Source organism: Bos indicus, chromosome 13, assembly GCF_029378745.1.
Source record: "Bos indicus isolate NIAB-ARS_2022 breed Sahiwal x Tharparkar chromosome 13, NIAB-ARS_B.indTharparkar_mat_pri_1.0, whole genome shotgun sequence".
Classification (NCBI taxonomy): Eukaryota; Metazoa; Chordata; class Mammalia; order Artiodactyla; family Bovidae; genus Bos; species Bos indicus.
In genome coordinates this window covers 12,186,948-12,330,663 of record NC_091772.1, presented here as the reverse complement: position 1 = coordinate 12,330,663, position 143,716 = coordinate 12,186,948, and the positions used below count along the sequence as shown (strand labels likewise).

Below are 143,716 nucleotides of genomic sequence, written 5' to 3'. Positions count from 1 at the left end.
ATGTCCTTTGGAAAACTGTAAATAGAACTTAGCAAATGGTAAGGGAATAAAAGAAATATCCCACTCCAAATCTCTGATGGAAACCAGTCAAGTCAGTGTGTGGGAGGAAGAAGGCAGACAGAAAAGATGGAAGGAGGGAAAGTCTTTCTGTGGGAAACCCAGCCTCAGGGAGTTCAGTTCCATTTCGCCCTCTGTCCAGGGAAACCTCAGTAATCAAGGCAACCTGGTTTCAGAGGAAGTCTCTGTAAACAGAAACAAATGAGGCAGACTGAGGACCTACAATTTATACATTTTTAACTTAAAAACATGAGTTATGAATCATGTTTATCCCACACGGAAGTCATTATAGAAAGTGGAAGATGGATAAAGAAGCAAACATTAAAATTTCATCTATCCTGACTCTCAGTCATGTATTATCACCTAGCTATACACACACACTTTAAAAACCACAACAAATAAAATTATCCAACTGGAAAATACCTTGTTGCCTTAATAAGATTGATTTTCATCTTAACAATGACTGAGCAATAGTAATATTTCTAACTAGAAGAAAAAAACAACTTTCTCTTCAGGATCTAGACTTCTTGATACGATGAAGGCAGGCAGGTTGTTTACTTCTTTACCTTGCCCTGACACATGTGTTGTCTTCTGCAGAACATGATCAGTTCTGGAACACTACCAGCCATGGGCACAGGAGTCCACTCAATCATTTCATCAATTCGTGCATGGCCATGTCCATGTGCTGGGACCACAATGTTGAACAAAATAAGCATGGTCCCTGTCCTTAGGGAGTTCCCTATCCTGGAAGGCACAAGACATTAAACAGGAAAATTCACAAACAAACATTTAAATTACAGTTACGGTAAGAACTAGAACGATCTCTGTTCGTTTCCAAGGCAAACCATTCAAAATCACGGTAACCCAAGTCTATGCCCCAACCAGTAAGGCTGACGAAGCTGAAGTTGAACAGTTCTAAGAAGATCTACAAGACCTTTTAGAACTAACACCCAAAAAAGATGTCCTTTTCATTATAGGGGACTGGAATGCAAAAGTAGGAAGTCAAGAAACACCTGGAGTAACAGGCAAATTTGGCCTTGGAATACGGAATGAAGCAGGGCAAAGACTAATAGAGTTTTGCCAAGAAAATGCACTGATCATAACAAACACCCTCTTCCAACAACACAAGAGAAGACTCTATACATGACCATCACCAGATGGCCAACACCGAAATCAGATTGATTATATTCTTTGCAGCCAAAGATGGAGAAGCTCTATACAGTCAACAAAAACAAGACCGGGAGCTGACTGTGGCTCAGATCGTGAACTCCTTATTACCAAATTCAGACTTAAAATGAAGAAAGTAGGGAAAACCACTAGACCATTCAGGTATGACCTAAATTAAATCCCTTATGATTATACAGTGGAAGTGAGAAATAGATTTGCCTAGATCGGATAGATAGAGTGCCTGATGAACTATGGAATGAGGTTCGTGACATTGAACAGGAGACAGGGATCAAGACCATCCCCATGGAAAAGAAATGCAAAAAAGCAAAATGGCTGTCTGGGGAGGCCTTGCAAATAGCTGTGAAAAGAAGAGAAGCAAAAAGCAAAGGAGAAAAGGAAAGATATAAGCATCTGAATGCAGAGTTCCAAAGAATAGCAAGAAGAGATAAGAAAGCCTTCCTCAGCGATCAATGCAAAGAAATAGAGGAAAACAACAGAATGGGAAAGACTAGAGATTTCTTCAAGAAAATTAGAGATACCAAGGGAACATTTCATGCAAAGATGGGCTCGGTAAAGGACAGAAATGGTATGGACCTAACAGAAGCAGAAGATATTAAGAAGAGGTGGCAAGAATACACAGAAGAACTGTACAAAAAAGATCTTCACGACCCAGATAATCACGATGGTGTGATCACTCACCTAGAGCCAGACATCCTGGAATGTGAAGTCAAGTGGGCCTTAGAAAGCATCACTACGAAGAAAGCTAGTGGACGTGATGGAATTCCAGTGGAGCTATTTCAAATCCTGAAAGATGATGCTGTGAAAGTGCTGCACTCAATCTGCCAGCAAATTTGGAAAACTCAGCAGTGGCCACAGGACTGGAAAAGGTCAGTTTTCATTCACCAAAGAAAGGCAATGCCAAAGGATGCTCAAACAACTGCACAATTGCACTCATCTCACATGCTAGTAAAGTAATGCTCAAAATTCTCCAAGCCAGGCTTCAGCAATATGTGAACCATGAACTTCCTGATGTTCAAGCTGGTTTTAGAAAAGGCAGAGGAACCAGAGATCAAATTGCCAACATCCGCTGGATCATGGAAAAAGCAAAAGAGTTCCAGAAAAACATCTATTTCTGCTTTATTGACTATGCCAAAGCCTTTGACTGTGTGGATCACAATAAACTATGGAAAATTCTGAAAGAGATGGGAATACCAGACCACCTGATCTGCCTCTTGAGAAATCTGTATGCAGGTCAGGAAGCAACAGTTAGAACTGGACATGGAACAACAGACTGGTTCCAAATAGGAAAAGGAGTACGTCAAGGCTGTATACTGTCATCCTGCTTATTTAACTTACATGCAGAGTACATCATGAGAAACGCTGGGCTGGAAGAAGCACAAGCTGGAATCAAGATTGCCGGGAGAAATATCAATAACCTCAGATATGCAGATGACACCACCCTTATGGCAGAAAGTGAAGAGGAACTAAAAAGCCTCTTGATGAAAGTGAAAGAGGAGAGTGAAAAAGTCGGCTTAAAGCTCAACATTCAGAAAACAAAGATCATGGCATCTGGTCCCATCACTTCATGGGAAATAGATGGGGAAACAGTGGAAACAGTGTCAGACTTTAGTTTTCTGGGCTCCAAAATCACTGCAGATGGTGACCGCAGCCATGAAATTAAAAGACGCTTACTCCTTGGAAGAAAAGTTATGACCAACCTAGATAGCATATTCAAAAGCAGAGACATTACTTTACCAACAAAGGTCCATCTAGTCAAGGCTATGGTTTTTCCAGTGGTCATGTATGGATGTGAGAGTTGGACTGTGAAGAAGGCTGAGCGCCGAAGAATTGATGCTTTTGAACTGTGGTGTTGGAGAAGACTCTTGAGAGTCCCTTGGACTGCAAGGAGATCCAACCAGTCCATTCTGAAGGAGATCAGCCCTGGGATTTCTTTGGAAGGAATGATGTTAAAGCTGAAACTCCAGTACTTTGGCCACCTCATGCGAAGAGTTGACTCATTGGAAAAGACTCTGCTGCTGGGAGGGATTGGGGGCAGGAGGAGAAGGGGACGACAGAGGATGAGATGGCTGGATGGCATCACTGACTCGTTGAACGTGAGTCTGAGTGAACTCCGGGAGTTGGTGAGGGACAGGGAGGCCTGGCATGCTGCGATTCATGGGGTCACAAAGAGTCAGACACGACTGAGAGACTGAACTGAACTGAACTGAAGAACTAGGCTTCCACAGTGGTTCAGATGGTAAAGAATCTGCCTGCAATATAGGAGACTCGGGTTCGATCCCTGCATCAGGAGGCTCTCCTGGAGAAGGAAATGGCAACCCACCTCAGTATTCTTGCTGAAAATTCAAGGACAGAGAAACCTGGCCAGTTTACAGTCCAAGGGGTTGCAAAGAGTTGGACACAACTTAGCAACTAACACTTCACGCTATGGTAAGTTTTAGGAAAGAAGTTTAGAGAGAGCTGGTCTAGCAGTGGAAGTGAAGATGCCAAGGGGGCAGACTTTCTTAAGGAAATAATGCTTAAACTGAGGCCTGAGGTAGATTAGGTCTTAGCCAGGACATGAAGGAGGGAGGGAGGGTCCTCACAAAGGGAAGGGACTCAGTGCTTTCAAGGAACTGAAAGATCAGATTGCTACAGATAATTAGAATGGGAAGGGATTGTATTAGTTACAGTTCTCCAAAGAAACAGAACAAGTAGGATGTGTATATATAGAGACCTATTATAAGAAATAGGTTCATGCGTTTCTGGGGGCATGTAAGTTCTAATACCTGAAGGATGACACAGCAAGCTGGAAACCCAGGAGAGCTGAGAGTATAATTCCAATCCCAGCCTGAATGCCTGAGACCCAGGGGAGCTGATGATGTAGTCCAGTCTCAAGTCCAAGGGACTTAAGATCCAGGAAGAGTCAAAGATACAGTTTTGAGTCTAAAGAGAAAAAAAGTAAATGTCTTAGTCCAAAGACTTTCAGGCAGGAAGAAGTCTCCATGCTCAGGGGAAACCAACCTTTTGTTCTATTTAGGCCTTGAACTGATAGGGTGAGGCTCACCACATTACCGAGGATAATGAGTAAAAAAGGAGAGTTAAAAATTAAAAGAAGAAGAATCCTTCCACCTTTCTACTCCAATCTGATAGAAACTCTCTCATTCTTGCTTTTGTAGAGAAGGAATCTTAATCAGTGTGAAGAGAAAGTCATGTGCCCCTAGTGGCCGGGAGGAATATTAGCACAAAAGCAACAAACTTGAATGCGGCTGCTGCTGCTGCTAAGTTGCTTCAGTCGTTTCCGACTCCGTGCGACCCCATAAACGGCAGCCCACCAGGATCCCCTGTCCCTGGGATTCTCCAGGCAAGAACACTGGAGTGGGTTGCCATTTCCTTCTCCAGTGCATGAAAGTGAAAAGTGAAAGTGAGTCACGCTAAAAAAAAGTGAAAGACTCGCTAAGAGTCGTGTCTGACTCTTAGCGACCCCATGGACTGTAGCCCACCAGGCTCCTCCATCCATGGGATTTTCCAGGCAAGAGTACTGGAGTGGGGTGCCATTGCCTTCTTCACAAACTTGAATAGGAGTTGGCAAACCACAGCCTACAGGTCAAATCTGTCCTGCCCACAGCCTGTATGTGTTTTTGTACAATCTGTGAGCCAAAAATGCCTTTTACATTTTTAAATGGTTTTCTGAAAAGCAAAAGAATACTATTTCATGACATGTGAAATATATCTGAAATTCTAATTCAACGTCCATAAATCTTGTTGGATCACCCTTCGCTGGGGGTGCTCTCATGCTATGAGACAAAACTGGGTCATTGTGAAAGAGATGTGTGATCTGCAAGGCCTAAAATATTTACCATCTGGCCTGTACTGGTCTGAATGCTTGTATCTCTCCAGAATTCTTATGTTGAAACCTGACACCCAGTGTGATCCTATTAGGATGTAAAGCCTTTGGGGGTGAATAGGTCATGAGGGTGGAGCTCTCATGAAGGGGATTAGTGCCCTTATGAAACCCCAGAGAACTCCCTCACCCCTCTGCCCCTCTGTTACACTACACTATGTGAAGTTACAATAGAAGGCACAGACTAGGAAGTGGGCCTTCACCAGACACTGAATTTGCTGGAGCCCTGATCTTGAATGTCCTGGTAACAGAATTGTAAGAAGCAAATTTCTCTTTACAAGTCACCAGTCTGTGGTATTTTTGTTATAGTTGCCTAAACCAATAAGACATGGCCCTTTACAGAAGAGGTTTGCCAGCCCTCAAGGTTAAAGGGAATGGACAGGTCAGAAACTCAAGAAAGGAAGAGTCAGGCAAAGCTGTAGAAGGTAGTCCCATCCCACCTTCATCCTGACACCTCACAGCTCATGTGAGCGCTGAGCTCACATCAGAAAAGGGTCTCTCTGTGAGGCTTGTAGTACCTTACAATGCCTTGGTTGTTCAGAGGCCTAGGGAAGGGAAAACAATGAACATACCATGCAGCCTGTCAGCACATTACATATAGACTCACATTTGGATTATTATTGCTGTTGTTTGATGATTGTGTGTTTTTATGCTAATTTAAAAAATGTTCCTTGGGCTTCCCTGGTGGCTCAGTGGTAAAGAATCCGCCTGCTAATGCAGGAGATGCAGGTTCGAGCCCTGATCCAGGAAGATCCGACATGCCGCAGGGCAACTAAGCCCATGCACCACAACTTCTGAGCATGCAGTCTAGAGCCCAGGAGCCGCAACTACTGACGCCTGCATGCCAAGAGGCTGTGCTCTACAACAAGAGAAGCCACTGCAATGCGAAGCTCGTGCACAGCTAAAGATTAGCCCCGACTCTTCCCAACTAGAAAAAAGCCCTCACAGCAATAAAGACCCAACACAGCCAGGAATAAATAAACAAAATTTGAGGGGGAAAAAAATATTCGTTTAAGCAAAAATCCACTCTGCCTTTTAGATTCTGACATCCCTCACCAGCCGTGCATTCTCACCATGTTGGGGGTGAGTGACATTTTCCTACAATGCTGGCTCATTATTTTTGCTCCTGGAATTGCAAATCCAAGGATCAAATGGCACAGTCTGAATCCAGCTCAGAGGGGAGGGAATCCCACCAGAGGTGCCCTGAAACAAAGCAAACAAACAACTTCAAAACCACATCAGGCAATCTGGACCTGTTACAGGACAGATGGAACTCTGAATTGTTTGATTCCATCAGCAGAACAGAGGAAGGAAATGTTTTAAAATGAGATTATGTTATTTTCCCCAGTTCTTATTATGAAACCTTCCTGAAATGAACTTTAAATATCGGCAGCCCCTTTCATGGAGATGAATGGGTTTCAGCCAGCAGGAGCATTGCAGGAAAGTGGCTCCATTATGAAAAATGTGGAGAGGCAGAGGTTGAGCTGAATAGTGGATCCCTGTGGGGTCCTTTGGCTGGGTGAAAAATCAGGCTCTCAAACACAGCTGTGTGTGTTAGGAAGGGCCAGATGTCTTTGAAAAATCTATGTGCCCCATATAAACATTAATTAAGGGGTCCTTTTGCAAAAGACATCAATTGTAATGAATAAAAAGTTCTCTGAATTCTTTGCCCTCAACAGGAAAATGATTGACAACTAACTATTGTGTGGAGAAGAAAAAATACACTGGAAGTTATGAAAATTTCCCCTAAATAAAATCATGTGATAGTTCTTTATAATGCTAGGTTTTCTATACAGAATTTTCCAAGGGATGTTGTCTGTATTATCCAGCCCCAAACCTTGTTAAATAAAAATAAAAACTTTAAAAAAAAATGGTGTTTTTCTAGTGTTCCTTGTCAGTGAGTATCCAGGCATGGCTTGGCTAGGGATGTTTTCATTTGTCTCTGTTGTATACACACACACGCACACACATGCACACACCCCTCTAAATATTGGGTTCCTCCAGATCCCCTGAGTTATGGAGCGCATATCCAACTGCTGATCTGACATTGCCCCTGAGAAGTCTCAGAACAACTGAAATTTAATTACCTTCCCCGTACTCTTCCTGGATAATTTTCTCCTGGTCTTCACCAGCTCTGTAAATGGCACATCCATCTATGCATCAAGCCAGATTTAGGATTCATCTCAATTCTCCTATTGTCATTACCCAGCCCACAGACCATTCCAAAGAATGACTTGAAGTGTAAATAAGCCTGTATCATTGTTCTTTTAAGACCTTCTCTGACTTACCATCACTTTTAGAATAAAATTCAAACTCTTCTTCCTTAGCCTGCAAAGCCTGCGTGGTCTGGTCGGGTAATTTTTCGAGCATTTGCTCAATTATTCCTTCCTCGGTCACAATGTTCCAGCCACACTGGTATATTCCAGTCTTCGCATGCTAATTCTCCACTCTGAGCTCTGGGTTTCTGTTCCCTGTGTCTGCACAGCGCACCCCCACATGCTTCATAGACAGCCGCTTTGACAATAGAGCATGCTCTCAACTTCCTTTTCCTTTAAATGATCAGCGTTTGGGGCTGAACTGTCACTACTAGAATTCAACATGGCCCCCCAAATGCACCCTTCCTCTCTATCTAAGCTCTGGGTCACTAAGAAATAAGTCAAAGGAGCCAAGCAGATGAAAACCGAAATATTGCCTTTACAACAGATAAAATAGATCTTGGAGAATGTGGCTTATGTTATCTGCAAACAAGTGGCTTCTGGACACTGTCACCAGGTTCAAATAGACCTGCCCCCACCAGTAACAGGCTCTGCTATGTCAGAGCACACCTCCCCTTGTAGGGGTCTGGCCCCTGGAATATTGACAGCAGGGAAGGGCAGAGAAGACCTGCATTTTCTGCAGACAGTCTGATTCTCTAAAAAAAGAAGAGGACGCATCTGAACCCTGCAAACCCAGTATCTCTTTCCAAACGTAAGGAATTCCTCTTCCTCTAAGCTACATGGCAGAAGGAGACTAGGAGTGTTATACTACCAAAGCTTCCTCCACATGGTAGGAAGCATCAGAAGTTGAGAAGTGCTCTCTATTGTGCCCCTCAGCCCTGTCACTCCTTTAAATGACTGCCTTGCTCCCCTCCCCTGGGCTGGGCTCTCCATCTGGCTCTCCTGCATTCCTGCATTCATCTCCCCCATTACCATAATGATCTCCTGTGTGTCTGCAAACTTCCTAAGGGCAGAGGCCAGGGACAATAAAGAGTGGAGGGAAGATATACTGTGGGCTGGTGGGGAATTCTCTTGCAATACTCCACAGGTTGAGGGATGACACCAACTTGGGAATGGAATGCCACCTAGGATGGGACTATCAACAAAACGAGAGCAGCTCAAGGACCGCAGCAGAGCTGGCCTGTGCTCAGAAGCCGCTTCTGGAGAGCTCCACCTTATCTCTTCCCAGCCTCAGAGAGAGGGATAAACCAAAAGGAAGGTTTGTCCTCCTCACACAGGGTTTTGTGTGACTTTTTTTTCCTTTCCTTTTTTTTTTTTTTTTAACATACTGAAAACAGAAAAATACCCATCAGACAAAGGCTGCCATGACCTCAGGTTTCAATGGTTCAACCCCTGTTGCAATGACTCAAAGGTTAAGTGGTTCAAGGTGTGTCACAATGACTTTGGCTTCCCGGTGACACAATGCGCTCTCACACACTAAACTGATCTGATTTTAAAACCAGTGCAGCTGCAGCTGAAGCTGAAGTCTGTCTCTACCAAGGAGATTTAAGCAGCCCCCATATGTGGGGTATAACACATACACAGTGCTAATTTTTGGCAGGTATGACTGAGAAAGTGGTCTAATCACTAGTTATAACCAACAACTCTGTGCTTTCTCATCCTACCATTCACATTCTCTGCAAAGGGTGGTATTTAAGTCTGAACTATTGCAGAGAACAAGGAAGAATGTGCTTACATGTAGGGCAAGCACCCCATGGGGAGGACCAACCTACCAGATTGAGGACAGCAAGAAACAGAGTTATTAATATGTAAGTCACAACCTAGATGGAACAAGCAATATTCCCAGGACAGAGCAAAGCTTAACCTTGCTCTCCGCCCCCCTCCCCCATTCCCCACCATGAGACCACGGGGACCAGGGGACAAGTCGGGAAGGCAGTGCTGTGCACGGCTACCGAGAAAACACCAAGACTCCCGTAGAGCTCGGTCTACACATATAGAGTCACACATAGACCTGTGCATGCAAATTTGTATAAATAACCCTTACAGCGCCACATCACCCCACTGTGTTCCACATACAACTTCCAGTTATACCATGTCCTTTAGTGGCTTCTTCCTTTCGAAGAGCCCTCAGTGTTTCTGTTAACCTTCAGCTTTACTGAACTGTCCAACCAGGGAGGGTGTGGATGCTTAGTGGGACTCACCTGAGCCCACACGCTATGCTAAGTGAAATAAACCAGTCATAAAAGGACATACTGTGTGATTCTACTTATATGAATTTCCTGGAAGAATCAGAATCATAAGGACAGAAAGTAGAATGGAGGTTGCTAGGGGCTGGGGAAGCAGTGTTTAATGGGGACAGAGTTTTTATTGGGGAGGATCAAAAAGTTCTGGAGACAGACAGTGGTAATGGTTGTACAACAATGTGAATGTTCCTAAGGCCACTCGACTGTAGACTTAAAATGTTTAAAATGGTAAATTTCACATTGTGTATATTTTTGCTGGATTTTTTTTTTAAAGAAAGGGAAAGTGAATTAATATTCATGGAACACCTAGCATATATCAGTACCACCATAACTGATGTTCATTTAATCCCAAACAGATCCCCTGGGTTCTGTGCAAGGCAGTCAGCAACCACATCTGGTCAGGTGTCCAGAGACCACCCTCCATTCTAGACTTCTGGCCTTTCTGGGAGGAGTGCACATACCACGGTATATGCCCCTGCCCCCAGGGCAATGGTCAAAAAACTGCCCCAACCTGCCAGAGTTTCCGGAGATGGGGCCCCACTTTTAGCCACCAGCTCTTTGTCCGTTGACGAGGAAGAGATCTGGATTCAATCTTCCAGGCCCTGGCTTGCCCCTGTTTCCCAGCCCAAGTATGGCTGCCCTATAGCAAAAGGGGTCCCCCATCCCAGGAATCAGAGTTCTGTGCGACCAGGGTCACATGCCTGTCAGAGATGAGGAAAGACACACAGCTCCATGAGCTGGGTGGTCTGCTGCTTGAGGACCTCCTGGGCCCCTGACAGCCTTGGTGGAACAGGAAAGACTACTATGGTAGAGACTCGGAATCCTTCTCAACACAGCATCCTGGGGTCAGAGTTGATTTAACAAGGTGAAACAACCGTTGTTATTTGATGGGCCTGGCCTTGGCTTTTGTTCTGACTTTCTCCAAAAGGCTGCCAGGGCTCCACGCCCCATCCCATGCTCAATCCAGTCATCTGAGCTGCTCTCCCCAGCCTGCTTCTTGGAGAAGGCGCTGATCAGATAGAACTTGACCTCCTAAAAAGGCACAAAGCTGAAAAATCCCACCTGCCATTGTCCTGCCTCCACTCTCCAGAGCCAGCTCCCGAGTTCTCATCTTCTCTCCTCTCGGCCCCAGGTCCCTGGGCCACGTAAAACAGGGCAACTTTACTATCTCGCTCCTTTTATTAACAACACCTCTGCCTCCCATCACCAAGGCCTGAGCCAGTTTGTTTCAAAAGCTTCTTTCTCTGTTAGTGAAATAGCACTGACTTCAGACTCGTGCATGGCTCAGCTCCACTGCGAGTGAAACAGACAGGACAGAGACACTCCCATTGCGGGTGGGAGATGCTGTTCTCTCCCCTGCAGGACTTCCCTCATCACGTCCCACCCCCACCCCCGCTCTCAATTCCTTTTACACACACACACACAAACACACACACACACATACACGTTTGGAACAAGAAGGAAATGATTCTACCCTTTAGATTCCAGGCCTGCTCTTGATCGTGGAGATAAGTGCACCCACACTGGCCAATGGCCTCACCCCAGCACACATGGCCACCTCAGGACAGCTGGACTGCAGTAGGGCTGGGCAGAGAAATAAGGAGGTGGCCCTGCCCTGGCCACTTGCACAAGCAGCTTTCAAACCAGATCAGCAGGCCCAGAGTTCTTTGTTCTTTCTGGTACCTGTCTAACCTGTGTTGAACCAGGGCTCTGGCTGCTCCCTCTCGGAAGGAAGAAAAGAAGGCTGCATTTCATTTATGGGAGCCCAGGAGCTGGCTCCCCACACCTTAAAACCACAACTAGCCCGACTACAGGACTCTGGGACTCCAGTTCGGGGCAGGGAAGCAGGGGAAGCCCGGTGTCAGATCTGGAGAAGGCCGGGCTCTGTGCACCCCTGCCTCCTGGTGGGACTCACCTATGAGCATTCAGAGGCAGCAGGGACCCATGTTCAAGGTCGACTTCTAAAGATCCAGAGAAGGCCTTTGCACCAGCGCCTAGGATGTGGCGGTGAACAAGAGGTGTTTCATTTGTTTGGAGCCCAAAGAAAAAGGCAGGTCAACCTGCTCTCCCTCCACCAGCTGCTTTAACAACCACTGCAAACTATAATTATTAATACATTTTGCCAGTTGGACCAGTTGAGGAAATGGATGGCTCCCCCTGCAGCCAAGGTGTTTGTTTGCCAGCCCTGGGGGTTCTGGGAACTATCCCTGAATGTCTTAGTCTGGCTTTTAACAAGCTTGACTTGTTCTGTGAGTCATAGTCCAATTAAAATAAAAGTGGTGAAGGAAAAAAAAAAAATTGAAGAAAAGACAGAACTCCATAGAGGATACACGACCAGTAAGCATGTATGTTACAGGACGCCTTCCTCTAAAAACACCAACCCAGGACTTCTCTGGTGGTCTAGTGGTTAAGAATCCACCGGCCAATGCAGGAGACATGGATTCAATCCCTGGTCTGGGAAGATTCCACACGCCACAGGGCATCTAAGCCCACATGCCTCGACTACTGAGCCAATGCAACCCTACAGCACATGCTCTGTAGCAAGGAAAGCTACCACAATGAGAAGCCCACACACAACTAGAGAACAGCTTCCACTCCTCGAAACTGAAGAAAGCCCATGCGCAGCAACAAAGACCCCCCCACACACACAAATTAATTCATTAATTAACTAATGAAAAAAAAACGCCAACCCGAAATCTCAACTTACGACACTTTGTCTAGCACGGAGGCAGCTATTGTCATGACAGAACGTTAATTTTATTTCTCACCCAAAAAATCCACCAGAAGTTTCCTTTTGGTCACCAGTGAATTTTAATCATTACTAAATTGTCAGAAATCTAATTTACATACAACTGCTTCAGAACCCCTCTATTGTATAAAAAGCAAAATATTCTTGGAATCTGAAGCTAGCAAAGCTCGGAAAACACCAAATGCTTTTGTAATTGTAGATAATAATAAGTGCTCATTTGGCATGAGAAAACATGAAATATAAACATCAGCTCATCAAAGGACTTCACATGTCTTAAAAAGGAAAGAAAACAATGCACTCCAGGAGCCAAACTCAACAAACCTGACTCAGAGAAGGTGTCCTTGGTCATTAGGCAGATCCACAGAATATGAAGCCCAGGGCAGCTGCACTCCGGGTTCCCCCTTGTTTTAAGTTGGACAGGTTGGGGCGGCCAGGCTGGGTTCCTCCACAGCCCTCAGAGCTCACCGCAGCTCACCGGTGCATCGACCTCATTTTCCAGGCAACGTTAGCTTTGGCAGAGGTCTGGGAAGAAGTACTTAGGGTCCCACCGGACCTCTGTACTCTGTGTCCCTCTCTCCCACACCTGGTGCAAAGCTAGCCCAGCCCAGAGACAAACTGTAAAGCAGGTAAAGGAATCTTCAACTTCCTCTACCTGCCCGCCCAAATGTCCGCCTCACTCCTTTCCTTCTTCCTGTAGGCCCCAGCCCAGCCCTATGCACTCCTAAAGCTTAGGCTTTAAGTGAAAATGTGATGGTCTTTCATCAAGATGTCCATAGCTGCTCTTTGGCAGCTGAGCTATTGCCTCTCTGAACAGCATCTGCATTCTTGACAAAACTCTAAGTGATGGGTAATTTAACCATCCACTTGACTGGGCCAAGGGATGCCCAAATAGCTGGTAAAATACTGTTTTGGGGTGTACCTAGGAGGATGTTTTCAGAAGACATTAGCATTTGTCTAGAGAACGTAAAGATTTCCCTCTCTGATGTGTGTGAGTATTGTTCAATCCATGAAGTGCCTGAATAGAACAAAAAGGCATAGGAAAGATGAATTTGCTCTCTTTTCTTGAACTGGGGCGTCCATCTTCTCCTGCCCTCAGATAACAGCACTTCTGGTTCCCAGACCTGGAATGGGACTCACCCCAGTAAAACCCTGGTTCTCAGGCCTTCAGGTTTGGACCAGAACCATACTACTGGCTTTCCTGGGCCTCCAGCTCACAAATGGCAGATTGTGAGACTTCTCAGCCTCCAACATCACACAAGCCAATCCCTCACAATAAATCTCCTTTGTATATCTGTCTGTCTATATATATCCTATTTGTTCTGTTTCTCTGGAGAAGCTGACTAATACAAAGAGGAATATGGTTCAACTGGAATTTCAGATGTCAGAAGGAGGAGTTATAGGACAAGGCAAGGGGTAGGGAGGAATGCCACAGAGGATCTCTGAAGTCACACGGAGGAGGTCTCACCAACATGAGCCACACATAGGACCAGGCCAAGTGTTATGAGGTAGACCAGTTGTTCAGGAGAAACCACCTTTGATCAGCTAATTAACCAGAGGACAAGAGTGACCCACAATCTAGCAGTGCTCCATGCTGGGGGGTGGAAACTCTGACTCCCAGGAAAGGAGATCTTCCCTATAAAAGGGCTTCACACACAGGGTTGAGGAAGTATCTGGAAATAGAAAATGGTATTGGCAGAGTCAGACTGGCCCCAGGTATGTCCCCAGGAGGAATACAGGTATTCTGGACTTGTGCCATTGAAGCACACAGGAGGGATGGCTCGTCGGTGACCTCGTTACTGCCATTGCCCAGAGAACCAGTTACACCGGCTCGTGGCTCACAGCCTGCTGATGCCGGGCTTGGATGCCAGGTCTAGGAAGAGCCCCAGAGAAACCCAGTTCCTAGGCAGAAAAGCTCCCTTTACAACCACATCAAGGGCCTAGAACTATTTCTTCTTGGGAAAGAGCAAGACTTCCTGTGCTTGTTGAGAAATAGGTGACCCGTGAGTCTCAGTGGGTGTGAAGTGTCTTCCCCATATACTCCTCCAGCTCTGCCCACAAAGTGATGGGTTGAGTTGTGGGCCCCACAAGCCAGCACTGAACATGGACCTGGTGCACCTAAGGCAAGGGGCCAGACTTTCATCCTGAGGCAGCCTTGGCTTCCAGCTGCCTGGGACTCAAGGGCGGGTGGAGGCGCGGGTGGTGTTGCAGCAAGGCAGAAGGGCAGCCAAGGGCAGTCAGTGGCCAACACAGCCTGCTGGGTTAGAGGCAATCTGGGGAACCACCTGGATCTATTCCGGCCAGAAACATGGCTTCCAGTCTTCTTCTACTCCTTTGATGAGGTTTTTTTCACAGACTGGTTTCTTAGTCCATCATCTGTATGGATGTTTATTTCTTCCCGCCTTTGCTTCCTTGGTTATTTTTGCACATTTGATGTTCCAGGCTTCCGTTTCTCTCTCCTAGAGTGTGGCTGAATGTCCATTCAGAGACATACTTCAGTCCTTATCTGATCATTTTTATGTTCCCCCTTCTGAGCTACAGTTCTGACAAGGGTTTTGCGCTCATAGCCACTTTTCTGTATCCAGTCATTTGGCAAGGATGGAAACAGGAGTGTTTCTGAGAGTTCTGAACAAACTTTGCTGGCAATGCTGCTTCTGGCCTTCTCTCCTGAGATCCTGTGAAATGTCCTAGATTTCACGCCACCTTATTGAGAGTATTTCTAACTACTGTATGGATCCCTTGGGTCTTTGGGTCATTCCTCCCGATTTTGTGGAGTTCTGGAAAGGGGCTGAGATCCTGAGAGCCTGGGGAGAGGGGACTGGGTAAGAGCTTCTGTCCTCAAGCAGCTTCCTTATGGACACTCATTGGCCACTTCATTCACTAGAGAATGTTCCTGATTTTACTGATTAACCTTCCTTTTTATATTTTGCTTTTGTAAGACAGAGCGTTAAAAAGCAGAGACATCACTTTGCCCACAAAGGTCCATATAGTCAAAACTATGGTTTTTCCAGTACTCATGTATGGATGTGAGAGTTGGACCATAAAGAAGGTTAAGCACCAAAGAATTGATGCTTTAGAACTGTGGTGCTGGAGAAGACTCTTAATAATCCCATGGATAGCAAGGAAATCAAACCAGTCAATCCTAAAGGAAATCAACCCTGAATATTCATTGGAAGGACTGATGGTGAAGCTGAAGCTGCAATACTTTGGCCACTTGATGCAAAGAGCTGACTCACTGGAAAAGACCCTGATGCTGGGAAAAACTGAAGGCAGGAGGAGAAGGGGGCAACAGAGGATGAGATGGTTGGATGGCATCACCAACTCAATGGACATGAGTTTGATAAAACTCTGGGAGATGGAGATGAACAGGGAACCCTGGCATGCTGGAGTCCATAGGGTTGCATGTCCAAAGAGCTGGACACAGCTGAACGGCTGAACAACAACAGTTTCCTTATCAATACTTGTCAAGCTGCTTCATTCACTAGAGAATGTTCTTAATTTTACTGATTAACCATCCTTTTTACATTTTGCTTTTGTAGGACTTTGGTGGGGATGCAGGTGGAATGAGGAGCCACATAGAGTATCATGTTTCTTCTCTCAGCGACCACTTTTCAAAGGTTACAGTGTGGGATCGTACCCTTTTCCCCATTTGACAGTGGGAATTGAGGCTGGACACAACCATCCTCTTCTGATCTCATTAAACTTTGGGGAGTGAGAGAGTTGTGGTCTGACTTCATTTATTCTTGGGAAATGCAGATCCATGAAATTAGAGATCAGTATTCCTCCCAGCAGGGTGTGGGCAGCAGAGAACGGAACAGGCACCCAGGCTGTGGGGTCACCATCTCCCAGCTCTGGGACAGTGGCCTTGGTGACATCCCCACAATACCTCTGTCAACCCTTAGTCCCCCACCTGGGGACACATGTCCTCATGGCCTCAGCCAGAGCCAGAAACATAGGGACCTGTTTTCAACTGAGCTGACATCAGAGAAAAAGGAACCCTTCCATTTCTGTTAGGAGCCTCCACCCTCGCAGTTAATCTGTCTACTCCACCTGTGCAGACGGCTCCTGTGGCCGGCATCTCCGTGGGACTTTGTCAAGGACCCACTTCTCCGATCCCTCCATCCAGTGCTTCTCCAGGCGCACAGGAGTCCGTCTACCCGCCAAAGAGCATCTTTCCCCAAGGCGGTAACTAGCAGTTCTGGCTCCTGAGGCTTGGAATGTGAAAAGTGCTCTGAGGCCAATGGAACAACCATATACAGGGTGGCAAAGGAAGAGTGACTCCTACATAGACAGAGTTCCCTCCCTGAAGCCCAGTGCCCACTGAGGCTGACACACGGCCAGGGGCCACCTGGCCACCCCAGCATGAAGCTGCCCTCAGGTGCAGATGCGAGAGGCAGGGAACGTGGTGGGCATTTCCTTAAGTTAACAGCTTAGGACTTACAGTCTTCTAAAACCATTATTTCAGGCCTTCCCTGGTGGTCCAGTGGTTAAGACGCCACCTTCCACTGCAGGGGGCACGGGCTCCATCCCTGGTCAGGGAACTAAGATCCCACTTGTTGTGGGGCTTCCCAGGTGGCACTAGTGATAAACAACCCACCTGCCACTGTGGGACACGCAAGAGACATGGGTTTGATCCCTGGGTTGGGAAGATCCCCTGGAGGAGAAAATGGCAACCCACACCATATCTTTGTCTGGGAAATCCCAGGGACAGAGGAGACTGGGGGCTACAGTCCTTGGGGTTGCAGAGAGTTGGACATGACTGAGCGACTAAGCACACTTTGTCATGTGGCAAAAACAAACAAAAAGCCATTATTTAAAAACTCTGCACCCTACGCAATTTGGCATCCAGTGTTAGCCCAGCCTCTCTGCCCTCACTTGGGCTTCTCATTGTCCCAGGGAGGCTCCTGGTTGACTCCAAGCCTCGGGTGGGGCTCCAGCCTCTCCTGACACCAGGTTCCCCTACCCCCATGGGGCATGATCACCTATGTCCTTAATTTGCATGATTTCCTTCACATAGTGTATGAAATGGGCCTTGGCACAGAGCAAACCAAGGAAGAATTTGCCGAATGGAGAGAGAAGAGCCGGACACGTAGAGCTGGGTGCAGCTCCTGGCCAGCAGGAGGAATCTGGCTGGAAGCAGAGCTGCTATTTGGCAAACCCACCCCTACGCCTGCCAGAGTTGCTGGGAATTCCTCACCTGATTCCTGGCCACAGACGCTCCCGTAACAAGCAGTGGTTCCCCCACCTGGCAGTGCCAGGGAGCCATCTGGTCTGGTATTTGGCTCAGCGGGAGCACAGGGTGGGGGAGGGGCAGGGCACCCACAGTAGTCCAGCGTTCCGTTTCTAGTTTAACTAATAGTAACTGTCTTCTTTCAAACATCTGAATGCCGGCACTGTGACAACATTTGTTTGAGATGTTGATCGCAGAAACAGAGACGTGAGGAACCTCCATGTTCAAATGCAGCACCCGGAGCAGACCTACCCAGGTAGGTCCAGTCCTGTGTGACCAGTAAAAACTGCTCCAGTCAGTGTGCACGTATGGTCACATCCCTTTTATTTTTTACCATTAATACGCAGACCCTGTGTAACTCTCAGGAATTGCATTTCCTTCCTTCAGGGATCTCCCTCTTTCACCCCAAGAGACCCACACCACCTGAGCAGAGAAAAGCTTAAGTCTAAAACGTCTTTGCTGCTGGAGGCCATCCAGCGCTGCTGCTGGAAACTGTTTCTCCTTGATCCCACCAGCCATAGCTGTCCACCCCTGGCCAGAGCTGAGCACAGGAGGCTTCGGCCCTTAGAGGTGGGGTCAGCCACTCCCCCGGGACTAAATCTAGCCAGGAGGACCCCAAATGTGAGTTCTTCTCGTGCTGCCATAGCAAATGACCACCAACTGGGTGGCTTCAAACAACAGAAATTATTCTCTCATGGTTTCAGAGGCAGTGGTCAGACAGGGAGCTATGGACCCCATGGGCCAACCCACCTCCTCTTGCTGTGCCAGTCACCTCAAACTGCAAAGAAATGAGCTAAATCTGGCTTTGCCATCTGAGGCAGGTAGAGGATTATAATAGTAACCAGTGTCCACTCTATCTTGTTTACACACCAGGTAACCTACTTTTTAAAAACACTGTACCCTTCAAACAGGCAGGGGCCCTCTGAGATGGGCAAGGAAGCTTCTCAATGCAGAGGCATACGAACTCACCCTCAGAGAGGCCCAGGGATATGTCCAAGGTCAACCAGCCAGTAAGCAGCAGAGCTGGGCCCCAAAGTCCCAAGCTCACGTCACACCATACACCTGTCAGTCAGAGAGGACAGTGACTATCAAAGTGGGCCTGGCAGCCTCCAGATGTGACAAGGGTCTGACTGGAAAATTCAAGAGGGTGTGCAGTGTAAGCGGGGCCTGGCCTTGCAGTGGGGACTTAGGAAAAGCTAGATACAAGAGAAAGTCATTTCTTTGCAGTTTGAGGTGATCAGCACAATGCCATTATAAGCCCTCAGTAAGGAAGGTGGTGGCTTTGTTGTCTGAAATCTAGGAGTGTTTTATGGGGAGAGGGGACACATCAAACTTACCCCAGGCGGGGGCTGTGAAAACACAAAGTCCTGATCTCCACCCCAGATCCATCAAGTCAGGATCTGTGAGAGTGTCACTGGCACTTCTGTTTTTAATAAGCCCCCACTCCAGTGTTCTTGCCTGGAGAATCCCAGGGACGGGGGAGCCTAGTGGGCTGCCGTCTATGGGGTCGCACAGAGTCTGACACAACTGAAGTGACTTAGCAGCAGCAGCAGCACGGAAGCCATAAGTACACTGACATTTAAGACTTACTTTGCTGCTGTTCATCAGCAGAAGGATGGATAAAGAAGATGCGGTACACGTATACAATGGAATATTACTCAACCATAAAAAGAAACGAAATTGTGCCATTTGAAGAGACATGGATGGACCTAGAGATTGTCATACATAGTCAAGCACATCAGAAAGAGAAAAACAAATATTGTATATTAATGCACATATGTGGAATCTAGAAAATGGTACAGATAAACCTATTTGCGAAGCAGAAATAGAGACCCAGATGTAGAGAACAAACGTGTGGACACCAAGAGGGGAAAGGCAGGGTGGTGTGACTTGGGAGATTGGGGTTGACATACATACTGTGCATAAAACAGAAAACTAATGAGAACCTACTGTGTAGCACAGGGAGCTCAGTGCTCTGTGCCGACCTAAATGGGAAGGAAATCCAAGAAAGAGGGGATATATGTTTACTTATAACTGATTCACTTTGCTATATAGCAGAAAGTAATACAGCATTGTAAAGCAACTCTATGCCAATGAATTTTTTTTAAGACTTATTGGCTCTTATGGGTTGAACTGCAGCTCCCCAAGATTCATATGTCAGAGTTGCAGTTCCCAGGGCCTCAGAATGGGACCTTACTTGGAGATAAGGTTTTCAAAGAGGTAATCAGGTCAAAACAAGGGCCTTGGGGTGGGCCCTAATCCCACATGACTGGTGTCCTTATAAGAGGAAATGGGGACACAGAGACCTGCATAAGTGGAAGATGATGTGAAAAGACACAGGAAGAAGATGGCCATCGTCAACGAGCCAAGGAGAGAGCCTGAAACAGATCCTCCCTCGCCACCCCTCACTGCCAGCCCCTTGATCTCAGGTTGGCAGCCTCCAGAACTGCGAGATCATAAACGCCTGCTGTTTAAGCCACAAAGTGAACAAAGACACCAGGCCCACCTTTGCAGGACATTTATCTTCCATGGGCCTGGGGGCAGGACCCAGAATGTTCCGAGCCACAGCTCAAAGATAGGACTAGCCTTCCATTTCCCTCCAGCAGGGAGAAAACCTTTCACACAAAGTTCTTCCAGCAAAGTAATCTGAGAGCAGCAGAAAAGCCAGGGTCTGTTTTCTGGGACAGGGAGGAATAGATGGAACAAAGTGTCTGACCCTGAGGAGCTGAAAAAAAGTGAGAAGGAGAGAGATTAAAAGTGGAAAAACAGAGAAACAGGGATCCTGGGAGATCATGGTTTTCAGTCCTTATTTGTAGGCTGGTGCTGCCGGATGTCTTCTTTTCTGATCTGCAGGAATTTGGAAAACAGAACTGGTTGGCATTCTGAGTGCACCTGTTACTTTGCCAAATAAATGCTCCTCTGAAAGTCTCCTGCTGGGTTCTCTGGGATTCCCGCTCCAGGGTCTCCTGGAATGGGGGTGAGATGGCAGGAAGAGATGCCAGTCCCTCCTGGAAAGCCCTCTGGCCTGTTCAATGTACAGCAGAGCCCTTTGTTCCCAGTAGAGCCCCTTAGGCCTCATGTCCCTGAAAATCCTGCCTTTGAAAGGAGAAAGCATGCAGGGTGAAGACTCCCCCTCCAGGTTGTCCTCCTGACTCACAGCAAGGCCTTGCATCCCCCAGGGCACTTGGGAAAGAGCAGCTCTTTGATAAATGATAACTGCGTGGTGACATGGGGCCCAGTGAGTACAGAACATCCTTCCTCAGGCCTAGGATGGTCAACATGCTGCATTTTTCTATCTCAGCCTCCTCGCTCTTAGCCCCAAGTGTTAATTGCTCAGTCGCTTCCGACTGTTTGCAACACCATAGACTGTAGCCCACCAGGCTCCTCTGTCTGTGGAATTCTCTGGACAAGAATACTAGAGTGGGTGGCTATTCCCTTCTCCAGGGTATCTTCCCTATCCAGGGTTCAAACCCGAGTCTTGTGCATTGCCGGCAGATTCTTTACCATCTGAGCCACCAGGAAAGCACTCCTAGCCTCAGAGCTTTTTAACATGAGCTCTGTTTAATGTGAGCTTGACTGCCCCTCTCTCTCCACCCTGAGAAACCAAGACTCAGTCCCATGAACTTGCAGCATGCTGCAGCTGGAAAGGATCTTCGGAATCATACTGTCTGCCCCTGGCTTTCTTGGTAAGAAAGACACGGCTCAAAGAAGTTAAGGCACTGTCTCCCCAACAACTTCTGACAGGTGGCAACCGCAGACAGAGTCTTCCAAACCCCCGCCAGGGATCTTTCTATAAAATCAAAGCCAGGTAAATGCTGATCCCACACCACATGGGAGGGTGGGAAGGTTGTAGAGAAGTTCTCTGATCAGAAACCAGATCTGTTTCCAAAACACGGCACGGATACCCAGCCCTTTCCTACTTAAGACATTTGCATAAACCGGCCTCGTGCCTGAGAGTGTTTGCACCCAGACCTCTTCCTCCAGGTCCACAGCCTCTTCTTCTTCAGAGCTTATCTTGAGCCTCATCTCCCCAGAAAAGGCACTCCAGGATTCCCCGGGCTGATCAGGGCCTAGGGATAGGTTCTCATAGCAGCGGGCTTTTCTCCTGTGTGGTGCTTATTGATGGTTACAACTGCATTCTCAGTGGAGAAGGAGTTATTTCCTATCTGGCTGCTGCTGGCAAGTAAAGTTCATACCAAATTTCTCATCCCTGTCTTTCCAGCACCTCCTACAACATCACCCAGACTGGGTGGTCAAGAGGTAGGTGTTGACTTGATGGCTGACTTAGCAAATGAAGGACTCAGAAGTTCTGCAATAAACCTGCCCATGTAACTTTGCTTTTGCTTTGCATTTTCCAGACCAGCTTGAGTCAAGAACCCTCCTCTTGAGAAATGGCCCCTGAGGAAGCAGGCCATCCAGAAAACAAGGGGAAAGAACAGTGCCTGCTGCTCTACACAGACTGCCCTGAGTGTACAAGGTTCTGACGCCTCCTGTACCCCATCCCAGGGAGAACAGAACGTGGTTTCTTTAGTAGAGATGAAAACAAGTTTGACTCACAGTGGTGTCAACTACAAATCGGCATTCACCATCTACCTCTACAAGGATTAAATCATGTGCTGACCTTCAACACCCCCTGAATGGAGTTCAGGGTGGAGAGCAGAAATGAGTCACTCTGTGCTTAGGGAAAAACTGCCAGGACAGGTCTTCAAAGAATTATATATTTTCGGGAGCCAGTTTTTTGAGCCCAATTCTTGTGTCTCTCCGTATCTAGAAAAGTACTAAAATCCTTCCCGGTGACAACTGTTCATGACTTGCAAAAGCTCCACAAAACTAGTAGAAATCTTCCGGACAAATGTGTGCCTGATTGCATGTATTGCCTCTTCAGCAAAATCACTTATATACTGTCCTTTTCCCTCTGCCTCTCTGTAGCAGTCTCTCAGGCTATCTGAGGTGCTGTCTTCTGGGCCACTGTCCTCATTTTGCCACAAATAAAACTTTCACGTTGTGCGTTTTTCTAAGTCGACAGTCTCTTTTGCCATCAGAAAAAATAGATAACTTGCCACCATTCCCAAGTCTTCATTCTTAAGTCAGACCTTCAGAATCTAGGGCTTTTGAAAACCAGAAGCACCACCATTTGCCACCATTGCTACAGTAGTGGAAGTGCCTCTTGATCTACAGATTTTCCAAAGAAGCTGAAGTTTTTTTCAGAAGCAAGTGAAATCAGTATCCACTGTGAAGTCTAGTCCAGGGAAGGGCCTGACTCTCCATTAGGGTGGAGGGACTTCACAGGAGGGGAGCCAGACAGAGGAATAGGCCCGCTGACCTCAGCCGTCTCATTCTCCCCTACCTGGAAGCCAGGGGGCAGTAGAGCTCAGAGATCAGTTTATCAGTTTGCACAGAAACCTCTGTCCCAAAGAAAGGCAATGCCAAAGAATGCTCAAACTACCGCACAATTGCACTCATCTCACACGCTAGTAAAGTAATGCTCAAAATTCTCCAAGCCAGGCTTCAACAGTATGTGAACCATGAACTTCCAGATGTTCAAGCTGGTTTTAGAAAAGGCAGAGGAACCAGAGATCAAATTGCCAACATCCGCTGGATCATGGAAAAAGCAAGAGAGTTCCAGAAAAACATCTATTTCTGCTTTATTGACTGTGCCAAAGCCTTTGACTGTGTGGATCACAATAAACTGTGGAAAATTCTGAAAGAGATGGGAATACCAGACTACTTGATCTGCCTCTTGAGAAACCTGTATGCAGGTCACAAGCAACAGTTAGAACTGGACATGGAACAACTGACTGGTTCCAAAGAGGAAAAGGAGTACATCAAGGCTGTATATTGTCACCCTGCTTATTTAACTTATATGCAGAGTACATCACGAAAAATGCTGGGCTGGATGAAGCACAATCTGGAATCAAGATTGCCAGATATTGGAGAAATATCAGTAACCTCAGATATGCAGATGACACCACCCTTATGGCAGAAAGCGAAGAAGAACTAAAGAGCCTCTGGATGAAAGTGAAAGAGGAGAGTGAAAAAGTCAGTTTAAAGCTCAACATTCAGAAAACTAAGATCATGGCATCTGGTCCTATCACTTCATGGCAAATAGATGGGAAAACAGTGGAAACAGTGGCTGACTTTATTTTCTTGGGCTCCAAAATCACTGCTGATGGTGACTGCAGCCATGAAATTAAAAGATGCTTGCTCCTTCAAAGAAAAGTTATGACCAACCTAGACATCATATTAAAAGCAGAAACATTACTTTGCCAACAAAGGTCCATCTAGTCAAGGCTATGGCTTTTCCAGTAGTCATGTATGGATGTGAGAGTTGGACTATAAAGAAAGTTGAGTGCCAAAGAACTGATGCTTTTGAACTGTGGTGTTGGAGAAGACTCTTGAGAGTCCCTTGGACTGCAAGGAGATCCAACCAGTCCATCCTAAAGGAGAGCAGTCCTGAATATTCACTGGAAGGACTGATGCTGAAGCTGAAACTCCAATACTTTGGCCACCTGATGTGAAGAACTGATTCATTTGAAAAGACCCTGATGCTGGGAAAGATTGAAGGCAGGAGAAGAAGGGGACGACAGAGGATGAGATGGTTGGATGGCACCACCAACTCAACGGACATGAGTTTGGGTAAATTCTGGGAGTTGGTGATGGACAAGTAGGCCTGGCGTGCTGCAGTCCATAGGGTTGCAAAGAGTCGGACGCGACTGAGTGACTGAACTGACAGAAGCATCTTCATCATCCAAGCAGTAGAAATATCAACTTACGTTTTCTTTCCTGATGAAAAGACCTCTGAGAAAAACCATAGACTCCTTGCTATATTTGCGTGAGAAACAGCTGCTATTTTGGCACATCCACAGACACCCAGCAGCTCCGGCTTTCCCCTTGGCAGCCCTCGCTGGGAAGCCTGCTGTGATGTAGGTGTCTGTGTTTCCAGAACTTGAAGTACAGAGAGCCAGACGAGGCACTGCTCTTGTGTGACATCTCAGGGAGCACACGAGACGTCTGCATGAAGCCTCAGCCAGGAGTGGGTTTGTTTGGCCTCCTACCCCTCTGAGTGTACAAACGCTAGTGGGAGGAGGGCCTGGGTGGCCTGGCAATACAGACAAGAGGCTGCCCGTGCGTTCACAGACACTAACATCCACACACGCGCTGAGAAGGATCTGCAACACTGCAATCACGCAGGAAGCCTCGGAAAGTTCCACTAACAGGATCCTCTCTGGGAGCTTGCAGTGGATCCAAGGCTCAGACACTCTGCGCTGGCTTGGCTGGATGTGAGCAGCTGGGGATGGAGGCCCAGCTGGCACTGGGAACAAGAGGAGAAGTCTGCACTCCAGGCACCCCCAAGAGCCATCTGAGGGGCCACCCCCATATCAGACTTTGTTCTGTTTTGGTCATACTGTGGGGCATGTGGGATCTTGGTTCCCTGACCAGGGATCGAACCTGTGCCCCCTGCAGTGGAAGTGCGGAGTCTTAACCAGGGAAGCCCCCCTCTCCCACTTTCAACACAAAAGAGGCATCAAGGCTTCCACCTGATACAGCAACGTCCAACCTCTGAGAGAGAGAGCAAGGAGGCGGGAAAGGATGGCCAGAAAAGGGAAAGTATACTAAGAATAACTTTTTTTTTTTCCCAACTGTTTTGGAAGTGGGTGGCTGGAATCAACAAATGATGACTGACTGGAAAGCAATGCTCATAGGTTGAGAGGATGTTTTGCAGGAAACATCGCTTATTCTTTGGTTGGAATATGGGGTGTTCTGGTTGTTGTTGTGTTTGTGAGTTGTTTATTCTTTAGTGGCACAAGGACATGGGGAAAGGAGAGGCTGTGAAAGCCACCAGGTCATCCAAGATTGAAGAGGTGGAAGGGGCTGGGTTTGGGCTTTTGCTGGGCAAGACCGACCCCACGCCCAGGAGTAAGGGGTGGGTGCGCCCACTGCCTGTCATGCTAGAAGCCACCCATAAGGAGGGAAAGAGTGCCAGAGAAACAGCTTTCTCCCTTAGATTCCTTGGAGGAGAAAGCTGGACCCAGTCTTCATCATCGAGATTGGTTCAAGGGTAAGTCAGTTTCTGCCTCCTAGAACCCTTATAGACTGTGAGCATAATTCATTTATTTGGCCAGTACCTATTCAGTATTCAGGGCCCTGTGCCTGTCACCATCCTGATATTAATCTCTGTGTTATACTTTCTTAAAAATAGCCTTCTAACAACATTGTAAAGCAACTATCAGATCAGATCAGATGAGTCGCTCAGTCGTGTCCAACTCTCGGCAACACCATGAATCGCAGCACGCCAGGCCTCCCTGTCCATCAGCAACTCCCGGAGTCCACTCAGACTCACATCCATCGAGTTGGTGATGCCATCCAACCATCTCATCCTCTGTCATCCCCTTTTCCTCCTTTCTTCAATCCCTCCCAGCATCAGGGCCTTTTCAAATGAGTAAACTCTTCGCATGAGGTGGCCAAAGTACTGGAGTTTCAGCTTCAGCATCAGTCCTTCCAATGAACACCCAGGACTGGTCTCCTTTAGGATGGACTGGTTGGATCTCCTTGCAGTCCAAGGGACTCTCAAGAGTCTTCTCCAACACCACAGTTCAAAAGCATCAATTCTTCGGCGCTCAGCCTTCTTCACAGTTCAACTCTCACATCCCTACATGACCACAGGAAAAACCATAGCCTTGACTAGATGAACCTTTGTTGGCAAAGTAATGTCTCTGCTTTTCAATGTGCTATCTAGGTTGGTCATAACTTTCCTTCCAAGGAGTAAGTGTCTTTTAATTTCATGGCTGCAGTCACCATCTGCAGTGATTTTGGAGCCCAGAAAAATAAAGTCTGACACTGTTTCCACTGTTTCCCCACTTATTTCCCATGAAGTGATGGGACCAGATGCCATGATCTTTGTTTTCTGAATGTTGAGCTTTAAGCCAACTTTTTCACTCTCCACTTTCACTTCCCTCAAGAGGCTTTTGAGTTCCTCTTCACTTTCTGCCATAAGGGTGGTGTCATCTGCATATCTGAGGTTATTGATATTTCTTCCGGCAATCTTGATTCCAGCTTGTATAAAATAAAAGTCTTGCCAAAGTGACAACATGAGTTGAGCTTTCACTTTGTAGGAGAGGGGCGTGGGAAGAGCTCATGCCCACCTTGGGTGGGAGCTGGAGGGAATTCCTTGTTCCAGAAACTCACACAGAAAGAGGAGGGAGCAGTGGTGGTGGTGGTCCCACCTCAGAGTTCTGCACGGGCCCTGGGGCAGGGAGCACCAGCATGGATTCACAGAACATGTCAGTGTCCTTGGAAAGCCCCAGAAATGCTTCAGGAAGAAACCCTAGGAAAGAAGTTCTTCTAGGTAAGCAAGATAAAAGCATAGCCATGTGGTTGTACCGACATGAATGTATATGAGGCCTGATCTACTGGGGATGTTTAGGGCACACCGGTTACAATAAAACATTCAAATATAATCTTTAAAAAATTTGCTACTACAGTCTGACAGGAGTTCACAAAAGCTAAAGTTTTCTATCAGGACCAATCACAGACACAGCTAAAACTCTTGGACTCTGTAAAATGGGCAAGGGTTCTTTCTGTACCCCTGGGGGACCCAAATGACAATTTGCCTTGGGCCTCCAGTCACGTCTACTAAGGAAGTTCATGTGGGTAGGACCCCGTGAAGGAAAGGATATGACGGTTACCATTAGGGTCAAGGTCAGATGACTGAGGGCTCTGGGGCAAATCCAGCCGCTGTCTTATTTTCTCCCGGTATATGTTGTTCTTTGTTCGGATTGTGAGTTTTAGGGTCGTGACCTGAAATGTGGAAGGATGTGCTCTCTTTATTTCTATAGCCTGATGTATGTCTTGCTGGCAGAAATTGATCCAGTCAATAAGGAGCAGCCTGAGACAATTCAATGACACCCCCGTTGCTCTGAGTCATTCAGATCAGGTTTCCTTCCCTGGCTTCTCCTTTGGCCAGAAGATGTAGGGGGATAGTGAGGAGGCCACCTTCTGTCCTACGAGCCTCTGCAGAAATTTCACTTGCTTTAGCAAAGAGACTCCTCTCCAAGACTTGTAGCCTTCTGGTGCTTTTCTAGAAAATTAAGACACAAGCCCTTTCTCTTTGAGATCCTCCCAAAATCTATCTTGACTTTCTTTTCTTTTAATCCCACTTGTTGATTTTTTCTTAAGTTGTTCTGAAATATATGTAACATAAAATTGACTATCTTAGGGACTTCCCTGGAGGTCTAGTGGTTAAGACTCTGTGCTTTCAACGCAGAGGGCATGAGTTTGATCCCTAATTGGGGAACTAGGATCCCACATACCACACAGTCAAAAAATTAAAATTAAAAAAAGAATATTCTTGAAAAAGGTTATTAACCATTTCTAAGTGTACAGTTCAGTGGAATTAAGCACATATTGTTTTTAAACTATCCATCCCAGAACTCTTTTCCTGTTGCAAAATTGAAACTCAACACCTTTTAAACAACTTGTTCTCTCACCTCTTCCTGCAGCCCTGGCAACCCTCATGCTACTTTCTGTCTCTATGACTTTGACTACTCTTGGTGCCTCTTATCGGAGAAGGCAATGGCACCCCACTCCAGTACTCTTGCCTGGAAACTCCCATGGATGGAGGAGCCTGGAAGACTGCAGTCCATGGGGTCTCTAGGAGTCGGACACGACTGAGCAACTTCATTTTCACTTTTCACTTTCATGCATTGGAGAAGGAAACGGCAACCCACTCCAGTGTTCTTGCCTGGAGAATCCCAGGGACGGAGGAGCCTGGTGGGCTGCCGTCTATGGGGTCACACAGAGTCGGACACGACTGAAGAGACCTAGCAGCAGCAGCAGCAGCAGGTGCCTCTTATAAGTGGAATTGTGCAGTATTTGTCTTTTAGGAACTGGCTTATTTCACTTTGCATAATGTCCTTTTGAGGACATTATGTCCATCCATATTATAGCATGTGCCAGAATTTTTTTTTTTCCTTTTTAAGGCTGAATAATATTGCACTGAATGTACATAAGACATTTTGCTCAACCATTCATCTGCCAAAGGACATTTGGTTTGTTACCACCTTTTGGCTATTATGAATAATGCTGCTATGAATGTGATGTACAAATAACTCTTCAAGTCTCTGCTCACAATTCTTCTGGGTGTACTTTCAGAAATACAATTGCTGGATCATAGGGTAGCTCTATTTTAACTTTTTGAGGAACTTGCATACTGTTTTCCATACTGGTTGCATCATTTTACATTCCCATCAACAGTGCACAGTGGTTCCAATTTCTCCACATTCTCATCAACACTTGTTATTTTATTTTATATAGTAGCCATCTTAGTGGGTGTGGGGTGGTATCCCTCCATGGTCCTAGCTTGAAGATTTAAAAATTTATTTCCAGTACCTTCAAGACCATCCCCCCTCCCCAGAGAAAGCCCCATTCAGGGTATCCACATCAGGGTCTCACTCCCTTCTTGGCTGTCTCAATGTAATTTTTATGTCTATTTTTATGGGAAATATTACTGTCACATTATTGTGATTTTCCCCAACTCTTGTTTATCTGGCAGAGGTTCTCTATGCTGAGTAGTAACCAGGACGGGTGCATCAACTGAGAGAAAATGCACGGTGTAGAGGTTGTGAGTTAAGTTTTGTTTGGGGACCTTACTGAGGACGATAGCCTGGGAGACAAGCCTCTCAGACAGCTCTGAGGAACTGCTCTGTAGAGATAGGTGAGGAGCCAGGATGTATACAATTTTTTTCTGGCTAGGTACAATTTTTTTCTGGCTGGGGAATACATATAGTCAAGCATACATCCTGGTAAAAGATTACTGCTAATCATGCACATGCGCGCACACACACACACATGCACACACACACCCAACCAGATATCTCAAGTTAATAATTCTAGTGCTTTTCTGTATATGAGAAGATGCAAGAATCCGAGGTTACTGAAATTTTTCCTTGGATATGCATCTTAACCATCTAGGGACGTGTCTCCCAAGTACAGAATGCTTCCTGGGCTTTTCCATCCTCAGTTCTTCCCAGGGTGCCCTGCAGTGGCTGATGGCTTGATCCTTATAGAATTTGAGTGACAGGCAATATTCTTTTCTTTACAGGTGGGATAAGATGTGGATCCCTTCAGCCTCTAGGTGGTCAGCTGGGCTGCAAAGCAGACTGAGTTGGCCTACCTTGAGCTGGTTACCCTGAGTTGGTGGCCGGTGGCTTTGCCCAGTATACTGTACAAATACGGTATTACTGTTTTCTCTGTGTGCCACAAAATGGAAACCTTTGGGAGTGTTCTTATGATAAAACCTTTGTTGAGTTCTTTGGGCTTTCCCTCTTGATTGAAAGTTAAACTTTTGGAACTGTAAAATCTATTAACTTAAAAAAAAACTCTTGCAAATGACTGGACTTTTAGGTCATGACTGATGATGATGAGTTTAAATGTTATTTGAGATGCAATCAAGAGCTAGGTTGCCTCCAGATTATTCTGTGATATCCTCTTGCCGCAGCCCATGACTATCCCCATGGCAACAAAAAAAAGGGGGTAAAGGTGGAGCAATGTAGCCATGTTGTAGCCACGTGTTCCCGTAAACAAACCCACTGAGAAGGACAATGCAGATAGTGGAGTGCAGTTTATTACACCGGCGGGCCCAAGGCAGAGTCTCCTCTTAGCCAAGGACCCCGCCCAGCATTTGTGAAAATCTTTTATACCCATGTGTTTGTGTCTGAACCCACCATTCCAAATTCCTTGAGACACATAAACCAAGGAAAATACAATCCCAATAACCCCATCATTCACGTGCTATGTGCTCATGTGGTCAGACAGTCAAACAATTAGCCAATAATCAAGAAACCCAAGGTTACACTCCGATTGATACAGAAAAATTTATGGCCTGTCTGGAGAAAGGGGTGATTAGTGTATGTTTTCTCTTAGGCGATGAGTAACCTAGATACGATCTTCAAGGTTCCCCTGTCTGGAGGGGGTCTTATCCTTCTGTTGTTGTTTTCAAAAGCACTAAACACAGAGTTCAGAGTCCATTGGAAAGGTGGCCGAGCATGATCAGCATGAACAGGCCTAAGATGGAGTCCTTCTTCAGCCAGACCCCACTGACCATCCCCTTTGACCCAACCACACAGGAAAGGTGTTGTCACTCTCCCAAACGTGCCAAGGAGGTGTGTCTTTCAGCTCTGAGCCCTGCCCTCCAAGCCTGGAGGCTGCCCCCTTGTGTGCTGCAACCAAACTGTGATGGGCTGGCCTCCCAGACGAATAAAATCAAAAGAGAGAAGCACTCTGGGTGCCATCAAGAGATCAGAAAAGAGAAATGAGCAGGGTGGCATTTGGCAGGAAGGGAACTGATTTGGGGAAGCGCCAGCCCTGATTCTCTCCCCCTGAGAGACAATCCGTGCTATTTGAGGTCAGTTGTTCAACACTCCTTCTGTGCCCCAGTTTCCTCTTCTGCAGAACAGGCTCTAATCATACTACAGCATGTGTTATGGAAATGGATGAATAATCAGGGCCTCCCACAGAGGACGGATGCCCTAAAATGCAAGTCAGGAGCAATGAAGAATACTCATCTCTGGAAAGCGGGAGAGACGCGCTCAGATGTTTTGGGGCTGGTTGTGTTAACGTGCTTAAGAAGGGTGTGTCCTTGAAGGAGAAGCTGCTGACAGAAGGAAGGGGCACTCTGAGCATTGTGAGTTTCTGTAACATAAAAAGCCTCCCTCCCTTTCATGCAAAGTTCCCTGAGATGTCTGTTAGGAAGAAAAGTGCTTAAGTGGCTGGAGGCTGACTTCAAATCCTATAAATGTGTGTCTGGAAGGGTCTTCACACACCTTCTGGCTTAATGTTCTTCTAAGTTTGGAGAAAGGCTTCTACTGACAACACAAACAGGAATTTTGGCTAGAGCCCAACAGATCAGCAAGGTAAGAGCGGAACTGCTGGGCTGGCGGTGAGGCTGGTCTGTCTACTCGGGCCTTCAGCCCCACCCTCTTGCAACCCACAATCCTAAGGCCCCTCCTCAGAACCCCTGGGGCTTCTCAGGACTGTTTGAAAACATCCTGACAAAGGTCTCTCCTTGATAAAACCCTACACAGGCTTCCTGAACTTTTCCAAGCCTCACTTTTAGGACTTCTGTCTTCATCTCTGGGTTGTCTGATTTTAGCAAGAATACTGCTAATTTGGTTTAGCTAGACTTCCACCCCTCCATATCTGATGACCCTCAGCATCAGATCGGGTTCCTCATCCTCTACTACCCGCTGGCGATACCTGGCCTGCCCTCAGCAAGAATCCTGTTGGGGCAGGTTAGCCAGAATCCCCCCTTCCCCTGATGTTTTTTCTTAGGAATCTTCCATCCACCTATCCCACCCACTCCCACAGCAAATGCTGGATTTGTCTGATTCTATATTCAGGTCTTTCTTCTCTGTTGCAATAATCCTCAATAAAATATGGTTTTGCTGCTTTAACCAGAGTCAGTCTAGCTCTGGGTTTTCTTAAACAATCCTAATTAGCTTCAGGCTTTCATTTGAGAGATGAGTAGACAAGGATCAGTAGAACCTGGATGTCTTGATTTCTGACTCAGTTCTTTCCTTTTACACCAGGCTGAGAACAATGGGAGCCGTCAATAATGGGGTGACGGAAGTCAGCAAGGGGAGGGGGGGGATAAGGACAGAAGGCAACAGATGGGTGTGAGCAACATTCTTACAAAACAGAAGAAAATCAAAGGGGCTCATCTGACTGCAGGGCTTCCCAGGTGACTCAAAGAATCTGCCTGCCAAGCAGGAGACGCAGGTTTGATCCCTGGGTTGGGAAGATCTCCTGCAGGAGGAAATGGCAACCCATTTCAGTATTCTTGCTAGAGAATCCCATGGACAGAGGAGCCTGGCAGGCTATGCAGTTCATGGGGTTGCAAAAAGCCAGACACAACTGAGCCACTAAAGAACAAACAATATCTGACTGCAGGATGTCAGAGGCATTTCCTTCGTGTCTAGGGCAGTGCAGACAAGGAGAAGGAGACTCCTTTCTCACGAGTTGAGGACAGGGGAGAGGATGCTCCATGGGCCAGGAGGACCACCCCACTTTTGCTCCAAAGGGGCATGACTTACTGAGATAGCCTACTTATGGAAATGGGTATTTTGTAAACTTCTGTTTCTTAAATCAATGGTAATCTAAACTCAAAGTCTTAACATTTGGATCTTTCTCTGGAGTTTTTGCTAATCAATCTGTGAACTGCCTGGAACCGTTAAGAAACATAGCAAAGTTGCAGTGATTCTAAGATTTCCTTGTGCACCCTCTGCCCAGCCCCATCTCAGCCACATTTCCCTCCATTGTCATGAATGCAAAGGAAGTCTTTATCTGAACAACTGTTAAACAGATATGGCTGCATGCACACGTATGTGTGAGGCATCCAATGGGGATCTTAATCTCCCTGAAGAAAATTAACCACATCGATGAAACTGAAAGTCACTCAGTCATGTCCGACTCTTTGCAAGTCCATGGAATTCTCTAGGCCAGAATACTGGAGTGGGTAGTCATTTCTTTCTCCAAGGGATCTTCCCAACCCAGGGATCTCTCCTGCATTGTGGGCAGATTCTTCACCAGCTGAGCCACCAGGGAAGCCCAAGAATACTGGAGTAGGTAGCCTATCCCTTCTCCAGGGGATCTTCCCAACCCAGGAATCGAACTGGGATCTCCTCCATTGCAGGCAGATTCTTTATGAGCTGAGCTACAAAGGAAACCATATCGATAGATGATTCCTAAGTCTGATCCTAGGTCCTATACCTTTTCTCTTTAAAATACTTGAGACCAGAGGAACCAAACTTTTGGAGGACAATTTTGCAACAAGTGCCAGAGGCCATCAGGTATGTTCTTATCCTTCGGTCCAGCAACTCTGCTTCTAGGAATTCATCCTAGAGAAATACCAGAGCTGTGCAGAAAAACTTATGCAAAAGGTTGCCTATTGTGATATTACTTATCATATTAAAAATTAGGAACAATTTAAATGTCGGTTAAGAGCTGAATGGTTAAATAAATTATGGTAAGGCAGTATTATAAAGTAGCTTGCTGTTGTATAAAATAGATAGCTAGTGGGAAGCTGCTATATAGTACAGGGAGCTTAACTCAGTGGTCTGTGATGACCTAGAGGGGTGGGATGGCGGGGATGGGAGGGAGGTCCAAGAGGAAGGGGATCTATGTCTACAAATACCTGATTGACTTTGTTGGATGGCAAAAACTACACAACATTGTAAAAATAACTATACCCTTAATAAAATAAACAAATAGATGGGTTTATAGCAGCAAATTTTTAAAAAATAGAATAAAATAGTATGCTGCCATTCAAGTCATTTGTAGAATATTCAGTGTCATGTATTTACAATTTATCAGAGGGAAAAAGCAGGTTGTAAAACATTACACTGTATTGTTCTAAGTTTATATGATATGTTATAAAATATATATGTTTAGAAAAGATCTGTGATGCAGCTATAAACTGGGACCTCTCTACTTCTGAAGATCTAGTGATCATGGGTTCAGTACCCCCTCAGCATGTCCATGCATACGGAAGTTCAGAGCCTTCCCTGAGATTCCTATGATTCCCAAGGAGAAGGATGAGGGAGAAGACACTTATGTTATCACGGCTACACCCGGTTGACCGAGATGTGAAACTCAGCCCTGTCTTTGTGCAGAGTATAATTATACACAGACACCCACACACAGAGACAGGCACTCAATGGCCCAGCCCACTGGGGAGGGTGGAAGGGGTGGGGAGGAGGGTTGGAGGACAGAAAGGAGGGGTTTCTACTTCAGCTTATGTCTGCTTAGTTGCTCAGTCATGTCTGACTCTTTGAAACCCTTTGGACTGTAGCCTGCCAGGCTCCTCTGTCCAGGGAAGAATACTGGACAGGCTTGCCATTTCCTTCTTCAGGGGATCTTCCTGACCCAGGGATCGAACCTGAATCTACTATGTCTCCTGCATTACAGGCAGATTTTTTACCTGCTGAGCCATTGGGGAAGCCCCATTTCAGCTTGAAAATCACCTTAAATTGTACCTTTGAACTCTACCAATGTATTTATCTTATTCAAATTCAGTATATCCAAATAAACAAACATGTAAATTTTAAAAATATGAAGTCTTTACAGTAGCACAACCCTGCTTATTTAACTTATATGCAGGGTACATCGTGAGAAACGCTGGGCTGGATGAAGCACAAGCTGGAATCAAGATTGCTGGGAGAAATATCAATAACCTCAGATATGCAGATGACACCACCTTTATGGCAGAAAGTGAAGAAGAACTAAAGAGCCTCTTGATGAAAATGAAAGAGGAGAGTGAAAAAGTTGGCTTAAGCTCAACATTCAGAAAACTAAGATCATGACATCTGGTTCCATCACTTCATGGCAAATAGATGGGTAAACAGTGGAAACAGTGGCTGACTTTATTTTGGGGGGCTCCAAAATCACTGCAGATGGTGATGGCAGCCATGAAATTAAAAGATGCTTACTCCTTGGAAGAAAAGTTATGACCAACCTAGACAGCATAGTAAAAAGCAGAGACATTACTTTGCCAACAAAGGTCCATCTAGTCAAGGCTATGGTTTTTCCAGTAGTCATGTATGGATGTGAGAGTTGGAGTATAAAGAAAGCTGAGCACTGAGGAAGTGATGCTTTTGAACTGTGGTGTTGGAGAAGACTCTTGAGAGTCCCTTGAAGTGCAATGAGATCCAACCAGTCCATCCTAAAGGAGATCAGTCCTGGGTGTTCATTGGAAGGACTGATGTTGAAGCTGAAACTCCAATACTTTGGCCACCTGATGCAAAGAGCTGACTCATTGGAAAAGACTCTGATGCTGGGAGGGATTGGCGGCAGGAGGAGAAGGGGACAACAGAGGATGAGGTGGTTGGATGGCATCACCGACTCAATGGACATGAGTTTGGGTAGACTCCAGGAGTTGGTGATGGACAGGGAGGTCTGGTGTGCTGCCATGCATGGGGTCACAGAGTCGGACACAACTGAGTGACTGAACTGAACTGAACAGTAGCACAGAGTAATAAGGAGGAATCAGGAAAGTGATGGTCTGATGCATGTAAATCCAGGCCTGTCAAGTGCCCTGGGTGGCAGTTTCTATGGCTATTTTTGTATAGACAACCCATGATCAATTATAATTAATGCTTGGCACATTTAGAACAATAGCAAAAAAAAAAAAAAAAAAAGAAAGAAAACAGGTAACAAAGCTCTCAGAGCCCATTTCCCATATAATGTCCCAATAGAAAGGATGGAAAGCATTGGGAGTTCCCTGGTGGCCCAGTTGTAGAACTCCATGCTTCCACTGCAGGTGGCCTGGGTCTGATCCCTGGTAGGAGAACTAATATCCCACAAGATGCACAGCACCGCCAAATAAAAAAAAGAATGGGAAGGATTACATTCAAAAATATTAATCAAAATAAAATTCTGGTCTAAACAAACTAATGAAAGAGATTTGACACCAATATGCCTGTTAGAAAAGAAAAGGCTAACAGCGCTTCTTTATGACACGACGATAAGTATCAAAACACCACATATACTTTAAGAAAATAAAATCAGAGGATCTGATAGGGGCTTGAAATCCCATTGTTTAATCCTGACTTATCTTTCAGCATTTTCTTATCTATCAATTTTTCCTTGACAAGAAAAAGAGCTTGAAAGGCAGCCCCTCCCATTCACACAGTCTGCCTGCATCCGCTTGGGATGCCCTACAAAACACTGTAGACTAGGGGGTTAAACAACAGACTTCTTTTCCTACAGTTCTGAAGGCTGCAAGTTGGAGATCAGCGGGCCAGCATGGCCAGCTCTCTTGCGGACAGCCACCTTCTCACTGTCTCCACGCACAGCAGAGAGACAGCTCTGGCCTCTATTCTTTCAAGGGCAGAGATCCCACCACGGGGCTCCTCCCTCGTGACCTCATGTGAACCTAAGCACCTTTGCAGTTCCCCATTTCTCAATACCACCCCACTGGGAGTTGGGGCTTCAACATAGGAATTTCCAGAGGGCCCAATTCATTCCATAACACAGCCCCCAGTCCTTCTTTACTTGGAGGTCCATGATACCAATGTCATATCCATAGTCTGTGATCATAGGGCCCCTCATTCAGAGAAGCAGGTGCTAGGTTTTGCCTTGTCTCTCTGACCAGATGCAACCTTTGGATTTGATTTATTAACTCTCTGGCTTTACCCACTAAATCATTTCTTACATTTATTTCTTGTCATCCACATTCAGTCAAAATGATGATCAGTAAGACAGAATTCAGAAGGGGCTCCATCATCTATCAAATAGATTCAGTTCAATTCAGTCGCTCAGTTGTGTCCGACTTTTTGCAACCCCACAAACTGCAGCACGCCAGGGCTCTGTGTCCATCACCAACACCTGGAGCCTGCTCAAACTCACGTCCATCAAGTCAGTGATACCATCCAACCGTCTCATCCTCTGTCATCCCCTTCTCCTCCTGCCTTCAATCTTTCCCAGCATCAGGGTCTTTTCCGAGGCGTCAGTTCTTCGCATCAGGTGGCCAACGGATTGGAGTTTCAGCATCAGTCCTTCCAATGAATATTCAGGACTGATTTCCTTTAGGATTGACTGATTTGATCTCCTTACAGGGAGACTCTCAAGAGTCTTCTCCAACACCACAGTTCAAAAGCATCAATTCTTCGGTAGTCAGCTTTCTGTATCAAATAGTTTAGAAATACCGAATTATGGGTACAGAGAACAGACTTGTGGTTGCTAAGGGGTAGTGGTGGTGGGATAGACTGGGAGTTTGGGATTAGCAGATGCAAACTATTAATTAGAGAATGGATAATAATAATAATAATAATAATAAACAGGGTGCTACTGTATAACACAGAAAACTATATTCAGTATCCTATGAGAAGCCATAATGAAAAAGAGTATTTTTAAAAATGAATACATGCGTATCAGTTCAGTCTCTCAGTCGTGTCCAGCTCTTTGCGACCCCATAGATTGCAGCACGCCAGTTTTCCCTGTCCATCACCAACTCCTGGAGGTTGCTCAAACTCACATCCATCGAGTCCGTGATGCCATCCAACCATCTCATCCTCTGTCGTTCCCTTCTCCTCCCACCTTCAATCTTTCCCAGCATCACGGTCTTTTCCAGTGATTATGGAATACATGTGCATATATATCTGAATCACTTTGCTGTATAGCAGAAATTAACACAACACTGTAAATCAACTATACTTGAATAAAAATAAATATAAAAGAGTTTAGAAAGGAATCCATCTACAAGAGTTCACGTCATTTTGCTTGGTTAAGGCGCCCCCACGTGTCTCTAGAGGGAACTAACATTTAAAGTCTGAAAAATCATAGTCACTTTGAATCATAATCCATAATATTTTTTTTTTACTTTACTTAGACTGAAACATCATGGAGGTATATACACAGATGATCAGAACACAGATCGTGCCCTCAAGAGACTCGTGATTCATAAAGAAAATCAGACACACAGACAGAAACCTGAAAAAAAGAGGTAAAAAGTGACAAATGTTTCCAATGCAGAGAGCACAGGTTCGATCCCTGGTCAGAAAACAAGGATCCCACACGCTGGCCAAAAAGAAGCAAGGAGGCACTCAAAGCCTTCAAGGAGACACGAAAGCTTTAAGTCTGTGCAGGAATAAAGGGAAGAAGTGTGATCAAGTGAGGGCAGAGGATGAGTTTGGATTGGGCCTCTCAACTTGGGAGAGATGTCCAGAAAGGAGTGAGAAATGAGGCCGGGAGCTGTGGGTTCACGATAGATTGTGATTCTCTAACCTCTGATGAAACTGTCTCACTTGGAGCATGGGATGATGCCCCTATGTAGGAGGGGGAGGCAGACAGGGTGTAGGGTGCAGGAGGACCAGTGAGGGTATCACTGTGGGCATGGGGAGGGGTTTGAGAAGAGAAAGCTGCCCAAGGCAGCTCTGCCTAAAACTGAAATACAGATGCACGTTAAGTTACTGAAAACCACTCTCAATTACTTTGAAATAGAATTACATGTGGCCTATAAAAATAACCACAACTCAAAATGGATTAAAGTCTTGAACATAAGACCTGAAACCATAAAACTCCTAAAAGAAAATGCAGTCAGTAAGCTAACTTATATGCAGAGTACATCATGAGAAACGCTGGGCTGGAAGAAGCACAAGCTGGAATCAAGATTGCCGGGAGAAATATCAATAACCTCAGATATGCAGATGACACCACCCTTATGGCAGAAAGTGAAGAGGAACTAAAAAGCCTCTTGATGCCAGTGAAAGTGGAGAGTGAAAAAGTTGGCTTAAAGCTCAACATTCAGAAAACAAAGATCATGGCATCTGGTCCCATCACTTCATGGGAAATAGATGGGGAAACAGTGGAAACAGTGTCAGACTTTATTTTTCTGGGCTCCAAAATCACTGCAGATGGTGACTGCAGCCATGAAATTAAAAGATGCTTACTCCTTGGAAGAAAAGTTATGACCAACCTAGATAGCATATTGAAAAGCAGAGACATTACTTTGCCAACAAAGGTCCGTCTAGTCAAGGCTATGGTTTTTCCAGTGGTCATGTACGGATGTGAGAGTTGAACTGTGAAGAAAGCTGAGCGCTGAAGAATTGATGCTTTTGAACTGTGGTGTTGGAGAAGACTCTTGAGAGTCCCTTGGACTGCAAGGAGATCCAACCAGTCCATTCTGAAGGAGATCAGCCATGGAATTTCTCTGGAGGGACTGATGATGCTAAAGCTGAAACTCCCGTACTTTGGCCACCTCATGCGACGAGCTGACTCATTGGAAAAGACTCTGATGCTGGGAGGGATTGGGGGCAGGAGGAGAAGGGGACAACAGAGGATGAGATGGCTGGATGACATCACTGACTCGATGGTGATGTCTGAGTGAACTCCGGGAGTTGGTGATGGACAGGGAGGCCTGGAGTGCTGCGATTCATGGGATCGCAAAGAGTCAGACACAACTGAGCGACTGAACTGAACTGAAGCTTCCTGACATCAGCCTTGGCAAACAATTTGGGAGATTTAACACCAAAAGCCTCGGAGAAGGCAATGGCACCCCACTCCAGTACTCTTGCCTGAAAAATCCCATGGATGGAGGAGCCTGGTAGGCTGCAGTCCATAGGGTCACTAAGAGTTGGACACAACTGACCAACTTCACTTTTACTTTTCACTTCCATGCATTGGAGAAGGAAATGGCAACCCACTCCAGTGTTCTTGCCTGGAGAGTCCCAGGGACGGGGGAGCCTGGTGGGCTGCCATCTATGGGGTCACAGAGTCGGACATGACTGGAGTGACTTAGCAGTAGCAGCAGCAGCAACACCAAAAGCAAAAGCAATGAAAGCAAAAATAAACAAGAGGCCCAACATCAAACTGAAAAACTGCACAGCAAATGAAACCATCAACAAAATGAAAGGCAACCTACTGAATGAGAGGGAATATGTGCAAAGCATGTATCTGATAAAGTGATAATATCCAAAATATAAAAGTAATACAACTCATTAGCAAAACAAAGACCCAATCAAAAAATGAGCAGAGGATATGAACAGACATTTTTCCAAAGAAGACCTACAGATGGCCAACATATACACAAGAAGATGCTCAACATCACTAACCATCAGGGAAATGCAAATCAAAACCACAGCTTCCCACTTGTTAGAAAGGCTATTATCAAAAAGACAAGAAATAACAAGTGTTGGCAAGAATGTGGAGAAAAAGGAATGTTTGTGCCCTGCCGGTGAAAGTATAAATTGGTGCAACCACTATGGAAAACAGAATGGTGTCCCCTCAAAAAATTAAAAATAGAATTACCATATGATCCAGCAATTGTATCTGGGGTATTTATCCAAAAGAAATGAAAGTACTAAATCTAAAAGATACCTGCACCCCTTACGTGCATTTCAGGCATTACTCACAATAGCCAAAACATGGAGACAACCTAAGTGTCCATCAACGGATAAGTGGATAAAGAAAATACAGTGCATACATGTAATGGAATATTACTTGGCCATAAAAAGTAGGAAATCTTGCCATTTGCAACAACATGGAAGGGCCTTGAGGGCATTCTGCTAAGTGAAATAAGTCAAACAGAAAAAGACAAGTGCTGTATGATCTCACTTACGTTTGAAATCTTAAAAAACAAACAAATGAACTCACAAAGAGCAGATTGATGGTTACAGAGGCAGGGATTGAAGGGTGGGGGAAATGCGTGCAGGTGATCAAACTGCACAGACTTCCAGTTATAAGCTAAATAAGTCATGGGGGTGTAATCTGTAGCATGGTGAGTATAGTTAGCAATAATGTATATTTGAAAGTTGCTAAGAGAGTAAACCTTAAAGTTCTTATCACAAGAAAAAACTAACTCTTTGTGGTGATGGATGTTAACTAGACTTATTGTGGTGATGCTTTTGCAGTATATACAAACATTGAACCATTATGTTGTACATTTAAAATGAATATAACGTTAGATGTCAATTAAAAAAAGAGACCAAGAGCCTTAGAGCCGCTCAGCTCTGCACAGGGCTTACCAGACAGACGGACGCAGACTCAGAAGGCTGCCAAATGGGGGGCTGGCTCACATCCATCCTCTTGATATTTTTACTCTGTAAGGACCCAATCTCCCTGCAAAAACCCCAGAGGAATCAGCGTATAGCTGATTGTATACTGCTGGCCCTCCCACACCTTTTGTAAGCTCTGCAATTCTAGTGTTTTCTTTCTGCATTTTCTGCTATTCAATCATGTGGCTTCATAGCCACTTCTCTTCTTTGGGGCTTTCATTCTTCATCTTTAAGGCTTAGTTCATATGCTCCCTTTTCCAGGAAACCCTCCTTACAACCTCTCAAATGTAGATCTTTCTATAGGCTCCCTCATATTTGCATACTGCTGCTGCTAAGTCGCTTCAGTCGTGTCCGACTCTGTGTGACCCCATAGACAGCAGCCCACCAGGCTCCCCCGTCCCTGAGACTCTCCAGGCAAGAACACTGGAGTGGGTTGCCATTTCCTTCTCCAATGCATGAAAGTGAAAAGTGAAAAGGAAGTCGCTCAGTGGTGCCCGACTCTTCGCGATCCCATGGACTGCAGCCTACCTGGCTCCTCCATCCACGGGATTTTCCAGGCAAGAGTACTGGAGTGGGGCGCCATCGCCTTCTCTGCATATTTGCATAAGTATCCACTTAAATCTGTACTATTATCATACGCAAATTATTGTCTCTAGGTTCATGGCCCCCTAATTTATGAGCATGTGGACAACTGAACTAGAATCTTTTTGGTTTATATCCTTATAACCTTGGCCTTTTACCTCAGTAAATTTTTGTTGAAAATAAATAGCTAAGCATTGAGTTGTGCGATCTCATATCACACATATATGTACACGCATACATTACATGTGTATCATGGAAGGTGGCGACAGCAAACAGGTACAGGGCACTATCCAGATGCCAGACAGGGGTCTAAGTTTTGCACATGTATTCACCCACTTGTGAGGTAGGTGGCGCTATTATCACCATTTAGTAGGCGGAGAAATAGAGGGGCTCAGTGAGATGCTCTACTTCCAGTCAAGCAAACCTGCCTCCATTCTCCCGCCCCTTAAATACCTGATTAAACCACTGCTGCTGAGGCGATCCGGAGAAGGCAATGGCACCCCACTCCAGTACTCTTGCCTGGAGAATCCCAGGGACGGGGTAGCCTGGTGGGCTGCTGTCTATGGGGTTGCACAGAGTCGGACACGACTGAAGCGACTTAGGAGCAGCAGCAGCAGCTGAGGGGATCTGGGATCTTCCGGCAGTAGACCACTCTGCACGGTGGAATGTTCCATCTGACCGAAGGTTAACCTGTTCCGTGCCACGATATCCACTGCTCTTTCTTTCTTTTTAAAGTACCTACTCCTCTTAACCTCCTCTGCTGTTGCAGGACTAATTATTGGGAGGTGTGACGCAGTTGCAGAAGGTGGGAAAGACAGGAACCGATGGTTCCTGCCCCTGCAATGCTCTGTTCAGGGACCGGAACAGTGTTGAGCTGCATGTCTCTTTCTGTTGCACCATTCAAGGGAGCAAACATTCAACGTGCCCCTCCTAAGTGAATCTTAGCCATCCAAAAGATCTCTATCAAGTCGACCAATAGAACCCTTTAACTTGGCAAGCTCACTCAAAACATCATCCATACACCCTCTTCGTCTGTTTGTACCACTTTTCCATAACTTTTACCTGCAGTTACTGAGTTCATTGGGTTAAAGCATCAGAGCAAACTCAAGAATTTGTACTAAATTAAATGGGGATAAAGGAAGCTCATTTCATCCATTCTCCCCACCCCACTTCGTTTCTAAATTAATTTTCACCCAGCTTGGGGCATGGATCTCTATGAAGAAGTTTTAGGTTTGCAAAAAGGCATTTGGATAATGACTGGTGGATTATAAATAAAATATAAAATAAAGCTGGGGCACTGAAAACCATCTGCAGCTGTGTGAAATGATGAACGTCTGAAATGTGTCTGGTTTGAGGGTGCTTGATCCTCCCATGACTTTTTTGGGGGTGGGGAGGATGGACAAATTGGGGGAGAATGAGGGAGAAAAGCTAGAGCAGGGGATCAGTCAGGTGCCAGAGGAATCTCCGCTGAAACTAAGCCCCAGATCTTTCACATTGTACTCTGAACCACGTCAGTTCATGCCTATCTTCGAAGGGCCCGAAATCAATAAAAAAAGAAGTTCAAAAACTGCTCCTTAGGCAGCTGAAAATCTGCCCTTCACTTTTCTTTCCCTGTACCCTGAGGAGTTCTAAATTTTCCCTCATTCCAACATCAAGCCAGAGACACCAGGCTCCCCAGAACTGTCTTTTATTCTGTATTATTTCTACGACGTTCTGCCAAGCATCGGTGGGTCTTTAAAGGGACTGTAAAAAGGTAGCGAAGACACATCCGTTCGGCAAAGACATGTAGCACAGGCACGGCGCACATAAATCAAAGCCAGAAAGAAGCCCGCTAGCAGCCTGGAAATCAAATTGTGTCAGGGAGAAGGCCCGGGCGGAAAAATAGATTAGAAGGGCACTGAACAAGAGAGAAGAAAGACAGGCAGCCCCTACTAAAATTAATGAGAGGCAGAGGAGGCCCGGAGAAACAGCCTGACAGAAAAGATTCTTGCACTGCTTAAGGATGGACGAACGTTTCAGCAAGTGTTATTGACTCCTGCATGAATAACACAATGGCTATCCAGCGCCACTTCCCAAAAACCAGGGCTGCTGCTGCTGCTCCTGCTTAGTCGAAAACCAGGGCTAGAGGCTCCAAAAGACAAGAGGGGAGGAAGGAGACATGAAAGAGATGGGAGAGCAGGCACAGGAATTTAGATGAGCATGGAGACCTCCCTCACAGCCCATCCTTCAGGTGACCTCCAGCTCCCAGTCCCAACTTTGTGACTGCTCTGCTGATTTCGAGCAGGGCTACAAAACCTCTAAACTAGGTTAATGGTACCTGTCTCATAAGTGATCTTGAGGTGTCATAGGTAAAGGACCAAGTGCATGCACTGGCCCAGAATCAGGGCTTTGTATAGAGCAACTGTTAGTAAATTAAAAATTTTTTTTCTTAATATATATATTTTATTGAAGTACAGTTGACTTAGTATGTTTAAACAATTTTTCTTTCTTTTTTTTTTTTTTTACAGTTCTCAGAGTCTTTTTCCCACTTCTCCTCCAGGAGGCTTCTGTGTACCCCTTTTTCAAGATCCCACATAAAGCCAGTTACCATCTTCCGGTTTTTCCTAGGTCCTACTTGTCCAATCCTTGCCCTCAAACCCAGGGGATCTTAATCTGGTCTCAAATTGGAGACTTGTTTTGATTCATCAGTGGCCTCCCAAATCAATCAATATCATGCCTGTTCTTTCCGACTTCCAAGGGCTTGGCTTTTACAAATCAAAAGCCAAGAATTGCCCTTGTGAGTCTCTGAGTTCTACCTGAATGGAACAAGGACCAAAGAAATGGGGTGAGGGTGCTGTTGGTAGAGATCTCAATTGATATTTCAAAATATTATTCTGTACAGAAGCGTTCTGAGCAATCATGAAGCTGAGAATTAAAGGGAGCCTCACTCAAAGGAATCCAGCCTGTCTCTGTGCAAGTTCAGTGGCCCTGCTTGAGGATGCCTTTGTATAATTGTGATCCTTGCAGAATTTCAGTGTGAAAGCTCCTTATGTGTGTGTTGCTGCGGGGGGGGGGGGGGGGGGGGGGCGGGGGGTGAGTAAGGGGAGGGGTCATCCTACAGACTAGGGGGGAGCCTTGAGGGCCAGACCTTCCCTTCCAAGGGTCACGCAAATCTCCAGAATCTGTGAATTCAATGAATACAGTTCAGTTCAGTTCAGTTCAGTTGCTCAGTCGTGTCCGACTCTTTGCAACACCATGAATCGCAGCACGCCAGGCCTCCCTGTCCATCACCAACTCCCGGAGTTCATTCAGACTCACGTCCATCGAGTCAGTGATGCCATCCAGCTATCTCATCCTCTGTCGTCCCCTTCTCCTCTTGCCCCCAATCCCTCCCAGCATCAGAGTCTTTTCCTGTGAGTCAACTCTTCGCATGAGGTGGCCAAAGTACTGGAGTTTCAGCTTTAGCATCATTCTTTCCAAAGAACACCCAGGACTGATCTCCTTTAGAATGGACTGGTTGGATCTCCTTGCAGTCCAAGGGACTCTCAAGAGTCTTCTCCAACACCACAGTTCAAAAGCATCAATTCTTCGGCACTCAGCTTTCCCTATAGTCCAACTCTCATATCCATACATGACCACTTGAAAAACCATAGTGACACCGGGACTCTTATCACACCTGAGCTTTCAGCCACAGGACTGCTGTCTGATGCCAGCCACCTGGAGCCTGGTGGCTCCAGGAGAGGAGGCTCCCTCTCCTTCCCTGTGTGTGTGCTCCCTCTCTCAGTTCTGTCCAACTCTTTGCGACCCTGTGGACTGTAGCCTGCCAGGCTGCTCTGTCCATGGGATTCTCCAGGCAAAAATACTGGAGTGGGTTGCCGGCCCTCTTCCAGGGGATCCTCCCAACCCAGGGATCCAACCCACGTCTACTGCATCTCCTGCATTGGCAGGCGGATTCTTTACCCCTGTGTCACCTGGGAAGCCCCGATACTACTCGTGATGTTAGCCAAAGGCCTAGAAGCATTGAAATGCACCCTCCTTGGTGCACTGAAAAACCGCAAGATACAAATTAGATCCCACAGGTTCTCGATAAGAGAAGACACAGAGCATTCAAAAGCCAGTGCCTGAGTGGGACACAGGTCCTGTAGTGACCTGGGACCATCTGCAAGGCCTGGGATAGGATGAGTAGGATGAAGCAATTTGTTAAAAAAAAAATAAAAAAGCAGTGTCCGGTAGCTCACATCATTCGCTCCCTGATGGCTCTCATTTTTCTTCTGATCTAGGCAAACCACCATGTTCTTGGTGTTGTAGCAAAAGGGAACAAGCCAACCCACGCCTCGCCTCCTTTAAACCCCTTCATTTGGCCTTGCTAAGGCAAACAAACCACAGAGCACGCCTGCAGGTTTTGAGTTGTTCACCCCAGGCCCGACCCTTCAAGTCCTCCGGGGACAGGGCGCCCCGGCCTCGGGGGCGGGGCGACACGAGGGGCGGGGTCAGAGGAGAGGTAGGGATTTCGAGGGCGGGGCGCCAAAGGCAAGGGGCGGGGCAAGGGCGGACGCGGCGCCAGGGTCAGTGTTACGGGGGCGGAGCCTCGGGGCGCAGCGGGAGGACTCGCGGCCCCCGCGCGGGACGGGGAGGGGCGGGGCGGAGGGGAAAGGCCTGGGGAGAAGAGTCGGGTCCCAGCTTGGGCCCCAGGTCCCCGATCCAGTTTTGCCCGCGGCCTGGAGCGATCGGAGCGCAGCGGCCCGGCCGGCACCCACGCCCATCGGAGCGCCCAGAGCCCGCGGACCCCGGCGTCGAGCTCAGCGGCCTCCGACTCCGGCGCGTCTCTAGCCGCCATGGCCGCGGCCGCGGGCCTGCGGGCCTTGGGAGCGAAGGGGTCGGGGTGGCTCCGGCGCGGTCCGTGGGCTCCGCTCACCACTGGCTTCTGCAGCGGGGGGCCGGCCGGGATCGGGCGGCCGGAGCCGGGGCCGCGACCCACCATCGCGCGGCAACGGGACGGCATCAGGTCAGCGGCCCGCCTGGGTGCGGGGCTGTTCCCCGGGGGGTGGCCAGCGGGACCCAGGAAGAGAGAGGGGCGCAGGAGGCTGGCAGCCAACCGTGCCACCCCACGCAGAGTCCAGAGCGGCTCCGTCGGTGGTCAGCTCCGCCCGCCGCAGAGTCCAGTTTATCTATCGCAGTCCATCTGTTCGGCGGGAGTGTCCGACGTGAAAAGAATCCGCGGATGCGGCGTTTACAGAGGTCCCTTGCCTGGGCTCAGTGGCCTCTGGGACCCTGCAGGATTCACACCGAGGATTTAAGTGGGGCTGCCTGCGACGGTGCCAGCACTGCTCCTAAACCCCAGAGCGAGTCGACCTCGCACTTGGACTCAGCGTGGGCAGCCTTGTGGGAGGCTCCTCCGCTGCTGTGCCTTTGAGAAAGCCCTTCATAGAGGGCTCTGGGCCTCACAAACTTGACGCGGCTCCAAGGCGCCGTCAGGCTTAGCGGAGCTGCTCCTCGGCCTGCAGCCAGAAGTGCCCACGTGGGGGCGGTAAATAAATAGGACGAAGGACACACTGCACTGAGCTCTGCCCTTTGGCTCAACAAGCCTAAACCCCTTTTACAAAAACAGACCTGGGCACACACTTGAAACTGGACGGTGGAGTGGTAAGGGCAGAAGGCCTTCAGCTCCATCCAGGCCTCACCTTGACGTTTGCCTGGCCCAAGCAAGAGTGCCGAGGGAGGCCTACCTGACATGTCTTGAGTATTTAGACCTTACAAATTAAGCAAACTGCAAGATAGGCCAATATATTTCCTTCTCTCCTGACAAGTAGGCAGTCCTAAAATCTGGTGTGTGTGAGTGCTCAGTGCTCAGATGTGTCTGATTTTTTGCCACCCCATGGACTGTAGCCCAGCAGGCTCTTTGTCCATAGAATTTTCCAGGCAAGAATACTGGAGTGGGTTGCCACTTACTTCTCCAGGGGATCTTCCCTATCCAGGGATCGAACCCACATCCCCTGCATTAGGCAAGGTTTCTTTACCAGCTGAGCCAGCAGGGAAGCCCAAGATTTGGAAGGCTCTTTGAGTCCTCAGGCTCCAAGGAGCTCCCCCAAAGCAGTGGAGAGCACTCTTGGCCTGTAGCTTTGTTCTGTTCTTCCCACCCTGCCCTGGCACCCCTCACCTCTCCCCAACTCTGTCCTGATGCTCTGCTGGGGTCTTGGCACACAGGTCCCAGACATCCTGTGCAGCATGCCCACAGTATCTACTCCTTCACCCCCTACACTCAGCTGCTCACAACCACCCCGTAGGCCTTAGGGTGCCCCCTGCAGAGCCATGGAATTCCAGGGTTTCAGGTGACTGCAGTGGGGTGTGGAAGGGTGTGGGGATTTCCAGGTGCACACATCTCAACATCCCACTGGACTCCTTGGTTGCCAAGAGGGGTACCGCTGGAAGGGGGCCTGTCGGAGCAGAGTTCTCCAAAGTGCAGGGCCAGGGCAGGAGCCCTACTTGCCCATTTTTAAGGGCAAAGTAGGGTCCTTAAAAAACTGTTTCTTCAAATCTGGCCCATTTGGCATGGCAGCCAGATGACAGAAGATGTTTTTGATTCTCCAGTGGGTGTGTGTGTTTTCAGTCGCTCAGTCGTGTCCGACTCTGTGACCCCATGGGCTGTAGGCCATCAGGCTCCTCTGTCCATGGGATTCTCCGGGCAAGAATGCCAGAGTAGGTTGCCATTTCCTCCTCCACAGGATCTTGCCAACCCAGGGAGCAAACCCACATCTCCAATGTCTTCTGCACTGCAGGTGGTTTTTTTTACCACTGAATCACTGGGGAGGCTCCCTGGTTTTCCAGAGGTAAAATAAACATAAATAAGAAAGGAGGATGTCAGGAATGGTTTAATAGGAAGGAAGGCAAGCCAGCACTAAAGCAGAACAATGTCAGGCGCTAAGGGGTGAGCTGCAGCAACTCACTGAAGTGTCCCTTTCAACAGCTGCCCCTGTGCTGCCTCCTGTGAGGGCCAGTGCTGAGTGTGGTGCTGCACACTCCTCACCCGCAACCCTCCCTACAGCCACCAGGTGTTATAGATGACGTCATCCCCGCTTGACTGAGGAAATGAGTTCAGAGGACGGCCTGCTGGAGGCCACACAGCTAGGAGGCAGGAGGGCTGACAGAGAAAGGCCCATCTGCCTCCAAAGCTGCCCCCACTCTTGCTGAGCCATTCCAGGGTGCTCGCCACTTGGGTTTAAAAGAGAAGCCAGGAAACTAGACGAGGTGAAAATCCACGGCAATTGGTGGAACTGGCCTTGCAAAATAGAATTGCTGTTTTTGGTCATGAATTCAATCAACAGATTCATGTTGAGTGTCTCCTCCGCATGGGAGCCTGGCAGCGTCTTGCCCCACAGACCTGTGAGTGGTTTATGGCAACGGGATAGACTCCAGGCAGCTCACTGAAGCATCTACGGGGACCATCTCTTGCCTCGTAAATGGAAAGATTACATTTTTATCACCTGCCCTGGTGGTGACCTTACTCTTAAAGAGATCCCCTTTCAAAAGGGGTGGTGTTAAAGCTCCGGTGCAAGACAAGGTAGCCGCTGGGGAATTCAGACCAGCGAGATTCTCAGGAGGTGTTATCCACTGGGTTTCATGACCTTTGACATAGAATGGAGCAATCGGGTCTCAATAACCCATTGAATAGCAATCCAGGATGGCTTTCTGAGATAAGCAAAGATAGAGGGTCTGTTTGGTCACTGGGAAAAGGAGGCTTAAGGGGCACCTTGGCGGGAGAGTCCAGAAGCCATGCTAGTGAACTTGTGGGTCTGGAGCTCAGAGGTTTGAACTGAGGCAAAGATTGGGCGTGGTCAGCACAGAGGTGTAGCTGATGCCAAGGCCACAGGGAAGCTGCCTGGGAGGAGTGTAGGGAACAAGAAGAGAGAACCCTGAGGATCGTGGCATCTAGAGGTGAGCAGAGGGCGAGGAGCCCATCCCCAAAGTCAGGAAGAAGTGGCCGGAGAAGCACCAAAAAAACGAGAGAGGAGGAACGTGCTTCCAGAAGGCAGGTGGGATTAGTTGGGTTTAGTTCTGGCAATCGGGATTCTCAGTGGCAACAGCCTTAGTGGAATGGCAGGAACAGAAGGCTGGTGATACGGGGCTGAAGAGCAAACTCGCAACTCAGAGCACTCTGACAGGGTGTGTGACGCTCAGGCCAAAGGATTACCGGGACACACAACACCAAGGGCATCTGAGGGCTGGCGTCTTTGTACACAATTTTGCCCAAGGCCTTAGGATTTCATTTAAGCCTATGTCACTGATGGGAGGGCAGCTTTTTAGGTTTGTCACAGGGAGCACACTAATTATTTTACTGGAAGGTTTATAAGCAGTCTCTCTCCACCGCCGCCAGAATATAGGTTTCTGGGGCTGTCAGCATATCAGCTGTGAGTCATTTTTGTGCTTAGGAGAGAGTATGAGAAACCAAATGATGACCATCACAACCACCTAAAGACGGCAGCAAAACCAATGTGGCATTCCAGAGAAAACGGTTACTCTTAATGCTCCAAAATAAATTCAGTCATCAGTGGGTTTCCCAGAAAGCAGAGGCACAGAGGCTATTTAAGGAAGATGCCAGGTGACACAGCAGTGGAAATACCAGGTGCAGAGTGAGGAAGGCAGAAAAAGCACAGCCGGGGCCGGCTGGGAACCAGAAGACACGACCACCACCTGGTGTCTAGCTTGTGACTGTCCCTTAGAAGAGCAAAAACAAGACATTCTGCGTGCAGGCAGCAAGGTGACAAGCCAGGTTATTACCACCAGCTCATGGAGGACCATAAAACAGCAAGCAAGCCTTTGAACACGGGTTTTTCAGGGACAACATGGCCGGGAGACCCTCTTGCTGCAACAGTTCTGCACGTAGCACCCCCTTCTCAGACAGCAGGAATAGTTTGCTGGCTTACACAGTGTCACTACAGGAAAGGTAGGGAGACGCACGTGCCGGCTGGCGTCTGCACCTCGGCTGCCTCTTCCATGGTGTGGGTGGGAGGCGATTTGGGGGCGTATTTTCATTCCTGGCTCCTTTTCTGCCTATTCTTTCTGAAGAACAATGGAAAGAAGCAGGCGTGTCGGCCTCCATGCAGCCACTCAGCCTGGGTGGTGATTATGCTGGAACTCCTATGCCTTGCCCTTTCTGTGGAGGTGGCAGTAATAGTTCTGAGACAGACTTGGGAAAAAAAGGGAAACAACTCGAGAGCAAGGGGAGGAAAGCCCCCACATTTCAGGTAGTCCCCTTGTTGTGACTGAGCTGTCACTCCAGAGACTTGAAAAACCCTCTCAATGGCCTCTGAGTGCCCACAGCTCTCTTTTCCAGGGTTTTAAAAATAGGTCCCCAACCCCTCCTACATTGCTGGTAGGAATGTAAATTGGTGCAGTCACTATGGAGAACAGTACGGAGGTTCCTTAAAAAACTAAAAATAGAACTACCATATGACCTGCAATCCCACTCCTGGGCATATATCGGAGAAAAACACGATTTGAAAGGTTACACTCACTCCAGTGTTCATTGCAGCACTGTTTACAATAGCCAAGATATGGAAGCAACCTAAGTGTCCATCAACAGAAGAATGGTAAAGAAGATGCGGGGCATATACATACATACATACATATATATATATATATATATATATATATATATAGGAATATTACTCAGCCATTAAAAAGAATGAAATACTGCCATTTGCAGCAACATGGAGAGACCTAGAAAGTGTCATGCTGAGTGATGTAAATCAGAGAAGGAGAAATATCATATGACATCCCTTATATGTGGAATTTAAAAGGAAATGATACAAAAGAACTTAATTACAAAACAGAAAGAGCCTCACAGACTTAGAAAATGAACTTACGGTTGTTAGAAGGAAGGGATAGTTAGGGAATTTGGGATGAGCATGTACACACTGCTATATTTAAAATGGATAACCAGCAAGGACCTTCTGTATAGCACATGAAACTCTGCTCAGTGTTACCTGGCAGCCTGGATGGGAGGGGTTGGGGGAGAATGGATACATATGTGTGTATGGCTGAGTCCTTTCCCTGTTCACCTGAGACTGTCACAACTTTGTTAACTGGCTACACCTCAATACATAGTACAAAGTTAAAAAAAAAAAAACCAAACAGCTCCCAAATTGCAGCAGGGGTCCTCAGCAGCAATTGTTTTGACTGGCACACAACCCAGTAATTATAAAATGTTCTTTGCAGGAGCATCGTCTTGAGTGATCCAAAGAGGAGAAATGCGCTGTCATTGGCCATGCTGAAATCTCTCCAGAGCGACATCCTTCATGAAGCTGAAAGCCAGGATCTGAAGGTCATTATCATTTCAGGTATTGATGAAATGTCCATCCTCAGCATTCTGCAGAACCCAGAAGAGGTGTCTCAAATTTCTTTAGTTAACTAGGGCATTAGCCTAAAGTTGTACTGACACTATCTGCTGTGGAAATTATAGCAAACATTACTGTGCAGTAAAAGTATATGTTTCCATTTTTGGTGGATACTGAACATTGCCACATGAGGCTATGCTGAGATCTGATGTCCTCGTGGGCCCTATGCGATGGGTTTAATCGCCAATCCTTTTGGTAGAGTGCCTGGTCGGCTAGGACCAGGCTGTTAGGACGTATGATGGGTTTGTCTTCCGACTCTTACTGGGCTCTCAGCTGAGCTGTGCAGCCTTCTTCAGTGGTGCCAGAATGCCTGCCGGATTTTGCCCAGTTCTTTCCTGGCTCTTTTTTCCAGTAAGAATTTTTAGCAGATGAGCTGGTGATGATGGTGGTGGTATAAATAAGAGCAACATCAGTATTTTAAAGCAGCCACAGACAAGTAATATGGAAACTGCTCTGTAATGCTTTTGTATTTCTTTAATTAAGGATCAGTGTTTCTGGAGAATGTGACCTTCTATCAGTAGTTGAATATACATTTTCAACTGTTTTATGTGGTGAAGAAAAAAGAAATACAGCTGGTAGAGATCAGCAGTCCTCTGACTGCTGTAACCCAGATACGTCGAAGGCAGCTCACTTCCAAACGACACTGTTCTTTGGCTTGCTTAAAGGGAACAGCACTTCCTGTCACAACTGCCATGATCAGAGGAAATGTAAAATGTTCCCAGCTCATCATGGGATCACATTTTGATGTTGTTGTTAATGACAATGACAATTAAACCACCTCCTCAGGCTCCTAGTTTATAAAATAAAGGGATTCTCTTCACGCCCCGACCTTCCTGATTCCAGCCTTTGGGGCAGACTGATGGACAGGGATGCTGCCAAAGGCTCTGGTGGATTTCCGTGGCCCTGCATGAGTTGATACACTCAGGACAGGCCAAGTCTCAAAAAACAAAGCTGAGACCAAAGGGACAACTCTGAAGATGGCTGGTTGCTGAGCTCAGTTGGTTACCAAGCCTTCTCCTTTACATAATGCACATTTTCACAGGTCTCCACCAGGGACCTTTTCAGAGCCTCACCCTGTGCTGTCATCATAAAATACTGGCTATAGCTCTTCCAGCTAACTTGAATTATTCTTATCAAAATCAGGCCATTAACTTTCTCTAAAGCTGTTTCCATAGTGAAAGAAATATAAAAAAGAAAAGAAACAACTTTCTCTAAGTGTCCAGAGCATCAATTCGATCACTCCCTGAAGTTATTCAGTAGACAGGTAAGTGACTGTCCAGCTCTAGCTGGACATCTTTGTATTTTCTTTTCTCAACTGGAAATGTTGCAGCTGAAGGGCCTGTATTTTCTTCTGGACATGATTTAAAGGAACTGACGGATGAACAAGGCCCAGACTATCATGCAGAAGTATTTCAAACTTGTTCTGAGGTAAGCCAGGGTGATGGTCAACATTGCAAGCCTGAGAGTGATAACTGTATTAAATATTGAATTAGGCTTCTATTTTACAGATAAGTATTTAAGCTATGATATGTCACCACTGTAGAACTACTGAAACCCCTGTGGTCACTGGTGAACCCTTCATCCAAGCAAATATTTGGTTTCAACTTTTCAGAAGTGACTGTGGTTGGCATTTGATCATGCAATGCTGCCACTAAGAGTTGCCATCCCTGCCTTATGGGGTACATCTTGGTACCCACGTCTTAAGTAAGAAATAGAGAGTGGGACTCTACCTTTTTAGAAAAGAAGGACCTAAGATTATTAAAATCTTTAAAGTTTTAAACTAAAACAACTCTGTCAACGGAAAAGAGAGCATTCATAACAATAATGATTTTAAAAATGATTTCCAAACCCTTCTTTCAACTAACTTTTATAATCACTGCCTCCCAAGTAGGAAAATTAACCTCTTCATTTTTCCTCTTCTCCCTTTTTCTGTCTCTTTAACCACATTAAGAAGGGAAATTGACAACAGATATAGAGGAGGAAGTGGGTTCCTTGGTGGCTCAGTGGTAAAGATTCTGCCTGCCGACGCAAGAGACGCTGGTTCAAACCCTGGGTGGGGAAGATGCCCTGGAGAAGGAAATGGGAACCCATTCCAGTATTCTTGCCTGGAAAATCCCATGGATAGAGCAGCCTCGCAAGCTACAGTCCAGGGGGTTGCAAAGAATCAGACACAACTTAGTGACTAAACAACATCAACAACCTATAGGAGGAAGAACAAAATCGGGGATGACTTATACATGTATCAGATCAACCGGATAATCAAAAATATAGAATCCACCTTAAGTAACACACTGTCCATTTAGTGAGCATCTCCTGAGCGCCTGCTGTATGCTTACTTGCAAGGTACTGAGGGAAACAGAAGGAAAAGAGAATTTCCAGCCGACCTGAAAACTGAAAATCGACTTGAGAAAGATGTATAAAGCAGTTTCATAACCTGAACCCTAGGATTACTTCACCTAATTTCTCCTTCATACATTGACTTACTCATTCATTTCTTTGGTCATTAATGATGCAACAAATACTTGAGGAGACCTTCAATGTAGACCAGACAGAAGTGAACATCAGAGAGGGGAAGGGGAAGGTGATTGGGATACGTTCTTATTTTCCTTGCCCTTCCAGAAACCCCCAAGGAGATCATAGTTTTCATTTTGTGGAGGGACAAACCTGAAAAGTGATTGACTTGACTTCATAGAGATGGAAGCAAGTCAGAGCCAAGACTTGGTCTTTCGTTTCACATTAATAATGTTTATGGGACATTCTGCTGTTTGTTTGCTAGGACTCGGTGCTTTTAAAAGTTATTTTCCTACTGATATGTTTCACCAAATAGAAAATCAGCAAAGAGAACCAGCAGAGCCCTTCCATCTTCCCCTAAATGGCCTGCTTTTGTTACTTTGCTGTGATACCTTAATGAACTGAGAACTTAAACAGTCAGCAAAGGGCCACAGGGGAGCCGAGCTTCTTCAGGGGACAAAGGCGAGGTTTCTTGGGCTTCTACCATATGGATGCCGCCAGATTGCTGAAAAAGACAGACAGGACCTTGTCCTGACATAGCAAAAGAGAAGTTGTATTGACTTCTTTAAGACTTTGTCTAAGAAAATCAAATCATCCCGATAAGTCTGAGCACCATGAACTTGTGCAAGATTTCAGTTTGCAAGTGTAACCAGCAGGCACATTGGAGCAGAATGAGGCCAATACTTCCTTTTTGTTCCTGCATGAGAAGAGGTGAGGGCTTCCCTGGTGGCTCAGACGGTAAAGAATCCACCTGCAATGTGGAAGTCCTGGGTTTGATCCCTGGGTTGGGAAGATCCCCTGGAGGAGGGCATGGCAACCCACTCCAGTACTCTTGCCTGGAGAATCCCCATGGACAGAGAAGCCTGGTGGGCTGCAGTCCATAGGGTCGCAAAGAGTTAGACATGACTGAGCAAATAAGCATGCACGAGAAGAGGGGATGGTAGAAAGGAAGGAAGATCTGGGGACTGGCTCCGCATCTGATTTTTATAGTAGATTTGTCACAACACAGGTGCCTCACGAGGGTTAATTACTTACACATCAAGAATGGGGCAAATTGAGAAGGAGAAGAAACACTTGGTCAGGGTAGGATATTTGTAATGTTAGTGATCTACTGGATTGCCTAAGTATCACTCACCAGCTCATGTGAAATCTCAGGCCTTCTCAGACGAAAGGTGGGAGACAGACTGTGCTGCCCAAGTCACAGCCAACGGACTTTTCATACCCTCAGTTGATCAGGCAACAGATGACACTCAGAGCTGAAACAGCCTTTTCTGTCTTTGCAGTCAGACCTCAGACCTCAGAAGCTCTTCTGCAGCCTCCTGGCTACCATAGTCCCCACCATCCCCACCCTCACTTACAGGCACAACCCCCCTAAACCTACCAGCAATTTGGATGGGGGTACAGATGTGCATTCCTCTGGAGGAGGGCCATTAGCATTTACCAGAATCTCAAAAGGTGACCCCCTTGAAGTCAAGAATATGATATCATATCCCCAAATATACAATTAGTCATTTTAGAATAAAGCAGACAAGTGCCAAATGTTCATGAACACAAACGGTGAGTTCCTTAGGCAAAACTCGGGAACCCATGAAGGTCATTTTCCCTGGAGTGGCTGCTGGGAAGCCAACCCAGAGTCCCTGCTCCTCTCCCTCCAGCCAGGGTTGAAGGGCAAACATTTTGACACTGAAGTTACCATAGCAACACAATCGGTTAAGCATGTCAGGGAAAAGATGGAGAAATTAGCCAAGTTATTTCATAAGCTGCAAAAATAAGTTAAAGTTCGGGAGATTTGAGGGCAGGGGTCTCACACGACCCAGTTTCCGGCTCCCCTCTCTGTGCACTTTGGAATTTTACTTTGATAACAGCAGGGTGTTCCCCCCATCTTAGTAGAAGTGAGAGAGAATCACAGTGGCAACTGGAGAAGTGATCAGTAAGGAAGTCGCCTCCCAGCTTTTAACATGAGAGCTCCACGCTGCCATCGTTGAAACAGGGCTACTTGTTTCCCACAGTCACTCAACCCTCTTCTCTAGGGGGGTTGTGAGCAGAGTGGTCCAGGGGACAGCACCCTTGCTGAAGTCATGCTCAGGGTCAGACTAGGGACCTGGAGTCGGACAGAGACTGCTCAGACCCCACAGCCCCACTCTTGGGTCTGATGGCCTTAGGGAGTCACTTGTCTGGTGAGCCTTGGAGTCCTGGTTCCTTCCTCCTGGATCTCAAGGAGACCAAATCATACAGTCTGATTCACAGTCGAAATTTCATGCAACTTATTCTCCTTGGTCATAGAATCTGATACACTTATGGATTTGAGAAAGGCTCTGAACAGTAAAATCACATAAAATAACAAGCTTTGACATCCACCTCACTCTTGGATGGAAGTGAAGCAGGTGTGTTTGCTCCTCAGGTCATGATGCTGATCCAGAACCACCCAGTCCCCATCATCGCCATGGTGAATGGCCTGGCCACCGCAGCTGGGTGTCAGCTGGTTGCCAGCTGTGACATTGCCGTGGCAAGTGACAAGTCCTCCTTTGCCATGCCGGGCGTGAACATAGGGGTCTTCTGTTCCACCCCCGCAGTGGCCTTGGGGAGAGCAGTGCCGAGAAAGGTGACAACCCCCTGTACCCCCCACCCCTCCCCCAGCTGCGATCCTTGAGTGTCTGTGAGGGTCAGTTCCAGAACTTTCTTGTTGAAAGTACAGTGTGAGTCAGGACATTCTGCCCAAAGCAGAGCTGGCTAATGTACTAATGTCTTGTGTCAGGAGGTTATCCCTGTAGCTGTCAGTTTGTAAGTCATTGTTTTTCACTCTTGCCGGCCCCTCAGTACAGCTGGTTGTTTCCAGATTTGCTTTGCTTTCATAAAGGCCAACATCTTTTGCACTCATGTGAAATGCAATTGAGACAGTTTCATTGCACAGAAAGGCTGCATCTGAGCTGTAATAGCATGGTGACATATGCCAGTATAAGAGGCTAGGACACTGTGTCACTGGCTTCCTGTTTGCTGACCATCTGTCCCGCTCCAGAATGCTTTGAAAGGAGCTGATACGTTGAGTGTGTCACTTCTGCGGTGGCTGCAGGAACGTCCTGCACGTGGTGTGCTGAACGTGCCCCAGAGCTGTTCTGCCATCATTGACCTGAGTGAAGTCCACTTTCTTCACAAAGCTTTCCTCCTTCCTATAACATTGTAAGAGCGTTTACTGACCATCTCAAGTAAAAACTGGTGGTTTCCTCATTCTAGAAAAACACATCCTCATTCTCAATTGAAAATCTGTTTTTAAAGGAGGGTCAGATTCATAGGGCTTCCCAGGTGGCACTAGTGGTAAAGAATCTGCCTGCCAATGCAGGAGATGTAAGAGACGGGGGTTTGATCCTTGGGTCAGGAAAAATCCCCTAGAGGAGGGCATGGCAACCCACTCCAGTATTCTTTCCTGGAGAATCCCATGGACAGAGGATCCTGTCAGGCTACAGTCCATAGGATCGCAGAATCAGACATGACTGAATTGACTTAGCATGCACGCATGCAGATTCATAGCAGGTGGGGAACCTAAACTGCTTTCTAGAATATATTATCCATTTTAGCATCAACTAAGAAAACCAGCAGTTGCTCATAGCCTGAGGCACAAAAGAAATGAGACCCAAGGGAAATCAGGCCGAGGGACCAAGTTCAGGGGCGCACTTGCCTTCCATGTGCCTCCTCGTTAGCTTTTACAGAAATATGTTTATTAGAAAATTCTGATCACAGGTACCTACAAACACCCACACCATGAAAACCAGCTGGACATGGGCTCCACGTGAGAGAAGGTGACCCGCAGAACACAACAGCTTGCTCCAGTATCCTCAGAGTCAGGGGGTGTCTAGATCCCACCAGGATACACATTTACCTTAAATGTTATATATTCAATAAATACTTAAGTCCCTATTCAGTGCCAGGACCTTAAATTAAAATACATCACAAAGATATTGTCAGAGCTTATGAACAATTTTATAATTGTTATAATTGCCAGTCAAATCTCATCTCCAGGCCTTTTGCAAATTAAAGGTGGTGGCTGTCTGCTTGGCCAACCTGCCACTGCTCAGTTTCAACCCCTGACATTCTGGAAGGTTCTGTGTTGAGGCCTTTGAAACCTTTAAATCAGCCATACTGTACAGATACGAATCTGCTGCTGTTTAGTTATTCAGTCATAACAAACTCTTTTGCCGATCCCATGGGCTGTAGCCTGCCAGGCTCCTCTGTCCATGGGACTTCTCAAGGCAAGAATACTAGAGTGGGTTGCCCTTTCCTTCTCCAAGCTAAGACTCTATTCTTTCTCAAAACAAGGCTTAAAATCTTAAAATCTCTTAAAATCAAGGCTTGCAATTGAGTCCTAGAAACTTACAGGTTGGTCATATGTGTCAACTTTTAAATTCGTTTTTCAGAAGACAGAAGGGCGAGGGGGCGGGGAATGCGACAAAAACAGGCCTTAAATTCCAAGGGAACCGAACCAAGCGGCTTAAACCTCACCTGAGGCGTGGCCCCTCTAAGAGGAAAACCAGAGAGTCGTAGAAATCTAAACCTGACCCAGACACACCTGCCTGGTCGATGCTTGCCTGCACCCCTCGGGGACATATTGTTACAGCGGCCACCGACTATACCGGTGACAGGGCCGCATCCCCGTGCACATCCGCCAGGAAGCAATATGGCAAAACCTTTGCAAACCTAGCCGGTGCTTTTGCACACTGGCCCAGCCTGGAAGCTCCGCCCCTTTCACGCGGCTGCGGTAGCAGGCGTGTGTCGCCAGTGCCCTCTGCTGGTCATCGTAAGGAACTGCCCAGCTGTGAGGTGGCTGCCGCCTTTTGTCCACCGGACCAGCAACCGTGGCGAGGACCTCTAGTGTGCCAACCAGACTGAACCTGGGCGTGAATCATTTCCCCCATGTGCAAAGTGTCCCCGCCCCTGGCGTGACTTCAGCATGCACCTTCATTGCACCTTATAAACAGCCTTCCTGGTGCGGCTGCTCCCTCCCCCAGAGCTGGCCTCTCCCAGCCCCTCAAATAGTAGGTACCAGGGGCCCTGAGAGCACAGTGAAAGACCAGAGCTCCCGCTTCCCAGACCAGCCATGTCTCCGTGCGGGAACACTCGCTTCCCCGTGTTTATCCACAGGAGCTCTGTGTATCTGGGGAATCTGAGTTCTAATCATCTGGTTAATCAGAACCTGCACGCTGGAGAGTGTTAAGTGACAGCCCAGCTACCCAGCCCATGTGCAAATCACCAGAGAGTATGGGGAATGGGGGTCTCCGTGGAAGCTGCGTTCCCTTCTGACCTGGCCTCTGAAGGACTGTAGCATCGCCTGTCTGCACTGTCTGTCTGCCTCTATCCATCTATTCCTTAATTCACTCACCAAGAGACTTCCCTGGTGGTCCGGTGGTTAAGACTTCAAGCTCCCAATGCAGGGGGCCTGGATTGGATTCCTGGTCAGGGAACTAACCTGGTATGCCGCAACTAAGACCTGGCACAGCCGGGGGAAAAAACCACTCGCCAGTAAATATCCTATAAGCTGTCTACTATGTACAAGGTACTCTTCTGGTGCAGTAAAAAGAGAAGTCTCTGACCTAGAGAGGTTAACATGCCAACAAAGGAGATAATACAATAAACAAATGTAAACTATATAGTAAGTATGAAAGTGCAAAGAAGGAAAATGCAGCCTGAAAGAGGAATGGTGCTGGGGGCTGATTTGCAGTGACATGTGACCAGAAGGAGGTGAGGAGGGTTCCCCTCTCCTGGGCACTGGCAGATGCCATCCCCGCCAGAGTCTGGGGACGGAGGACCTTAGGGAAGATGGGTAACATAGCGTCTGAGGAGGAGGCAACCGGGCCGAGGCTGTCAGGAGAGTGAACAGGAGCAGGTGGGGCCCAGGTTGCAGGATGACTTAGTAACAGCCCCATCTCCCTGCAGGTGGCCTTAGAGATGCTCTTCACTGGGGAGCCCATCTCTGCCCAAGAGGCCCTGCTCCACGGGCTGCTGAGCAGGGTGGTGCCAGAGGAGCGGTTGGAGGAGGAGACTATGAGGATCGCGAGGAAGGTGGCCTCACTGAGCCGGTCGGTGCTGTCACTGGGCAAAGCTGCCTTCTACCGGCAGCTGGCCCAGGACCTCAGGACTGCCTACCACCTCACCTCCCAGACCATGGTGGACAACCTGGGCCTGCCGGATGGCCAGGAGGGGGTCAAGGCCTTCCTCCAGAAGAGGAAGCCCGTCTGGTCACACTGAGCAGCCTTATCAGAGGGACTGGGGGCCGTGAGCCCAGTGGGCAGTGCTCAGGACCCCACCACCCCATGCCCAGCCTTCCAACCCCCAACCACCGCCGCTGCCTTGCGACTGTAGCTGTCAGTCTGCTTTCCCAGCATTGGTGATGGTCTCAGTGCACACAGTCTGTGTTAGGAGCCACGACTCCTCGGGGAAGGGGTGACCTGGAGAGTCGGGCACCACTGTCAGCAGAAGGGCCATGCGCACCTCAGCTGAGCCAGCTGGGTGAGGAAGCCCACCCGTGATGCTCCTGGGACCTTAGATGAGGACGCCCCACAGGGGAGAAGGTGCCGTAAACTGAGGCAGGAAGGGAGGATTTCAGCCTGACTCTTACCAGAAAGTATCCCCAAGGTGGGCGTGGTGCTGTTTGCCTTCATCAGGTGAAGCATTTCAAATCTCCACAAGATACTCTTCACTCTGAAAATCTTCTTGGTTCTTTTAAAAAATAATCACACCTATGGCTTTGGGATAATCTTTGGGGTCTTTGAAAGATTACCTATTTAGTGAGACTGATCATTTTATCTTTCCAAACAAACTGTAAGCTGCTTGAGAGAAGAAAATCAGTTAGCTCTTTCTTTGATGCCTGTGCTAATGGACATCTCAGGTGCCTGGTGCTTCTGTAACGAGGGTCCCAGGCACTGGGAACCTGGACCCTGGACTGGGAATTCAAGCATTGCGGAAGAAGAGGAGGGACACAGAACACACATCGTACCCACGAAGAATCACCTACTCCAGAAGCATTCCCAAGCTCTGCTCAGCTTCCGGTAAAGAATCCAGACTAGCTTCAAATGCTTGAGTTCCCCAAAGATGGTCCATTTAGGCTCCAGAAATGTCCTAGACCTCTGGTCACACCTGGGGCTGATTTTTTTTTTTTTAACCTACCAGTTGAGTGGCCATAAGTGTAATTAGTACCAAAGACAGAACCTTGAGGCTCCACCAACTGGTTCTCATTCTAAGCCAGTGGGGCAAGCAGGCCCTGGAAGGGCAGTCTCCTAGTGGATTTCTGTTGAGATTGGATTTTTTTTTTCTTGCCAGAGTCTAGAAAGGTGACAAAGAGTGTTTTCTTGGAAAGGAGAAGCTTGTTACTAAGAATGTTCCTCAGAAGAAGAGAGATCACCAGAGCCACCACCAGGACACGCCAGACCCCGATATGTCCTCATTCAGTCCCCACCAGAACCCCACTGAGTAGGGCCACCATCACCTCCAGCTTGCAGACGAGTGGTGGAGACCGGGTAGAGTGAGTGCCCCAGGCTCTGTCTGCTGATAAAGCCGTGGGTGCCCTCCCCAGCCTGCCCACCTTGTGGGGGAGCCTGGGCTGCAGTGAGGCGGGCCTGCAGACCTGCCTGCCTTCGGGCAGCCTTTCAGAACCCAGAGCTGGACCAAGCGCGCCCCCTGCTGGAGGACTTTGCAAGCTCACCGGCGACGTGGGCTTTGACTACTGGCAAACCACCAGTGTAGTTGTGTTGTTTTGCTGGGAATCTGACAAACAACGGGCTGATATTCCAGACCAGGCTGTGAAGGACTGGCCGTGATGATCTGCTCAGTAATAACGCCGCCGGCGGGGCCCCTTCGGGTTCCCCGCCGTGGGGGTCATTGTGCGGCCATCTCAGACCCCACAGTGAGGAGAGCAAAACCTTCTCCCACGTCCCAGTGAAAACCAAAAGTTGCCTTTCCAGTTTCTGTACGCGCTGCACCATAGCTTCCAACCAGGAAATTCTCAGGCCTCCAGGCTGACTTCCCAGCCTGCGAGCTGAAGTGCCCTCGGGGGACGCGCTATAAATCCTAATAATCGTCGGAGCGGAAAATAATCCTGGAATAAAACCTGCTACCCAACCATCAGTGTCACATAATTCATCCCCAAGGCAGATATAAATTGGGGGTTAATTTGCATCTCTGCCTCCTTCCACTGAGACAGTGAATGAAAGCTCTCTGGTTGGCACACACGACGACCGCTTTTGGAAAGCGTGTGTTCACCTTTCCTTCTGCACCATCCGCTGCTCAGGGAGCTTCTCTGAGCTCAGTGGTCCCCACGCCGGGAGGGGACGGGGCTGGAAAGTCAGTGAAAGGGGCATCTGCTCCGGCCCGGCCTGAGCCCCCGAGAAAACAGCGCGGATACGTCGTTAATTTCCCCGCAGCGACTGAGCGGAGACCCACCAGATACGCTGCGCCAGGCTAACCTAGGAAGGAGCTCTCTGCTGCCCTGGTAGGTGAAGACTCAGAGAAGTGAAGGCAGTGGCCACAGTCGAACCAGCATCTAGCTGACTGTGGATCCCCTGCCCCTGACACCATACGTGTTTCTTTTCTCCCCAAAAAGATCGCTGTTCCAGCCAAGAGAGACAGACGACCGAAGCACTCAAAGGAAACCAATCAGAAACTGCCAAGCCGCAGCAACACAGCTTTGCTTACCAAGGGAATTCCAAGGAAAACACAGGTTTGACCTCAAAGAACACCAGGTTCGAGTCCCAGGTTTGCCACGAACCAGCCGTGTGATGGTGCGGGTGACCGGGCCTCTTTCAGCGCCAGGTCCCCTTCTGTAAAAATGCCGCGTGGACCCTTTTGTCCTCCTGGTTGTGACATTGTGGATTCTGCAGCACTGGATCGGAAACTTAGAACAAGACTGGAAAACAGGCAGCTTTGCCCAAAGAAAATGCTCTTTTACAAATGGAGATGGATTTTTCCCTGGAAGTGGTGAAGAGTGAAAACACCTGATTACCCTGGAGAACGAGAAGCATCACAGATCCTCCCTTCTTGGGAGCCACACCTGAGCCTTTTAAAGGCGTCCGGCTAGCATGGGGGGCAGAACTCTATCGGGAGCCACACCTGAGCCTTTTAAAGGTGTCTGGCTAGCATGGTGGGCAGAGCTGTATCGAAACTGGCTATCGTCCTAGTTTTGTCTGCTGGTGGTTTAGTCACTAAGTCGTGTCTGACTCTTGCAACTCCATGGACTATGGCATGCCAGCCTCTTCTGTCCCGTGTCCATGAGATTTCCCCAGGGAAGAATACTGGAGGGGATTGCCATTCCCTTCTCCAGGGGATCTTCCCAACCCAGGGATCTAACCTGGGTCTCCTACATTGCAGGCAGATTCTTTACCGACTAATCCACCAGGGGAGTCTAATTTTGTCTAGGGGCCCCCCTTTCCTCTCTGCTTTCTGCAAACCCACTGCACTAAGCTTTTAAATTGTTTTTAAATATTTGATTAATGAATGAGTATTCTTTCCTTGCAGTCATCAAGAGGCCAGAGTTGGTTGAAGTTGACTTGTTACCATTAATAAATTTGTGAAATTTCAGTCATGCAAGGGTTTTCTTTCATGGTCTGGAGCCCCAAATGTATCTTTCAGGTTCCAAACAGAGGCTCCCTGAGAAACTGGCAGGCCATCCTGGACCTGTAGGGTGTCTTGGTGGGATGGCCTGGCCCTCTCTGGCTCCCTGGGGGAGAGGGAGATGGCTGTTGCCACAGGCAAGGCAGGGAGGAAGACTAGGGCTGGGTGAGTCCAGTGTTGTGGGGTTTATGTTCCCACCATGGATGTACCCTGACATCCCCATTGATTTTATAATGATGTCTCAGCTTTGACCCCAAAACCAATTTGCAGGTATTTGTCTACACATTTAAGAAGTCTCTCGCCTTTATGTTCTATGTTTTCAATATATACCTTACCAAATTTTGTATTGAGGTGGTACTTAGCACTTTAAGAAATTTCTAGGAATTTAGAAAGGGCGGGTGGCGGGGGGGTGGGGGGGAGGAATGTGTGGGTCAAAGTGTCATGTGATTTAAAGCTTACCAGTGCTTTGATTGATGTAGTGATTGCTCTGTGCCAGGCACCACTGAAGCGTTTTATGGATGTTAATACATAAATCCTCACAAAATCTCTGTGCACTAGGCTTTATGAGCCTTATTCTACAGAAAAGAAACTGAAACACAAAGGTACTAGGTGACGTGCGTGTCATCACACAGCCAGTAGGGGGCAGGGTTGAGTCCGAAATCCAGGGGTTCCACCCCTTCCTTGTACAGGCTTTTAGGTGAAGGCGACATCCCATCACTTTGTAGATACTTTGTTGTGCAGGAAGCACGCTGAATTATTATTGTAACTCACAGTCTAGTGTACCATGCCCCCTGTGCTCCAATACTGCAGGCCACATCAGTCTTGTTTGCTGTTTATTTCTCGGAGCCTGGACGCAGCCCAGCACGGAGCAGATCTCCCATGAGATTTGCCGGGTCCAGTTCAATGTAGCCAGGGCACAGTTCCCCCCAACCCCATCCAAGCTCAAGATACAGACATAAGAAATTTCTCAAAAATTCTCAGACCATATTTTCTAAATCAGTTTTGCAAAGTTAAGCAGTTGAACAGAATGTGAATTAAATCCATCCTTTCTCTGTATGTCCAGGAAAGTTTTATAGAGTTTCTGTGTAGGTTAGTATTCAGGAGTCACACTGGATGAAATCAGATCCAGGGGATTCCGAAAAGTCCATTTTCTTTCTTTAAAGCACAGCTGACACGTGTTTTGGCCTCCAAATGCTTACATTTCTGGTGATAAAACAGAGAGAGAAAAAATGTATGGTTGGTTGGCAAGAGGTAAAGAGCACCCCCTCCCCTCACAAAAAAGGTAGAAACAGGATTTAGCCAAGGAACACATCTTACAATGAGGCCACCAGGCCAGTTGCCAAATGAACACCACAGGCGGTAAGTACTACAGGAATCAAGAGGAAAAATAAATCCTGACTTATTCGTAAGCAGATGGATCCTTCTATGTGAAGCTTTAAAAGACGCTTACTCCTTGGAAGGAAAGTTATGACCAACCTAGATAGCATATTCAAAAGCAGAGACATTACTTTGCCAATAAAGGTTCGTCTAGTCAAGGCTATGGTTTTTCCTGTGGTCATGTATGGATGTGAGAGTTGGACTGTGAAGAAAGCTGAGTGCCGAAGAATTGACGCTTTTGAACTGTGGTGTTGGAGAAGACTCTTGAGAGTCCCCTGGACTGCAAGGAGATCCAACCAGTCCCTTCTGAAGGAGATCAGCCCTGGGATTTCTTTGGAAGGAATGATGCTGAAGCTGAAACTCCAGTACTTTGGCCACCTCATGCGAAGAGTTAACTCACAGGAAAAGACTCTGATGCTGGGAGGGATTGGGGGCAGGAGGAGAAGGGGACAACAGAGGATGAGATGGCTGGATGGCATCACTGACTCGATGGACGTGAGTCTGAGTGAACTCCGGGAGTTGGTGAGGGACAGGGAGGCCTGGCGTGCTGTGATTCATGGGGTGGCAAAGAGTCGGACACGACTGAGTGACTGATCTGATCTGATGTGAAGCTTTAGCATTTCAAGTCAGGAGGGTTCTCAGCACCCAGCTACCTTACAAACTGTGACATCACACAGACAAGGTCCAAATGACTAAAGAGATACAGACCTAGCCAGTCTTGGTACCCAACACAGGATGCTCTGACTGAAAGTTAGGGTGCTCCTCCTAGTGACATCCCCTCCAGACTGTCAGGGTGACCTGTCCAATAAATGTTCCGAGCTTTCCGGAATTTTCCTTAGCACCATTCAGGAGAAAGGCAGAGCAAGAGTTTCCTCCCCAGACTCTGCTCTAGAGGCCCCTGGAGAAAGAATTTATGAGTTGCAGTGTCTCCAGTCTCTCCCTTGACATTTATTGGCGTCTTGATGAATGTCAGAGTGATTTTTCTGTCAACAGCTTCTCATTAGGGGCCTGGTGATGTTCTCTGTGACCACAATTTTACTCAGAGACTGGCCTGATCACTGTGAGGAGAAGAGGTTCCACTTAGAAAACATGCATCCCTGCAGTAGCAAGGAACTCAGATAATCCCACTTAAACACTCCTCTAGGCTGACAGCCGCCCTGGGGCTCTGGCACTGACCTCAGACAACCAGCCAGCTTCCAGCGTGGCGCTCCCCATCCCTTTAAAGACATATTTCAGGTCTGATTCTCTGTTTCTTTTTAAAATGAACTACAGAGAACTTGCGGGTGAAATGATCACTAGGATTCACTTCTCAGAGACGACAAGATCTCACCATGAGTGACAAGTCCTGCCTTGGAAAAGTCTGGAACCAGCAGGTATTGGTGCAAGGCATCTGGTTCCCTTAACGGACTGCTTACCCTGCCCCTGACATGCACTGTCTGCACACGGCAATGCTTCAGGAAGGCAAGTGGGGACACCTGAGGCTCTTGTCATTCATCAGTGTTGGTGTCAGCCTTCATCCACCCTCCTCCACCTTCCCTACCACCAGATACATAAACCTAGCCTGGATGATTATTTTTACCCCCAAAAGGATTTTTTGAATTATTATGAACAATTTCAAACATAGGGGAAAATCAAAAGGATGAGTAATAAACTACCCTGGTACTCATGGCCCAGCTTTCATAGCCATTATGGCCAATCTTGTGCTGCCCGCCCTATCCCTGCTCCTCCCAGCCAACCCCTGACTATGCTGAAGTGGATCCCAGAGTCCCCTCCTCAGAACAGAAAACGCTGCTGTCACCCAAGATATTCCAACAGTCTCAGAAGCCCTGCACCAGGACCAGGGCGGGCAATGACAAGCAAGCCCCTGTTGTCTCATCTCACAACAACCCCCTTGGATGTCTTTCCCTCAGGTTCCAAAGGATCACTTTCCAAAATAACTACCTCCATGCAGACCTGGGTTCAGGCTCTGCTTTCTGAGAAAACCCAGGCTGAGATGCCAGCCCAAGGGAGGGGTGAAGAGAGTTCCAAGAATCCAGTAAAGGGAGGGAGTCCTGATGTGATCACTTGGCACAAGACCACTGTTGAATTACTCTCCCAGTCTCAGCACTCCCACTGCAGTACTCTTGCCTGGGGACTCCCATGGACGGAGGAACCTGGTAGTTGCGAAGAGTCAGAAGACCACGAAGACCATGGGGTCGTGAAGAGTCGGACACGACTGAGCGACTTCACTTTCACTTTTCACTTTCGTGCATTGGAGAAGGAAATGGCAACCCAGTCCAGTGTTCCTGCCTGGAGAATCCCAGGGACGGGGGAGCCTGGTGGGCTGCCGTCTATGGGGTCGCACAGAGTCTGACTCGACTGAAACGACTTAGCAGCAGCAGCAGCAGCAGCAGCAGCAGTCTCAGCACTTAAAGCGGCAGTTCCAAATGTCTCCAGCAGAGGGCAGTGGTAGCTTCGCTCTAGATAGAAATCTCAGTGGCCTAAATGCAGCCATGAAATTCTATTGAGACCTACAAGACCTTCTAGAACTAACACCAAAAAAAGATGTTTTTTTTTTTTTTTTTCATGATAGGGGACTGGAATGCAAAAGCAAGAAGTCAAGAGATACCTGGAGTAACAGACAAGTTTGGCCTTGGAGTACAAAATGAAGCAGGGCAAAGGCTAACAGAGTTTTGCCAAGAGAATGCACTTGTCATAGCAAACACCCTCTTCCAACAACACAAGAGATGACTCTACACATGGACAACACCAGATGGTCAATACCAAAATAAGATTGATTATATTCTTCGCAGCCAAAGATGAAGAAGCTCTATACAGTTAGCAAAAACAAGACCAGGAGTGGACTGTAGCTCAGATCATGAACTCCTTATTGCAAAATTCAGACTTAAATTGAAGAAAGTAGGGTAAACCACTAGACCATTCAGGTATGACCTAAATCAATCCCTTACAATTATACAGTGGACGTGACAAATAGATTCAAGGGATTAGATCTATCTGATAGACAGTGCCTGAAGAACTACGGACGGAGGTTCCTGACATTGTACAGGAGGCAGTGCTCAAGACCATCCCCAAGAAAAAGAAATGCAAAAAGGCAAAATGGTTGTCTGAGGAAGTCTTACAAATAGCTGAGAAAAGAAGAAAAACGAAAGACAAAGGAGAAAAGGAAAGATATACCCATCTGAATGCAGAGTTCCAAAGAACAGCAATGAGAAATAAGAAAGCCTTCCTAAGTAATCAATACAAAGAAATAGATGAAAAAAATAGAACAGGAAAGACTAGAGATCTCTTCAAGAAAATTAGAGATACCAAGGGGAAATTTCATGCAAAGATGGGCACAATAAAGGACAGAAATGGTATGGACCTAACAGAAGCAGAAGATATTAAGAAGAGGTGGCAAGAATATACAGAAGAACTGTACAAAAAAGAACTTAATGACCCAGATGATCACAATGGGTGATCACTCACCTAGAGCCAGACCTAGAGCCTTACCTGCCTCCTGAGAAATCTGTATACAGGTCAGGAAACAACAGTTAGAACCAGACATGGAACAATGGACACGTTCCAAATTGGGAAAGGAGTATGTCAGGGCTGTATATTGTCACCCTGCTTATTTAACTTATATGCAGAGTACATCATGCAAGATGCCAGGCTGGATGACTCACAAGCTAGAATCAAGATTGCCGGGAGAAATATCAATAACCTCAAATATGCAGATGACACCACCCTTATGGCAGAAAGCAAAGAATAACTAAAGAGACTCCTGATGAAAGTGAAAGAGGACAGTGAAAGAGCTGGCTTAAAACTCAACATTCAAAAAACGAAGATCATGGCATCTGGTCCCATCACTTCATGGCAAATAGATGGGAAAACAGTGGAAACAGTGACAGACTTTATTTTGGGGGGCTCCAAAATCACTGCAGATGGTGACTGCAGCCATGAAATTAAAAGACTCTTGCTCCTTGGAAGAAAAGCTATAACAAGCCTAGACAACATATTAAAAAGCAGTGATATTACTTTGTCGACAAAGGTCCGTCTAGTCTAAGCTATGGTTTTGCCAGTAGTCATGTGTGGATGTGAGAGTTGGACCATAAAGAAGGCTGAGCGCCAAAGAATTGATGCTTTTGAACTGTGGTGTTGGAGAAGACTCTAGAGAGTCCCCTGGGCTGCAGGGAGATCAAACCAGTTAATCCTAAAGGAATCAGTTCTGAATACTCATTGGAAGGACTGATGCTGAAACTGAAGCTCCAATGCTTTGGCCACCTGATGTGAAGAGCAGACTCATTGGAAAAGACCCTGATGCTGGGAAATATTGAAGGCAGGAGGAGAAGGGGATGACAGAGGATGATATGCCTGGATGGCATCACCGACTCGACGGACGTGGGTTTGAGCAACCTCCAGGAACTGGTGATGGACAGCACACTTTCTGGCATGCTGCAGTCCATGGGGTTGCAAAGAGTCAGGCAGGACTGAGCTACTGAACTGAACTCAACTGAACTGAATTGAAATGCAGCTAGGTTTGTTGTTTAGTTGCTAAATTGTGTCTGACTCTTTCGACCCCATAGACTATAGCTTGCCAGGCTCCTCTGTTTATGGGATTTCCCAGACAAGAATACTGGAGTGGGTTGCCCTTTCCTTCTCCAGGGTCAGGTTACCTGGACTGAAAAATCATATATGCTTTCAAATCCCGAGACTAAAAAGCATATTTAGCAGGTTCAATACTAGTAAGTTTGTCGGATGTTATGAGGCAGTGGAGAGGAAAAAGTTCATAAATATAAATAAAAAATAATATAGCTGACCTCATCAGTTCAGTTCAGTTGCTCAGTCGTGTCCAACTCTTTGCAACCCCATGAAATGCAGCACGCCAGGCCTCCCTGTCCATCACCAACTCCCAGAGTTTACCCAAACTCATGTCCATTGAGTCGGTGATGCCATCCAACTATCTCATCCTCTGTCATCCCCTTCTCCTCCTGCCCTCAATCTTTCCCAGCATCAGGGTCTTTTCAAATGAGTCAGCTCTTCGCATCAGGTGGCCAAAGTATTGGAGTTTTCAGCTTCAACATCAGTCCTTCCAATGAACACCCAGCACTGATCTCCTTTAGGATGGACTGGTTGGATCTCCTTGCAGTCCAAGGGACTCTCAAGAGTCTTCTCCAACACTACAGTTCAAAAGCATCAATTCTTTGGCACTCAGCCTTCTTTATAGTCCAACTCTCACATCCATACATGACTACTGGAAAAACCATAGCCTTAACTAGACGGACCTTTGTTGACAAAGTAATGTGTCTGCTTTTTACTATGCTGTCTAGGTTGCTCATAACTTTCCTTCCAAGGAGTAAGCATCTTTTAATTTCATGGCTGCAGTCACCATCTGCAGTGATTTTGGAGCCCCCAAAAATAAAGTCAGCCACTGTTTCCACTGTTTTCCCATCTATTTGCCATGAAGTGACAGGACCAGATGCCAAGATCTTAGTTTTCTGAATGTTGAGCTTTAAGCCAACTTTTTCACTCTCCTCTTTGACTTTCATCAAGAGGCTCTTTAGTTCTTCTTTGCTTTCTGCCATAAGGGTGGTGTCATCTGCATATCTGAGGTTACTGATATTTCTCCCAGCAATCTTGATTCTAGCTTGTGGTTCTTCCAGCCCAGCGTTTCTCATGATGTACTCTGCATAGAAGTTCAATAAGCAGGGTGACAATATACAGCCTTGACGTACTTCTTTTCCTATTTGGAACCAGTCTGTTGTTCCATGTCCAGTTCTAACTGTTGCTTCCTGACCTGCATATAGGTTTCTCAAGAGGCAAGTCAGGTGGTCTGGTATTCCATCTCTTTAAAGAATTTCCCACAGTATATTGTGATCCACACAGTCAAAGGCTTTGACATAGTCAATAAAGCAGAAATAGATGTTTTTCTGGAACTCTCTTGCTTTTTTGATGATCCAGCGGATGTTAGCAATTTGATCTCTTGTTCCTCTGCCTTTTCTAAAACCAGCTTGAACATCTGGAAGTTCACGGTTCATGTATTGCTGAAGCCTGGCTTGGAGAATTTTGAGCATTACTTTACTAGTGTGTGAGATGAGTGCAATTGTGCGGTAGTTTGAGCATTCTTTGGCATTGCCTTTTTTGGGGATGGAATGAAAACTGACCTTTTCCAGTCCTTTGGCCACTGCTGAGATGGACCACAACCTTATCTAATTCAATGAAACTAACCCATGCTGTGTGGGGCCACGCAAGACAGCCGGCTTGTAGTGGAGAGGTCTGACAGAATGTGGTCCACTGGAGAAGGGAATGGCAAACCACTTCAGTATTCTTGCCTTGAGAACCCCATGAACAGTATGAAAAAGCTGACCTCAGAGTATGCTATAAAGACTGCTCCCTGATTGTTCATTCTGGGTGGCCATCAGAGGAAAGGCCCCATATCAGGGTTCTCAAGCTCGGCACTGTGGACATTCAGGGCCAGGTGAGGCTTTGTCATGGAGCTGTCTGTGCGATGCAGCTTCTGTCTGCTCGATGCCCATAGCACCCTCCCCGGCCAGCTGTGACAACCAAAATTGTCTCCAGACTTTGCCAAATGTCTTCTGGGGAGAAGGGAGAGACAAGATCACCGCCAATGGAATTGAGAAGCTCTGCTCTGGACAATCATCTGGCCAATTAGTTTATTAGCTAAACATAGCACTGATGCTGCGGATGAGGCCAGAACCGTGTTTTAACGCCTGCCTGGGGCTGCTCACATCAGAAGGCAGTGTGTACTGAGAGCTCTCAGGCACTGGGCCAAGAGCTTCCCACAAAACTCGAGGCAGGGGAAGGGGGAAGCTGCTTCTGTGCTAGACCCAGGCCCTCGGAGCAGAGCTCAGCACCCTTCTCTCCCCCAACATAGATTCAGCGCTCAGAAAGCGTTAAAGGGAAATGGGAATATTGCTGAGGATGACCTGAGCAGAAGAAGATAAGCCTCTTCCAAAGACTCTGGCTTTGACGTTTCTGTCCTTGAGCCCAAAGTTCCTTGGCCAGGCCTGGTGGAGGAGGGGCAGATTCTTCTGTCTTTGGCTCCAGCTCAGTCCGCACTCCTCATGAGGTAGCGTGAGCCCTCTAGGGTACCCCATTCTGAGACCCTTATCCAAGAACCCCTCCATCAAACAAGTTTCCTGCTAACAAAGAAGATTTTTCTCCATACTGTTACACCTTCCTTCTTCTCATTTTTATAGATAAGGATGTCAAGGGCTTGTTCCCAAATCTCACAGCTAAGAAGTGACGAAAACAGGACTCAGACTCCAGATGCAGAGAGGGAACCTCTGTCAGGGCGCACAATACTTTAACCAGCTCACAAAAAATGTTTTCATGTTCATTTCTTCTAAAATCAGAAGAATGTCATCATAAAATATAATTTTAAATTTTTTTCATGGAGGAAGGAGCCCATCAAGTCAAAGGTGCTTGGGGTCCCCTAAAGTCTTCCTGCACCCCAACATTGGGCTCTGTTCTTGATACACACCTGCTTAATACAGGTCCAGTCTTGGTCGAACACAAAGCTGACCTTAATACTGGCAGAAAAACATAAACGTACAGGTCTTCTCTATTGTGGGGTCATATTATGGTATCATTTTCATAGATTCATTTATTCATTCAACAAACATTTCAAATAGCTTGCTTTAAATGAAAAAAAATTAATTATTAAACTTTTGCTTTAAATACTACATTAGTTACAAGTTATGAAAATGAGATTTTTTTTTTAATTTGAGGCACTGTGATCTCGTTAGGTACTTTTCCAGCCCTGGGCCAGGGGTGGGGGAATCGTGCTCCTCCACTCCTTTTACCGCTCCGTGTCTGTACCAGTGGGAGAGAGTGATAACTTAGACTGTTCGGGCAGCATAACTAACTATTTCCATAACGGAAAAACCCGAACAAACTCTTTTGCCAACCCAATACCATGGACTAGGACACTTAAACAATAGAAATAAATTTTCTTAGAGTTCTAGAGGCTGGAAATCCAAGGTTAAGGAGCAAGCACGGTCCGGTCCTGGCGAGTGCTTTTCTTCTTGACTTACAGACGGCTGCCTTCTCCTTGAGTCCTCACGTGGCACAGAGAGATATCTAGTGTTTCTTCCTCTGCTTATAAGGGCACCTGGGCCCATGGAATCAGGGCTCCACTCTTATGACCCCCTTTAACCTCAGTCACCACCTTGAAGGCTCCCATCTCTAATTCAGTCACATGAGGGGTTTGGGACTTCACATGAATTTGGGAGTGACAATCCAGTCCACAGCTGGTGCATTGGTTAAACAATTTATAACGTATATCTTTAGTATTTTATTGCAAGTTTGCTCTAAACAACAAAGGAGGAAGGGTGTAGTTCCTGGAGCATTCTTGCCAAGAACTTCACCTCTTCTCTGTTCCTTTGCTCCAATCACTACAGAATTTAATGACCTCGTACCCTGATGGAAATCTCTTCTTTCACGGCTGGAGCTGGTGAGTAATAGCGATCATTTCTGTTTGGGGTGAGATGGGATGTTTTGGGTTGGGCTTGGGTTTGCTCTTCTTCTTTTCTACTCTGAGAATAAGAACAGGCAGGATTCCCACCTAGGAAGGGTGGCAAATTAATTACTGTGGAAAGAAAATCTATCAGAACTGATTATTCTGTTCATTGGCTAACATTTCTCAGTAGGCTCTCTTACTTGCTAAGCTCCATTTCTCCACAGTTGGCTATGATTCTGAATAGTCCATTTTAATGGAAATATGAAAAAGAGAAATAAGATTTTTTGAAAATGTACTTAATGGGGGCACAAAGTTATACCATTAATTGTATTTCATTTGGTCTCATCTTAAACCCCCTGAGCACATAGTCCCTGTTGGCTGAATGCACATCTTTCTGATATTAGCATAATGGTTGCTTGACATTGAGATGCTTCTCAGATGTTTAATCTGAGATGACTCTTCCCTAACCACCCAGTCTGGAGTCCTCTGGTCACACCATCCACCATCTCACTTTAATTCTCTTCTCAGCAGTTACAACTCTGATTTCCTTTCTTTCCTCTGCTCTTCCTCCCTCTCTTGTCTATTTTCTTGCACTAGTTATCGGTTTCATGAGACAGGCACCTTGCCTGTTTTTGTCACCTCTGTACCTCTCATTTTAAGGACATGTTTGGCATAAAGTAGGCACTCAACCAGTATTTGTGGAATTAACAAATGAATGAGTGAATGAATGAGTGAGCTCTTGGCAAGGAGGAGAGGCTTCTTATCTTGGTTCAGCAGTTTCTGGCTTTGCTTAGAGAGCTCTTTACAATTAGTGAAAGGATTACAAAAGGAAAAAAGGTCAAGGAGAAAGAATTCTTAACAGAGAAAGAGAGAGAATCAAGAGGTGCAGAACCAAGAATGAAGCATGGGAACTCGAGAATTCCCCTTGATGGTGAAAGACCTGTACCCCGAACACTAGAAGATACTGATGAAAGAAACTAAAGATGCTATAAATAAATGGAAGGATATTCCATGCTCACGGATTAGAAAAACTAATATTGTTAACATGCCCATATTAACTAATATTGTTAATACTACCCAAAGCCACCTTGAGCTTTAATACAATCCCTATCAAAATTCCAATGGCATTGTTCACAGAAACAGAACAAATAATCCTAACATTTGTATAGAACCAAGAAAGATTCCAAATAGCCAAAGCAAGCTTGACAAAGAACAACAAAGCTGGAGGCATCATGCTTCTTGATTTCAAACTATACTACAAGCAACAGCCATCAAAACAGGATAATATTGAAATGCTGCTGCTGCTAAGTTGCTTCAGTTGTGTCTGATTTTTTGCAACTCTAAAGACTGTAGCCCATCAGGCTCCTCTGTTCATAGAATTCTTCAGGCAAGAATACTGGAGCGGGTTGCCATTCCCTTCTCCATGGGATCTTCTCAACCCAGAGATTGAAATCAGGTCTCCTGCATTGCAGGCAGATTCTTTACCATTTGAGTCACCAGGGAAGCCTAATTGGGAAAACTAGATTGCTACATGCAAAAGGCATTGGATTCAACATGTTTAGAGTCAGCATTATATAACATGATATACATATCAGCTATATATACATATACAACTATATCTAGCTGATACATAGCTGTATAACAAAAATAATTATTTTTTTATTAGAGAACTACTATGCACCTAATAAAATTTTGTAGAGAGAGGCACTGCAGGAAATCAAAAGAAGTATGAGGGTCCTACTTGTTAGAGTGTCCAAGAGTGGATTAAAGCTGTCTTCACTTTGGTAGCTCAGAAACAATCATCAATGATTGTCAGAATTTCCTCCTAGGACCATGCATATTAGAATCACCTGGAATGTTTCATACCAGACCCGCTGAAGCAGAACCTCAGGGTTTGGAGGAATGCAGGTATTTGCAATTTCAACAAGTTCCTCCGTTGATCCTTATACAGAATATGAAGAAGGGGGGAGAGAGAGACAGACCGAGTGATCAAGTAGAAAATGTTTCTGTACGGCACACACAAGTTTGCATTTAATAACCCTCCTCCACTGCTGTTTGTTTTGTCTAGTCCTAAAGTTGCCTTTAACAAGGGAGTAGAAATCCTTGCCCATGAAGCTTGTTTGCTTTTTTAAATGATGCTTTGATTTCTTGGTCAGGCTGGGTTTATATTGCCCTTGGCATCCTCTCAGAGAACTTTACTGCCAGTGAGAAAATGTGTCTGCTGACCTCTTTACTTATCCCTTCCACTTTTTTGTTAAATGCTTACTTGAGTTTATTTTTATTTATTTATTTTTTTTGGCCTCACCATGTGGCATGTGAGATGTTAGTTCCGTGACAAGGTCTGAACCCATACCTCCTGCAATGAAAGTGCGGAGTCCTAACCACTGGATCTCCAGCAAAGTCCCTCCTTTCCACTTTCCGAGCACAATATTGTAGGAGGTCCCCAACTTTAGATATCTGAAACTCAGAATTGTGTACAGAGGCATGAGGTTGGACCCTGGCTAGACTTCAAGAGCAGTGGAAGAAAATCAAAATGAAAGCTCCAGGGAGAGGACCTTGCCCACAGACACAAGACCCCTGGTAATCTGTAACGACCTGCCACATTACCTCACTCCTCAGAAGGAAGGGGCTAGCCCCTCAGGGCCAAGAAGCATCTTCGTGGTTCACTGGAAGGGCTGGGGGTACAAATACAGTGTTGCTGGCCTCCTGGGGTACCTCTTGGGAGCCTGAGTATGGTAGGATGAAGCACACAACATCTGCAAGGCCCTGGGAGGACTGCACTTTAGGAACCTGGCTGGATGCTTTCCACCAGGTATTTGCTGGGTGTCTCTTCTCCTAGGGGTTCATTGCCTCCTTGTAAATAGAAGCCACTGTACCCTGAGGAGGGAAGAGGGGTGTCTTTGGAGGTCATCAGTCACTCATGCCAGCCCAACACACCCAAATGTTCACATATTTCTGGGCCCTGTTCCAGTCTCAAGAGAAGGCCTTTCTGGGTCTCACAAGCCCCAGGCAGCAGAGCACACATGGAGCCAGTCTTCTGCCCAAGAACCAGGCTGACTCAGCCCCAAATTCTGAGCAAAGCTCTGGCCTACTGGGCTTTATTGTGTTCCCTAGGGAAGTTACAGATCAAGAGTTGGCGATGGAGGAGGTATCTTAATATTTGGGTCTTTATCATTCCTGGCAAAATGATATGGAGCCATGAAATCTGGATCAAGGCAGGAATGTCTTTAAGACCTTATTATACCACTCCTAACAACAAACACTTATACTGAATTTTCTCGTTGCAACACTGTGTTAAGCACATCACATTAATTTTCTTTTCCTCCCAAGCAAGATTTCAACAACATGAAGGAGCCAGCCTGCACTGAGAAAAGCACCAAGAGTCAGGCCTGTGTATTTAGAGTGTCAGGAAAAGAGCTTTTCCAGGTGAGCAAATGCTTTGTTACCATGTCCATCGCTTCTCCCTGGATTTGCTCCCATGTATTTAATGGCTCTTTTCTCCTGAGCCCTCTCCCAACATATATTATTTAATAATACAACTTTTAATTAATATACTTATTTATACCCTGTATTGTTCTGAAAAGCAATTATAGCAACTCACAGCTATACTGCATATGGCGATGAGCACTCATGGATTCGACATGCATGGAGCACTTCCTATGTTTCAGGCTCTGTGGGAGGCTCTAGAGCAACAGCATCCACGTTCTGCGGGGCTCTCTCAGGTCCCTCCTGCACACATGAGCAGTTTCCCAGCCTGCAGGGATGTGTGGGGAGCCTGTTTCAACCCTTTGGCTCTCCCATTCCAAGATTTTCTGTTAAATTTATAGCTGGCTCACCACCTACCCCGATCAGGAGACATTCTCAAACTTGCAGAGATGGGAGCTTTCCCCATTTGTCTCGTGCCAATTTCTCCTGTTATTATCAATGCTGCAGGTTTCCACCCACTGACCAATTTTGATTTGACCCTTTGGCAGTGAACTTGATCTTTTTTTCTGGTCAATCCCTTGCTGATAAGATTTCTACCAGAACTGGGAAGAGGCCTGGGATGGAGGCAGACAGAGAGGCTGCAGACCCTGCTGTTCTTGCCCGAAGCTCTATTTATTTTTCATGAGTAAATGCTTCTCAGTTTATTGTCCAGTTTCATGCTGTTTGTGGAGGAGAGGATTTACTGACCTTTTCATGCCATAATAGCTGGAAGTCTGGCCTCAGAAGTATTTTCTCAAATGTTTGTGATGCGGCAAGAATGTCCTGGTTTTCTCTTGTTTCCAGGGTCCGTGTGGTTCTACACTTGTGCTTCATTATCTGCCCCACCCTTGAAGGCACTGAGCTTAAGAATGATGATCCAGAGTGAGAACCTAGACAAGGCCTTAAACGTGCGATGGAATGCACAAATAGTGCTCAGGCCTGTGTGCCACATCCTCTTGGACAGAAAAGCATTCACAATAAGGTCCTTATCTTCAGGGCCCCCAGAATCCCAGGGGAGATGGGGAACATGATTACAAAGAGATAACCAACGATGCAATGGCTGGAGCCCACGATAAAGCACAGGGCTATTTTCTGTAGGCTGCAAAGGACAAGAAATGATTTCTAGGACTTCCTCGGCAATCCAGCAGTTAAGACTCTGCTTCCTTTGTAGGGAGCACAGACAGGTTCAATGCCTGGTCAGGAAACTAGATGCCCTATGCTGCAATTAAGAGTTCACGTGTCACAACTAAAGATCCCGACGCCGCAGTGAAGATTGAGGATGCCGAGTGCTGCAACTAAGACCTGGCGCGACCAAATAAATAATTTTTTTTAAGAAATAATTTCTCACGTTTATGACATTCAGACCCTTTGTGTGGTTTGTTAGGTTTCTTGTCCATTACTAAATGTTACTTAGGTACTTGGAATGAAATTGCCGACATTGGAGGGAATGAACTAGTGTATCCTAATAGAGAAGAGTTTGGGAGGCGGAGTGCTAGGGTGTCACCTTGCTTCTGGTGGTAAACAGAATCCTACATCCCAGCTCTGCTGCTTTAGAGCTGTGAGAGCTGAGAAGTCCATTCCTGTATCTGTGCAGTGCAGAAGGAGTGGGGAAGTGGAAGTCATCTTTAATTCAAATGCCCTGTGGTTCTAAGGGAGGAGAGAGCCTTTCCCTACAGTCTCTAGAAGATATGATTATGTTTGCTTCCACGTATCTCAAAGATGAGTCACTAGATTTGCCCAAAGCAATACTCCCCAGAATGGTTAATTAAGCAGGGATTCTGAATGTTTTAAATGTATTTTAGTAAGACTGTTTTGAAAACCTGATGAAAGATATGACATTTGTATCTGGGCAAAGTAAAGGACATGCTCCTATACAAACAGAATGCTGTCCAGAATCACAGGGAACTGACAACCCAGGTGAAGGACTCTCACGAGAAAAAAATGAAAGAGAAACTATGATGAGCTTCAAATCCTTGAATTCAACTCTGGCTGCGATAGGCTTCTCAGTCTCTTTTAAAACAGTCAAAGAAAACCAAAGTGCAGGTCTAAATTTAAAACTAACCTAAGAGAATCTGTTACAGAAAATGAAAATTGCTCATCGTTGAAAAAGCCTCAAGAACAAGAAAATCTCACTTTTCACAGAATTCCAGGCCCAAGGGAGGAATGAAAAATTAAAGGCATTAATATTTATCACAGCCAGAGAAGGAAAACCTGCAGGAAATGATGAGTGAGGCTGCAGCAGCAATTATAACCCAAGACAGGAAACTAAAACAGGAGGCTTATCTCATTAGTTAATTTGAATGCAACACCACAGGGGGGCATTTTGGCCTGTTGCCTCAAAGAAACCTTTAATCCTTCCATAGAAGGAGTATTCAGAGATCATCTGGAGAGTTATTAATGCTCTTTCAAACCTCTTCTCTTTGCCCTCTCCCTTTTGGAAAATGTAGAAGAAATCTGGTTAGGTTAAGTGAACATTTTAAATTTCAACTCCTAGAACATTATGTTAAATATTCATTTTGAAATCATGTTACATAGAACCAGCCCACGGGCTAAAGTACAGATGTGTTGGACAGAAGAGAAGAAGCAGAGCCCAGGGGTCCAGCAGGACCATGAATTTCGTGCTCACTGCTGCTTTGGCTGCCCAGGGCTGCCTCCAGGTCAGAGGTTACCCAACAGCCAGGGCAGGCACTCCCACACTCTGCAAAGTCAAAGGCAACACTCCTGCTGTGTTTAAGGCTCCCTAGTCGTTAGGGGGAAGGGCATCCTGCAGAATGACTTTGGGGACAAAAAATGAAATGCAATGACCTGTGTGTTCTTCTCTTTGTCGTGCTTTTTGCTGTTTAGAAGTCTGCTGAAGCAAGCAATGTCAGAGCCCCTATGTCCTTAGTCTCTACAGACTGTTTGCCTCAGATCCCAACAGTGATTTTTTTGAATACTAATTCGGGTCATAATATTCCTTCATAATCCTCCCAACAGACCCCATCTCTCTCTGAGGTAATCAAAGTCCTTGTCATTGCTGGGTTTCCTGGCTGCCTTTTGTTTTTGCGGCGGCAGAGGCATACCGCGTGGCATGCGAGATCTTATTTCTCTGACCAGGGATAGACCCCCTTTCCCCTGCAGTGGAATTGCAGAGTCCTAACCACTAGACCACCAGGGAAGTCCCTGGATTCCTTTCTGATGCCCACTTCTCTACTCCCTGCACCCCAGCCCACCTGCCTCCATGCTGTGTCCAGAGTGCTCTGAGCTCACTCCTACCTCAGGACCTTTGCACACACTGCTCCCATGCATGGAGAGCTCTTTCTGAATGCCCCAGTATCTGCAAGGCTCACCCTCACTTCTTCAGGTCTCTGTTTATATGTTACCTCATCAGAGAGGACTTCCCAGCCACACTGCCTAAAATAACAGCACTTCTTTGTGCCCTCCTTAACCGTCTTTACTTTCCTTCATAGCACATATCATTCCCTGACATTCCTATAGATCCTCTGGGTTTGAATGGGGATTTCTCTCTTGTTCCCCAACCATATCCCTAAGACTTAGAATGTATCTGACAAATAATAGACATTCAATAAATATTTTTTGAATGAGTGCTATTGGTTATTCTGCCTGCTTGGGTGGATAATGATATCAACTATTTTCTTTCTGATAGTGAAAGGTCATATATACAAAAATGCACATAATGCATATGTACAATTTAAATAATAAGTGCACATTTGTGTACCTCCATGAAGTGTAGCCGTGATAGCTTCTAAAGTAACAACATAGATTTTCTGTCAAGTTTAAGTACTAAATTATTTTCTATTATCAGTTAGAACTCTCTTTGATGTAGATAGCAGAAAGGCTGACTCAGAGTGGCGTAAACAATAAGGAAATTTATCATATAAAGTCCCAATTTAAAAAATTCATAAGCAGATACACGTACCCCAATGTTCATAGCAACACTATTCACAATAGACAAGACATAAAAGCAACCTAAATGTCCATCCACAGAGAAATGGATGAAGAAAATGTGGTACATATATACAATTGAATATTACTCAGCCATAGAAAGAATGAGATAATACCACCTTTTGCAGCCATATGGCTGGATCTAGAGATTATCATGCAAAGTGAAGTAAGTCAGAAAGAGAAAGACAAATACCATATGATATATCACTTATATGTGGGATCTAAAATATAACACAAATGAACCCATCTATGAAGCAGAAACGAACTCACAGACATAGAGAACAAACTCGTGGTTGGCAAGGAAGGGGAGGTTTTTGGGGTTGGTAGAAGCAAACTATTATATGTAGAATGACTAAACAACAAGGTCCTACTTGTATAGCACAGGGAACTATATATCCTATGATAAACCATAACAGAAAAGAATATGAAAAAGAATGTATATGCGTGTGTGCGTGTGCGTGTGTGTATTTGCACAGCTGAATCACTGTGCTGTACAGCAGCAGTTGACACAACATTGTAAATCAACTATATGTCAGTAAAATAAAAGTTTTTAAAAAAGAACTCAGGGACTGAAAAGGCAGTGATGCAAGCTGGGATGGTGTTCACAACTGTCCACTGTACCCTTTCACCAAAGTGCTCCCAACCCATGTAGGTCAGAGTAAGTTTATCCAACTGTAGACATATTCTAGCAAAATTCATGTCTGCTCCCAGCCCAGAGCACTCAAAGCAGATAGAATGACAAAAATAGGCAATGGCACCAAGTTGACCCAAGAGTCCTAAAAACATGACCATTCACCCACAAGGGTGAAATGACCAACACAGTGGCTCACCAGTGACACTCCAATTATACCTCAGTGTGACAGGAATGGTATGACAACCTGAAGGAATGACACTTCTAAACTGTATCTGTTACCGAAACACCAGTCTGTGTACCCAATGCACAGTGAGGCCAAACAACACCAAAGCGTTTGGAGCAGAGAAAGGTTTACTGCAGGGCCACGCAAGGAGATGGATGGCTCAAGCCCCCCAAAACCCCAAACTCCCTGGGAACTCTCAGCAAAGCCCTTTTCTAGGGAAGGGGAGGGAGGGGCTAGTGTGTTGTTGCCAACATTTTGGTGGCAGAGCCTGTGTTCCTGAGGTCAGGTCACAGTCAGGGAAAGATGCTCCTGTAAACCTCCACCGAGTGACTATTATTCTCTGTTCTGACAAGAAAGGACACGGTCCCCAGGGACAACCGTCACCCTCTGAGGTCCAGCCCTGGCTGAGATAGGGCAGATCTCAGCTGGCGGCTCCCTCAGGGCCAGGTCTCCAGACCCCGTCCAGCCGCCATCACTGAGAAAACCAGGCGCGCAAGATGCAACCAGTGCTCAGGCTCCTCAGGCTGCCTGTATGGCAGGTGAAGGAAGGGCAGGTCCCGCAGACGCTGACCCAGGCAGACGGCCGCTGCCATGAGGTTGCAGATGTGGGGGAGAGGGTCACCTCAAGGCCTGGGCCTGGCCAGTGGGTGGCACCTGGTGAGGGCTCTGGAGCCTGCAGGACACGGCCCCCAACCTGTTTCCTGGGCCCCTCAGTTCATCTGCCAGCCGGAGGCCAGACGAGCTGGAGGGCCCCTGGGAGAGGGCCAGGATCCGCCTCTTACTTCACTCTCCCGCCTGACGACCACCACTCCCCGACCACCTCTCCAGTGACCCTTTGCTGAGCTGGACCGCTAACGGTCGCTCATTGACAGTTGCTTGCTTGGGGGAGGGGCCATTACGGTGCTGACCAATGGCTGAGCGAGACCACTAACGGTCGCTCATGGACAGTTGGTTGCTTGGGGGAGGGGCCCACTGGTGCCAGACCAATGGCTGAACAGGACTACTAATGGTCCCCCGCCCCCTGCCCCCCACCCAACTGCCCCACTGTTGCCTGGTAACGGGTTGGAGGAGACGGTGCAGAGTGACCCAGATGATTCGGTGGCACTGAATTACATATCCAGTGGACAATGTTTAGGAAGATAAAAGGATATTTAATGGATTTTGAAGAGATTCTATCAAAACATGAACTATTATAGTGAGGACAATAAAGAGGTAAGTCTCAGTTCTCCCAAATGATGCCAACTAAATGAGCAGCTGTTAGCTGTAATCATCAAAATTATAGTGCGATGAGAAGCCATACTTTCCACAATTTTGGGGAAATTTTTATCTATTACAGACCTATTATTAAAAAGAAAATTATAACAATTTAATGAGCCAAATGAAATTTTTCCCATAAAAAACAATAAGTTTCCTCCAAGTTGAAAAATTAAAAAGGGGAACTTAAGTCTCAGGTCACTGTATTTCTCACTTCTAGTAAGTATGTTGGAGCAAGAGATTTAACAAATATTTACTGAGAATCTAAATCTTTTTTTCAGCTTGAATGTCCCTGATGGTGTTTTGAGCAAGGAGACAACGGCTAGCATGACCAACAGTTCTGCACATGGAAAATCAAGGCACTAAGTAGTGAAATAACTCACTTTTGGGGAAAGAATTGAGCCCACTCAACAGGGAAACCTCCCATACTGGCCCATGTTCAGTTATGTTTTGATTTTTTTTTAATTAATTAGTTAATTTGGCTGTACCAGGTCTTAGTTGTGGCATGGGAAGTCTTTAGTTGTGGTAGCGGTGGCAGGAGGGAACTAGTTCCCTGACCAGGGGTTGAACCTGGGCCGCCTGCACTGGGAGTGTGAAGTCTTAGCCACTGGACCACAAGGAAGTCTCTGTTGATTGTTTTAAGGGACTAAAGTAGAAAAAGAGAGGAATCAATATCTGAAAATGAGTAAGACATAGGACTCCACCTGGGGATGCCACATTGAAGATTTTGTTCAATTTTTAAACTCAGTTTTGTATCCCACAGTCCATATCTTTTTTTCTTTTCAATTTTTTCCTTCTTTATCCAGGGAAGCATAAAGAGTAGAAATAGCTGGCGGTCCCTGAAGTGCCACCTATGCTAATGCTAAGCTAAGTCGCTTCAGTCGTGTCCGACTCTGTGCGACCCCATAGACAGCAGCCCACCAGGCTCCCCCGTCCCTGGGATTCTCCAGGCAAGAACACTGGAGTGGGTTGCCATTTCCTTCTCCAATGCATGAAAGTGAAAAGTGAAAGTGAAGTCGCTCAGTTGTGTCTGACTCTTAGCGACCCCATGGACTGCAGCCCACCAGGCTCCTTCATCCATGGGATTTTCCAGGCAAGAGTACTGGAGTGGGGTGCCATTGCCTTCTCCGTGGGCCACCTAGGAAAGACCTTTACTCCAAATGCTTTCTCCACCACTGTCATGAAATTCTATCACTGGAGATCACTGGGGGAGGAACAGATATTGTGCCATCTTCAGGGGTCCCCCACTACTTTGCATATATTCCTGGGAGACATGATAAGACCCTGGGCAGTCAAGGCCTGAGTCATGAGAAACAAGTTAGGCAGTTGTGCAAGGGATGGGTGAGCGAGTGAGCTGAAGCTGGGAGTAGAGGTTGGATGGGCTGTTTACTACTGTCTTAATCCAGCCTGACCTACAATTGTCTATACTCCTCCACCTCCACCCCCTGAGCCCCAGAGCCTTCCTCCATAATCTAGAACAGTGCACTTTAGCTCTGTCATTTCAGAGCAGTCCTTCAGGCTCCAAGCTGGGCCTCCCTCTCCTGGGCCTTGTGCCTGCTCAGTTAGACTGATATAGAGACAATTACGCCACCAAACAAAATGTTTCAAGCACTATAAAAAGAGAAAGAGAGATGGCAGTTCTTAAAAAAAAAAAAAAATAGAATTACCATACGATCCAACAATCCCACTCCTAGGCATATAGCCAAAAAAGAGAAAAACTATAACTTGAAAAGATACATGCATCCCAGTGATCACAGTAGCACTATTTACAATAGCCAAGACATGGAAACAAACCTAAATGTCCACCCAGAGATGAATGGATAAAGAAAATGTGATGTATATATATCCATAGAATATTATTCAGCCATAAAGAATGAAATAATGCCATTTTCCATTTGGATCTAGAGATCATCAGACTAAATGAAGTAACTCAAACAAAGAAAAACAAATATCATATGGTATCACTTATATGTGGAGTCTAAACTGTGATGCAAATGAACTAATTTACAGAACAGAAACAGACTCACAGACATAGAAAACAAACTTACAGTTAACAAAAGTTTGGGGGGATGATTAATTAGGAGTATGGGGTTAGCAGATACACACTACTATACATAAAACAGATAAACAAGGACCTACTGTATAGCACAGGGAATTATATTCAATATCTTATAATAAACTATACTGGGAAAGAATCTGGAAAAGAATATTGTTGTTGCTGTTCAGTCACTCAGTCATGTCTGACTCTTGGTGACCCCATGGACTGTAGCACACCAGGCTTCCCTGTCCTTCACTGTCTCTAGAGTTTGCTCAAATTTATGTCCATTGAATCGGTGATGCCATCCAACCATCTCATCCTCTTCTGTCCCCTTCTCTTCCTGCCCTCAAACTTTCCCAGCATCAGGGTCTTTTCCAATGAGTTGGCTCTTTGAACCAGGTGGCCAAAGTACTGGAGCTTCAGCTTCAGCATCAGTCCTTCCAATGAATATTCAGGGTTGATTTCGCTTTGGTTCAGTTCAGTTCAGTTGCTCAGTCATGTCCGATTCCTCGAGACCCCATGAATCGCAGCACGCCAGGCCCCCCTGTCCATCACCAACTCCCGGAGTTCACTCAGACTCACGTCCATCGAGTCAGTGATGCCATCCAGCCATCTCATCCTCTGTCGTCCCCTTCTCCTCCTGCCCTCAATCCCTCCCAGCATCAGAGTCTTTTCCAATGAGTCAACTCTTCGCATGAGGTGACCAAAGTACTGGAGTTTCAGCTTTAGTGTCATTCCTTCCAAAGAAATCCCAGGGCTGATCTCCTTCAGAATGGACTGGTTGGATCTCCTTGCAGTCCAAGGGACTCTCAAGAGTCTTCTCCAACACCACAGTTCAAAAGCATCAATTCTTCGGTGTTCAGCCTTCTTCACAGTCCAACTCTCACATCATACATGACTACTGGAAAAACCATAGCCTTGACTAGACAGACCTTAGTTGGCAAAGTAATGTCTCTGCTTTTGAATATGCTATCCAGGTTGCTCATAACTTTTCTTCCAAGGAGTAAGCGTCTTTTAATTTCATGGCTGCAGTCACCATCTTCAGTGATTTTGGAGCCCAAAAAAATAAAGTCTGACACTGTTTCCACGGTTTCCCATCTATTTCCCATGAAGTGATGGGGCCAGATGCCATGATCTTCGTTTTCTGAATGTTGAGCTTTAAGCCAACTTTTTCACTCTCCACTTTCACTTTCCTCAAGAGGCTTTTTAGTTCCTCTTCAATTTCTGCCATAAGGGTGGTGTTATCTGCATATCTGAGGTTATTGATATTTCTCCCGACAATCTTGATTCCAGCATGTGCTTCTTCCAGCTGAGTGTTTCTCATGATGTACTCTGCATATAAGTTAAATAAGCAGGGTGACAATATACAGCCTTGACGGACTCCTTTTCCTGTTTGGAACCAGTCTGTTGTTCCATGTCCAGTAGCAGTGGCTGCGCGGGCGCAGGAGGGCCTAGAGGAGCTATTCCACGTTCAAGGTCAGGAGGGGCGGCGGTGAGGAGATACCCCTCGTCCAAGGTAAGGAGTGGCGGCTGTGCTTTGCTGGAGCAGCTGTGAAGAGATACCCCACGTCCAAGGTAAGAGAAACCCAAGTAACACGGTAGGTGTTGCAAGAGGGCATCAGAGGGCAGACTCATTGAAACCATAATCACAGAAAACTAGTCAATCTAATCACACTAGGACCACAGCCTTGTCTAACTCGATGAAACTAAGCCATGCCTGTGGGGCAACCCAAGACAGGTGGGTCATGGTGAAGAGGTCTGACAGAATGTGGTCCACTTGAGAAGGGAATGGCAAACCACTTCAGTATTCTTGCCTTGAGACCCCCATGAACAGTATGAAAAGGCAAAATGATAGGATACTGAAAGAGGAACTCCCCAGGTCAGTAGATGCCCAATATACTACTGGAGATCAGTGGAGAAATAACTCCAGAAAGAATGAAGGGATGGAGCCAAAGCAAAAATAATACCAAGTTGTGGATGATTTCACTTAGGATCGGTATATACATCAATCCAGTATATGTATATATAACAGTCCTACTCTCTAGTTTTTTATATATATATCTTCAAATCAGTTTGCTGTACACCAGAAACTAACAAAATATTGTATATCAACTATACTTCAATTTAAAGAAAGAAATATATATTTAAGGCAAAACAAAAAAAAGAGAGAGAGGAAGAGGTGGGGATTTTGGGGGGACACACAGGAAATCTCCATGAAGCAGCAGCACTCAAGCTGTGAATTTCAAGGACCAGCAACATCTTTAAGGAGCCAGAATGAGAGCAAACTGGCAGATGGGGGCGCAGATCAGGAAGAATTCAGGCCACAGAAGCAGCAAGGATCCAGCAAATTCCCAGAAGAGGGAATTTGGGGGCAGGAAGGAGGAATGCAGCTGAGAAGGCAGGCCTAAGCTTGGCATGTGTGAGCAGGAACCTTTATCAGCAGCAGTCACACCTCACAGACTGGGGCTTCACTCCAACTTGTCTGCTTATTAGCCACAAAAGAACTGAGTCATTATTACAGCAGATCCCCAAGTTCTGTTGCACTAAGCTTGGTGGTTCAGTCCCACTTGTGAAAAAAAAGAGACAATTCAATGGCTTCATAATGAGTAAGTGACTTCATCTTTTTTAAAAAATACAATTATATTTATTTATTTGACTGCGCTAGGTCTTTTGCTACGAGGGCTTTTCTCTAGTTGCAGAGAGCAGGGGCTACTCTCTAGTTTCAGTGCATGAGCTTCTCATTGCAGCAGCTTCTCTTGTTGTGGAGCACAGTCTCTAGAGTGTTCGGGCTTCAGTGGCTGTGGCACATGGGCTCAGTAGTTATGGCTCCTGGGCTCTAGAGCACAGGCTCAGTAGTTGTAGCACATAGGTTTAGCTGTACCGCGGCATGTGGGATCTTCCTGGACCAGGGATTGAACCTGTGTCTCCTGCATTGGCAGGTGGATTCTTTACTACTGAGCCATCAAGGAAACCCCTGACTTCAGCATCTTGATATGAGCAGCAGGTTCCATTCTGATCGCCCATGAAAAAATGTGTGGACGAGTGAGCCACATCTCATGAGCCAAGCCAGCAGAGGGGTGGGTCTCTGATGTCTGGGGGGATTTGATGAGCCCCAGGCCTTCCGCTTCCATCCCTCATCCATGGTCTCCTCGCAGTTTGTTTCTTAAGGGAAACTGGGTCATCACTTCACAATCTTGAAATGGCTGCCAAGAAGGCTCTGTCCCCAAAGGACAGCGTACGCTGCTCCTGGAGGCAAGCCCTGGTGAAATGGAAGGCCTTCAGATAGCAAACCGTGCCCAGGAGATAGTGATCAGACCCCAGGGGGTGGTCGGCCCACAGGCTGGCACTGAAATGACACACAGCCTTGGCATGCACGGATCCTGCAGTTCTAGTTACTAGATACTTTTTTACTTATTTAAAGATGTCCAGGCAATGCCACTCCCACCCTTCACTGGGCCAGAGAACAAATGCTTTATTTTTTAAAATACATTTAAATAGCCTTTGATTCCTCTATTCCAATGCTTATGGCTTTCTTCAACTGTCTGAAAGCTATTTTGCCAAAAATCATAGTGTGTTTTTCTACTACTGTCTTATTGTAATAATTTGTTTTATAGTCGCTTAGTCATGTCTGACTCTTTGTGACCCCATGAACTGTAGCCCACCAGGCTCCTCTGTCCATGGGGATTTTCCAGGCAAAAATGCTGGAGTGGGTTGCAGTTTCCTCCTCCAGGGGATCTTCCCAACTCAGGGATGGAACCTGTGTCTCCTGCACTGTAGGCAGATTCTTTATCACTAAGCTACCCCTATTGTAAAAACACCCTGCTTTTATAATCACTCTACCTGTTGGGCAGTGTCCTTGAATTTGCAAAGGTCTTTTATTGAAGAAAGCTACAGATGGGGGAGCAGGAACCACATCCTTCTGCAGGTTTTCTGGAAGCCTCAGTTTCTTCTTCTGAAAATGGAATATAAAATGTCATCTAGTTAATGAATTGGTATCTGAAAAATATTTCGAGATTGAGGTATAAAAACTGCTATAGGACCAGAGCTGTAGATGTAGCTTAAGCTGCAGAAGTAGTCTTATATGTAACTTGAATATTCTTAATGCACCAGAGGAACTTACAATTTAAGTACATCTTTTAGTAAAATGCACTTATGAAAGGAAAAATTATGTGGCCCTCTTCGAATGTCTCAGACATTTGGAATTTCTTAACAGGACACTTTAATACAATATGAGTCAAAGTGGCTTGTTATCTGTCATGCTCTCTGCTGATCAAATCAGACGACCTTACCAGTATATTGCGTTTGGCTCTAGAGTCAGACCTCAATTGCTTCAACAATTCAATTTATGAATCTAGGCAGGCCTGTTCCTCTTCAGAGTTCATCAGCATATCATCCCAGAAGATGAAGGGAAGGGAAAGCCAATGAAAATTAAATAAGTTAATTTTTCTGTATTTTAGTAAATGTGGGAAATGAGCTGATGGAAGACAAAACTCAAAACCTATCACAGAGATGTTTGTGTTATCAATTACCCCTGTTACTCTCAAACAGCTGTTGGAAAATGGGGATGTCTAGATTCCCTGTTGGGAGTAATTATTCTCCTACCGTAATACAGGTGTTGCAGGGTGGACCATCTGTCCTGCCCAGGTTGGGGTGGGTGGTCAGTAGGAAGGAGACTGCATCTTCTCTCTGACCAGCTGTGCCCCTCACCTACAGGGTCTTGAGTCTATCTCTGTGACCCCTGTCAGCCTGGCTAAGGGATTCCAAATAAAACCAAAGGAAGATGTGATGATGGCCAAAACAATGAAGTCTGGGCACATGACCTGTAGCCTTACCTCCCTGTAGCTTCTGTGGTTTTGCCTGAATGAAGACTTTGTGTTGGCGGAGATGCTGCTTTAAGTGCATTGTCCTTACTCGTGGAATTTCTTTGATTTCTTTGATTTATGAAAGCACAGACTCTTTTCACAGGTCTAGAGTAGTACTTTGTACTTGGCATTCAGTAATTGTGGAATGCTTTGGGAAAATGTTTTGGTGCATTCCATCGAAATAATGTATTTTTATGTAGTTCTCAACCTTTAGCTGAAACACAATTTCTATTTTTTGCCATCCCCATAGCCTTCCCATAGTATTTCCTCAGCTGATTCCACTCAGATGAATATTTAATAAGATGAGATTTCTATATTTCTGATGAGATTTCCACATTTCTAATGTCTATGACTATTCCTGAAACTCTTATTTAAAAAGTTTATATTTCCCCCCAACAGTAATTTAATAACCTTGAAAATAGTCAACAGTATGAGCACAAATCCCTTAATTGGCTTTACAGGGAGAAAATACATGGAAAAAGTACTGCTGTACCCAGTCAACACAGACCCAGGAACAGCAGCTCTAGTGAAAAGCAGAGAGCAGTGGGTTAGAATGGCCACTTAGGCACTTACTACTCGAATGAGATCGAACAAGTCACCGAGCACTTCTGAGCCTCAGTTTCCTCAGAATGGGAATAACCACATTTTCTAAAAAAGATTAAATGTGAGTGAATGAGTTTTGTTAACCATGAAATGGTATAAGGATGTAAGGGTTATTATTATTTACACTCCTGAAATGTGAGCAAGAGAGGCTCCAGACCATTTTTTTTTTTGGGGGTCTTGCCACACGGCTTGCAGGATCTTAGCTCCCTGGGTCCCCTGGTAGTTGAAACTCAGAGTTCTAACCACTGAACCACCAAAGAATTCCCTCCAGGTCTTTTAAAGTGCTTAAGAAAGAAGGTCAGGATCTGAGAGATGATGAGCTCAAAAGACAAGGGCCAAACATTTGGCATGATAAACACACGTTGCTGGTCCTATGAGGATGCTAGCTTGTATGAAGAACAGACACTTCGTGCCCCAGGTCAATTCTTGTTCATGGAGATTCTATAATCTAAGCATCTCCCTGGCCTCCAACTTCCTGAGGTCACTGTTTCACTTAATATCAAAATGAAATGCAGTCACAACAGCTGAATCTAGAACCTTCTTGTCTTTTTCTCTAAAATACCTGAGAGCACAGGGGTTTTCCTTCTCCCGCACACCATCACCAATTTCCCTGCTGTCCTCTGACACCACTACTCCCAGCCCCGCTTTAGCCATCCTTGCTGTCCTGAAATCATGGACTGTGACCCCTTCTGTTCCCCTAAAGCACTGCCAGTGTTACACAGCTTGGGAGCAGCAGAGAGAATTACCACACGATGTGCAAACACTTCAAATTCAATGTTGGATGTCGCTGCCCTGAGTTCCATCACCTCCCACATAGAGAATGTCTACATACGCATCTCTCCACATCTCCCTGGTTTTCTCCCATGTTTCTAGCTAGCCCTCCCCAACCCTATTCCTCTAGATTCTTCCATTTCTTTCTTCAAGACCTCTACTCCCTTCGTGAGATACCAGTGAATTACTCCTGTTTCTGTATCATGCAGAATGATTTAACTTTTTTGTTGCTGTTGTTCTATACTTCTCCCAACTCAAGCATGCTAAGGAGAGAGCCTCACCTTTCACAACCTAGTAGGGATAACAGATGAATGAATGAATTTGAGTTTAATGAGATGCCCGACAGACAACTCAAAACATGACTCCTGACTACACAGAGGAGGTACCAGCTTGTTCAACAAAGTGGATAATGCCCAGAGGTAGAGATTGTTCAGGTCATGGTCTCAGAAATCATATTTAAGGCCAGGGTGATGAATGTCTTTGCCCAAGGAGGACAGAGTGAACTCTGCTACAGACTCAACTCTGGGAAAAAATACTTCTATTTAATGGATGGTCCAAGCTGCTAGATGCCTGTAAGCTGGGATAAAAACTCAGAAAAGACAGGTTCCAAACAGTCATGGCAACAGAATCTGGACAGCCAGGGTTTTGGAAGCAAATGGAGGTGAAATGGAAAAGGCAGTAAATATGTGTGGGCTGCTGCATTCTTACATGAATCATTGTCAAAGCTAGTAAGCATTTTAAGAAAAAGAACTGTATGCCTGTAACTGGTTTACAGAAGATTCTCACCGTGTTAGGGTGTGAGCATGGAATGGTTCCACTGCTGTCAGCATCCGCCCCCGGCTGCTCTCCGCTGAGTTCCCATTTCCCAGAGTAGCAGGACATCAGTGATCAGATTGGCCAGGTTTTAAAAGTTGCCTAATGTTTTTGATTATTAGACCAGTCTCATTTTTGTATTTAAGATTCAATTCTAATTATTAAACAATGGGGACAACAAAGAAAATAGCAGGTGTTGATGAAGATGTGGAGAAACTGGAACTCTCAGACAGGCAACGCTGGTCAGACTCTACAGTGGTGCAGACACTGTGCAAGACAGTGTAGTGGATCCTGGAAAAAGTAAACATGCACACACCATGCCATTCAGAAATTCCACTCCTGGGTGTACACCCCGAACCATTGAAAGTGGGAGAGTTTTGTGCACCCAAGTTCACTGCAGCATTATTCACAATAGCCAAAATGTGAAAACAATCTAAGCGTCCATCCACGGAAGTGAAGTGAAAGCCTTCAGTCGTGTCCGACTCTTTGCGGCCCCAGGGACTGTGGCCTGCCAGGCTCCTCTATGCATGGGATTTTCTAGGCAAGAATACTAGAGTGGGTTGCCATTCCCTTCTCCAGGGGATCTTCCTGACCCAAGGATCAAACCCAGGTCTCCCGCATTGCAGACGGATTCTTTACCATCTGAGTCACTAGGGAAGTCCCTAGAAGAATGTCCCACAGAAGGATGGATTAAAAAAAAGTGTAGTCTATACTTAATGTAGGGCTTCTCAGGTGTCAACAGTGGTAAAGTATTCTCCTGCCAATGCTGGAGACTCAGGTTTGATCCCTGAGTCAGGAAGATGCCCTGGAGAAGGAAATGGCACCAAGCAATCTTGCCTGGGAAATTCCACGGACAGAGGAGCCTGGCGGGCTTCAGCCCATAGCGTCGAAAAGAGTCAGACACATACATACAATGGATTATTACTGAACTAAAGAGGAAGGAAATTCTAATTCATGCTATGACATGGATGAACTTGAAAATGTGCTAAGTGAGAGAAGCCAGACACGAAAAGACAGGTACTGTGTGATTTCATTTATGTGAGGTCCCTAGAGTCATCAAAATCATAGAGGCAGCAAGCAGAGTGTCGGGTGCCTGGGGTGCGGGCTGGGGAATGAGAGTGAAAGATTAATGGGGACAGAGGTTCCGTCTGGGATGATGGAAAAGTCCTGCGGACGGATAACAGTGATGGTTGCACAGCATTGTGTGTGTACTTAATGGCACTGAACTGTACACTTACAATGGTCAAAACAGTAAATTTTATGTATGTTTTACCACAATGTTTAAAAATATTTTTTAAAAGATTCAGTCCTAGGCATTCCATCTGAAATTCAATTGCTGGCCCATTGCCCCCTTCCCCCACCAGCAGCTTGCTGGTTCTGTCTCTTGGGTAACATGCATTCTCTCTTATGGAGCCCCAGGAACTGAGGGGTCCCCTTCATACACCTGGACGGATTTGAAGAGTGGGGTGGTTAGAGCTCCCCATCTTCCCTCCGGCCTACTGTTCTTGCAGCCCTTCAACCTCGATGGAAGGGACCACCCTGAAATCCCCACCCGGGCAGGTAACAAGCCTCTCAAGGTTGCTCCCATACTTTAGAGGAGAGGACGCACTGTGCCTTGATCCTGGGCTCCTAGGATGTTTGCTGAGACCTTCTTACCCTGCTAAGCGTCTTGTGACCTGCGGACAGCTGCAGGGTCACCCTAGCAAGAGCCCAGTTTCCCTGTTTTGCTGTACTCCAGTCTTTACAAGTGATTGTCTTAAGACTCCCCCCAGACTTGGCTTTGGGGATCAAAGGCACCTCATCCCTCATCCTCTGTGCAGGCAGAATTCTAAACTGGCCCCCAAGATTCCAGCCTCTTGAAGCATGAGTAGAGTCTGTAGATATGCTGGGGTGTCACCTCTGTGATTATGCCACATTTTATGGCAAAAGGGATTCTGTGGATGTAAATTCCCTCATCAGTTGACTTGGAGAGGATTAGAAAGGAGATGGTCTGGGGAGGACAGAAAGGGAATATATTCCACCCCCGCCTCCAGTCCCCTACGGGGGACAGGGACCAGCTTCCCACTGTGAATACTAACTGCACCTCCACAAAGCTTAGGACCCGCACGCCTCTTGGATTGGAAATGGGGTTGAGGGTGTGGGTGTCAGAAGGGCCGGTTCAGAAGCGTCAACTGTCAGTAAGTCCTGAGGAGGGGCTTAGTTCCTAGTGACTTCTTCAACTGGGAGTGTAAGAGATAATAAGTATTTTGACTCTCAGGGCAATTTTAGGACAACAGGGGGGAAAATCTCACCTTTTATCACACAGTGAATGGGAACATCTTTTCCTATTGTGACTCTCTGTAGAGAATACTTTAAATCCTATTTAACAATCTAGAAATTGAAGTAAAGTATTTTTAAGCTTATCAAAGAATTGCCAGTTTGATTTTATCATCCTTTCCTCCACCAATATTGCCACTTGGGAATACAATTGAGACCCAGTGTCTGAGCGCCTGGTCACATCCAGATGATCCTGAAGGAATCGAGTTACTGAGTCTGTAAAGCTGGGGACAGACCTGGACTCCACTGTCCGACTAAGGGGTCAACGACCCTCCTTGGTGATTCCTCTCATTCTCTGACTGTAACACTAGGCGCATCTTGCTCCCTTGAAATCAGAGAATCAACATCCTTAAGTTAAGGGTCACTTCAAAGAAGAAGTTATGGCTTGGTCACAGTGGAATTGTATAAAAACATGTCAGCCCTCAAACCTAGGAACTGGGTGCAATGAAATCCTTACACTGAAATTGTTTTAGGAGAATTCAACTTAGCAGAAGGTAACACAAGCTACAAATGTTAAGTATTCCAATGCACGGTACTCATCTCTCCTTCCAAATGTCCCTGACACAAACAGGACTGGGTCTCACTGGGTCCTGGCTCAGAGACCCACCCAAGGCCAGTTTCAGCCACATTCAAATCTCCTGAGAATAAGGCTCACTCCAAAAGCATTCCTGAGGAGTGGAGGCGTTAGTGAAGTTTGAGGGGAGATGGAGAGGATTAAAAGACACTGCATAGGAAACTTCTATAATGCTCTCCTATCCCCCACCTCCCCAGCCACCCATGGGTTCCTGGAGTCATTTCCAAAACCCTGTTGGCTTTGCATACTCCATCTGCAAACCGAAAGCTAGCCAGATAACAGGAGAAGCAAACAAAGTTGTTTGGCCAAATTTAGACCAACCATGATTCCTCAGGCTTATCTAGGGGGGAGGATGCCATTCACCTTACCGTTGTTTTATTTACAGAATCACTCCTACTCTATTTGGGGATTAATAGACAGATGGTGACCAACTAGTTTATCATTGGAGTCTCGTCTGTATCCCCCAAACCCTCCTGGATCATAAATTTTCCTTGGACAGGGAACTCATCCATACTGCTCACTGTTGCACCTCCTTCATAACACTTGGCACATACGAAACCACAAAGTATTTTTGGATGAAGAATGAATGGGCTCCATACATCCTCTCTTCCTGTTTGGACCTCGGTCACTTGGCGGGTCCTGAAGCTCGAATGAACGGTACTTCTTCACCATGAATCTTTTTAGAACCTTGCTTCTCTATCAGACTTTTTTTGAATTTAGATGTAATTTATTTACCATTTTCTTCCATATTTGTTTCTTCCACATGCATTTCTCCTTCAGAATACTGACCTGGAAAACGAACAAGGTAGTACATGATCTATTTGCTTTCAGGAAGTATGGGACCACTTTATTATCATCTTTTAAAGTTTTTCTTGAAATCATCACCAAAAGCCCTCCAGGTTGTAATTTCCTTGTTGGTAGAATAGTTTCTTTTTATAAATCAAGAAATTTCACTAGCAAGTCATCCTTGAAGTACATCAATCTCCTTCTATTCCTTCCTTCTATCATCTACCAAATATTTACTGAATGTTTGATATAAGCCAGGCTCTGTGCTATGCACATTGGCATTTATTGTCTCAAAAAGATGTGTATGCCTATATTGATTTATAAAAGTCATGTAGAACCAGAACAGAAAATTTGGGACATATACAATACTAAAAATAAGAATGACATGAATACCGCCAGAAAGAACGTCATCCTTTTGATATATTCACTCAGTTTTTTAATATATACATGCACTTTCCATAGCTGAAACAGTAATTTACACACAACTTTGTAAAGTTCTTTTTTCCCCTTTAGGTATTTTCTTGTGTTCATGAAAAATACTTCATTTTTAAGAGCTGCATAGTTTAATAGTTTACTTAAGGAGCATGTGTGCATACTCGCAAAGAGTCAGACACGACTGAGACTTTCCCCTAATTTTTGACTTTTATGGTTATTTATAATTTTTTGACATTATGAAAAAGGAGACAGTGCACAAATTTTTGCACTCATCTCTGATTATTTCTATAGAATCCCTAGATATGGAATTATAAGGCCAGAGTATACAAATATTTTTCCAATAAAGTTATATCAACTTATGTCCAACCAATAGTATATAAAACTCTCCATTTCATTGCATTCCTGCCAGTACTAAATATTAGACTTAAATTTTTTTCTAATATAATAGATGTGAATATTGCTTACTATTTTATTTTTAAATTACTGGATAATCCAAGCACTTTAAAATATAATTACATGGGAATTCCCTGGTGATCTAGTGTCTAAGACTCCATGCCCTTATTGCTGAGGGCACAACTGTGATCCCTGTTTGGTGAACTAAGATCCCACAAGCCTCATGGTGTGGCCAAAATAAATAAATAAATAAATTTGAAAATTAAAAATATATAATGACATACACACTAATCATTTTTATTTCCTCTTTAAGACAATTTTTCCATTTAGTTATTAGAGTTTTCTTATCAATGTGTGTGTGCTCTTGTATTGAGGATGAAATGAATTGCCAGATTTGTTTTCTATAGTTTTGTAAGTTTATTTTCTTTTCAAATTTTGCTTACAATATTTTTAGTTAGTTATCAGAATTTTAAAACTCTCATGTAATATAGTCTACTGGTCATTTCCTTTATGATTTTTTCATTTCTTTTATTCCCTCATCTTGAGGTTACGTAAATATTTGCCTAAATTTCCTAGTTTTAAAGTTCTTTAATGTAGCTTAAATTTCTTTTAACACATAATGAAAGGTATGAGCTCAACTTGATTTTTTTTCAAATTACTAGTTTTCTTAAGTCCATTTATTGAGAATCTGTCCCTTTTTTATTTATTTTAGATGACTCCATCACATATTAAAATCTACACTATATTGACTTTTTTACTATCTTGACCCAGTGTCTTTTTCTGGGTTATCTACTCCATTTTATTATCTATATCGTTCAATATATATTAACATTCTATTTCTATATGCTAACATTCACTTTATTATTTATACTATGTTTAACTAACAAATGGGGAAATTTCCTGTATTTTTCTTCACTTTCATTATTTTCTTAACATTTTTAATCTGCTACTTGTTAAAGTAAACTTTAAAATAATTTTGTTTTAGCCTCCTAAAGTAGGTTTAATAGCTTCATCATATAAGTAAGAAACTGAGCCTCAAAAGGAATATATAGTTCAAGTTTACACATATTCTAAATGGAAGAGGCATAAATCAAACATATGTCTTTTGAAGAATTCCCTGGTGGTCCAGTTGTTAGGATTTGGTGTTCCCACTGCCAGGCCCGAGTTCAATCCTGGTAGGAGAAATATGATCCTTGCAAGCCGCACGGTGCGGCCAAAAAAAGAAAAAAAGGAGAGAGAGAGAGGGAGAATCATGTCTTTTGATATCTCCCCTTTTAGCTCTAAAATACTATAATTTTTTAGTAAAGAAAACTCTTGAAATTTATTTTCTGTTCTTTCCCATTTCCGGTCTACCTCCCTCTAGTGGTCATTACAGATATTGCAGTTTCTCAAGCCAATTTACACAGTTCTTATTTTAATACAAGAAAAATCATTAGCTTACATTTTAAAAGTTTACTTAAAAGTTTTTAACTTACACAAAGGTAATAAGAATAATCGTCTAATATTTGGGGCCGTGTATCACTGGTATTTTCTTAGCAAAGACCAGCCTCAAAAGAATTCAGTAAAAAGTCAAGTGAACAGAAAGCAAAGTTTTGTCAGTATCATGGACTTTAAAGTAGTAAAAATTGCAGGTCCACAACCCTCCAGATGTTTCTTTGCTCTTTTCTCCATTGATGTTACCCAAGTACTTTTAAATACAAAAAAAAAAAAAAAAAAAAGTACTTTTAAGAAGAGCAATCTTTAAATTCCCCCCCTAACCTATTTTTTGCTTTTTACTTCACTTTGCATCCTTTCTCACCATCTAACGCCTTTGGGTATGTTCAGTTGGCCCAGAGGTATGTGGACAGGAGTACAGAGGACTCAGGTACTCACGCTGGGCCCTGGCCAGTTCTGCACCAGCCCCAAAGAAGGGCAGCCAGCTTGAAATTCCCACAAGGCTCGGGTCCCAGTTAGCAGGGCTGGCTTCATCCCCTACTGCCTTGGTTGTAACCTCAGTCTCATTTCTCCCTTTTCATTTCTCCCATTTTCATTTCTTGTTCCCTTCCCACCTTTTTTTGTTTGCCTTTTTCTTTTTCCTTTCTTCCTTCCTAATCCCATCATCCTTCAATTTCTTCCTCCTTATATTTCCTCTTCACCTGGAAGAAGATACCATGTAAAATTTAATTTGTATGCACAACATAATGTGTACTTTATAATAACTAAGTTAAGCATATGCATATGCATCATAAAAGTTTAACCAAGCTAAGAAAAACAACAACCAGTAAAGAGGAAAAGAAAAATTCTGGGAAGCACTAATCATAATGTCTTTTTAAAATCTGAATTTATGAAAGATAGAGGTTGCCTATATTACCTCCCACCCGTGGCTATTTAATTTTTTTTTTTTTACTAAGCCAATTCATGATAAATACATTAATGTTTAACAAATGGTACAAAAGAGGACATAAAAAGAACATGGACAGAAAGCTTAGGTGCATTATTTAAGGAGGATTAAGGATTTAAGTCTCTTCTGGATTTGGTTCAGAAAGAGGGGGTAATAATACTTGCCTAATTAAGTAGTAAGTGGTGTAGATTAAAGTGTTTGTAAACATTAATTAAAGACGCAGGGAGTTAGATGAGGCCAATGTGTTATTAGTGAAAAAGTTTTCTTCCCTTTAATCAGATGCCTCCTTCTGGGAAGGGCAAAGAAATGATATCAGGACTAAGGAATTAAGGCTCAGCCCTAAGTGTCGCCAGCGACTCAGTCATCCTTTGCCATCAACCACTTCCTTCCTTAGCTTTCTGTAAAATGGGGATAAGTACAAAGTACTCTGCAATACGAGTTTTTATCATATCTGCCATTTGAGTATATATCAAACCCTGCAATTAATAAAACCCCACAACTCTTGCTTTCTCCCTTCTTACAGAGTTGTCCCACCCCATTAACTTCCACCAACATTAATTTCACTTCCACCAACTTACAAAAGCTTTCCACAACCAGCTAATAACCTCAGTGGACATTTCCACGGTGATTAAGGAGAAACGGGACCGCGCAATAGGGTCAAAACCTCTTGGACGCGTTTCTTCGCCTCTCTGAACCTCCGTTTTCCTCCTCTGTAAAATGGGGATGAGAAATCAGGCAGCTGTTCTAAGGATTTAATGAAATTATGTGTGTCTATTAAAAGCCTTGTTGGAGGCTAATAAGAATTTGATTCGTGATAGTTACTATCGCTAAATATAAAATAACCTCTTAAAGCTGACTATAGGAGGAGGAAAAAAATGGTCCGTTTCATTCAGACTTTCAAATGCAAATCCCTATGTTTCCCTGTGTAATTCAGAGATGGGGCTAGGGGTTCACTCAGATCGGACCAATTCAAACCTGGCACCGACACCAACGACCTCTGAGGGAGGCGGCAGCCTGGCAGCACCGGCGCGGGGACTGGTCCCTTTAAATGTCCCGGGCACGCGCCCTGTGAGTTTGGAGAGCGGGACAGCCAAGACCCCGGTGGGAGCGCGTACGAGCACGCGTGGCGGCGCGGCGCAGAGCGCGCAGCCGGGTGTGCGCGGAAGCGAGCGCCCTGCCGGGAGCGCGCGGCAGAGGGCGCGCAAGAGCGCGCGCGCGGCGGGGCGGCCGGGGATGGTCCGCGAGGTGCGCGCGAGCAGACGGGCGAGCGGGTGGCGCGGGCGCTCGGCTCCCGGTCCGCCGTCAGGGTGGGCTCCTGCGGTCCCCGGGGAGGGCGCTCCTGCCAGGTGAGTGCGGACTTCTTTATCCGGGACAGGGTGGGAGAGCGGGAGGGCGCCCTGGCAGCGGATCCCTTCGCCCCGCACGACGGTGAACCCGGCGGCGTTTGGAGCCGATCGCTGGAAGTTGGGGTTCGGGTGGGGCCCCAAGGGGAAGGGCGACCCCCTTTCCTAGTGAGCCAGCGGCTTGCTCTTCCCGCGGGTCGCTGCCGGTGCGGTCCTGGTAGGGATCTCTTTTAAAGCGCGTTCTTCGGTTCTTTCGCATCTCGTCCCTTGGAAGTTTGGAAAGACTCTGGCGCCATCCGAGGGGCTGTCGTCGGCCCAGTGGCCTCTCACCCAGGAAATTCGGGACCTCCCTCGGGATCCTGGGAGTAGGCGTGCGCCCGGCTCGGGGTCGGTGGGGAGGACGCGTGGTTTTCTGACTCCGAGGCTATCCTGCCGGGGGTTGCACGGTGGTCAATGGCACGTTTCTTGCTTTGCTCGCAGAGCGGTCCGGGGTTGTCCCAACACTCCTGCCCTGGCCCCACTGCCCTCCTCGGAGGAGCCGCAGCGGCTGTGCAACTCCCGGGCACTGTGTCCCTTCCGCCGCAGGCAGGAGGGCGAGAGTCTCATATAGGCAGGAGGTGGCCGAAGCCACCTGTTAAACTTGGGTCCTGTGCAAAGTGACCAGTGGATTTCCGTCCCCACCCCCGCTCCCCAGCCCCTGACCCTCAACAGGTAACTGAGTCACGCGGGAAACGTGTAGGAACTGTCCCTGAGCTGGGGCGCGAGGGATTAAAAAAGAGAAGACTTTGTGGCTGATGTGGTGCAATTTAACAAAAGGCAATAAAACAAACTCCAGTATTTCTCCAAGGCTTTGAAAGTTTCCCAGTATTGTTTTACGGAGTCTAAATTTAAGCATCTAGCCTTTTTTTTTTTTTTAAACCGCAGGAACTAACCTCAGAAAACATTTAACTCTTTGCCAGGACCCACTTGGTGCAAAACGAACACTCACAGGAAAGGAAAATGATTTTGTGCCTTTCCCCCTGCTAAATACAGTAGAACATTCAGGTCTGTTGCTGGAGACTGTAGGAAGAAGGTTCCTCTGGCTCTAATTTTCATTGAGAACTACTTTTTTTTTTTAATCTGTATTTCTGGAAGTTATAGAAACACCAAATCAGATACAAATGTAAGGTCACAGAAGAACCTAAGTTTATTAAAGATGCTTTTCTTTAAGCACTACATTCTTACTGCTCTAGCATGCACTGAAAAAAGTCTGCCCTCAAAGCTCAGTGTCTGAATGTTAGATTGTTTTTCTAGGTGGAGGAGGTATTTTGGTTTATGAGACCAATGTGGAAATACAAACAAATGCCCTATTTACTTGGGATTGGGTGGGAAGGGTGGAAGTTGTCAAAAATCTCTCTTGCCAAACTTGACAGTATATGTATGGAATCTTGTGTATTTTCTTGCTCAGACCTGTAATGGCCATTTTTAAGGGACTGGGTATATGCCTTGGTAACAGCACTACAGAGGTTTTTTTACATGTGGGAGTTGGTGATGGACAGGGAGGCCTGGCTTGCTGCGATTCATGGGGTCGCAAAGAGTCGGACATGATTGAGCGACCGAACTGAACTGAACTGAACTGAAGATATTGGATGCCGATAATTTAAAAGTAACCCATTTTCTCTTTTAGTAGAAATCAGAAAGCCAAAATCAGATTATTTAGAGAAGTCTGGAAAGGAGAAAGATGATTTTAAGAAAATATGAGGGCGTTTGGCTCCACGTTGACTCTCTTTGAGGCCGTGGGCAGGATTTGCCTGTTTTAGTGCAGGCCCTGGGCATTCATGGGGCTTCCCTGGTGGCTCAGAGGGTAAAGAATCTGTGCCTGCAATGCAGGAGACCCGGGTTTGATCCCTGGGTTGGGAAGATACCCTGGAGAAGCGAACGGCTGCCCACTCCAGTATTCTTGCCTGGGAAATCCCATGGACAGAGGAGCCTGGCAGGCTACAGTCCATAGAGTCTCAGAGTCACGACTGAGCGACTAACACACTGGGTGATCATAAATTAATTCAGCAATATTTGCAAGCTTGTCTGACCACTTCCAATGTGCTGAGCGCTGAACTAGTCATGGGACACACCAGCACACCTAGATAACTGCCACTCGACCCGAACTGATTAAACCAGATCGAGTAAAGCCTTCATTGGAAGCTGAAGCTACACCTGGCCCTGGTTCCAAAGCTCTCAGACACCTTAGGAGCCTGTGGTTGGCACCCTCTGCTGATTGTCAAGATCATCTCAAATAACTCCAAGAGATAGAGCTGAGCCTTGAAGCCTGGGGGAGAGAGGAGAAAGGCTTGGTGGAGCAGAGCTGAGAACAGGGCATCCTCTGGAACAAAAGTTCAAGTGCATCGGCTGCCACTGGTACCAGGACATCCTAGGAGCATCCCAGAACCTGCGCCTTCGCTGGTAGAGGGTGGCTTTTCCTTTCAGCTTCCACTGCCCTCTCTGTGCAGTGTTGGTGGCTTCACTGCTGCCTGCATGTTCTCAGGACGACGGGCTGGGCAGCTCTACCCCTGGGGCCCTGCAGCCTTCCTCTCTTGAATCTGAGTGGGTTCAGCTTCTGTTCACGTTAGCACAGGGGCGTCAGGACCGTGCAGTCCCCATAGCAGCCTCTGTAGAGAACCACCCCGAAGCTTCACTTCTCAGCAATGCTGTTGGCCCCCTCCCAAACCTGCAGCATTAATCTTGAATCGTGTTTTGAGGAAGTAGGTGCTAGGTTTATGGTAAAGAAATGTGCAGGGCAGAACATGCTGCCTTACTGAATAGCGATGTGATTGTTCCATACAAACTTGTATTTTCAGACTGGATGTTTCCAAATACCTACCACTCAAGACTTGGTTCTCTCTCTCTCTTTGATAGTGAAAACCATAGAACAGTGAATTATCATTTTAGAGTGTACAGATCAATGACATTAAGTACATTCACATTATATGTGTTTGAGAAACATGTTTTCTTTCATTTTGTTCTGTGGAGGTCTACAGATATCCGTTCAATGAACTTTATTGAAATCCTATTTTTTTGTTGTTGCTTTTTTCTTTGTATATGTCTCTCTTCATATTAGTTAATACCTACAATTGTAATGACTGAATGCTGTGCTGTGTGCTGTGCTCAGTCACGTCTGACTCTGTGACCCCATGAACTGGAGCCTGCCAGGCTTCTCTGGCCATGGAATTTTCCAAACAAGAATACTGGAGCAGGTTGCCATTTCCTACTCCAGTAAATGAACTTTATTAATTTCATCATTTCTCACTAACTTTGTGTGTGCTTAACATGTCAATCGTTGAGAGAGGTGTATTGAAAGATCCCACTGTAATGGGGTCTTTGTTGATAGCTCCTTATATTTGAGCTAAAAAATATTCTGAGACTATATGTAAATACAACTTTCTATTTTAATTTCTAACTATGCATCTGTACATTTATATTGTTAGACATACACTGTCTAATAGGAATTGAATTTTTATTATCACATAGTTACTTTTATCATTAGTGAGGATTTTTGCCCTAAAGTCTATTTTGTCTGATATAATATAGAAAGAAAGAAAGTGAAGTTGCTTAGTTGTGTCCGACTCTTTGTGACTCTGAGGACTATAGCCCTCCAGGCTCCTCTGTCCATGGAATTTTCCAGGCAAGAATACTGGCGTGGGTTGCCATTTCCTACTCCAGGGGATCTTCCCCACCCAGGGATCGAACCTGGGTCTCTTGCGTCTTCTGCAATGACAGGCAGATTCTGTACTGCAGTATACTTGACATTCAATAAACTAGAGTACATCCACAATGTTTTGCAACCATCACCACTATCCAGTTCCAGAACTTTTTCATCACCGCAGAAGGAAAATCCATACCCGTTAAGCAGTCAGTCTCTACTTCCTCCCCTGTTCCAGCCCCTGGAAGCCACTAACCTGTTTCTGCCTCTGTGGATTTGCCTTTTGGAATATTTCATACCAGTTGACTTATACAATGTATATCTGGCTTCTTTTACTTACAGTGCTTTCAGGATTCATCCATTTGTAGCATGAATCATTACTTCATTCCTTTTTGTGGCTGAGTAATATTCCCCTGAATGGATATATCATAGTTTACTTATTCATTATCAGCGTATGGACATTTGGGTAGTTTCCACCTTTTGGTTTGTGAGTAGTGAAGTTACAAGGAACTTCCAAACTGTTTTCCACGGTAGCTGCACCATTGAACATTCCCGCTAGCAATGTTTGAGGATTCCAGTTTCTCCACATGCTCACCAACACTTGTTGTTTTCTGTGTTTTTGTTTTTACAGCCACCCCAGTGGTCATGAAGTGGTGTCTTTTTGTGGTGTTGATTTGCATTTCACTAATGACTAATAATGATGAGCATCTTTTCATGGACTTAGTGACCACTTCGAGATTTTCTTTGGAGAAAACTCTGTTCAAGGACTTGATTCTCCTTTGCATTAACTTTTCTATCACCAGCATCTTTCGAGTGAATAAGAGTAGGGTTTTTTTTTAATATATATTTATTTATCTATGTATTTATTTGGCTGTGTCAGTCTTAGTTGAAGCATACGGGCTCTCTAGTTGTGGTGCGTGGCCTTAGTTGCCCTGCGGTATATGGGATCTTAGTTCCCTGACCAGGGATCCAGCACAAGCTCCCAGAATCGGAAGGCAGATTCCTAACCACTGAACCACCAGGGAAGTCCCAAGAGTACTTACTTTTATAAGACTTGGTTTGTATAGTATGTTCCTTCTCAAACCCTCATTCTGTTGTTTGGCTTCTTTTTTTTTTTTTTTTTTTACGTTTTCTCTTTTCAGCTTCTGCTGCATCTCCCAGAAGCCTCGTTGTCTAGCTTTGAAATATTTAACATTCTACCTATTCTAGTTATCTGAAGGCCTGGTCTGTTCATTCAGCAATATTTGTAGGCTGTTGGGGCATCTGCCATGTTCTGGTCACTGAACTGTCCCTGGAGATACAAACCTGCCACTCCTCAGACGCTTCTGTTTTAGATGTTTGCAGATTATATTTTATTTTCCTTCCTTTTTCTCATTTGTTCCAAAAACTGTTACAATTAATTTTTATTGGAGTACAGTTGCTCTACAACATTGCGTTAGTTTCTGCTGTAATTTTTTTTTTTAATCAATTAATAGTGCCTGGCACCGGGAAAAAGAACAGTACTTAACTCTCTCCACCAAAGGTTTCAGCACCAAATAGCTGTGTAACCGTCGGGTTCCCCACTTTACCTCTGTGGACCCCAGTTTCCTGGTCTGTGAGCCTGGGGGGAAGGACTAAGTGACTTCTCTGGTGCTCTCAGACCTTGAAACTGGAGATGATACACTCGGGCTTCACCATAGCTCTCCCCTACAAACCTAATTCTCTGAGTGTCTGTAAAATAGCTCTTTTTGTATAGCTCACTTCAAGGAATTGTCTTGTGTGGAAAGACAAAAGATGGCTCCGTTCCTGTATACTCAACAGGTGAGTTTGGTCAGTTGCTATTTTCCACAATGGCACATTTGACGTTTTCTGTGAAGATCCCCAGGGTTCGAAGCGCTTTCATGAACTCTCAAGTTCCTTCTGTGCTGGGCATACCTGGGAGTGCAGATAGATGTCAGTGAATATGGTCCCAGCCTTCGAGAAACTTGTGATCTAGTGAGAGTGATGCAGGTGTCAAGTGGGAGTCGATCTCAGAGGCCCATGCGTCTTTTGGAAGCAGAGGTCAGAGGTACCCTGACCTTTCAGGAGGTAATGTTGGAGCCAGGCCAACAAGGGCAGGACAGTGGGTTGTCCGAACGGTGAGCCATGGCTTTACTCATCATGCTGAAGAGTTCAGCCTTGAGTTTGGGGGCACAAACCATGGACGGGTCATGAGTGGCCGGGTTCTGCAGTGGAGGAGAGGTTTGTACGTACACTGAGGCAGTAACCTAAAGTTGAGCGGGGTGCCAAGGGTTGAGGAAGGGAGGCTAGAAAGATGAAGGAGATAAGATGGTACAGAGAAGGGGATGGTGCTGGAAACGTCTGATGTTGAGCAGAAGTTCTGGTGCAGAAAAAGTCTGAAAAGGCATTCCTCTAGAGTGGAAAGCTGAAGCCTAAATCCAGCTGTCTCTGACCTCGGTTTCCTCATGTGATTTGTCCCCCACACGCATCGAGAACCAGTGAATTTGTTGACTGAGCTCCTGCTGAGCTTCACTTCATCAATCAGGTTGTAAAGTGTGTGCAACGTGAATCTGTTGTGTATTTTTTTCCCTCCCTGTTCATTCTTACTGTGAATGAATGTTGTGATTTCAGAGGTATTGTCTGAGGAGAAACATTTATTAAAAAAAAAAAAAAAAAAAAAACCCAACAACTCATAGTTCCAACCAGGCATGTAAAAGATCATTTTACACCAGGGCTCCCACACGGAACTCTGAGGAGCCAGGAATTGTGGGCTCATTTTCCTTATAAGCCAGAGACCTGTTTTAAATCCCTTCCACACAATTTGCAGGACGAAGAGAGAGAGTAGCACTGTAACATACACACTACCACATGTAAAATAGACAGCCGGGCAGAATTTGCTCCGTGACTACCTGGAAGGGTGGGATGGGCCAGGAGGTGGGGAGAGGTTCAAGTGGGAGGGGACACGTGTATGCCTATGACTGATTTATGTTGATGTAAGGCTGAAACCAACACAATATTGTAAAGCAATTATCCTCCAATTAAAAAGAAGTTAATTAAAAGGAAAAATATTTTAACATCAACGGGTGCTAAAGCCATACTGCAACGAGAACTGCATCTCAAGAACACTTTCCTTTTTTTACAGTGCTAATTGTCAATTCAGATCCAAAATCGTTAGGTTAACCATGGCTATTCAGCTGTATTTTTGTTCTCACTGATGGTGTTGTTTTCTTATTTATTTATTTATGGCTCCGCCGGGTCTTCCTTGCTGCCCAGGGTTTTCTCTAGTTGCGGAAAGTGGGGGCTACTCTTCATTGCAGCGCTCGGGTTTCGCATTGCAGCGGCCACTTCTGTTGAGGAGCTCAGGCTCTAGGGCACGTAGGCTTCAGTAGGTGCAGCACACGGGGTTAGTTGCTCCGCTGCACCAGGGATCCTCCCAGGCCACAGATTGAACTCATGTCTCTTGCATTTCAAGAAGGATTCTTAACCTCTGAGCCAACAGGGAAGCCCCAGCTATTTCTGACCTACGTCAGTGATTTGATCCACTAACTGTGGGCCAGACATCTGACCCTTCCCTTCTCAAGCTCTGGAAGAATGTTGTCCGAGAACTTGAAAATTCACATAAAAATACAGTGTGTTTAAGACTGTATTCCCTAACTAATTCTCATGTCAGTCTTGTTTTCCAAAGCGGTGGGGAACCTGACAGCTTCAGTAGCCAAGAGGCCTTTGTCAAATTTTGAGTAATTTGAGTAATCATCGAATTCCAGTGCTGATTCATTCAAGGTGCCAAGTTTTTTCCCAGAGAGTTTGATAAGCAGTCCTTGAAATGCTGACATCAGTATCACCTTGACTGTTCATTAGAGTCCTCCAGTTTTTTCAACAAACATTTGGTTGAACACATTTCTTTGTTTTATTTCGTTTTTGTTTGTTTTTTTTTTAACTGAAGCATTCAGGTGACACTGGTGGTAAAGAATCTGCCTGCCAAGGCAGGAGACAAAGGAAACAAGGGTTTGATCTCTGCTTCGGGAAGATCCTCTGGAGAAGGAAATGGAAACCCACTCCAGTATTCTTTCCTGGAGAGTTCTATGGACAGAGGGCGGGCTACAGTCCATGTGGTTACAAAGAGCCGGACATGCCTGAGCACACACACAAATAGTTGATTTACAATATTGTGTTAGTTTCAGGTGGACAAGAAAGTGATTCAGTTATATCTACATACACATATATCTATTCTTTTTCAGATTCTTGTCCCTTATGTTACTACAAAATATTGAGTATAGTTCCCTGTGCTATACAGCAGGTCCTTGCCAATTATCTATTTTATATTTGTTGTTGTTGTTGAGTCACTACATCACGTCAGACTCTTTGCAATCCCATGGACCGTAGCTGGCCAGGCTTCTCTGTCCATGGAATTCTCCAGACAGGAATACTGGAGTGGGTAGCCATTCCCGTCTCCAGAGGATCTTCCCTACCCAGGGACTGAACCCAGGTCTCCTGCTTTGCTTCCCTGATAGCTCAGCTGTTAAAGAATCTGCCTGCAATGCAGGAGACCCCAGTTCGATTCCTGGGTCAGGAAGATCCGCTGGAGAAGGGATAGGGTACCCACTCCAGTATTCTTGGGCTTCCCTAGTGGCTCAGCTGGTAAAGAATCTGCCTGCAATGTGGGAGACCTGGGTTTGATCTCTGGGTTGGGACGATCCCCTGGAGAAGAGAAAGGCTACCCACTCCAGTATTCTGGCCTGAAGAATTCCATGGACTGAATAGTCCATGGGGTCCCAAAGAGTCAGACACAATTGAGCAACTTTCACACACTCCTGTATTGCAGACAGATTTTTTACCGCTGAGCCACCGGGGAAGCCTATTTCATATTGGTTATCCCCATTTCTTGAAAAAGTCCTGAAAGCCCCTTATCTTTTCCCCTCTGTTAAAACTGGGGTAGGAGCCTGTGCCCACAGGCCTGGATTTACAGGGAGGGAGTTGAGTGCTTTGTTCCTGGATTGCAGGGGGTGTCCAGAAAGAGTGCGGGCAGGAGGAAGCCTCTGGAGACGCAGGCGCAGGGCTTGCAGAGAGGCTGGAGAAGACAGGGTTCAAAGCTGGACACAGTGGATGGACCCAGCAGGAGGTCCTGCGGGAATTCTGCTCCCCTCCGGTTTGGATTTAAATCTGTTCAACCTGAGATAAGACATGTAAACCAGGTCTTGGCTTCCGGTCTCACCAGGTGTTATAAATACCAGAGCTGGATGAACGTGCTCTCGGTCAGCTTTATTTTTGCTGTGAGGAGGAATGAAAAACTCAGCCAAGAATTTTTTTGAGCTTCTCAGGAGAAAGAAAAAGCATTATAAAGCAATAAGGCATACTTATTATGTCCAAGTAAGAAGTTCTACGTTTTAGCACCGTGGAGTAGCACACAGTGGCTGCTCTGGTAACATTTGCTGAATAAAGAGGAAGCACACAAGCTTGTTTAACCAAAATAGAACAACTTAAGCTGGGATTTTTCCTTCGATCTTTTTTTTTAATTTGTCAAACAATCCAGAAATGCAGTAGGCATATGTTTAGTTGCTCAGTCGTGTGCAACTCTTTGTGGCCTCTTGGACTTTCAACTTGCTAGGCTCCTCTGCCCATGGGATTTCCCAGGTGAGAATACTGGAGTGGGTTGCCATTCTCTTCTCCAGGGGATCTTCCCGACCCAGGGATTGAACCCAAGTCTCCAGCACTGCGGGTGGATTCTTTCCATTTTTAAAAAATGGGCTAAAAAATATCAAAAATTGAAGTGTCTACCTTTGCAGACATTTCATCAGATGAAGCTAGATTTTCCTCCTGTTGATTCTTTTATGTTTGCTTCTTCCTAGGTCATTACTTTTTGTTATTAGTAACGAAACTCAAATCTGGTTAAATTTGTTTTCTGGTGAAGATTTGTGTTGGGAAGATCTGATTTCTGCCTCCTCTGTTCAGTGGTAGTACACTGGGGTGGAAAGACTGCTCCCCTTGGGGCAGGTTAACCAGCCTACCTGGGTGAGGCCTCTGGTGTGAAAGTGTTTGCTTACATGTAGGTGAATCAATTACTTTCATGTGGCGTATGGCCTTAAGAAAATTAATTACTGCCTCCTACTAATAGTTGAAACTATTCACAATTGAGATGATCTGAAACCAACCTTGTTTTTCTACATTTTTCAGTAAGAGCTTTTTTTTTTTAATTAAAAAAAAAAAAAAACTCTAAATGAAAGCATGGAGATTCTTCTGGAGAAGTAAAACTGCCAGGCTTTGAAGTGCTTAATTGTCTTTAATACCCTTGAGTGCTAGTTAAGAGTTTAAGGTCCTAAGTTCTTACAGAGGACATTTTCAGAAGTAAGGAAAATACCCAACTCAGAGAAAAAGCAAAACCGTAGGAAAAGGATGCTAAACCACTGACCACGTCAACGATTTAAAACTCCAGACAGAAGTAAGCCTCTGCCTGCAGCTCTCCCAGCAACTACCAGTCTCTGCCTGAGAAAGATTTTCCTTTGATGTTCTGTGCAGGATCTAGTCTTAGTTTGCTAGTTTGCATAGTGAGTATTTTTGGAGGCATTCTTTTCTTTTCAAGGCTTTTGTTTTCTTGACATGGAGAAAGAGCCCACACTAAAGAATAGCTGCTGCTGCTGCTAAGTCGCTTCAGTCGTGTCCAACTCTGTGTGACCCCATAGACGGCAGCCCATCAGGCTCCCCCGTCCCTGGGGTTCTCCAGGCAAGAACACTGGAGTGGGTTGCCATTTCCTTCTCCAATGCATGAAAGTGAAAAGTGAAAGTGAAGTCGCTCAGTTGTGTCCAACTCTTAGCGACCCCATGGACTGCAGCCCACCAGGCTCCTCCATCCATGGGATTTTCCAGGCAAGAGTACTGGAGTGGGGTGCCATTGCCTTCTCCGAAAGAATAGCTGCTACATATTTATTTTGCTTCCGCTGTCTGTTTCTGTGGCAGCCCATTTTGAGATTTCGTGTTGGTCCTGGTCACACCTGTGGATGTACACATGGGTGCATGCATCCTGTAACTTGTCACGTGTTAATATCAGGAAGCATTACTGGCTTAGCGTTTCCGGTGTTATTGCTGCCAAGCTTCTATCAGATCATCATTCGTGCTTAAAGTTCTCCCCTCCTGCTTCACATTTGTCCTTGATTGAAATCTCTAGGTTGACTGGGAGTAATTTCTCCTAAATTTCAAGGCTTTGGTCTCTGAATATGACAGAGGAATAAAGGGTGATTACCGCAACGAGGTTAACGTGTCTGAAATGATTCTTACACGTTTAACTTTTCCTTTAGGTCAAAGGTCCATTTTAAGGATACTCTAATGGTTTTAGAGTTTTAAAATATAAATTCTGTGTTCATATCAGTACTATTTACAATAGCCAAGACATGGAAGCAACCCAGGTACTCATCAGGGAATGAGTGCATTAAGAAGATGTGATGTATATACAATATAATATTACTCAGCCACAAAAAAAGAATGAAATGCTGCCATTTGCAGCAATGTAGATGGATATAGAGAGTTTTGCCTAGTGAAATAAGACAAATACTATATATTGCTTATACATGGAATCTAAAAAATAATACAAATGCATATAAATACAGAAACAGACTCACAGACATAGAAAACAAACTTATGGTTATCAAAGGTGGGGGCAGGGACAAATTAGGGGTATGAGATTAATAGACACAAACTATTATAGGATATAGTGTGTAGCACAGGGAATTATAGCCATTATTTTATAATAACCTATATGGAATTCTCCAGGCCAGAATACTGGAGTGGGTAGCCATTCCCTTCTCCAGGAGATCCTCCCAACCCAGGGATTGAACCCAGGTCTCCCGCATTGCAGGCAGATTCTTTACCAGCTGAGCTATCAAGGAAGCCCTTAATAACCTATAATGGAATATAATTTGCACAAAATACTGAATCACTATTCTGTACACCTGAAGCTAACACAATACTGTAAAGCAACTATACTTCCATAAAAAATTGTAAAATAAAATATAAATTTTGCTTATATAATGAATGCTAAGTCAATAGTTTGGGACTAATTTTTCCAAAATCCCTGGCTATAGTTTAAAAAGAGAGAGAGGAAAATAAAAATAAAAAGAGAGAGAGGGAGCTTTGCCCTCAAGTGTAGTCTAACTGAGGAAGAAGAATTACATGCATAATGACATCTGATGTGTGAGTTGTATCCAAGGGACAAAGGTGGCGTTGCATGGTTAACAAGTGGTGGGAGATGAGCAGTCGGCGGGAGGAGCAGGTGAAGAGAGGGGTGACTAGCAACTTCCAGAAGGAAGGAAGGGTGGACGAGGCTTGCCATCGTTTCTGAGCCAGGCTCTGAAGATGGGGAGGAGAGTGACAGGAGGCAATCCAAACGTGGCTCAGAGTGTTAGGGAGACCAGGCTGGGTAAAAGGGTTCGTATCGTGGAAAACAGGTTTGAAGAGATAAAGTTAGGCCGATTCCAGAGATACTTGAAAGCCCTGGGTCTTGCAGGTCAGCTCTTTGGCAGGATTGGTTAGGAAAACGAAAACTGCCAACTTTGACAGGCCTGTGGTCCCAAAAGGAATCCAGGATTTCAGAAAGGTTTATTAGGTCCGTGCAACTCACTGGTGAATGTTGCATTGAGTCTTTGTTTTATTTTTAACAAAGTTTTGAGAGCATAAAACTTGGAGGAAAATGAATTTCAGGACCCCAAAAGTACTTTGGCCAACCTGCCAGGTCAGTTCTGTATGTTTGTGTCTAAATGTGCATTTTTGGTACCTTGGGGGGTGGTTGGGGGGGGCGTGCAGAAACTGTCCTTTATGTGTGAAATGGGAGACAGGATGGAGCTGTGTTGCACTATCAGATGTGTTGTGATAACCAGAGCATAATAGTTTCTGTGGAGTTCGTCTATAAATTACTAGGGGGAGAAATGAGATGATTATTTATAGCCTAAGAATTCTATTGAAGCCCTAACTAAGTTGCATAGTAGAAAAGAAAGAATATCAGGACTCTGTTTCCTTTTAATTTACGGACTGGGCTAATAAAACAATACAAAAGAGTCTTGATATCAATCACAGCTTCATCTTGTAGGTTGTTTCTCATTATAAAACTCACTTTTGTTACTGCACATCACCGCCGTAAAACTAGGAATGAGCACAGAAACAGAAACTATAAGAAACCATAAAATACGATTCCTCTCATCTTTATTTGAGTAACTCAGAGCGTGTTAGGACAGGTGAAGATTGTTAAGAAGTGCCAGCATTGGGATGACCCTGGTCCAGCAGCTAAGACTCCGTGCTCCATGCAGGGGGTCCGGGTTTGATCCCTGGTCAGGGAACTAGATCCCACATGCCACCACTAAAGATGCCGCGTGCTGCAACTAAGACTCGGGGCAGCCAAAATAAAAATACTAAAAAAAAACCTGCCAGCACTAAGGCTAACAATGTCTCTTGTGTATATTCAGATTATATTATCTCAGAGTGTATACCTTCCATGTAATATGACTCTTATCTTTACTTGCACCCACTGCTTAACCAGAGGAAAAGCCCATACCTGGTAATGATCTACGGTGACTCAGAAACAGTTTCCACTGTGAAGCTCCTGCATTTTTAATGTCCCTGAAGGTCAAGAAGAACTTATCTTTTTGGAAGCAGCTTGGCTGTTAAATCATTATATTGGGATTTCTCAGGATATAGTCTTCAAGGTAATTTCTATCTTCAGATTGTTTTTCTAGGTTTGGGAACAAAACTTCCCAATGTTCCTGTGAGTGTAGAATGAGATGATGAAAGAGTGGGATGTGGGTTTGCACATGGATCCGGCCTGCCCTGGGAAGTGGGGGTGTTTTTAAGGAGCTCATTTCTCCCCCTTTTCCCAGCGGAGGCTGTGCTTCTGCCGACTGTACCTCGGCCCGAAGTTTACAGTGGGGTCTGGACAGGAGTTGGGGTCTCTAAGCCTGGATCACAGTCCAGGGGTTCAGAGCCCCAAGACCCAACCCAGATCTTTTGTGAAGAGTTTGCCTTGGCAGCGAGTCGGAGCGGTTCTCACTTTAGAGTTGTCACACAGTTGTGCTAAGCAAAATTAGTTCCACATCACTTGGTTAAGGAGGATCATTTTCCCCTTCATGTTCGGAACTGCAAAGACAATAATCACCCTTGTGATTCCGTTTAGCTTGTCTGCAGGGAATCTTAAGTCTCAGAAGAAGTTGATCCCCTCCCCCCACCCCAGGGGACAAAGCCTAGTAGTTGAATGGAAGGGAACTCATCTGTTTGTTCCAGTTTAGATTCTTTAGTAAACTGGGTCTGGTCAGCCTTTGCCTGGCTAATTTCGAGCTAAGTTGTGATCCAAGAAAAGTTTAAATTCAGGGTTTCTCCCTCCAAGTAAAGCCAGGCTGTCTTCAGCGTTTCCTTTCTAGACTGTCCCCAGGTTTCTTGACTGTGGATGTCTCCTTTGCTTCTCTCACTAAATCCAAACTCATCTGTCCTGTGTCACCTCCTGAGCCACTGAGCCTTGCAGAGTTTCCCGAGTTTCCCAGGAAAAGTCATTGTTCCTCAAATCTCTAGGGAACCTGGTCAAAGAACTAACATCCCACATGCCATGTGCTAGCTAAGCCTGAGTGCCACAACTGGAGAAGCCTGTGTGCACGGCAAAAAGCCCGAGCACCGCAATGAAGAGCCCCCCCAGTGAAGACCACCCAAAATTTTTTTTTAATTTTTTTAATTAAACAAAACAAAATTCATGCCCTGCTTTGCTCAGGTCTGCTCCTCGTACATCTAGTTGCACTTCCTCCCTTTTCCAGCCCATTTGGCATTGTGCTTTAGCCCAGTTCAGCGCTTCACCTCAACCACTCACCACTTTTCAAACAAGTCATGTATTTCCATAGCTTTGCTTACTCTATGTTTCGAATGCCTAGCACGGTTTGCTTCATTAGCAGTCTCCTGAAATCTCAAACATCTCTTAGTGCTGGCCTTTCTGAAAGTCCCTGAGCCCTCCCAGGGAGTGTGGCCACCTTCCCCTTGATTCCCGTGTGCCGTGTCATGGCGCTGAACACAGCGATGCATCCGTCCTCTGTTACAGTTGGCACCACGTGGCAGAGTTACTTGTGGAACGTGATAAAAATGCACACGCTCAGGTGTTACCCCGGAAGATGTATTCAGTAGGTCTGGGTCTGACCCGTTGCTAGATTAAGGACCAATACCCTGACCAAGTTCCCCTGAGGAGGAGATGCTTCTTATTCACCTGCCTGTTTTTTTCTAGCATCTGGCATCTGCTCCTTGTGAAGTAGGAGAATGGTAAACATCAGAAGAATATGCTGAGATTAGAGAGGAAGTTGGATTGCAAAGGGAAGCAAGGAGTGATGGGTAGGCGTGCGTGCTAAGTCGATTCAGTTGTATCCAACTATTTGGGACCTTATGGATTGTAGCCCACCAGGCTCCTCTGCCCATGGAATTCTCCAGGCAAGAATACTGGAGTGGGTAGCCATTCCCTTCTCCAGAAGACCTTCTCAACCCAGGGATCGAATCCAGGTCTCCTGCATTACAGGCAGATTCCTTACCGTCTGAGCCACCAGGGAAGCCCAGTGGGTAGGACGAACTTTGATTCTGCAGCCTGGCGGTAGGGGTGGGTGATTGCTTTTAGGAGAAGGGTGACATCACAGTGGTGTTTCAAGATTAATCCAGCAGGATGGTCAAGAGTGGAAAAGGTGAAGAGCAGAGTCAAATGTGGTAAAATGTGGTCCTGTACTCGGGAGGGGGCCCAGAAAGGAAGTGGAACCAGCTGACATTGTGCAGGAAGAATCAACAGGGCCGAGCAGCTGGCTGGCTGTGAGCGGCAGGGACAGGGAGGAGCCAGTGATGTCCCCACGGCTGTTTGTGTGACGAGGCTGAAAGCTGCTGTGCCTGAGATGGGTCTTTGACAAGATGACTCAGCTCTAGGGTTTGGTGAATGATGGAAAGACCCAGATCCTTGGATTGCTTTGTAGACCTGACTGTGGCCAGTTGGAACTCTGATGGATGGGGATGATGGTGGAAGGAGGGCCGGCTACCTTCCATCCAGGCCATTCTGGGTCTTTCTGGAACGTACAGGGGAGGGGTGGGTGGGAAGCCACCTTCCTCTCTGGCTCCCATGCGCTTGCTGGGCGTGCACTGGCCTCACCAGCCACAGCCCCATCAGCTCCACCAGCACTGTCAGCTCCGAGGGCCACGACTGGCCGCTCTCGGCACATGGAGATTTACCAAGACTGTGGATCACTTGCAACCTTGTCCCGATAAACTGGACTTCACCAGAAAAGGAAACTCCTAGTAAATGCTGAGAAACAAACACAGGAAGCCTAACGAATGAACAGAGAACGTGCACACACGGCTGTGGGTCCCTCCGTGGTGTTAACCTGTGACGCCTCCTGCTCTGCTTCCCGGGGAGAAGGCGGTTTTCATCTCTGGGGCCCTCTTACCAACCCTGGTCTCCCTTTGTATGACGTGCACATTTGCAGCCATAAAATGTGAGGCCTTGATTGGGCGAGGAGATGAGACATTGAGAGGTGGTCGTGAACTCACAGACCCTTAGCTTCTGGCCACTCTGTCAGATGGGTCTGCTCCCGCTTCTTTATCTCTGGCTGTCCCCTTGACGGGGCAGACCCGTACTCCTCTCGCTCAGAAATCCGTCCCCCTCCGTGGCTCTCCTGGGGAATTCTATATTTTTGGCTTCTGGAGAATGAGGACCAGGAGCAGCCCCTGGTTCTTGATTCCTTAAGAGATGAAAGAAGATTGACTGTCTGAGCCTGTGAAGGGTATTGAGCCAAGGTCTCCACTTTCTCCCCCACAACCTCTGGCTTCTGAAGAATTCTGATTAGTTTCCTCATCTTCTTTCAAGGGAATTGTTTGTAGAAGTCTAAGCACTGCAGTTTTACAGTATCAGAATAACTTTTAAACTGTGGGTGTGCACGCGTGCTCAGTCATGTCTGACTTTTTGCAACCCCACGGACTGTAGCCCACCTGGCTCCTCTGCTAATGGGATTCTCCAGGCAAGAATACTGGAGTGGGTTGCCATTTCCTCCTCCATGGGATGTTCCCGACCCAGGGATCGAACCCATGCCTCCTGCATCAATCGGCAGGCCGATGGTTTACCGCTGAGCCATCGGAGAAGCACAGGAGAAAGGCTTGCTCTCGGATGGTGTGGTCAGTTACTGCCCCCGCCCCACGGGCTGCACTCTGTGCAGACCCCAAGCCAAGTCTGCCGAGGGACTTGGCAGGATAAGCCAGGTCCTGTCCCACCCCGCACACAGCCCCCGGGTCCCTCACTGGAGGTGAATCAGTACCTCATCTCCTGCCTTTCCTCTGGCTGTTGAGGGGACGCCTCACTGCCCGGCCCCCTTTCTGTGAGTCCTGATGACTTAGTTCGGGATGAGGCAGTGCTGAGTCAAGGGGTAGGAATCTGCAGGGCAGAAGGAATCTGAGAATGCCTGTCCCAGTTCCCACGTGACCCCAGGATGCAGCTGTGACGCCTCTGTCTGCCTTCACCTAGCTCTGTCACCGGCCACTGCCATTCACACACTGAGTGTGTCTGCTGTGTGTGTGTGTGTGCATGCTCAACTCACAGCAGGCACTTAATTCATTAGAGTGATACTCTTGGGAGTTTCACCACCGATACCTGAACATCTCAGTCGCATTTTATTGGCTGTGTGGACAGTTCAGGCTTTCTTATTATTTATTTGTTTAGGCTTTTTCTTCTTTTTAAAAACTTATGTGTTTAGGCTTTCTTATTGTTAAGTTGCAAAACTTTTAACATTTTCTCAAGTCCTTTTTTTTTTTTAAATCATTTGGCATAATAGTGACTTACAAAAGGGTATATACGCTCAGAATTTTCTGTTCCCTAGCCTCGCTCCTAAATTGCCATTTGACTAGTGCTAATTGACCTGGGAAATAAAGAGAAATGAGGGTGAAGAATAATTTCTTTTTTAATCTGTTCTAACGTCTCGGGATTTCTATGAGATTGCTCAGCAATTCTGGACGTCTTAAATGACAGGGTCCACCTAACGGTGTTCAATACTGATTAAGTTTTCTCTGAGAATAATACGTGCATTGGGACTTCCCTGGTGGTCCAGTGGCTGAGACCATGCTGCCAGCGCTGGGGGCCCGGGTTCAATCGCTGGTCGGGGAACTGGATCCCACATGACGCAACTAAGAGTTCCCACGCCACAACTAAAGATGCCACCGTGAAGACGGAAGATCCCAAGTGCTGCAGCCGAAGGAAGAAAGAATAGAAGTAATGTACACACTAGTGCCTGTACGTAACCCAGATAGTACCTAGGGCTGTTTTAGCTCATGGCCCCCTCAGGAATCTTCAGGGGCTTGTAAGGCCTCCCAGCGGCGCCTTCCGTCTAGGGAGGGAAGAACACCCGTGTCTTCACTTGCTGTAACGTCAGGTCACGTGTAACACAGGCGGTGTCTTCCCGTATTCCCTGCTAGGCTTCTTTGGTCTTCTAGACAGTTTTGTTTAACTCGACTGTCTATTGTTCAGGGGCTGAACTGAATTTCCTGCTGGAACAGCCGAGGACTATACAAGACTAAGGGGCTTGGGTTGGGGGGTGGGGACAGTTTCACTGTCTTTGTCTCTGAAAGTGAAAATGTGAGCTTCCCGATGGTATTAACTAACTGATGGGGCCTTAGCATCTTATGTAGAAATTGCAGTAGCATCATGGCCTCCAAAGTCTAGGATCTCCCAAGTGTCAGTCTTCGGTTAGCAATTCATTAGGTCTTGTCACTCCCCCTAAACTCTGAACTGTAATAAAGCTGGAAAGGAACCATAATGTTGTGGTGTCTGAGGCAGAAAAGGCTAGAATTTATGAGCAGCACGGGGAAGCCAGAACCTGAACGTGACGGAGCGTGCGGAGCATGGAAGTACAGACCCAGAGAGCAGAGGACTGTGTCAGAATATGATTTCATCAGAGTTTCAGCACCAAAACAATTTTTAGTACACCCATCTTCCCTTAAAAATAATTCTTACTATGAGCATTCCCTGACACTCCAGTGGTTAGAACTCGGTGCCTTCACTGCCGTGGGCCCAGGTTCACTAAGATCCCACATGCTGTGCAGCTAGAAAAAAAATCTTATTACTATTCAGCCATAAAGAATAAAATAATGCCATTTTCAGGAACATGGATGGACCTCAAGATTTCATACTAAGTAAAGTAAGTCAGACAGGGAAAGACAAATATCATATGATATCACCTATATGTGGAATCTATATATGAACTTATCTACAAAATAGAAACAGAGTCACTGACATAGAGCACAGACTTGGGGTTGCCAAGGGGGAGGGGGCAGGGGAGGGGAGGACTGAGAGTTTGGAATTAGCAAATGGAAACTATTATCTAAGATAGCTAACAACAAGATCATGCTGTTTAGCATAGGGAACTATATTCAATATCCTGTGATAAAAATGTAATGGAAAAGAATGTAAACAAGCATGTGTATATATGTGTATATATATATATATAAAACACTGAATCACTTTGCTATACAGCAGAAATTACAACATTGTAAGTCAACTATACTTCAATAAAAACAATCCTTACATCTTCATAATGAGGAAGGAGATAAAGGAGAACTGGAAATGAGCATCACCAAACAAGCTGACACTGGGGGGTCATACTTGTCTTAACAGTGGAAGCTGTAGACCAGCTGACTTTAACTCTCAATGCCCATGTGTCTTGCGGGGGGCGAGGCCTTCACCATCTGTGCTGACTAACCCTTGTCACCTTGTGCTTACTCCTCCAGGGGTGACCACCACCTGGGCATGGGACACTGGCCCCTTCCCCACTTCCTGTGAGTGAGCCAGCGGCTGGGGTTACTGTGGGGATGCCTGTCCATCACCGGAAGTCAGACTCTTGGGAGATGGACCCTGATTCATCACCCGGCTGCAGGCTCGGTGACCTGAGCAGAGGGAGCAGTTTGGAGAGTCAGGCCAGCAGCTCCCGTTCCAGAAGCCTCACTCTGGTGAGTGACTGTTTCTCTGGTGCTCTGTGTGCTTGAATGTTGGCTGACTTCGCCCCCCTCTCAGGAGTATGTTACAGCATCCTTTTGGGGTAACTGGCCTGATGTTTTGGAATATTTTCTCTCTGAAGTGGCATTTTGATGTTAATCATCTTAAGTTTTGCACACATGCAGAGCAGAGAATTGGCTGCTGCAACCCAGAGCACACGTACCTGAAGGCGGCCACCAGTCCAGCCCGGATACCTGCCTTTACGGTCCAGTGACTGGAAGATGGGAAACACCTCACAAGATAAATCAAATTCACTTTAAAACAGATGTTTAACTCCTTTACAAGTATAAATGCTTCCATATCCCTTTCTCTCAGCATCCAGACTTTTAAATGAGCATCAACAAGCTTTGGCTACTTGAGTGAAAAAAAAAGAAAAAAGTCTTTAAAGTTAAGAAATGACCTTTTGGCCCTTCCCACCCCTCAGGGTTAGGGATGGAGACCTTCATATTCATAGAGGGAAGGACAGGAGAAAGTTCATCTTGAATCTTAATAATAATGGTCCATTGTTCTTCTCAGCCTGCCTTCTAATGGGAGCATGAATTTCCTTCAGATACATGGAGCCCTGAAATTAACCTCAGCTGTGCTGAACATACCCACTGCAGTATCCTTGCCTGGAGAATTCCATGGACAGAGGAGCCTGGTTGGGCTACAGTCCTTGGGGTCGCAAAGAGTTGGACACAGCTGAGCGACTGATACTTTCACATGCTAAACATAGGGACTTACCTGGTGGTTCAGATGGTAAAGAATCTGCCTGCAATGCAGGAGACCTAGGTTTGATCCCAGGTTGGGAAGATACCCTGGAGCAGGGAATGGCTACCCATTCAAGTATTCTTGGATAATCCCTGGAGAATCCCATGGACTAAGGAGCTGGTGGGCTACAAGTTCATGGGTTCACAAAGAGTCAGACACGACTAAGTGACTAACACTTTTCATGCTGAGCATAAGAAAGAAATAGACAGAGGGCAGTTAATAGTAATAATAATAGAATCTTATAGACTCCTACTCGGGAAAAAAAAGAAATTTTTTTCAACCACCCTGCTAAGTATGTAATAAATTTTATTTGATTGATTCACCAAAGGAAAAATATGTTACAAATTACTCTCTGAATATCTGAGAACCTATAAATCCTTAAGTATGGAGAATTGGGGACTAATTTTTTAACTTAAAAAATGTATATGTTAAAAGACATGTTGAGACTTCCCTGGTGGCTCAGCGGTAGAGAATCCCCCCTGCCAGTTCGGGGGGACGCAGGCTCAGTCCCTGGTCCGGGAAGATCCCACATGCCGCGCGGGGCAACTAAGCAACTAGTGAAGCCCACGCGCCCGAGACCTGTGCTTCAGAACAAGAGAAGCCACCTCGGTGAGAAGGCCGGGCACCGAGAGGAAGAGTAGCCTCTGCTCACCGCAACCAGAGAAAGGCCACGCAGCCACGAAGACCCAGCACAGCCAAAAACGGGCAACTTGTTTTTTAAAAAGACACATTGAAAGACTGGGTAGAGAAGACATACAGATTAATACTCCAGCCATTGGTAGAATCTGTTCTCCAAAGCGCAGCTCGGAAACAGCCCTGCCCTGATGTGAATGTGGTGTGGCTAACTGAGGAACACAGTCGGAAGGCTGCCCTGTGAGCCTGCGGGGAATAAAGCTGCGAATGGTCGTCAGATGACCTCCGTCTCTGAGGAAATAGGTGTAGTGTATATTATGTCAGTGTTTGAATTATTTTTGTGTCTTTCACATTCATTGTCTTGTTGAACTTGAGGCGGATCTCTTAGCATCCTTTCTTCCATGGCCCTTTTGCTAGAAAGTCAAAATAATCCCTTCTGTCTCCTCCTGGGAGAGGCCATGACCCCAGGTGTGTCTAGTGCTCTGAATTTGGGGCCGGCAAGTTGCTACTTTTCCACCTCTGTGGTAGTCCTGCGGGGTCCCCTCTTCACGTGAGGCGTAACGCCCCCTCCCACCACATCCCCTGTGGTGGCTCACACTCATACACTCAAAGACAGACAGGGCTTGAGGGAAACCTGTCCACGGAGGACGCTTTCTGTCTCTTCTGTGTGTGTGATTTTTTGCGTGCATGTGTGCTAAGTTGCTTCAGTCGTGTCCGATTCTTTGTGACCCCATGGACTGTACTACAGCCCACCAGGCTCCTCCGTCCATGGGATTCTCCAGGCAAGAAGACTGGAGTGGGTTGCCATGCCCTTATCCAGAGGATCTTTCTGACCCAGAGATTGAACTCGTTTCTTTTATGTCTCCTGCACTGGCAGGCGGGTTCTTTACTATGCTTGGCTCCACTGTGGAACCTACCCCATCACACATGGGGAGCCCGTGTGTGATTTCTCCCTTGGTTCTGATCTATGCTTGGCTCCACTGTGGAACCTACCCCATCACACATGGGGAGCCCGTGTGTGATTTCTCCCTTGGCTCTGATCTACGCTTGGCTCCACTGTGGAACCTACCCCATCACACATGGGGAGCCTGTGTGTGATTTCTCCCCTGGCTCTGATCTACGCTTGGCTCCACTGTGGAACCTACCCCATCACACATGGGGAGCCTGTGTGTGATTTCTCCCTTGGCTCTGATCTACGCTTGGCTCCACTGTGGAACCCACGTCCCCCAGCACCGAGGCCCACAAACGCCTTCCAGCACAGGCAGCTCAGAGCTGTAAGGCTGTGCTCACCCTGCTCACCTTGACCCCCTGGGGTTTACAAATGTAAGAGATCTACAGTCTTTCTCGTCTTTGAACCGAAAGGTATTTCTAATATTTTACCATAAATACATCCATGATAACAGTTTCACAATAAACCATTTCTCCCTGTGTCTGGAGCTGAAACTTAACAGACCTCCTTTCAAAGAAGAGCTTTGGTCTCTGAAGATGACTCCCTGGGTCTAACGTGGGTGATTTCTACCTTTGCTCAGACACTGAAACACGTTCTCGGAGGTGAGGGTGCCGGTAGAGCCTGTGCTCTGGTGGCTGTGGTCCATCCTGACACAATAGGCTGCAGGTTTGCTCCCCGGGGCAGCGGATCCTGAGATGGAGGTCCCAGTGCATGAAGCTTCTTAGGCCCGTTCCTGGGCTCAGCATCTGGAAGGAAGAGGAAGCGGGACTTGGGCAGAGAGAGAAGCTGTGATGCAGGCCCAGCGAAGGCCTCAGCTGATCCTCAGGAAGCCCTGGTGCCGGGAGGCCCTCCAGCAGTCTCGCAGTGGGCTGAGCGTGGAGCCTGGACGCCCACTACTCAGCCATCAGCCCTGGGTGGGGACACCCCTGGAGGGAGGCGCGACCTTGACAGGACAGTTCCCAAGGGGACTGCCAACTGAGGGCCGCCTACCAGCAGCATGCCCAACAGGTGGGGGACGAGTCCTTCATCCCCAGGGCGCATCACACTCTCGGCCACGAAGGTGTAGGAGGAAAGGAACAGAGCCTTTCAGAGGGACCAGTGTCACCAGAGCAGCAATAAGATGTTTGAATCAGAAGCAAAACTGTGAAATGAACCTGGGGAGTTTGCAAGAGACCACCATGTAAATAAAGCTCTTTATGCAGTGTCCATCTAGGCAGGTGGGGCTTTCATACCCTCTTCTGTCAGATTTGGAGGACGTGTGTGATGCTGACTCTGTCAGGACGTTAGACCCAGGGAGTCATCTTCAGAGACCAAAGCTCTTCTTTGAAAGGAGGTCTGTTAAGTTTCAGCTCCAGTCACAGGGAGAAATGGTTTATTGTGAAACTGTTATCATGGATGTATTTATGGTAAAATATTAGAAATACCTTTCGGCTCAAAGACGAGAAAGACTGTAGATCTCTTACATTTGTAAACCCCAGGGGGTCAAGGTGAGCAGGTGAGCACAGCCTTACAGCTCTGAGCTGCCTGTGCTGGAAGGCGTTTGTGGGCCGGTGCTGGGGGACGCCGGTTCCACAGTGGAGCCAAGCATAGATCAGAAGGCCGTTCCCCAAGGTGTTTATAATTCCTCTTAAGCCCTCCAAGAAATCTGTATGCATTTTTCCAGTTGCTTTCTTCCTTACTGATGCTACTCAGTAGCCTGAAAAGCAGCTCAGAATAGTAATAAACACAGGATATTGGAGACATGCCTGGGTTCAAGTTAAATTTGCCTCCCTTTGTAAGCTGGAACAGCTACTTAATCACTTTCTCCATCAGTTCAAAAAGGGGTGGGGGGCTGAGAGGGATAGCGATTTCTTTCTCCAGGGTTACTGTAGAGATGAAATGCCCAGTGTCTAACCGGTGCTTCCTAATTGCTGGTACCAGCTTCCCCAAGTGCCCTGTTAGCCCCGGGTGGAGAACAGCACCACTTCTTTTTGCCTCTTCATCTTGCTTGGGCCCATGCTCTCTCTTCTATCCACCTCTTATCAGTAGCCTTCTGAATGTCTTGCTTTGACCAGTGAAGAAGAGATGGTAAAAGGAGAACTCTCCCTCCTCCCACCCAATGTCTCGCCCATTTTGTAATTCCACCCATCTTATTGTGGGGCATCACCTTGAATTTAAATTAAAGAATGCCTGCCCTCTATTCTTTTCTATCTGGTAAAATCTTACAGTAACACTGTGACATATTTGATTCATCTGTATGTTCATCCTTTTATGTAATAGAGAATAGTTGTGGAAACAGCATTACGGAATCTATACTTTTATGAAGCACGTCATTCAGTTATATTCTTATATTATGTTTGCTTGATTCGGTCCATACCCCACTCATCTACCTGCTTCTCACTGTCTGATGGAGGTTGTGCTCCCATCCCATTCCAGTACTTTCTACCTAGACCAGTGGACTCTTTTTAAGCTTCAAGCATTTCGCTTCATGGAAAAATCACTGGGCCAACTTTAGTTGTCATCTCTTTTTATTTCACAGTTGTGTGTCTTGCTTAGATAGAACTGACACACTGAGAAAATCTGGCATTTGATTTTAAATGGCAACTAGAGTTTCCTAAATGCCTGTGGAACATTTGACTTTTATAAAACACCATATTAGCAGCCAGGTTCCCTTGAATGAGTGGACTGTCTACACCACTACAGAATCTCTAAGTTTTTAAAAAATTTGTTATCCTTATACTCTGCTTTCTAAGAGTCTAAATTTGGGGAGGATCTATATGTTTTTACTCTAAATACTTAGTCTTTTTATGATTTGTCTCTTTAGAATGAGAATCAACCGTAGTAGTTTCTATACTCCCTGTTCTTGATTCTCTGACCTCATAAAAGATTCATCAGCAATAGTGTTTTTAGGCCTCCAGACTGTATGGGATTAAATGCACCCCTTGTAAGAGTCTTTAAGTAAAAGATAGTCAAGTTCTGGTACTTCCCTGAAGCTCAGACTGCCTTCCCAATGCAGGGGGCCCAGGTTCAATCCCTGGTCAGGGAACTAGATCCTACGTGCTGCAGCTAAGACCCAGGGAGGCTAAATAAATAACTTTTAGAAGGCAGTCTGATTCCAATTTATAGAAGTGGGTATTTCTTTTAAGCAAATGTTATTTTAAGAAGAAGATAAACATTAATGCCTAATGTTAAAGGAGAGTATCGTAAAGCTTTTAAACTCTCGTTGCCTGGAAGAGAACAGATCTTTGTTCTTTAGAACCCTTTCTCCTGACCCAGTACAAGTTAAAAATTGAAAGAGCTGCTTAGGTAGGATTGTTGTGGCTATCCACATGGCTGCGGTTATGACCTAGGCTATTCTAGGAAGGTGAAGTAAATGAACTCTTTATCACTCAAGAGGTTAGTTGGGTGTAGGTGACCTATATTCCTAATCTCTTAAGGAGAGTATCTCAGACACTCATGCGTCTCATCAGACCTCTGGGGTTCACTGCCAGGGACCAGTGCTGCCCCATGCCAGGATCCCTAGGTTCTTTGACTGAACACAGTCTGAAGTCTGTTCTGCCTGCGGGCACCCTGGAGCTTCTTCCAGGAAAGAATATGATTTGGCTAGCTGGAAAGAGCAGGACCCTCTGAATACTGTAGGAATTAAGGAATTTCGTGATTTGTGTGCCACTTTGAGAGTGGATTGGAAACATCCCAAGTCCCCAGGCATACTTCCTATTCATTTTTACCTCTAGCTTGGGCAAAAATGATGACCTAAATTCATTGCTACATTTTTGAAGTTTTGATATCCAGTAAGCTGCTTCCCTGGTGGTTCAGAAGGTAAAGCGTCTGCCTGCAATGTGGAAAACCCGGGTTCAGTCCCTGGGTCAGGAAGATCCCCTGGAGAAGGAAATGGCAACCCACTCCAGATTTTCCCTAGGGAAAATCCTAGGGATGGAGGAGCCTGGTAGGCTATAGTCCATGGGGTTGCAAAGAGTCAGACACGACTGAGCGACTTCGCCTTTCCTTTCCTTTAAGCTGTCTTGAAACCCTCCCTGGTCCCTCAGCAGACAAATCCTGTGGCCCTTAAGTCACAGAATGAGGCTGTGATCAGATAGCAGTTGTCAGCTCCTGACCACCCCTTCCCTCTCCCAAACCTCTGAGGTCGTTTGGTCTCACCCATCAGTTGTGGAAGAAGAAGGTAAAACAAGTGGAGGTGAGGTTGTCTCCACACTGGCTCCACTGAGGTCCAAACAGGACACTAAGAATCTGACACGCTGGTTACCAGACAGTTTCAAGGAGAAGACACAGAACAGAGGCGTGGAAAGGAGGAGAGGCTGGTCAGTGGCAACCCCACTGTCCTTTGAGCTCTGGCTCCTTCCCCAGATTGAACCCAAAACTTCCTGGACAGGACGGCTATTTTAAAACAAAGCTAAATACTTTGATGAGAGGTCAATTCAGTAAACATGGAGTAAATGCCTGCTATACACCAGATCAGATAGGTGATGGAATAAAACTCGACTTTAATCTTTTGGGGACCTCACAGTGTGGTGACCCGATGGCCGCGTGGAGCTCTGGGACGTGTGACAAGCTTATGTGGGGTCTCACACATGACGCCATGCACTTAAGGCGTTCCCATATCGGTCAGGACAGCTTTATAACATTGCCAGTTCAGAGAAGTTCAAGGCAGCTCTCAAAGCCATGACTCTTTTGATCTATAATCAAAACTGCACACATATCTCATCCCCCACTGGCTTGTTTGTGTCTCTTTCCGGCCAGAAGTACAGGTTTACGTTAACCATAGTGAAAAATTACAATGGGGACTAGTTAAAAATCACCATAATTAAATCCCTGTGATGAAACCGTGGGAAAGGCCACATGTACTTATGGGCTTTCTTATGAGGTTGCCAAAGTAAGCGTGGCATTCACAGAAGAGACTGATTCCTATTCTCTTCTTGCTGCCCCTGTGTTGAGTTTCAGCTCCTATTTGGTGTGTTGGGGGTGGGGGCTCTCATCAACTTGGGTTTTTAAATTAGTAAAGCCTTACTCAGGTGTCAGGGAGATCATTTTGGTGTCTCTAGGAAGAAAATGTGAGCATCAACTCAGATTCTGCCAAAACAAACACCCAAGGTGGCCTAACCCAGGAGAGTAGGGGTTAAGAGATCTGGGTTCATCTCAAGAAATTTTTTTAGCCATCATAATATTTTGTAATTGTGGCGCTGGAGAAGACTCTTGAGACCCTTGAACAGCAAGGAGATCAAACCAGCAAATCCTAAAGGAAATAAACCCTGAATATTCATTGGAAGGACTGATGCTGAAGCCCCAATACTTTGGCCACCTGATGCGAAGAGCCGACTCAATGGAAAAGACCCTGATGCTAGGAAACATTGAGGGCAGGAGGAGAAGGGGGCAACAGAGGATGAGATGGTTGGATGGCATCACCGACTCAATGGACATGAGTTTGAGCAAACCCTGGGAGATAGTGAAGGTCAGGGAAGCCTGGCATGCTGTGGTCCGTGGGGTCGCAAAGAGTCGGACAGGATTTAGCAACTGAACAACAACAATGTTCATAATTTCCATCCTCTCCCTTTCTTTTTGGTTTAAGATACAGGTGATTTCTGCTGGTTCATTTTTTCCCCCTCCCTCACAGGGAGTCATCACCATTGTCTTAATTTGCCATTGAACCCAATTTCTTTGCTTAAAAGAAAAGCAAAACAAAAGAAAAAAAACATGGGATTTCCCAGATGGTCTAGTGGTTAAGACTCCACCCTTCTAACACAGAGGGTGCAGGATGGATCCCTGGTTGTGGAACTAAGATCCCATATGCTGTGCAGTGTGGCCAAAAGATAGAAAAATAAAAGAAGACGAAGGTAGAAAAGAAGCCTCAAAACTGAATTAATTCAGGATTTTTTAAAGTGGGGTTTTGGGGGCTTCCCTGGTGGCTCAGATAGTAACGGATCTGTCTGAAATGCCAAAGACTCAGATTTAATCCCTGAGTCCAGAAGATCTCCTGGAGGAGGAAATGGCAACCCACTCCAGTATTCCTGCCTGGAGAATACCCTGGAATACCCTGTCCAGAATACCCTGGACAGAGGAGCCGGGGAGGGGCTACAGTCCATGGGATCACAAAGAGTCGGACACAACTGAGCAACTAACTCTGCTGCTGCTATTTTAGTATGAGTGTTTTAAGCCTTCTTGACTTTTTTGTTCAGCAATATAAAGGTTTTATCCTCTCTGCCATTTCCCTACAAACACATCTCCTGTCCCACCCCAGAATTCCCATAAGGATGTCTAGAATTGCTGACTGTTATCACTACTGGTCAGATTCGCTGGAAGAGTTTGTCATCCGGCCAGAGTTTGTTCCTCTCGGAGCCCTACCGGGACCAGAGGGACGCTGGTGCTGTCATCTTTGCTGGAGAGGGTAGACCTCGGAGAGACCAGGACTCTGTCCTACTCCTAGGAGACTCAAGCTTGCGTGTTACAGTTACAGTAGTAGATTTGGTGTTTTGAATTTTCTGGTTTGAATACATTAGAAATTATTTCTTCACTGTCACAGTACACAGATTAGGGTAGAAATGTCTGTACTCCCAAGTTCTTGAAGCAAAGCAGTGTTTTCCTGGGAGGCTTGTAGACCCCACCCGCAGGCAGTGTGGTGGGAGGGGTAGCACAGGTGAGAGATGGTTTCCTAGACGGTTCTTTTAGCTTTTCTTTTAGCATCTGGAGATTTGTATCCATAAAGAACCTCCCTTTACTCCACAGCCCAAATATGCACTTTAAAAACTTCATTGATGGGGGTGGGTGGGAGGCTCAAGAGGGAAGGGATATATGGCTGATTCACATTGTGGTACAAAAACTAACACAACATTGTAAAGCACCTATACTCCAATTTTTTAAAAAGGAAGTGAATATTACGAGGGAAAACATTTTAAAAATAAAAACTCCGTTGATAGAAGGGGGGTTTAAAAAAAAATTCTGTCAGCCTACTGCTGCTGCTGCTAAGCCACTCCAGTCGTGTCTGACTCTGTGACCCCATAGACGGCAGCCCACGAGGCTCCCCTGTCCCTGGGATTCTCCAGGCAAAAACACTGGAGTGGGTTGCCATTTCCTTCTCCAATGCATGAAAGTGAGACGTGAAAGTGAAGTCGCACAGTCGTGTCCGACCCTTAGCGACCCCATGGACTGCAGCCTTCCAGGCTCCTCCATCCAGGGGATTTTCCAGGCAGGAGTACTGGAGTGGGGTGCCATTGCCTTCTCCTACCACCTTCCAAATGATAGGGACAAACGTACATTCTCTCCCATTCACCCTTTCCAAGAAAGCTGGTGTGTGTTTTATCCTCATTCCCTCTCCGCTTAGTTTTCCGGGGACTGAGTTAGCATGTCTCCTGTCCAGTAGCACCAGCGATCAAGTGGGGGCCACCCCACCAGGATGCCAGCTCTCTTCCCTCCTCTTGTGGGGCCCCCAGGCTGCTGCCTTGCATTTTTTTTCTTAAACATATTATGACAGCTGTATTGACATATAATTCACAGACCCTGTGGCTCACCCATTATAATATGCCATTCAGTGGTTTTCAGTAGGTTCACAGAGATGTGTAGCCATCATCATGGCCAAATTAGAACATCTTTGTCATCCAAAACAAACCCCGAGCTCTCTAGCAGTCACTTCCCGGCCCTCCAGCTGCCCCTGGCCCTGGCCAGCCTCCCGTCCACTTCCTGGCTCCATAGATGCGCCTGTGCGTGCCTCCTTGCCTGTCAGGGTTCCCCAAGGCTGAGGTCTTCCTCTTTAATATCCCTGCCCGAGAGAGGCAGCAGCAGCATCTCCCAGGGACAGAGACACAGACGGGAGCTCTCTCGGCCACCTACCGTCTGCTCCTTTCCTGGCCCTGAACCCTCGGCCCTCACCACTGGGGCTTCCCTCTGTTTCTGCTTCCTTGACTCTCCTGGGTACGCAGAGTGCAGGGTCATGTGGAGGGCAGCGGCGTGTTTGGGGAATTAGTCAACAGACTGAGCCCACGGCGTGTTTGGCCCTTGGTCAAGGCTCAAGGCCAGACTGATCGTGAACAAGTCACCCAGCCCGTCCTCCACACTCTTAACTCGAGCGAGAGAGGCTGGACAGAGGAGGATGCAAGAATCTGAGTCTGCCAGGACCAGGGGCTCCGACTGCTGACCTGCCCCATTAAAATTGATTTATGTCTCGTGTTTTACAGTAACACTGAGGCAGAAATGTCAGCTTGAGGAACTCCAGGATCAGACGTACAAGAACAGCAGGCATCCAAGCACAGGTCTTGGATTAGTATGTGATTAGAAAGGGAAATGACTAGAGAGAACAGAGAGCAAGCAGAAAACTAGTTCTGGCCTTGGCCACTCTAGGAAATACTTGAGCCACTTAGGAAGTCACAGCATTGCCTCTGCAGCCGGTTTTCACACTTTCAGGGAGGGAGCTGGATGGGTTGCATGCTCTCTGGGTTGCTTCTCTCAGCCCCTGACTCCCACAGTTTGTTGCACGATATCAAATGGTTGAATGGGAGCTTCCCTTCCTAAGCTTACTCTCCAAATGAAATCTGATGTTGGGACTCCTTGCTCTGAGGTTGGATTAGATGTGCCAGGTTTATATAACCCATTCTTACTTTTTGTTTTGTTTTGTTTTAAATCTTTGGCTGTGCTGCACAGCAAGTGGAATCTAATTTTCTTGACTAGGGATTGAACCCAGGCCCCATGCATTGGCAGCCTAGAGTCTTAACCACTGGACCACCAGGGAAGTCCCCCATTCTCATATCTGCTCCTCACTTAATGTGTGAAATGGGCATGTGTCTTAAGTTGATGGTTTCTTCCAGCCCAGCTGCCTATTTAATTCTACTGTCTGTCCAACCAAACAGAAATCATGGTACCTCCCAAAGTAGATTATCTCAAAATCCAGGGAATAGAAACACAGAGTTGGGAAAGTCAAAGTAGGAGGAAGAGGGTAGAGAGCAGTAGTTTATTTCCCAAGACATTTGATTCAGTGAAAAGTTGGGCTTAACGTTTATCTTTGTTCTTGGTTATTAGCATTTTTATGTCACCCTAACGACATCGGTGGTGGTTGTAATTATTAACTAGAGGGACATTTGTCATGCTAATGTGAAAGTCGCTCTGATTCAGTCGTGTCGGATTCTTTGCAACCCCATGGACTGTAGCCCACCAGGCTCCTCTGTCTATGGAATTCTCCAGGCAAGAATACTGGAGTGGCTTGCCATTTCCTTCTCCAGGGTATTTTCCCAACCCAGGGATTGAACCTGGGTCTCCTGCATTGCAGGCAGATTCTTAACCAACTGGTAAAGAGCCACCAGGGAAGCCCTCATCATGCTAAAAACCCTAATCCTTTTAGACTTGCAGCATTTTCTGTTGTTGTTGAATCACTGAGCTGAACTGCTTTGCATGTTCAGTCACTCAGTCATATCCAACTCTTTGCAACCCCATGGACTGCAGCACATCAGGCTTCCCTGTTCTTCACCATCTCCAGGAGCTTACTCAAACTCATGTCCATTGAGTCTGCCATCCAACCATCTCATCCTCTGTCATCCCTTCTCCTCCTGCCTTCAAATCTTTCCCAGCATCAGGGTCTTTTCCAATGAGTTGGCTCTTCACATCAGGTGGCCAAAGTAGTGGAGCTTCAAAATCAGTCCTTCCAATGAATATTCAGGACTGATTTCCTTTAGGATTGACTGATTTGATCTCCTTGCAACCCACAGGACTCTCAAGAGTCTTCTCCAACACCACTGTTAAAAGGCATCAATTCTTTGGTGCTCAGCTTTCTTCACAGTCCAACTCTCACATCCATACATGACCGCTGGAAAAACCATAGCTTTGACTAGATGGACCTTTGTTGGCAAAGTAATGTCTCTGCTTTTTAATATGCTGTCTAGGTTTGTCATAACTTCTTCCAAGGAGTAAGCGTCTTTTAATTTCATGGCTGCAGTCACCATCTGCTGTGATTTTGGAGTCCACCACAATAAAGTCTGTCACTGTTTCCATTGTTTTCCCATCTATTTCCCATAAAGTGATGGGACCGGATGCCATGATCTTCGTTTTTTGAATGTTGAGTTTTAAGCCTTCTCCCCTTTCACCTTCATCAAGAGGCTGTTAATTCCTTTTCACTTTCTGCTATAAGGGTGGTATCATCTGCATATCTGAGGTTATTGATATTCCTCCCAGCAATCTTGACTCCAGTTTGTGCTTCATCCAGCCCAACATTTCAGATGATGTACTCTGCATATGTTAAATCAGCAGGGTGATAATATATAGCCTTGACGTACTCCTTTCCCAATTTTGAACTAGCCCATTGTTCCATGTTCTAACTGTTGCTTCTTGACCTGCATACAGGTTTCTCAGGAGGCAGGTAAGGTTGTCTAGTATTTCCATCTCTTTAAGAATTTTCCACAGTTTGTTGTGATCTACACAGTCAAAGGCTTTAGTGTAGTCAATGAAGCAGAAGTTTATCTGGAATTCTCTTGCTTTTTCTATGATCCAACAGATGTTGGCAATTTGTTGGCTTTGCATGGAGAGAAGAAAAATGAGAAATGTCTTATGGTGACTCTGGGAGTCATGTGGGGTGGCATGTGCTGAATGATGGACGCACGATAATCCAGCAAGACTGAGGCAGACAGGAAAGAGGAGACGGGAAGCTCTGTGCCATACAGTGACCAAGATGATCCCACCAACATGCACTAAATCTAGAAAAATCACAGATTGAGTAGCATTGCTGGATTTGTTATGAAAGCTGTGTGTCTGGTGGCCACAGCACCAGGACAGACCTTCATGGTGAGGAGGCAGCTGACAATGGTTCCAGTGCCTGCCTCCTGGACACGCGACAGCTCTGTGCAGAGTTCATGGATACCTCAGATGTGGGTCTTTCCTGTTAAGTCTAGCAAAAGGAAAATGCATGGGTGATGAACAACTACAGTAAAAAATAGAATTTTATACAAAGAGTTGATCCTTCCTGTTAAACATCCCTCAGCTCCATCTCCTTCTCTCTCCTTCTCCCATCACCACGGCTCTTCTTTAGGTGACTTTTAACTTTTGTCTAAATTGTTTCTGTATTCAGTTGTCTGAACTCTTTCCTGTTTTCCACACTACGGCCAACAGGATCTCTCCAAAATACATATCCCTGGATTCTTTTTGTTTAATTTTCACCCAATTCTTCAATATTAGTGACAATCGTTTCTTCTCCAGAATTTTTCCATATCAGACTCCTTGTCCCCAAAGTGTGAACTGATGCCCATTCTGTGTTTCTCTAACACCCCATAGTCACCTTGTCATAGTCTTTTCCACCCAGTAAAGTAAGTGTTTATTTTCTTGTCTGAAGCCCTCATTAAAGGGACTAAACCAGACAGCAAGAACATCATTTACACCCTTGTATTTACATTGCCCAGTGCTTACTAGATGCTCAAATATTTGAATGCATGATTCAGTGGATGTTATGGGAGTAGGCTGGAGGTGTGGTGACATTTAAATTGGATCAGGAAGGACAGGTAGATGTGGCTGTGTAGACATGGGCATTGCTGACAGAGAAACAGGTGTAGGAAATAGCAAGTGATTTGATTTGATCATAGGGCAAGAATTAGCAAACCCCAGCCTGTGGACTAAATCTGGCCCCCCAGCCTGTTTTTGTAAATAAAGTTTTATTGTAACAAAGCTAAGCTCATTCATTTACATATCTCGTGTAGCTTTCACACCACATTGACAAGAGTGGAACAGTTGCCACCATTAAGAGTGCAAAGCCCAAAATGTTTATTATCTGGCCCTTTACAGAAAAAAGTTTATCAGCCCTGCTATAGAGTAGACAGGGGAAAGAAGTAGGAGTGACATTTAAAAGCTAGGTAGGGCCAGATCCTGGAGTTCTCAGAATAAAGAGTGAACCCATTAGTCAAATATTCTGTAGACACAGAGAACTTGTAAGATATTACACTAGTTCTTTTAAAATCTGCTCCTCTCTTCTTTGGTTCAGTGCTCAATAAAAAGTATTAAATAAGGAATGCATTGTGCCCATTTTCCCCTATAGTATCCTGCTACTCTCCTAATGTTCTTCAGACCAAGCCTCTTATTAGAAGGAAAATAGAAGTTTTTAGGGGCTACACAACTGTTAGGTATGTAAGCTGACAAACTTAGAGAGATCTAGTTAATATGAAACTATTACAATTTCAACTGGAAAAAAAATTGCTCTTAAAATCAGTCTGTTCCTTCCCCAACCCCACTCAGCCTCAGAAGAAGTGGCGCAAAGGGACTTCGTTGGTGGTCCAGCAGCTAAGACTCCACACTCCAATGCAGGCTGCCCAGGTTTGATCCCTAGTCGGGAAACTAGGTCCCACGTGCCGCAACTAAGAGTTCACACGATGCAACTAAAGATCCCACGTGCTGCACTAAAGATCGAAGATCCCGAGCGCCACAGCTAAGACCTGGTGCAGCCAAATAAATAAACAAATATTTTTTTAAAAGAAGTGGAGCAAAAAGATATTCTGTGAACTAAAATCTTAGAGCACACTATTTTCTAAGTTTAAAGTTGAAAAAGGAAATACATACAAAACCTGATGACAATGAAAATTATTATGTCTTGTTAATATATATGCAAAAATTCTAAACAAAATATTAGCAAATCACATTCAGTGATGTATAAAAAGGATAGAATCACAACCAAGTTGGACTTATTCCAAGAATGCAAGGTTGGTAATAGTTGAAAATCAATCATTGTACTTGAGTGCATTAACAGAATTAAGAGAAAATCGTGACACCAGAATTGTCTCTGGACATTGCCAGTGCCCATGCAGGGTAAAATCACTCCTAGCTGAGACCCACTGCAACAAAGGAAGAAAAAGCCTTTGACAGAGTCTAAAACCCATTCATTATTTTAAAGAAACACACTTAGCAAACTAGGAATGGAAGACAGCTTTCTTTTTTTTTTTTTTTGGAAGACAGCTTTCTTAATCTGATGAATATCATTTTTTTTAAAAAACCTACAACAAACACTGTGCTTAATGGTGAAATATGGAAAACGTTCTCCCTAACATTGGGCAAAAGACAAAAATGCCACTCCTGTTCAGCTAACTGGAGGACCCTGGTGGTAGAATAAAGCAAAATGAAAAAAATGAAAGGCATGAGGAATGGAAAGGAGGAAATAAAAGTCTTTCATTTACAGACACCACTGTATATGCACAATACTGAAAAGAACCTACAAACTTAGTATTGTGCAGCAAGTTTGTTAAATTTACTTATTTCAAGGTCAGTATATCTTGTATTTCTACAGACCAGCAACAATTAGAAGACATTAAAAAGTGATGCCATATCTGAGCGATCCAGTGGTCCAGTGGCTAAGATTCCCGCTTCCAATGCAGGGGGCCCAGGTTCGATCCCTGATCAGGGAAGTAGATCCCACATGCTGCAACTAAGACCCAGTGCAGCCAAATAAATAAATACAAATATTTTAAAGTGATGCCATTTCTAATAGCATCACAAAACATCAAATACCTAAGAAGAGAAATAACAAAAACTGCGTAAAATCTGTGTACTGGAAACTACAAGATATTATTGAGAGAAAATAAACCAGATCAATGCATATCAAATGTTAGTGCATCAGTATTACCTGGAGGGTCTGTTAAAACAGATTGAAGGCCCATTACAGTTCATCAGAATGAACTTTTGTGGATGGTGTGAGGTCACGATTCACTGTTTCCAGCACAACTGCTTGAAAAGATCAGTGTTTGCCCACTGCAGGTTCCTTGGTTGTAAATCAGGTGACAGTGCATGGGTCAGGCTGTTTCCAGGTTCTCTTTTCTGTTCATTCGTCATTTGTACACTGATAAAATACCATTTTAATTATAACTTTATAACTGATCTCCTGTGGCTGAAACTTCAAGGGGTGGGCCTTGGTGTAGCACTGTTTTATACTTGTTTATCAGGTCGTTCTCACAACCCTTTGATCTGGAAACTTGCATCCTTCTGTTTAAGGGCATTTCCTTGAATTATCTTGCCTGTTTACTTTGATCATTTCCTCCCCTCTGTTCTTCCTGATTCCTGTTTCTGGAATTCTTATTCAGTTGTTGGCCCTCCCACGCATATTCTCTAATTTTCTGCTTTAAAAAATGTGTTTTGTTTTTTTTTTTTAACTTTTTTGTTGTGCTTTTCCAGTTACTCTAGTTTATTTCTAGACTTCTTTTTTTCCTGTCATTTTAATATCTAAGAGCTCTTTTCTTCTAGTTTTTTAAAGTAGCATCAGATTCTAGTTTATGGATTCAGTCTCTCCTCTGATCTCTCTGAGAATGTTCATGATTTTCTTGGAATTTCCAGCATTCTGCATGGTTTATTTCTTGTAAGTTGCCTTTTTGTCCTTCTTGTTTTGATGTGTCTTTTTCCTTAAAGGTTTTTCTCGCCTGCTTGGTGGTCATTAGCTCTATGCACATGCTTAAGAGTGAGATATTAAACTGATTATAAATATTCTGTGCTGGGGTGGTTGACTGTAACTTCACTGGTAGAGTGATCTTTTGGAGCCTCTTGACACTTGGACCATTCAGTTCCCCAGAGAAGGTCCTTCTGATCCTCTGTCCAGAGAGGGTCAGTTTGATTCCCTGACTCCCCTTTATCAGTATGGTTCTTCACCGTAAACTCAGCTTGATGCCCCCACCCCTTCTGATCCCTCTTTTACCTTAAGAATAAACGTCTAGTTTTCTGCCTGGGTGACCTAGTTGCTTCTGAAAGAGCCTCTCATCCAGTTCTGCTCTTTTCAACGTCATCTTAGCCAGACTTCCAGAACCTCCCAGCACCCCCACACTGTGCTGACCCCTGTGAAGTCTGAGCCCCAGACCACAGGAAGTTGGTTTCTGCCTGCCCCCAGCTGCTGACTAAAATTCACCTTTCTTGGGTCTTTTGCGTCAGTTCCCACCTTTCTTTCTGCTGTCTACCTTCCCAAATATTGCTGTCACCTCTTTTCCTATTATAGTTGTCTTTGTGACTTGTATTTAAAAAAAAAATAAAGCCCATTTTTGTTTTAGTAAGGTTTCTGGAGGGAGATGAGCTAAATATGTAAGTTTACTCCACCATCTTTAACCGGAGATCCCCCCACTGAAACCAAGTGTATCTGTTAGCGATGAGTTGAAAAGGCCTCTTCTGGAGATACTGAAGAATTGCTTTCTTGTCATTGACTCACCAGGAACAAAACTGTCTAAGATCCATAATTTGCCACACCTTTTGGACAACCTCCTTCTCCATGCAGGTCTAATGGTGAGGGACACACAGGCAGAGGTGTGCCGGCGCAGTTACCTGGGTGGTACACTCTCCCCAGGTGGGAAACTGGAGGGTCCATGATTTCCACCCTGGGCTCTGTATTGATCCCTGTGTTGTTGTGGGTTTTTCCCTTCTGTGAAGCCACTGTTGGCTTTATCTCATTCCTCACGCCCATACATTTTGTACAGGATGATGAGAGCCTGAAGTACCTCACACACGAGGAAAAGGACGTCCTTCTGTTTTTTGAAGAGACAATTGATTCCCTGGAAGATGACTTTGAGGAGAAGGTCCTGTGTGCTGGTGACGCCCAGTGGCACTCTCCGAGGTCTCTGGAAGAGAGCACTTCCGCTCCCTCCGAGCCAGAGGATGTCGTGGACTTGGTGCAGCCGGGCCCTGGAGCCGGGGAGCCTGAGAGCCTTAGGGTGGTGAAGGAGACCGCAGGTGAGGACAGGAGCAGCCTGACGTGGCTCCTTGTGTGGTGCCAGACACAGAGCCCTCCTTCTTCTCATGGTCTCTGTGTTTCTAGCCTGTATGGAAGCTTGTGAAGCTTGTGGGGCTGATCAGATTTTTTGTAGGGTGGAAGCATCCTCTCTGTAGTTTGACTGACCAACCAAATAGGTATTTTCATGGCATATTAGGATGACAACATAGGAAGGGAAATTCCAACAGGGTGAGAATAAAGAATGAGACCAATCAGTTGAACAAGCAGATTGCATGTGTGGATAAAAGAAAGAAAGGGAACTGGAAATGGCTTCAGGTAACAATTCCATTCTACAAAGAAAACATACAAAAGACTAGTACTTTAGCCCTTGAAGTTTAATCTCCTCTCTTGTGTAAGATTATATCCCTATTCCGAGGTGGGAGTATTTGAACTGAAAAGTCAGCTGGTTTAGGAAAACAAAATCGATCAGAACAAAAATTCAGCTCAGTATCTATTTTGTCAATTTTGCTTGACTCAGGGTGGCGTTAGAGGAGAGCTATGCTTTTTGTCCCTTGAGTCCTGTGACAGAAACTGAGGGGCATGGGCAAGGAGAAAACTTTCTTCTAGTTTTTTTTTTTTTTTCCTGGTTGGAAAGAATATTGGAAATGTGGGTAGGGGGTTAAGGACTGAAAAAAGATGAGGGAAAAATAAGAGGGGAAATATCTTTACCCTGCTGTCTGCAAATTTTGCCACTTGTCACATGCCTCTAGAAATATATCCCTCCCACTTTTATTTTTTGTAAGCAACGCTGTGTATGACACAGAATTTCACATACTATTGATTTTATGTTCCAAATATGGGGCTCAATTTTCAAAGAAGAGACTTAAATATGAATTTCCCATTTTTATCACACTTCTCTGAAGAATAATTCCTAAGATAAATTTGAACCAGCTGATCTTTAAAACATGTCAGAGCGTATAATTATGCTAGGGAAAACACTTTTTGACTGTAAGCCATTTACCCATCAATTCTCTAACATGATGTTTTCATCACAATTTTAAGTACCCATTTGGGGGCAGGTATTGTGTGAGATTCTGAGGATACAAACATAAATACATGGTTCCCAATTTTGCAGCAGATATGAGTGCAGAAAAGTGTTAGGTGATCTATGATCAGGTATGTTAGACTATATTAATAGTAAACGTTCACAGGCTGGCATAGTAACCTCTGTCAGAGGCTGTTGGCAAACGTTTCTATTTCTGGAGGAGAGGGACACATCCAACTATCCTTTACCTACAGGATCTGAGGGAGGGGTTGCTGGGTACCACAAACTACCCCACCTCCTTTCCGTTTGTAAAAATCCCCTATAACATAAGGTGTTGTTTCCTCCCGGTACCTGTCTCAGGATGATGGCTCCTGTGCGTCCCAGGTACTGACTGCTTCTGGCTTGTACTTCTTTTATCTTGTGATTTTGAGAATCGTACTACCTTCTCTTTCTCTAGTTCAGGGGCTGTAGAAGGAGTTTAGTACAGGAGGTACTGTTAAAACTGGTATTACATCCCTTGAGACCTTTGTAAAGTCAGTGGAAAGGAAAGGCGATGCATTTATTTCTACATGTGGCCGTAGCTTATGAGGATTCTTGCTACTTTTCAGGGGCTGTCCCTTTTGGAAAGGAAGACCCCACTGACCTTGAACGCAAGAAAGAGGATGCAGAGAAGTCTCCCGCATCAGACCCCCCAGGGCCTGAGGCCCTGCCATCTTCCCCACCTGCCTCACCTGCAGCAGCTCCAGCCCACCCCAGGAGAGAGCCCCCCACTCCTCCCGCAGAGCACCCCAAACTGCCCCGCTCGGTCCCCACTCCTCTCGTCATCGCCCAGAAGATATCTGAGAAGCTCGCAGGGAACGAAGGGCTTTCGCCCACATCTCCGTCCAAAGAGGGCAGGCCTGCAGAGTGGAGGACGCTGGCTTCTCTGGCCCCTCGACACGGAGACCACTCACCGTGGCACCGACATGCGGCCCAACCAGCGCCCAAGATCCACCGCTTCCCGAGCAACATCAGCGTGACCAACAGCGCGGGGAAGGACTTCAATAAGACCATCTCCAAGGCCGCAGTCAACGTGCAGGAGCGCAAAGCCCAGGTCCTGGCCAACATCAACGGCGTCTCCTTCCTCTCCGTGGGGGAGACAGAGGACCGGGCCCAGAGGGGCGAGCCCACCGAGCAGAGAAGCGTCTCTCCCGAGCAGAGCCAGCCAGGCCCGGCCCAGGAGGCTGTCCCCACGCGAGAAGGGGCCCGCGGCGCCCAGCAGTCCAGAGGCGTGCAGACAGAACAGCCCCTGCCGCTGGCCAACGGCTTCCAGAGCATTCACGATGTCCTCAAGAGCCAGGCCGGGCCCTTCGTCTCCACCGGGAAGACGGTGACCTTCCGTCCGGACCCGGCCCTCCCCAGCAGACTTGCACCCCAGCAGCCGGACTGCGGCCAGGCAGCCAGGAAGCGGTCAGGCTCTCTCCCCAGGACTGTGGGGTTCAGACCCCAAGGTATCACTGTCCAGTTCTCGGGCCGGGGCTCCACAGAGGAGGCCCGCCGGGAGGCCCTGCGGAAGCTCGGCCTCCTGAAGGAGAACTTATGATGGAGCGCGAGTGGGCGCCGGGGGAAGGCAGGGTGGCCTGGTACGCAGAGCCAAAAATGGATGTGCTCATGCGCACAGCGCAGCTGCAAAGCCCCGACTGGGTACCCGGTTGACAACTAGAGATGAGGGCCTGGGAGTCAGTAGACGAGCTGTCCCCCTTCCATTCTGCATCCGAACTGGGACAGCCTTCCACGTGAGAGGGCCCGCACCACATCTTGTCTTCCCTTTTCCAAGAGCTCAGAGAATAACCTTGAAAACCTACAGGTTTCTATGATTTGTAAATGCCGTATGTTTTTTGGATTTAGGAGGAAGGGGATTTGGGTCTGATTTTTTTTTTGGCTGTTATTGAGTCTCTGATCTAACCTTTAAATCCCCGAATGCATGAGAGGAAAGCCAGTGTAGATCTCATACTCGTTTCCCTAAGAAAGGGAACTTCCCCTTCTTTTCAAGAAAATAAAGAAGTGCTTGTTCAATTTTCATAGTGTCTTAAAGTACTGTTTTGGTCTTTTGTTAGTTTTTTAAAGGTGAAAGACAGTATGTTAGCCTGAGATATGCCTTTGTTTCTTGATAAAATTTGGTTTGCCCAGTTTTGTTTTTTTTTTAATTGAAAATTAAAGCCTTTAGGGTATGATTTGCTGTAATGTTGAGTTATGGGAATGGAATGTAAGGGTTCAGTTTGGAAAAGGGGGTAATTTTAAGAAAGTCTTATCAAACTACAGAGTCTTTGTTACTGGGAGATATGTGTATGATCATGTACCGTGTATATACATGTACACAATATATGTTTATAGGGACATATATACAGATATAGGTGGTATGCACACACATTGTTACATATATATTAACTTCTTAAAACCCTGTTGCATAACTGCAAGATTCAAGCACTTCCTATTCTTTTGATACACAAACCATCTCAGTGTTGAGATGATGCCACAGAAATTACTTCCTAATCAAGAAGACTTTTAAGAACACATGTCCATAACATTTCGGTGAACTAAAGTGCTTTTTCTTCAACAATGTGTTCTGTTCCCAATTAAACTAATAATCCAAATAAGCTTCCTACTAAGCATGAGAGTTCATTTTTTTACTGAAAGGATTTTTTTTTAGTGAAATATACTTTTTGTATGTGTATGAAGTACACTTTTAAAGATGTCATGTATCACCTAATTTTAACCTAATTTTATCACCTAATTTTAGTTTTGCATGTTCCAAGGTGGCTGGTAAACAGAAGGAAACAAGAGTCTTAACAGCCCCCATGTTCCATGGGCAAGATCTCAGGATTAATTTAAAAGGGAAAAAGCAGCAAAGTAGGTTACACAGCATGAAACTGGTTTTCTCCCATACAGTGTCTCCCATGCTGAGTTGTAACCACCAGCTTTATTATCAAAACTATTTCAGGCTGGAGTCTAAAACCTCTAAAAATAGACCAGGAAGGCCCACACTTGACAGTCACAGTCTTTTGTTGTATGTCTCAGCCACTGTCACAGAATCTGTTTCTTTCCTGTTGAGATTATTTAAACTCAGACTTCTAAATGTGCTGTGAAGGGTGTTTTTCATAGTATCAATTTGCCTTGTAAGTTACATAAAATGATTGTAATGTTTTCCTTAGAATGACAGTATTTAGTGACTTGCCTAGCTCTTGTCCTCCCGAAATAATCTCATAGATTCTCGATGGTCTTAATTTAAATAGGTGCTTTGATTTTACAGGTTTTTAAAAATAGTTTTTGTTTTGCTTCTGTTTATGTTGGATTTGTTTAAAGGATTCTTGGGGGCTGTTATTTCCTTTTTATAAAGCGAGAAGCCATGTTACACAGTATTTTAAAATGGCTTACATTTTTAAAATCTCTTGTATTTGAGGATTCTTTTTTTCTTGTCCTATGACTTCATTGTGATTAAAACTTGACTATATGTTAGTATATTTGTTCTCATAATGATATTTTTGAAAAATAAATTTAGAGATGTCTCTTAAGTATAAGCAACTTTATTTTTGCATTTTACCCTTATTCTCAGGTATTTTCTTTTAAGTGGTTATATTCTTTCCTTCTGTTTATTCATAATGTTTTCTGCCTACTTATTCATAATTATACTGACTTACTCTGGCCACTTCGTGCCCAAAACCCTAGCAATTAAACCCCTATATCTTGTACAAAGCTCAAATTTTAGCCACTAATGAACCAACCTGTATTTATATGTATCACCTTAACAAAATTCGTTTCCTGAGGGCCATTTGTTTCCTTCCCATAACTCTGTGATAGGACATCCTTAAAGGATCATCTTCAAGGGAATTTTAAGGACCATATTTCAAAGCAAACTTGTAACAAAAAGGAAATATGAATCCTAAGTGCTCAGTTTTTTTTTAAGTGATGCTTGTAAATCAACCCCCATTTTAGTCCCCATTAAGATAAAGATGAAACTTTTTTTTTAACTGATTTTAAGTATTAAGATAAAGATGAAACTCTTTAAGTTAATACTTAAAAAAGCAGGGAGTGGGGGAAGGGGGGATTCTCTGCTTTTAGGCAGGTGTGTTCAAACTGGCAAACCAGAGTCATCTGCAAAGGGTAATACCCTGCAGTTTCCAGGGTAAGAGTCCAGCGTCCTCCACCTCCTCCAGCTCTATTGGCTA

At 45.7% G+C, this 143,716-nt stretch overlaps 2 protein-coding genes and 1 long non-coding RNA gene across 21 annotated transcripts; 2 read left to right on the top strand and 1 right to left on the bottom strand.

Moving 5' to 3' along the window:
- The first annotated feature begins 46,290 nt into the window (after positions 1-46,290).
- On the top strand, positions 46,291-84,032 carry ECHDC3 (enoyl-CoA hydratase domain containing 3). Of its 5 annotated transcripts, none has more exons than XM_070800727.1 (6): positions 46,291-46,672; positions 51,883-52,004; positions 53,392-53,489; positions 56,974-57,174; positions 73,943-73,995; positions 83,804-84,032. In XM_070800727.1, exons 1-6 carry the CDS (start codon positions 46,503-46,505, stop codon positions 83,886-83,888), a joined length of 729 nt encoding a protein of 242 aa, XP_070656828.1. In that variant the 5' UTR covers positions 46,291-46,502; the 3' UTR covers positions 83,889-84,032. The 5 variants fall into 5 exon arrangements, 4 of the variants coding, with proteins under 4 accessions (XP_070656828.1, XP_070656829.1, XP_070656827.1 ...); XM_070800728.1 differs by lacking the exon at positions 83,804-84,032 and adding an exon at positions 78,271-81,050; XR_011569980.1 differs by lacking the exons at positions 73,943-73,995; positions 83,804-84,032 and adding exons at positions 60,498-63,048; positions 63,160-64,133 and having other exon boundaries at positions 46,295-46,672.
- LOC109567879 (uncharacterized) lies at positions 61,678-100,724 on the bottom strand. 14 transcript variants are annotated; one of them, XR_011569985.1, is made up of 4 exons: positions 100,072-100,204; positions 99,162-99,248; positions 89,401-96,288; positions 61,678-65,369 (listed from the first exon to the last, which is right to left on the bottom strand). It is a non-coding gene; the product is annotated as an uncharacterized lncRNA (long non-coding RNA). The 14 variants fall into 14 exon arrangements; XR_011569988.1 differs by lacking the exon at positions 100,072-100,204 and having other exon boundaries at positions 89,401-89,512; positions 96,235-96,288; positions 99,162-99,281; XR_011569992.1 differs by lacking the exons at positions 99,162-99,248; positions 100,072-100,204 and having other exon boundaries at positions 89,401-89,512; positions 90,996-91,070; positions 96,235-96,289.
- PROSER2 (proline and serine rich 2) lies at positions 100,708-141,572 on the top strand. 2 transcript variants are annotated; one of them, XM_019972913.2, is made up of 4 exons: positions 100,708-100,839; positions 120,245-120,463; positions 138,234-138,486; positions 140,120-141,572. In XM_019972913.2, the coding sequence occupies exons 2-4, from the start codon at positions 120,326-120,328 to the stop codon at positions 141,091-141,093; spliced, it is 1,365 nt and encodes a 454-aa protein (XP_019828472.2). In that variant the 5' UTR covers positions 100,708-100,839; positions 120,245-120,325; the 3' UTR covers positions 141,094-141,572. The 2 variants fall into 2 exon arrangements, with proteins under 2 accessions (XP_019828472.2, XP_070656826.1); XM_070800725.1 differs by lacking the exon at positions 100,708-100,839 and adding an exon at positions 107,454-114,177.
- Positions 141,573-143,716: the final 2,144 nt, after the last annotated feature.

Coding starts and splice junctions, on each gene's coding strand:
- ECHDC3 (XM_019972914.2), top strand. CDS start 46,503: ATGGCCGCGGCCGCGGGCCTGCGGGCCTTGGGAGCGAAGGGGTCGGGG. Junction 53,490..56,973: donor TATTTCAAACTTGTTCTGAG/GTAAGCCAGGGT, acceptor TTTGCTCCTCAG/GTCATGATGCTGATCCAGAA. Junction 57,175..60,497: donor GGAGAGCAGTGCCGAGAAAG/GTGACAACCCCC, acceptor ATCTCCCTGCAG/GTGGCCTTAGAGATGCTCTT.
- PROSER2 (XM_019972913.2), top strand. CDS start 120,326: ATGCCTGTCCATCACCGGAAGTCAGACTCTTGGGAGATGGACCCTGAT. Junction 120,464..138,233: donor GTTCCAGAAGCCTCACTCTG/GTGAGTGACTGT, acceptor CATTTTGTACAG/GATGATGAGAGCCTGAAGTA. Junction 138,487..140,119: donor GGTGGTGAAGGAGACCGCAG/GTGAGGACAGGA, acceptor GCTACTTTTCAG/GGGCTGTCCCTTTTGGAAAG.